Below are 118,661 nucleotides of genomic sequence, written 5' to 3'. Positions count from 1 at the left end.
TGTCCTGTCTTACTTTCCTGCGTTTCTTGTTGCAGACTTTTCCCTCTTCCACATTGCTTACTCCCTTCCTGTGTGTCTTTCCACGGTCTCCTCCATGCTCTCTCATCATAATCATAAATCAAGACTTTTGTCATTGCTTTATCAAAAATGCTGTCATATTACAGGCACTCATTTGTTGCTTTGCTTACTCAGTACGTCCCAGAGTTCTCTTCAAGTCAGCTGGCGTAGCTCTAATCCCCTTTAATGGCTGATATTCCATGGTGTGGATATGCCATTTATTTCACTGTTTTCTTATTGAGGCTAAGTCACATCCTGCTCGATGATTGTTGGGTTATTAGTCAAGAAGTTTGGAGTTAGTTTTAAAAATACTTGTTTTGGGACACCTGGGTGGCTCAGTCGGTTAAGCGTCTGCCTTCGGCTCAGGTCATGATCCCAGGGTCCTGGGATCGAGTCCCGCATCGGGCTCCATGCTCAGCGGGGCGTCTGCTTCTCCCTCTGCCTGTCCCTCTCCCTGCTTGTGTTCATTCTCTCTCTCTCTCTCTCTGACAAATCTTAAAAAATAAATAAAAATAAAAATACTTGTTTTTACAAAATGTATATTCATCCTTCTTTGCTCCAGCTAATATATGTTCTTCAAAAATTCAAAAATCATCCCATTCCATGGTGCTATTCACTTACCTTTTTGAAAGCTGGACTTCAACAAGGAAAAAGGGGGGAGGGCTTGAGCCCATGTGAAAAGGTAGCAAAATCACTAGTTTTCAGTCCTCTTCTCTCTCTGTAGCACTGTGGCTTCTGTGAGACTCACTACTCCCTTCCTGAACCTCCTCTTTTCCACTTCTGTCTCCTTTGTAGTATTTTCTTCTGCCTGTCTCCGAAACATGGGTCTCCCCTACAGGGCTCTCCTCTTCTCTCTCTCCCTGGGAGAAACACTCTCCCTGCAAGATCTCAGTCCTGTGTTGTCCTCTCCACCCGGGGCCAAGTCACCTCCAACCTATGCACACAGCCCACACTTCTCGCCTGAGCCCTAGTTTGTACACCCGAGTGTCACGAGCTCATTCCGCCCGTTCTCTCCAGACGCACCTCTAGTTCCTGCCATGACTGTGGCAGCCTCGGAGGGCTCCTGTCTTTTCTCTCAGCCTCTGCTGATCAGGACCAAGCTCTGGAGAGTTCTGCCTCCTTGTTGCATATCCAGCCCCACCGCCACTGTCTCAGTTTGGAACCTCACAGTTCCATCCTATCTCGACTCTGCCAATAGTTGCCTGTTTCCCAAGCACACCCCACCCTCTCCATTCACCATCCACAGAGCAGCCACAGTGCCCTTGTTAAGGCACGTGCCCCCTTCCTTGCTCAGCACTCCTCAGTGACTCCATTACCCCAGGACACGTGCTGGTCATCCCCTCCAGCCTCATTCCACTCCACCTTCACTGTGCCTCACTTCTACTGAACCATCTCTAATTCCTGGAAACATCTAGGCTGGCTTTTCTTCTTTTTGACCACAAGACTTTATTTTTTTTTTAGAGCACTTTTAGGTTCACAGCAAAAGAAAGAGTTCCTATACACCCTCTGTCCACCCCCGTACCCCCACCCCACCAACACAACCTCCCCCACTACTGGCCAGAGTGGTACATTTGTTAGAATCGATGAACCTACGTTGATACATCTTTGTCACCCAAAGTCCATAGTTTACATTAGGGTTCTCTTGGTGTTATACATTCTATGGGTTTGGACAAATGTATAACTACATTCATCCATCACTATCGTATCACACAGAATAGTTTCATTGCCTGAGGATTTCAAAATCCTCTAGGCTCTGCCTATTCATTGCTCCCTCCCTGCTAACCCCTGGCAACCACTGGTTTTTTTTGCTGTCTCCATAGTTTTGCCTTCTCCAGGATGTCAGATAGTTGGATTTATACGGTACATAGCCTTTCCAAATTGGTTTCTTTCACTTAGTAATATGCATTTAAGGTTCCTCCATGTCTTTTCATGACTTGGTAGCTCACTTCTTTTTAGTGCTGAACGATTGTCCATTGTCTGGATATACCACAGTTTATTTATCCATTCACCTACTGAAGGCCATCTCAGTTGCTTCCAAGATTTGGCAATTATGAATAAAGCTGCTGTAAACATCTGTGTGCATCTTTTCACATGGACATAGTTTTCAATTCTGTTGGCTAAATACCCAAAGAAGCATGACTGATGGATCATATGGTAAGAGTAATGTTTAGTTTTATAGGAAACTGCCAAATTTTCCAAAATGGCTGTACCATTTTGTATTCCCACCAGTAGTGAATGAGAGTTCCTGTTATACCATACCCTCACCGGCCTTTGGTATTGTCAGTGTTCTAGATTTGGGCCTTTCTAATAGTTGTGTAGTGAAATCTCATTGTAGCCTTAATTTACAATTCCCTGTGACAGATGACGTTGAACATTGTTTCATATGTTTACTTGCTACCTGTGTAGCTTCTTCGCTGAGGTGCCGTTCACGTCTTTGGCCCACCTTGTGATCAGGGTGTTCGTTTTCTTATTGTTGAGTTTTAAAGAGTTCTTTGTGTATTTTGGATAATAGCCATTCATTCATTCATTCATTCACGTAGGCTCTATGCCCAGAGTGGAGCCCAATGCAGGGCTTGAACTCACAACCCTGAGATCAAGACCCGAGCTGATATCAAGAATCAGATGTTTAACCAACTGAGCCACCCAGGCGCCCCCAGATGTATCTTTTAGAAACATTTTCTCCCACTCAGTGGTTTGTCTGCATTCTCTTGACATTGCCTCTCGGTACTACAGAAGTTTTACATTACTTAAGTAAAGTCCAGCTTCTCAATTTTGTCTTTCATGGATCATGCCTCTAGCATTGTACACAGAGTCCTCATCATACCCTAGGTCATCTAGATTTTCTTGTATGTCATCTTCTAGGAGATGTATAGTTCTGTATTTTACATTTAGGTAGGATCTGATTTTTATGAAGGGTGTAAGGTCTGTGTCTGGATTCCTCTTTTTTTTGCATGTGGATGTCCAGTTATTTCAACACCATTTTTTGAGAAAATTATCCTCACTTTATTGTATTGTCTTTGCTCCTTTGTTGAAGACTGGTTGCCTGTATTCATATAGGTCTATTTCCGGCCTCTCTATTGATTCTGTTGGTTGTTTGTCTTAGTCTTTTGCCAATACCACACTGTTTTGATTACTGAAGCTTTATACTGAGTCTTGAAGTTGGATGGTATCAGTTTTCGACTTTGTTCTTCTCCTTCAATACTGTGTTGGTGATTCTGGATCCTTTGCCTCTTCATATAAACTTTAGAATCAGGGGCACCTGGTGGGCTCAGTCGGTAAAGCATGCAACTCTTGGTCTTGGGGTTGTGGGTTCGAGCCCCATGTTGGGTGTAGAGATTACTTAAAAAAAAGTCTTAACAAAAGAAAACTTTAGAATCAGTTTGCCTATATCCACAAAATAACTTGCTGAAATTCTGGTTGGGGTTGTGTGGAATCTGTAGATCAAGTTGCATCCAGGTTGCTGTTAGTTCGAAGTTTTAATTCCTATCCCATGATACTATTTGTCAACTTTGATACGTCCTTTCTTTTGCTCAGTTTGAATTCCAGCTTATTAGTGCACATTCCTCCAACATGACACATGTCCTTTAGGCTTTCTTAAGTCCAACTGACAAGCCTCCAGACACGATGTTGAAGACATATTTCACCACTTATTTTTTCCAGAATAATGACTTTATTATTTTTGTCAAAGTGATACATTCTTCTTATAAAGAATTGAAGATAATTCATGTGATCTTATGAAAATCTCCACCCAGAGATAATTAATAACATTAGATGGACAGTATACAAGGCATTCCTAGGATGCTTCTAGCTAGGTGAGATAGAAATGCTTTTATTAAAATGGAACTAGTCATGCTATTTAAAGAATAAAAGAAAGCAATTTTATGTGAATCTAACAGAAGAAAAAGAAACCAAAGTAGGCATTTCTTCCCCACAGAAAAAATGTCAGTTCCTAAAAGATCTCTCTGAGGTTAAGATTATGAGAAACATCAAGAAACTAGAATGATTCTTAATAAGGTTTTCTAACGTAAGGCTCCACACTCAACGGGAAGTCTGCTTGAGGATTCTCTCCCTCTCCCTCTGACCCTCCCCCTGCTCACATGTGTACTGTTTCTCTCTAAAAATAAATAAGTAAAATCTTTAAAAATAAGGTTCCCTTTTTCGATGGCATGGTTCAAGGCTCTGAAGATGAACGAATCACTTGCTCTTTCTCTCACCTTATCTGTTTCTCTGCTTCTCAATTTGTGTTAATCTGTACGTATATTGACATTCTCAAAACCCATGCATTGCCTTCTGCTGTGAAACCATAATTCTCCAAGTTACATAGCCCTCATCTTATATTTAAGCTGATTTGTGACTCACTTGTACTACTTTCACCATCACTTTTCATCCCTGAATTGTTTTCAAACTCTTACTTGGCTGAATTTCATCATAAAGTTCCTCAAGGATGGCTCACGAACGCTGTTATCTTCTGTGTTTGAGAATATTTCTGCGGTTTTTATACTTGAATGCAAATTGGCCGAGTAAAACATTCTTGCATCACACTTCCTTTTGCTCAGAACTTTGGGGACATCACATTGTCATGTGGCAGCATTGACTGTTGGTAGGGACAAGACGGGCTAGCCTCAGACTCCCCCTTAAAATGAAGGCGATTTTCTTCTTCCCTTTTTTTTTTTTTTTAATTTGTCTGCCTGAAGAATCCATTTTTCTGGTTCTTATCAGTTTTTCCTGGACTAAAGTGTGCTCTTTTGAGTTGCATTTCCATTCTTCTTTTGGGGAAAAATGCCTTATATTTTCTTTCTTTTTTTTCTTCCATTTTTGTTGAGAAATAATTGACCTATGTCACTGTATAAATTTAAGGTGTCCAGCATGATGGTTTGATTTACAGATATTGTGAAATGATTACTACATTAGGTTTAGTTCACATCTGCCATCTCATGTAGATACAATAAAAAGGAAAAAAAATTTCTCCTTGTGATGAGAACTCTTCAGGTGTAGTCTCTACACAGCTTATATGTGTTCTTTATGAATACTTTTTCTTTTCCATTTGTGGGGTTTTCTGTTTCAGATGCTGTGTTTATTCCTTTGTTTCATGACCTTGATCTTTTACAGCTATGGTGTTCTCTCTGTTTAATACTTAACTTTTTTTCTCATTTCCCATAATTCTCTCAAGCCTCCCCTCTAGATCAATTTATTTTTTTCAGCCATATCCACTTGTTATTTCTGATGCATTAGTTTTATGAAAGTGCACTCAGTTTGTTCTCTTACCTCGTTCAGTCATTTCATCTTTGCCTACTTTCTTGAAATCATGTTATTTAATTTTTCTATAGTTCAGCATGCTTTCGGGAATTTTTTTCTGTTCTTTAGATGATGTTTTCTTCTAGACTTGGTTTTCATCAGTTATATATGCGTGTTCCTCTCTTTCATTTTTTTTCCATATATTTGTGTAGCTACCATACCATTTTTTTCAATGTCTTGTGCTTAATGTGGCTGCTCGGGCCAGGTCTTTTGTTTGTACCATCTGGGTATATTCTCAATTCCAACAGCATCTGTGCCCACCACTAAAATTTAACAAATGTTAACATTTTTATCATATTAACCAAGTACTGATTTACACAACCATTTAGTACTTGCTACAAAAGCCCCATTTTTGCTCTTTCATAACTGAGGACTCTCCTCACCAGGTAGAGCTGAGACTCTCTCTCCTTCCCTTCCTGACCTCAAGTTTTCTTCACTCTGTCCTAATCAGGATCTCATATTTTCTTACCTACCATATTCCATTTTCTTTTGTTTAAAAAGAAAAAAAAAGAATCTTGGGGCGCCTGGGTGGCTCAGTTCATTAAGCAACGGCCTTCGGCTCAGTCATGATCCCAGGGTCCCGGGATCGAGCCCCACATTGGGCTCCCTGCTCAGTGGGGAGCCTCCTTCTCCCTCTGCCTGCCGCTCCCCCTGCTTGTGTTCTCTCTCTGTCTCAAATAAATAAATAAAATTTTAAAAAATCTTATTTTCCACCCACGCCCCCAAGAGAAAGGATTGAAACTATGCTAACAAAAATCTAGTAAATATAAGAAAATACAACAGGCATACTTGGGCTCCTGCTGTGTGATGTGTCTCCAGAAGAGAGGTGTGAGCCTATAAACAAGCATTCCTGTTTATACGCGTCAGTCTCTTGGCAGTGCCCAGGGAAGCACCCATTTCAGGGTCCTCCAGTGCAGCGACGCTGGGAGCTGAGGGCCAGGCCAGCGCTGTGGTTGGTCCTCCCACCTCCAGTTTCCTTTTCAGGCCTCTAGGAAGCCAGCCATGACTGCCCCTCACTCCTGGCGAACGCCGGCCTTGCCCACACACGTTGCCATTCCACAACTGCATCCACACTAAGCTTCAAGGGAAGTGCGGACACCTGGGAACGGAGTAGACGGGAATCACTGGCGAAAACCAGGCCGTGAGCTCCTTGAGGGCAGGTTCTTCATGAGCATTTCCTCCTGAATGCTGCAGAGTGAGAACCTCTCCCAGAGAAGGTGAGACCTGAGCAAGGCTCTCACAGGTATTAATGGACTTCAGTATGTGAAGGAGGGGCAGGAAGATAGACATCCTAGCATGAGGAGAAGGGAGCCTGACATGGAAAATGAAGGCACAGAGGTGGGAACAGCATGATGTGTGCAGGGGATTGGAAGGAGGTTGGCAAACCCAGGGTGTCATAGGGTAGGCCGGGTCGTGTGGGCCTGGGTCCAAGCAGAGGAGTTGAGCTCAGATGCGACGGGGTAGAAAGACATATGTGAAGGGGGTGTTTGAGAATCATCAGCCTTTGATTTACTTTTGGCTTTGATTTTTACTTTGATTTACAATTGGCTATTTAAACTTCAATGAATTAAAATAAAACATGAAGTTCTTTAATCACACTGGGCACATTTCAAGTGCTTGATAACCACATGCTCTTAGTGGCCACCGTTTTGAACAGTGCAGATAAAGAACAGGTCCACAGAGTTCTTTCGGACAGTGCTAATGTTTTAAAACATACAAACTAGTATTACGTGTTGTGTGGATACGGACTGCTTAGTAAAAGTACAATGGAAATCATGCAAATATCAAACAACACATTCAGACCAAGGTTACATCTAGAAAGGTGAGAATGCTTGCATCCAGAGAAGGGATGCTGGGGGCTTCCATGTTTTATCTCTGAAGCCAGATATTATTATCTATATTTTATTTTATTATCTTTTCTATTACCCAAATGTGGATAGTAGCTACTGTGTTGGATAGCCTGGGTAAGATCCTACTAAAACTTGTTTTTCTCTCTCTCTCTTTCTTTCTCTCTCTCTCTCTCTCCCCCTCACTCCCTCCCTTCCTTCCTTCCTTTCATCTTTATTATCTTTGTTATTATCTATACTTTATATTTTATTATCTATACTTTTATTCTTTTACTATGACCACTTAATAGTAAAACATTTTTTTAAAGATTTATTTATTTATTTTAGAGAGAGAGAGAAGCAGGGAGGGGCAGAGGGAAAGAATGTCAAGCAGACTCCTCACTGAGCGTGGAGCCCAACACGAGGCTCAATCTCATGACCCTGAGATCACAACCTGAGCCAAAACTGAGTCGATGCTCAACCAACTGAGCCACCCAATAGTAAAACATTTCTAAAGAAGCTGGGCTGGACATTGGTGCACACTGGGATGGAAACTGAGTATAGGACAGACAGGAGACCAAAATGGCTGGGATTTCTTGCCTGGGAGACTGGGCAAAGGGACTGGCTGTGGGGATATCGAACCTTCCTCATCCTGCATCCACACTATCCTATGTGTGCCATTCGGCTGTTCCCTTGTCACCACCATGGTCCTGCATCCTTTCCTCTGGTGCTCATGGCTATGGTTATCTAGCATCCTTCCAGCTATGATGGGGTCAGGCACAAACACCTGCAAAGGCTGACCTGCTGGTCACAGACACTTGTTGTGTGTCCCTCCCGCTTGCCTAGCCACAGCCCCCACCACTCCCACCACATGCCCCTTCCCACACGCTCCCCAACCCCAGGTCCAAAACCAAGCCGGGACCAATACTCCTAAGGACGTTACCTGACACTGGGTTTGCCTCTTGCTGGGTGTTGAGCCCAAAGACACACCCACGCCAAAGAGCGGGAAAAGGAAGGGTTTTACTTGCAACAAGTCAAGAGAACACGGGGGATCTTTCCCAAAGCAGGGTCTCTTTAAATAACGACATTGGGGAAGTTTTTTTTTCATTTAAATTCAATTAATGAACATACAGCGTATTATTAGTTTCAAAGGTAGAGTTTCGTGATTCATCAGTTGTATATAACACAACATTGGGGAAATGTTAAGCTAAGGGTGCATGCATATTCATGAGGGGGCTTGCACAAAGGGGAATTCAATATAGAATTGTGATAAAAGTCATCCTGAGTTGACAGGTTTCAGTTGGTTGAAGTCATGAGGGCCGGCAAGGGTCAGCATCATCAGTTCTCAGGCTCTGCCACGTCCGGAATCTGAGCACTCAAAGGCCTTCAAATCCTTTCTGAAGGATTCCATCAAGTCGATCTTTCCGTTTGCAACAGCACGGGGAGTTTTACCCCTGATTCCTTGTCTCTACTATGGTTAGGCTATCTCCTGGCCTGGGAGTGGCTGTTTGTTCTTACGTTCCTTTGTTCCCTTACAAGGCTTAACTACTGAGGTTTGTTCTTCTGCGGTTTCTAAATCTCCCAGGAAGTTCTGCAAGAAATGTGCTTGGGCCAGTAGTGCGGTCAGGCAGAGATCACAAAATAGCTGCAGGCCTAAAATGACTTCTCCTGCGCTGTCTCGTCCTCCTATTTCCGAGGACCCCTAACCCTATCTGCCTACGAAGTTCCCCTTGAGATATACCACTCCTCCTCCTTGAGGGGCATAGGGCCGAAGGTCGTTTTTCTGTAGCTGCTTCCTGCGGAGAATGGGCGTGCGGTCTCCCCAGCTGGAAGAGTGAGACTCTCACGAAAGCTGGACCAATTCTGTTTTCCCCCACTTGTCCCTTCAGCAGAAGGTGCTGAAGCTGAATTTGTGACAAGGTTTACTGGGAGTCTGAAGATGCCCGGGCCAAACAGTAAAAGGACAGTAGTGTTAATTGTTAACAGGGGTCCATCGAAGGTCATCACCATGAAAACCATCCCCCAAATAGACAAAGATTGAGTCCCAGGACCACGGCTCAGTTTTTTTCTAATTTTTCTGTATTTCTTCTTTTTTTTTAAAGATGTATTTCTTCCTTTTTTTTTTAATTTTATTTATTTATTTGACAGAGAGAGACACAGCGAGAGAGGGAACACAAGCAGGGGGAGTGGGAGAGGGAGAAGCAGGCTCCCCGCTGAGCAGGGAGCCCGATGCGGGGCTCAATCGCAGGACCCTAGGATCATGACCTGAGCCAAAGGCAGACGCTTAACAACTGAGCCACCCAGGTGCCCCAAGATGTATTTATTTCTGAGAGAGAGAGAGAGGGTGGGGAGAGGGACAGAGGGTGAGCGGGGAGCCCGATGTGGGGCTCAATCCCATGATCCGTGAGATCACGACCTGAGCTGAAACCAAGAGGTGGATGCGCAACCGATGGAGTCACCCAGGGGCCCCTATTTCTATATTTCTTTTTATGACCTCTAGGCTTTCTTCAACTTGGTTAGAGGTATTGATATAGAAGCAACATTTTTCTTCCGGGAGAGAACAGGGACCTCCTGCCTGGGCTGGGATGACACTGAGGGCCCTTCTATTTTGTGATACTAAGTCAGCCAGAGAATGGAGGGCAGTTTTCTGGGATTCTGTTGTCACTACTTTTGCTTTCCAAGATTGTTGAATAAGAATGGATATATTTCTTTTTTTTTTAAGATTTTATTTATTTATTTGACAGAGAGAGAGACAGCGAGAGAGAGAACACAAGCAGGGGGAGTGGGAGAGGGAGAAGCAGGCTCCCCACTGAGCGGGGAGCCCCATGTGGGACTCGATTCCAGGACCCCGGGATCATGACCTGAGCTGAAGGCAAACGCCTAATGACAGAGCCACCCAGGTGCCCCAAGGATGGATATATTTCTGATGGACTTTTCTAGTTCTGGGGTCTCAGTGAACCAGGAAAGGCCCCTATAGATAGTAATGACCAAGACCATTCTGGTCTATTATGGGGTTGTTTGTGCTTAAAATGCCAAAATTCATGTCCCTCTAAGCCTGGATCTCCCGATCGGACTCCGGACCCATTTAGGGCGGTGGCTAGGAATGAGCCCAAGTTAGGGATAGGGGCTGTTGATCCTAGGGAAGTCATGTTATAAACCTCCAGCAGAATAAAGACCACGACACAGGACCCTCTCTATTTTTGTGGGAGGGTAAGCAAGAGATTTCTTCCACAGAGGAAGAAGTAACCAGTACCCTTTAGGACGATGGCTGTGGGGTACCCTTGGGCCCAGATCCAAGTATGATTAGTTTCTGCAGATCAAGTATCAGTGTTTACAGCAGGGTCCCTGGGCTTTCAGAGATCTTATACCCTCTGTTTTTGTTCCTGGCATAGAGTCATCTGCACAAAGGGCGGGAAAGGTGGGTACAGGCTCAGCGGCAGATTAGGGTAGGGCATGAGCTGAGGGATTGGACGGGGATTGGTGGAATTGGTCAGGTTATATTCAGGGGAACCGTTTACAAGCTGCCAAGGGTTACCAGACTTCTGATCTATAGCCCATTCACTCCCGTTTGGATTAGTTCTGATTAACTCGGCTTCCCATTTCCCAGAGGCATTATGTTTCTTATTACCCGAAGTGAGGCTTGCATTAACCTTATACTCGGTGCTTGTATTTACTGGAACTAGAGAGCGGTCAGTGGGATTGTATCCTACCACGTAATTGCAAAGGGAAGCTGGCGAGGTCCAAGCGATTGTTTCCGTCTATGCAGACCATGCATGCATATGACAGCACCGAAAGGCAAGGTGTGTACTATTCCCACCACTTCATGGTAAGTTGCATCTGATTCTCCTGTCTGGGAAGGGGACCCCAGAGGCATCCTCCCCTTTACTGAGTAAGTTATATAGTTATATCCGTTGGCTTAACCGGAACACTTACAAAGACCTCTGGTACAAAGGGTATTTCTATGTTTGGCTCATCCCCAGTGTGATTCCATCGAGCACACAACCAATAAGAGGAAAGGTTATCTTTCTTTGCTAGGCTTTCTAGGGCTGGTGAGAGAGGGCATCCGTAGATTCCAAGACTTTGTCCCGCTGACAAAATAGGAGGAAAGGAGCCATTTCCCACGAAGACTTAGGCTTTAGACTTACCTTTAGTTTTCTCTTATGAACTGAAATCCTTTTGAAGAGGGACTTGAGATTTTCTGAAGAGGGGCTTGAGAACCCATACTAGTTCACAGCTGTAGTTTGCCTGGTCCCCTTCTCTGCTGCCTGACTGGGGCTCAGCGGCTCTTTTTACTCTGGGATGGCGGATCCAGCTGAAGGGAAGGGTGAGTGGCCAACGGTACTAGATAAGGCCCATTCCATAAGGCCTTAGTTAAGCTGAGGCTGTTCCTGTTTTCCATGTCTTTACATTTACCCAGTGTCCTGGTTCATAAGGATGAACTGGGGACAGGAAGCTTAGGTTGGTCCGGTCACAACTTGCCCTCACTGTACTATTTGCTTTACAGCCTTTTCTGTTTCCACATCTACTTCAGGCCAGTCCCCGTTTGTCCCTGGGGACGGCCTCCCATTCATCATTTCAAAGGGACTGAGTCTTTACTTTCTTGTGGGGGCCTCCTGGAAGTGGGTTAAAGCTATGGGCAACAGCTTTAGCCATGGTTTTCGTGGGATTCTTGGCACAATTTGGCCAATGTCTTTTTCAAGTCTGATTAGCCTGCTCGGTTTTGCCTGAAGACTGGGGCCTTCCAGGCAGCACATGGTTTCCATTTTTTTTTTTAAGATTTTATTTATTTAAGAGGGAGAGAGAGCATGAGCAGGGCCAGGGAGGGTCAGAGGGAGAGGGAGAAGCAGACTCTCCGCTGAGCAGGGAGCCTGATGTGGGGCTCAATCCCAGGACCTTGGGATCATGACCTGAGCCAAAGGCACACACGTCACTGACTGAGCCACCCAGGTGCCCCACAGTTTCCATTTTATACCCAAGGAGTGAGCAACTCTGGCCAGCACCGTGGAGGTAAAGGCTGGCCCACTGTCAATTTGAACTGTTCGAGGTGGCCCCAGCCTAGGAATAATATTCTGTAGGAAGGCTTTAACTACTTCCCTGGTTTTTTCTCTTCTGCAAGAGAAAGCTTCAAGCCAGCCAGTAGAAGTGCCAACCAAGACCAGGAGATATTTGAAGCCACCTGATGATGCAGGAGGCATCCCAGCAAAATCTACTTGCCCATCCTCCCTCGGCTGTGTGCCCCGAAGCTGAACAGCCCTCTTGAGAGGTGGCCTGGTATTAACATTGTCTTTCTGGGGGCGTCTGGGTGGCTCAGTCATTAGGCGTCTGCCTTCAGCTCAGGTCATGGTCCCAGGGTCCTGGGATCGAGCCCCACATCGGGCTCCCTGCTCGCTGGGAAGCCTGCTTCTCCCTCCTCCACTCCCCCTGCTTGTGTTCCCTCTCTCGCTGTGTCTCTCTCTGTAAAATAAATAAAATCTTTAAAAAAAAAAATTGTCTTTCTGGCAATATGCACACTGGCTCATAAGTCTCCTCTCCTTCAAAAATTAAGAATCCTAAATACCTGGCCTCTGTCTTAGACATCTGGGTCTTTGTCTTTGACACTTTATATCCCCTCTCTGCTAGAAAATTCAGAACCTTTGTCATATTTTGATCTGAGTCCTCCTTTGTTGGGCTGGCCATAAGAATGTCATCAACAGATTGGAGGACTGTCCCCTTTTCTAGGTGCAGTCCTCTCAAATCCTGACCCAAGACCTCTCTGGAGGAGGGCCTGGCTGGCTCGGTCGGTGGAGCATGTAACTCTTGATCTCGAGGTTATAGGTTCGAACCCCACACTGGCTGTGGAGATTATTTTAAAAAAATAAAATCTTTAAAAGAAAAAAAAGGGGGGCACCCTGGGTGGCTCAGTTGGTTAAGTGTCTGCCTTTAGCTCAGGTCATGATCCAGGGGTCCTGGGCTCACTGCTCAGTGGGGAGTCTGCTTCTCCCTCTCCCTCTGCCCCTCCTCCTACTTGTGCATACTCTCTCGCACGCTCTCTCTCTCTCACAAATAAATAAATAAAATCTTTGAAAGAAAAAAAATTTTAAATTAAAAAAAAAAAAGACCTCCCCGAAGATAGTGGGAGAGTTTTTAATAGTCCAGCAATACTACTGCTTTTTTTGCAAGTGGGGATCTTCCCATTCAAAAGCAAACAGCTCTTGTGAGCCCTTGTTAAGGATGAACAGAAAAAAAGCATCTTTATGGTCCAGTATAAAACCTGCTATCACTTAGGAGATGAGGAAGCAGAATAGAGGTTTGGGACCACAGGATGCATATACTGTGTCGCCTCATTTTCTGCCCTTAGATCTTGAATGAACCGATATTCTTCCATTCCTGGCTGCTTTACAGGTAAAATCAGGGTGTTGCAGGGAGATTGGCAGGGCCTTACTAAGCCTTGGCCTAGCGATTTATTTATTACTGGGTCTATCCTTTTCTCTGCCTCTGGTCGAAGGGGGCATTGCTTGACTCTTGGCCAGCGATCCACTGACTTCCTTAAAACCTTCACAGGTTGGGCGTTCACAGCTTGGCCTATTTTCTCTCCTGCCCAAACCGCTGGCCTCACTTGATCAAGGATGTGGGTGGGAATAGGCCCTGGCACAGCGGGATCTTCACTAAGGAGCCCCCGAAGTGTAGCCCCGCTGTGCTCTGGGCACATTGATCCCAACTTGATCTTAGTTTAAATGTACAGTGGCTCCCAATTTGACCTGCAGATCTCTCCCTGCCGGAGGGATTGGGCCCTTCTGGAACACACAGAAGTGGATGCTTTAAAAGTTTTGAACCTATTTCACGGGTCAGAGGCTCCAAAACTTTTCTTGTATTTCTCTTTCCTGACACCCCTTTGATGTTACATCCTCTCTTGGAGAGGGGGCCCTTTTGGGTCCTCAACACTGAAATTGTGGCGCCAGTAGCCAGCAAAGATTCAATTGGCTCTCTCTCTATTTCTAAGGAACTGGGGCTCCATGGGGGAGATTGGGGTGGTGCTTTGAGGAGCCAGTTGCGAGCCCCAGGACCTGTCAATCTTCTTCCTCAGTTCCGGAGAGCTGGAAGGGGGAGGGTTTAGCTTGGGCCCTCCCCCTGGAGAAGGTCAGGGTAGCCCCCTCTTCCGATGTCCCTCCTTTTGCAATAAGCATACTGGTTAGGTCCCAGCTTTGCTGGTGGCCTGCAGGTGTCTGTGCTGGGGGCAGGAGGCACTCACCCACGGTGTCTTTCCCATTTTCTTCTCCTGGGTCACCTGGAGAGGCCCACCATGCCCTTGACAGCAGGGCAGCCTGTTTCTTCTTCTTGCTTCCTTTTCTTCTTCTGCCACATCCTGATTTATTGAAGACCCTAAAGGCCACCACAACCCATTGGGAGATAGGGGTGTCGAGTCCTATGGCAATCTTTCGAAGTTTGCGATGAATACCCCGAGTACTCTGAAATATGAAATAGATGTTTATTACTACTGACCTTCCTGGATCCTCAGGATCCAGGGGGGGTGTGTATTGCCTAAGGCAATCTGCAATCCTCTCCAAAAAAGGCAGAGGGATTTTCATCCTTTCTTTGTTGTATGTCGCCTACCTTGCCCCCTTTCGCTGGCTCAGTCGGCAGCTTTAATACCTTTCAGGAGTGGGTTCCTATCATGTTCCAGGCTTTCCCTGTCCCCCCAGGCATTTGGGTCCCAGTGAGGGTCTGCAGCTGGCGCAGACTCCTCTGCGGGTCTCCAAATAATGCGGTCTGGCTGGGTAGCATGTTGCTGGTCCGCTTCCTCGCTAGCTCTGAGCAAGACAGCTGCCTTCTCTTCCCCTTGAAAGCAGGCTACTTAAATGCTTTGAATGTCTCCCCAAGTGGGGTTATGGTTCATAAAAATAGCGCTCATCAGATGCACAAAGCCCTCCGGGTCTGCCCTGAGTCCTTGAGTATCCGGTTTCCAGCTGTACGGGTCTGAGCCGGAGAAGGGGACATGTGCAGCAATCAAGTTTCCTTCTCCATCTGTGTCAGAGGGCAAGTGTTCTCATTTTGATAAGAGTTACCACTCCTAGCAGTGGTGGGGCTGAGCTCAGGGGGTCTGCCATTAGTCTCTCCCTGGTCTGAGTAAGGTAGAGGTGGTTTAAATGGGTCAGGATCTGGCAAAGACTCAGGTTCTGGAGGAGACAGAGTTGCAGATGGGGCTGAGGGCTGGGGAACTGTTGGGGATCTTTGGGGCAAAGGGAAGTCTGAGGGGTCTTCAGGGGTCGCTCCAAAAGAGCTTGGTCTTACCCCTTGAGTTAGATAGTTGGATAGGCTTAAACCAACATTTCTTCTGCAATGCCTTATTCTGGTGGAAAGCCATTAAGCATTGTTCATGGGAATCTCATGCCACTTCTCTTCCTCCTTACAATAGGAGTATTATATTATACAATATTGGAGTATGCTATAATTTAACAAGCCATTTTCTGGCCGCTTCTCCTGGCCTCCTACAGAGGCCAGGCTGTATTACAAAAGAAAACAAGTTTTCTTTGTCATTGGGGTATACCCAAAAACTTGCAATGACTCAGGAGGCCCTCTAACAGGCTGTCTGGCAAGATCGATGTTTGGTTCCCCATATCCTTGGATTTCTGTAAAGGATTTGTTTCCAACTGCCAAAAGGTCTATAATAAAGGTTAGTGGAGACACAGATTCAGCTGCTCTGAGCCCACTGAAAATTTCCTTCTCCAGAAAGCTGGTAAGTAAGCTCTTCCAATTGATTATTTTGTTTAAGATTTTATTTATTTATTTGAGAGAGAGTGAATGAGAGAGAGCACAAGCGGTGGGGAGGGGCAGGGGGAGAGGGAGAAGCAGGCCCCCACTGAGCAGGGAGCCGAAGCCATGCGAGGCTCCATCCCAGGACCCCGGGATCATGACCTGAGCTGAAGGCAGACGCTTCACCGACTGAGCCACCCAGGTGCCTCCAATGGATAATTTTTTTAATGTTTTTTTTTAAAGATTTTATTTATTTATTTGTCAGAGAGCGAGCACAAGCAGGGGGTGCTGCAGGCAGAGGGAGAGGGAGAAGCAGGCTACCTGCTGAGCAGGGAGCCCGATGCGACTCAATCCCAGGATCCTGAGATCGTGACCTGAGCCGAAGGCAGACACTTCTCCGACTGAGCCACCCAGGCGTCCTGCCAATGGATAATTTAAATTTTTTTTAAAAGATTTTATTTATTTGACAGAGAGAGACACAGCGAGAGAGGGAACACAAGCAGGGGGAGTGGGAGAGGGAGAAGCAGGCCCCCCGCAGAGCAGGGAGCCCAATGCGGGGCTCGATCCCAGGACCCTGGGACCACGACCCGAGCGGAAGGCAGACGCCCAATGACTGAGCCAACCAGGTGCCCCCAGCCAATGGATAATTTTAAAAGTGCACACTCAAGTTGTTCAAGTTTACCAAACTGGTGCCTCTCTGCAGATACTTCCCAGAACCTGTGATCTATCTCATTGAGGCCTTCAACGCAGTCCCCCCTCATCAGCCTCCAGGCCTCAGGAAGACAGGGACATTTACGATCCCTGGGGGCCGAGGGCAGGCTGCCCCAAGATGGGCCACTCTGGCGTGAAGATTATTTTCAGCTGAAGGCAATTGAGATCCTGTGGGCTCAAGAGAAACCTTTGCCCATCCTTTAATTACATAGAAGAATCTATATTGGGGGTCTTTCACAGAATAAGTGTTATTACCAGAGATAAATTTTGTCTGAGTGACCCATCTGTATCCCAGGGCAAACATCTAATTTACCAAACAACTCTTCTTATTGTCCTGTGAATGACATTCCTTTCCTCTGAAGTCTCAGACCCCTACCCCTTTCTTCTTAGTTCAGGATGACATATTGACCTTATTTTGCCTGGCCGTCTTGGGAATCTCCATGTCTGTGTGGATTCCCTGTATGTATGCTATTAAATTTGTTTCCCTGTTAATCTGTCTCATGTCAATTTGATTCTTAGTCCAGCTACAAGGCCCCCTGAAGGGGACTGGAATTCTTGCTCCCTGACAAATCCCTCAGACTCTCTGAGCCAATCTGACAAGACCAGATTAACTGTGTGGACCCTGAGTCCTTCCTTTTCCCCCCTTGATATGCAGGCAGAGCCCTAAAGCTAATTTGTGGGGTAATTGCCACTCGCCTCTCTGAAGGGACTCTCCGATTAAGATGATCAGAGCAGGGGCACCTGGGTGGCTCAGTCATTAAGCGTCTGCCTTCGGCTCAGGTCATGATCCCAGGGTCCTGGGATCGAGCCCCGCATCGGGCTCCCTGTTTTGCAGAAGCCTGCTTCTCCCTCTGCCTGCCACTCCCCCTGCTTGTGTTCCCTCTCTCGCTGTGTCTCTCTCTGTCAAATAAATAAAATCTTAAAAAAAAAAAAAAGATGACCAGAGCAGCCACTGAGTCCATTCAGTCAGTAGAGGTACAAGGACCCAACAAATCAGGTGCCGAGAGGGATTCTCCTATGCCCTTTCCCACAGCTTCCCCAGCAACGCAAACAGCATTCCCTGGATGAGCTGCCCACCGTGTCACCTGTTGAGAGCTGGAGGACCCCAAATTGGTTAGGTCCTATCTGGGTCGCCAAAATTTGGTACCCCAAATTGGGTTCCCTTCTTGGTGGGTGTAAAGCTCAGAGACACAACCAAGCCAAAGAGTGGAAAAAGGAATTTTCCCTGCCACAAGTTGGGAGAACACGGGGAATGTTTCCCACAGGAGTGTCTCTCCAGAACCGGGGAAGTTTTATGCCTGCACACTCATGAAGGGGCTTGCGCAAATTCAGCATAGAACTGGGGCGGATCATCCTGAATTGACAGGTCCTAGCTGATTGAAGACACAGGGGACAGCAAGGTCAGCCTCATCAAAGAGGGCCATTTATGACCCATTAGAGTCCCAGTGAGGCCTGGGACAGCTATGCCCTGTCAGGAATTGGAACCGGGAAGCCAGCCGCCCAGGGGAGGTCTGGGCCAGGCGCCTAGCCCTGGGGAGGCCAAGGGCTCCTGGCTGCACGCTTGGGGCATTGGTTGAGCTTGGTCTTTCAGCGGGGGAGAGGGAGCCTCTGTGGAGCTGCGAAGAGCCGGGGCCTGGTTAACATTTGGTGTCAGCTAGGCAGCCAGGCCCTCCTCTTTGGGATAATACGTTGTCGTGGTCCCCACCTTGGGGTGACGCCCTCTCCTCAGAGCCCCTCAGCGCCCATTCCCAGAGCCGTGAGACCCCCGACCCGATTAGCAGATCCCATTCAGCCCCTGCTGAGGCTCCTGGGAAACTCCTGCCTCTTTCTATCTATTCAAAACAGCTACCATTTACCAAGTGCTAAGTGTTTGGCCTTCGTTTTTATTGAATCACCCCAGCAACTCTGAGGTCAGATGTTAGGATCTCATTTTACATATGAACAAAGTGAAGTCTGAGGGGTCAGTGATTTTGCCACACCTAGTGAATGACATGTTTAGCGCCTGGATGGGTCCGACCTGCTTCTGCCTCTGAACCCCCTTGACCTGCTCTTTCTCTCTTCCTCTGGTGCTCAGTCTGCCTCCCTGGCCTCTCTGTCTGGCCTCCCTGGCCTCTCCCTGGGTCTCCATCTGTGTGACTCCCTCCTCTGCTCTCTCCTTCCTGATCACGGGGAGGCGGGGTGGGCATTATTTTTAACATATTGGTCTTATCTATAGAGTCAAGTTTTGAACCCACCATTCTTATTTATAAGTGAGTTCAATCATTCAAATGTTTTTTTTTTCTTAACTGATAAATACTTAAACCAAATTAAATTGCCTCTACTTGCTGTTAGGAAAAATCTGCTCAGCCCCAGTTTATATGCTGTCCCGTCTTGGCTGGGCTTGGAGAATCCCCAAAGGACAAAGACCTGGGCCCTGTCTTGAAGACGGGACCCTGAAGCGCAATGATAACTCACTGTCCAAAGAAGGGGGGCTTCCCAAAGTGGCCTGGAGGTGCAGGTATGATGGGTTCCAGGTGAGTGAGGCACATGCCCTCAACAACTCAGGCTGCCGGCTCACAGGAGCCAGGTGGCCCTTCCATGGTGGCTCCCTTCCCCGGGGACACCCCACACACCCTGCCATCTTAGGAAGACTGCGAAGGGGGGTCCTTGAAACTGCTTCAGAAAGAAAGAACTCTAAGGGGCTGGCAGCGTTCCCATACACAGGTATCACTTTTAGTTTGAGGCAGGAGTGACAGGAAGGACATGTTGGCGGCCCAGGATTTGGGGGCAAGGGGACGCAAAGGCAGGAAGCTACTCCACAAACCGGGAAAGTGCCAGGCATGTGTGCAGGGCAGGGGATGAGAGAGGCTTTCAGTCTCCCCGCTGGGCAGAGGGGCCGTGGAGGGGTTGGGGTGGGGGGGGAGCCTGTTCGCAGCTGCCCAACACATGGGTCTGAAAAACCAGGACAGCAGTTTCCAAGTGAGCTGGCGGCCTAGGGGACAGGGGAAGAGGCATAAATCGAATGGGTGTGAGGGAAGGAGGCCTGGCGTTTTCTTCTCTATGACCCCCTAATTCAGAACCGTCTCTTTCAGCATTTTGAGCAGAGTGGCTTCCACCTTTGGACATGGTTCTCTGATGCTCTCTGAGGCCCTTGTCTGTCCTTTAAAAGGATCTCTGTTAAAAAAAAAAATTAAAAATAAAAATAAAACGATCTCTGTTTTTCTCACGCTCTGCTCCTCCTGCTTTGGAGCCACTGTGATGGAATCAAAGTGAAGTTTCGCTATTGCTCTACCATCAAGTGGCTGGGACTGGGGGCGTGGGGGGGGGGGTCCATTCAGCTCAGTGACCTTTTGTTTCCATGCAAGGAAAGAATGCGCCAACCTGAACGCCTGGGGGGCTCAGTAGGTTAAGCATCTGCCTTCGGCTCAGGTCATGATCTCAGGGTCCTGGGATCGAGCCCGCATCGGGCTCCCTGCTCGGTGGTGAGCCTGCTTCTCCCTCTGCCTCTGCCGCTCCCCCTGCTTGTGCTCACTCTCTCTCTCTCTCTCTCTCTCTCTCTGTGTCAAATAAAAAAATAAAATCTAAAAAAAAAAAAAAAAAGAATTGCCAACCTGGCCTGACTCTGACACCGGAACCCTAATAAAAGAGCAAGCTGAGCTACAATGGTGAGAATGGGAACTAAAAGATAATATCCAAAATATAAGAAAAGGCCTTGTGCCCAAAGGCTAGTGAGTCACAGTTGTCCCTAAGTCCCCCAGTGGTTAATAAGCTGATGTCTGACCTTGGGGACTGGCTGAGGAAGCTATACACAGCCCTTCTCTGGCATATGGTGCAAACACTGTGGGTGGTGGTTTAAAGGATACAGAGCAAGTTGGAGAAATTATTTACCACAAACTATCTGGGGGACAAACATCAGGAGCCAACACGGTACGGGTGCTATTGTTGCATTAAGGAAAGAGGAGGGAAACATATTAGGACTGTGCTTCTCAAACTATCAGAGGCGAAGGACCAGTTTGTTTTTGTAACATTTTCAGTCCATCACAAACCAAGTTCGGTAAAGTACTGTAAAAATAAATGACAAACACATCTATCAAAGGACCAGTCTTTTTACAAACTCTCAAGGGGACCCTGGTGGCACAATGGGTTGAGCGCCCGACTCTTGGTTTCGGCTCTGGTGGTGATCTCAGGGTCGTGGGATCAAACTCTGTGTCAGGATCCTCGCTCAGGGCAGAGTCTGCCTAGGACAGTCTCTCTCTCAATCTCTTTCTCTCAAATAAATAAATTAATCTTAAAAAATAAATAAATAAAAACTCTCAAAATCAACAGTGAAAAAGAAAAACAAAACAATCCAACTAGAAATGGGCATTAGACATGAACCTCTTTACCAAAAAGGATGGCACACAAGCACATAAAATCATGTTCACTCTCCTTCTCCACTGGGAAATACGAATGAAAACCTCATGAGGCCTCACTACGCACCCTAGTAGAAGGGCTGCAGCAAGTGGCACTTGGGTGGCTCAGTCGGTTAAGCATCGGCCTTCGGTTCAGGTCATGATCCCAGGGTCCTGGGATCCAGCCCTGCATCAGGATCCCTGCTCAGCGGGGATCTGCTTCTCCCTCTCCCTCCGTCCCCCTGCTCATGCTCTCTCTCTCTCTCAAATGAGTAAAAATAAAATCTTTAAAAAAAAAAGAATTCATGTAAATGAAATCATATAGCATGTAGCCTTTTGAGATCAGCTTTTTCACTGAGCTTGAATGCCCTGGAGATCCAGCCACTTTGTGACACGTATCAACAGCTCACTTCTTCCTATGGCTGAGCAATATCCAGGGTAGAGATGTACCCAGTTTGTTTAACCTTCCACTGGCTGAAAGACATTCGGGTTGTTTCCATGTTTTGTTTATTATGAATGAAGCTGCTATGAACATCACGTACAGATTTTCGTGTGAATGTGAATTTTCATTTCTCTGGGATAAATGCACAAGACTGTGATCGCTGAGACGTATGGTAAGTATGTATTTAGTTTTATAAAAGCTTTCAAACTGTTCTCCAGCTACAGTGTACGAAGGATCTAGTTCCTCACGTCCTGGTCAGCATTTGTGGTTGACTCTGTTTTTTATTCTAGCCACTGTTGTGGGTTGAATTGTGTCCCCCTGAAAGATATGTTCAAGTCCTAACACCCGGTACCTGTGAGCGTGAGCTTGTGTGGGAGTAAGGTCTTTGCGGATATAATCAAATCAAGGAGAAGTCATCTGGGATTAGGGTGTGCCTGAAATCCAATGACTGGTGTGCTTCCAAGAAGGCCATGGGAAGGCACAGACACACAGGGAAGAAGGCCATGTGACAACAGGCAGAGTGACAGAGCCTCAAGCCAAGGAAGAGGAGGATTGCTAGCAGCCACATGAGGCTGGAAAACCGGGAAGAATTCTTCAGAGGGAGCTGGGCCCTGCCAGCCCTTTGATCTCAGTCCTCTAGCTTCCAGAACTGTGAGAGAATACATTTCTGTTGTTTGAAAGCCACCCAGTTTGTGGTGATTTGTTGTGCGGCCCCAGGAACCCGTTGCAGCCCCCCCTTTTTTTCAGATTTTATTTACTTATTTGAGAGAGAGAAAGCACGAGCAGGGGGAAGGGGAGAAGCAGACTCCCCACTGAGCAGGGAGCCCGAGCAGGGCTCATCCCAGGACCCTGGGACCATGACCTGAGCTGAAGGCAGACGCTTAACGACTGAGCCACCCAGGCGCCCCTATTTACATGAATTCTTAAAATGATAAAAGTCTAGGGGCGCCTGGGTGGCTCAGTCGTTAAACGTCTGCCTTCAGCTCAGGTCATGGTCCCAAAGTCCTGGGATCGAGCCCTGCATCGGGCTCCCCGCTCCGCGGGAAGCCTGCTTCTCCCTCTCCCACTCCCCCTGCTTGTGTTCCCTCTCTCGCTGTGTCTTTCTCTGTCAAATAAATAAATAAAATCTTTTTAAAAAAATGATAAAAATCTAGCTATGGAGAATAAAGTCGTGGTCGCCAGGGTCAGCATTAGGAGCAGCGTGTGTGACTTTAAAGGGGTGGAAGCAGAGAGCTGCCTTAGGCTCTGGGTCTTGGTTTCGTGAGGACCGCAGGATCTGGGAGCAAATAGCACGGAACGGAACGACACACAAGGACACCTATATGCGCACACACATATACAGCTAGGTCACATCTGACCAAAGTCTGTCATTCAGTGAACAGCACTGTACCAAAACCACTTTCTTGGTTTTGATATTGGGCCACGGTTATAGAAGATGTCACCGTGAGGGGAAACTAGGCAAGGGATTCATGGAACACTGTGTTATTTTTATGGCTTTCTGTGAGTCTATAATTATTTCAAAATAAAAAGTTAAAAAATTAACTAGTAGAAAAATGAAATGGAACACAGATATGCAAAATACAAGCCCCAATATGTAAATCCCAGATTCCCCAGATGTAGAACAACTATGCTGGATTGCTGCAGGAGTTTCTCAAGTCTCCCTCTTGTTTTCTGCACCTGCTGTGCGGAGGGGCAGTAATGAACATCTGGCAGAATGGCACCGGGCCAGGGACCACACTTGGAGGAGCACCTGCTCAGACATAAGAAGAAAATACTAGAGGTGGATTTTTTTTCCCCTCTTTGGCTTAATTATTTTGTGGTGGAAATATACTGTTATTCGAAATGAAACTTGATGTAAAATATGTATTGATAATAACTCCATAATAATAAAGAAATAATAAATATATATTTATGTAAGTTTATATTTAGAAATAAATTATATATAACTTTATATTAATTAAAATTTAAAAATAACAAAGAAAAGGTTTATTTCCTCCCAATCCTGGTTTATAGATAAAAACACAGTTGAGGGGCTCCTGGGTGGCTCAGTCGTTAAGCGTCTGCCTTCGGCTCAGGTCATGATGGATCGAGCCCCGCATCGGGCTCCCTGCTCCGCGGGAAGCCTGCTTCTCCCTCTCCCACTCCCCCTGCTTGGGTTCCCTCTCTCGCTGTGTCTCTCTCTCTGTTAAATAAATAAATAAAATCTTAAAAAAAAAAACAAAAACACAGTTGATGTAAACCACAGCCAATCGTCCGTGTGCCTGATTCTGTCACCTCTCCCTCCCCCTCTCCTTCCCTCTCCCCTTCCCCTAACTTGACCTCCCGTCTGTCCTCCCCGCCTCTCTCTCCGGGCTGCGGGCCCGCAGCTCCCGCTCTCCCGCTCTCTTGCTCCCCCTAGCGGCAGCTCCCAGGCTCTGGTCCCAGCCTCCCCCAACCTCAGGCACAGAACCTCTCTGAGCACGTTTCCTTGTGTGCGGTGATGATGAGACCCATCTCAGAGCTGTCATATGAGGAGTAAATGAGATCGCCCACGTGGTAAGGGCTCTGAGAACCACTCGGGAATGTGCACGTGCAGAGTGGGCGTTCCTGGCCGCACGCCCTTGTCCCCAGACGCGGAGGCTAGCTATGGTCAACCTCCCAAGTCTTTGTTCCCGACTCGACTCACCCTTCGCTCTCAGGCAAACCAGGCTCCTCCTTCTCCGCCCCCCGCCCACCCCCAACTCACACCAGCGCCCCAGTCCCTCAGAGTTACGCGTGTCCTCCCCTTCCAGCTGCCCAGGGGAAAAGGCGAGGAGGTTGCTGTATTTTTTTCTCTCTGCTACAACCTGAGGCCCTGTTAATTATCCCACCTGTAATAATAATAATAATAAATAATAATAATAATAATAATAAAAATACCTTCATACTGGCTAACTCAGTGAGCACTTAGAAGGTGCCAGACACTATCCCAAGACCTACCTGTGTATTAACTCATTTAATGCTCCCAACCATCCTATGGGGTGGCTTCTGTTCTAAGCCCAATATACACATGAGGAAACCAAGGCCAGCAAGCAGGGAAATAGCTTGCCAGAGGCCACCCAGCTAGAAAGCCCACACTCTTCTCCACAATGCTACCCATGTTTCCTGGCGGATCTCCTGCTTCATGACAGTGGGGACCAGGTCTATCTTACCCAGCTCAGCTCCTGGCACAGCGGAGAAGCTCTGTGAATCTTTGCTGAATGAATGAATGAGGAGCGAGTGAATGCTGCCCAGTGTAGTGAGCCTACAAAGCTGTTCTTCCCTGCTGTCGAGGGGCCAGGCAGAGGCCTCAGGGGTGGCCTGCCTGCTTCTGCCCGGGAGGCATCTGAGAACCTTGTCCTTCCCGTTTCTGTCCAGCCCTCTCCAGGCTGGGTCTCAGCACTTTACTCCCTGGGAACTTTTCTTCTAAATCTCCCTATTTCTATCTCAAGCCCAAGCTGTGGTCAGGCACTTGCCACGTTCTCCTGTCCCTAGAGGAAAGATATCCATCTCGCAGCTTCATCAGCTAATCACACCGGGAGAGCTGCCCCCGCCGGCTGGGCTTTGGTGGGATCTGGAGGGTCCTACCTTTTCTCCTCTGCTTGGACTTTACCCTGGAGGTTCACCTCTTCTCTTCCCCACAGACTGACCCATTTTCCTGAACTCTTCAAATTCTCTCCACACGACGCTCCATTTTACCTCCTAAATCTGCCTGCTCCCTTTTCCAGCTACCTATTTATTTCCTTCATCATCATTAATATAGTTATTTGAAAGTCTTCCAGATTGTTCTATTATCTCAAATTTGTGTTGTATGCTGCTGCTCGCAGGAGCTCAGTTCCTCATGTGTTTTATAATTTCTGATTGTGTGCTAAAGCTGAGGATTGTTTTCCCTCGTGGATGGCCCAAGTGGCCTGGGTCGTGAAAGCTTCCTCCAGACATGATTTTACCTTATTTCTGCTGAGACTACTCCCTCCACCACCACCACTACTCAATATCCATCCCACTCTGGACCAAAAAATTCCCAAGTTTTGGGGCGCCCGGGTGGCTCAGTTGCTTAAGCATCTGCCTTCAGCTCAGGTCATGATCCCAGGGTCCTGGGATGGAGTCCTGCATCAGGCCCCTGCTCAGTGGGGATCTGCTTCTCCCTCTCCCTCCCTCCCCCTGCTCATGCTCTCTCTCTCTCTCTCTCTCACTCTTTCTCTCTCAAATAAGTAAAAATAAAATCTTAAAAAAAAAGAATTTCCAAGTTTTGTTTTGTCTGTGGTAAAATATGCATACCATAAAATTTACTATTTTACCCATTTTTATGCATATAGTTCAGTGGCATTAAGTACTTTCACATTGTTGTGCAACCATCCCCACATCCGGTTCCAGAATTTTTCATCTTCCCAAACTGAAACTGTACCCATTAAAAAAGGACTCTTCATTTCCCACTCCTCCAACCCCTGGAAACTACCATTCTACTTTGTCTCTATGAATCTGACTACTCTATGTCCCTCATGTAAGTGGAATCATACAGTATCTGTCTTTTTGTGTCTGGCTTATTTCACTTAGCAGAATGTCTTCAGGGTTCATCCATGTTGTACCCTGTGACAGGATTCCCTACCTTTTGAAGGTTGAATAATATTTCATTGTATGCATAGACCACATTTTGTTTATCCATTGTTCACCGATGGGCATTTGGGTCCTTTCCACCTTTTAGCTATTGTGAATAGTGCTGCTATGAACATTGGTGTTTCACTCTCTGTCCGAATCTCTGCTTTAACTTCTTTTGGATATATATCCAGAAGTGGACTTGTTGGATCATAATGTAATTCTGTTCAGTTTTTCTCAGTAACCACCATACTGTCTTCCACAGTGGCTGCACCATTTTACATTTTCAGCCTCATGCACAAGGGTGTTAATTTCGCTGTATCTTTGCCAACACTTGCTATTTTGGGGGGACTGTTGTTGTTATAATAGCCATCCTAATGGGTATGAAGTGATATCTTATTGTGGTTTTTATTTGCGTTTCCCTAATGACTGGTGACGTTGAGCATCTTTTCATATGCTTTTTGCTCACATGTATATCTTCTTTGGAGAAATGTCTATTCGAGTCCTCTGTCCATTTTTTAATCAGGTTGTTTGGGTTGTTTTGTTCTTGAATTGTAGGAGTTCTTTATCTATCTTAATCCCTTATCAGATATATGATTTCATAGTATTGTCTCCCATTCCATGGGTTGCCTTTTCACTGCTATTGTATTCATTGCTATTATAAATGGAATTGTTTCTTAATTTCCTTTTTGAGTTATTGTTAGTATATAGAAATACCACTTGTTTTGTGTGCTGATTTCATATCTTACAACTTTGCTGAATTTTTAAATTAGTTCTAACAGGTGTGTGTGTGTGTGTGTGTGTGTGTGTGCGTGTGATCCAAGTTGTTTTTGTTTTTGCTTTTGTTTTTACCCAGAGACCTGAGCAGATATCACACTTTGATTTCATACATTCATCTATATTTTCTTTTGTTCCCTTTATTTTAGTGTCACATCCAAAAAAATCCCTGCCAAATCCAATGTCATGAAGTTCTTCCCTTATGTTTTCTTCTCTTGTTTTGTAGTTTTAGCTCTTATGCATAGGTCTCTGATCCATTTTGAGTTGATTTTTGTATATAGTGCAAAGTAAAGGTCCAACTTCATTCATTTACATGTGGGTATCCAGTTTTCCCAGCACACTTTGTTGAAAAGACTGCCCTTTCCCCTTTAAATGGTTTTGACACCCTTGTCAAAAATCATTTGATCATATAGGCAAGAGTTTATTACTGGGATCTGTAGTCTATTTCATTGGTCTATATGTCTGTTTTTTATGTCAATACCACACTGTTTTGATTACTGTAGCTTTGAAGTAAGTTTTAAAATCAGGAAATGCGAGACGTCCTACTTTGTTTCTCTTTCTCAAGATTGTTTGGCATCCTTTGAGATTCCATATGATTTTTTGGGATGGATTTTTTTATTTCTGCAAAAAAAATCATTGGGATTTTGATAGGGATTGCACTGACTCTGTAGATTGCTTTCGGTAGTATTAAGACTTCTAATCCATGAACGTGGGATGTCTTTTCATTTATTCGTGTCTTCTTTAATTTCTTTCAGCAATGTTTTGTAGTTTTAAATGTGCAAGTCTTGTGCCTCCTTGGTTAAGTTTACTCCTAAGTATTTTATTCTTTTTATTGCTATTGTAAATGGAATTGTTTCCTTAATTTCCTTTTTGAGTTATTCATTGTTAGTATATAGAAATACCACTTGTTTTGTGTGCTGATTTCATATCTTACAACTTTCCTGAATTTTTAAATTAGTTCTAACAGGTGTGTGTGTGTGTGTGTGTGTGTGTGTGTGTGTGCGTGTGATCCAAGTTGTTTTTGTTTTTGCTTTTGTTTTTACCGGGAGACCTGAGCAGAGACAAGTTTTCTTGCCACTTTCCAAAGCCAGAAAGCCAGTGAGTAGGCTTTTTCTAGGTCCCCATTCACTGAGAGTGCAGGCTTTAAGGATCCCAGCTCAACCCAAGAGTACTGGTTTCCAACTTCCTGCCTCATGAAGGCCAAGACCTTGGTCCCTGCCTTGCATGGTCATTACAGTGTAAATGCTTGGCCGCTGGGCCTGCTTCCTTTCTAATGCCCTCCCTTCGGAACTCCTGCTGCATCAGCTCACTCATCCCTCTGCTTTTCTGCTCTCTCTTGATTTCAAAAACAGACACATTCTATTTTCTAGATATTCAGAGCAGGAAAGATTCCAGCATCCCACTTCCAAACGAGCACCTCAAGCATATGCATTCATAAAGGGTATGAAGAAGTCAACATTTTATCCATATCGAAAAGCCCTATTCCAGGATACAACGAGAGTGGGAACCACCTCAGTCTCTTTTCCCGTGGCCAGGAGTCCTGCCTCCCCCTGGGGCTGGGAGCTGGCCAAGGCCACGCCATGTGGGTAGTTGTTGTCTACTGTTCTGAGTGGCAGGTACTGTCCTGGGTGCCTTACATACATTTGATCTCACTTAATCCTCCTTCCAGCCCTATGAGGTAGGTACTATTACTGCCACTGATCTGATTAAGAAAACTGCCAAAAACACAGTGAGGAAAGGAGCAGAACCAGGATTCAGGTTTTGGTTGGCCCGTCTTTTTTTTTTTTTTACCAAATACACCTTGTGTTCCTGCGTCCTTCCATAAGCCAACTACAGCTTCCTCATCTTGCCCAGTCCTCAGGGGTAGGGTCCACGTGGTTTCCATCCTCCTACTTGTCCTCAGCACCCAGTGGGTGCGACCTGGGTTACTATTTTTTTGCCCCTGAGGACCTGTCCACCGCTCAGGAGGGACTGGGGAACGCACACAGCACTTGGCCTGAGCCCCTGTTACCCAGAGGGAGGAGGCTTTTGCCAAGGACTCTGAGGGGAGATCAGTGCTGGGAGGGGACTCAACTCTGGTCAGGACCCAAGCACCCAGCCCTCCTGCAGACGCCGTGTGAGCTGGGCCAGGCCTGCAGACGGCCCCTCCCGCCGCCCCAGCCAGGGTGGTGCTTGTGTGGGAAGGACTTTAAATCCAGCTGCCAGACCCCTGGCCGGGAGAGGCTGAGAGGACTGGCCACCATGCACAGCCCCTGCACTCCGCTGTTCCTGCTGCTGCTGGCAGCCACCGGGGGCCCCGCCGGTGCCCTCACTGATGATGAGAAGCGCGCGATGGTGGAGCTTCACAACCTCTACCGGGCCCAGGTGGCTCCCCCTGCTGCGGACATGCTGCAGATGGTGAGTGCGGCCAGGGGCCACTCACCTGCCGGGACTGAAGGGGTGCTGGGCGGGCCCCCCCTTCGCTGCCACCCCCGAGCTGAAGCTACCTCAGAGACTCATCTCTCTGGTCAGTGACAGAGACATTATGTAATTCACAGGTCCCCAGAAGCAGCCCCATTCTACAGATCAGGAAACTGAGGCTCCGAGGGACTTGCTGGTCCCTCAGGGGCTTTCAAGCCACACAGCTGGTAGAGCCAGGCCTGGGAGCCCTGGCTTCCCGCTCCAGTGGCCCCTTCCCAGCACTTCCTAAAATGCAGGTGCCCCTCAGAGGGGGAACGTAGGAAGTTCCCAAACACCTTGGTGAAGACGGTCTTTCAGATGCCTTCCAAGGCAATGAGGAGAGGAAAGGAGGACGGCGGGATGGGTCCCAGCGCTGGGGGAGGAGGGATGTATGAGGAGGTGGGCGAGAACAGGAGCCAGAAGCAGAGAGGGCTCTGCATCACACAGTTCACATTGTCTTGGTCCCACAACAAGACCTGTGATTTGGGGTGGGCCCCTTAACCTAGTAAGGACCGTCAGTTTTGCATCTGTAAAATGGGGTCACCATCAGAGATACATATGGGCTACATCAGCATGAGCTGAATCTCCCAGATAGAACACTGGCAGGGGTGGGGGATGAAATCTCAAAAAATATATATACAGGAGGGCATATTTACATAAGGTTTAAAAACATGTAAAAACTACTACACAAGTATACTTGTGGGGAGACATGCAAATGTAGTAAACATACAGAGACATGCTTATAGATGATGGAAGCCAGATTTGGGGTGGCAATTTACCTCTGTCAAGAGGGAGAGTTACTTAATGGTAGGGTTAGGGGCAGGATGTTTATGCTCAAGATGAAAAGGGGACAATCAGGGCGCCTGGCTCAGTCAGTTAAGCGTCTGCCTTCCAGCTCAGGTCATGATCCTGGGGTCCTGAGATCGAGTCCTGCATTGGGCTCCCTGCTCAGCGGGGAGCCTGCTTCTCCCTCTCCCTCTGCCCCTCACGCCGCTCGTGTGCTCTCACTCTCTCTCAAATAAATAAATAAAATCTTAAAAAAGAGAGAGCAAGAGAGAGAAAATCAGAAATTCACCTCGTTCCTACCCCCCCGAAGGCTGAGCAGGCCCATCCTCTCTGGCCACCCTCAGGTGCCCTGGGAGGTTCAGGAGCAGCGTCCAGGAACCCCATAGCTAGTGCCCCAGAGCAAGGTCACATCTGGGGAACACAGCAGCGAGCCTGAGGGTCCAGGACTGGAGTTCCAGTAGCTCTGCTCAATCTGGCAAAGGGACTCTGGGTGCGTCCCTTTACCTTCAAAGGCTTCCATTTCCTGATCTATCACTTGGGACAGGCAATCCCTACCCTGAGGGTCAGACGGGAAGATGTGTGACAAAGATCAAGGAAGGCCTCTAGAAATGCACACAGCATCACCATTTAAGCCCTGTCGGCCTGGCAACCAGGAACTGCAGAGGATAGATCAGGAGCACTGGATGCTGATACCAGCTCTGTCAATAGCTCCCTGATTGAGGCCTGGAACGAATTATTGAGCCTCAGTTTCCCCATTTGTAGATCCCTGATGCCCTACAGTCTTGTTGGCTGAGGCTGGGGGCTACCCATCCAGGAGCTGCTTTGTGGACAGAGGTGGACCTTGGGCTGGGGCAACATTCTGGGAAGCAGTTTGGATACTCAGGGGATATGATGCCGTCTGGTGGGAGGTGATGGGAGGAGAGGACGGACTGGGTCACCAGGACAAATTTGGAACAAGGCTCAGGCTCAACCTCAGGAGTGGTAAATACAGAAACTCTGGAGCCAGGTGGCCTCGTTCAAATCTTGATTCTGCCATTTATTAGCTACGTGACCTTGGGTAAGTTACTTAACCTCTCTGTGCCTCAGCTTCCTCATCTGTAAACTGAAGATGATGACAACACAGTAACTCCCTTGTAGGATGGTTGTGAGGGTTAAATGAGTGAACATGTAGAAAGCACTTAGAAGAGTGTGTGGCATACAGTAAGTGCTCAATAAGTGTGTGATTAACAAAAGAGGGAATGGGTCCAGGGTGAGGCAGGTGGCAGTTATCACGAACTCTTTTCTCTCCCTTAGCTTCCACATCTAATCGTCACCACCTTTACCTCCCAGAAGGTTTGGTTTTCCTTGAACCCTACTCCCCCATCCTCGTCCCTTGGTACAACCCTGGTCCAGTCTTTCATTACTTCTCCCAAGGACTCCTAGAAGAGGCTCTACCTGCTTCCTCAGCCTCTGGCCTCCACTGCCAAAATGAATAATCCAACACGTGGGCCTGACCTTGCTCAACACCATTCAGTGGCTCTCACTGGCTCCTCAGGATAAAGCTCCATCTCCCGAGAAGGCTCTCTCTGTGTGTCTGGCCCCTGCTGATGCCTCCAGCTTCCTCTCCTGCTCAGTTTCTCCCTCAGTATCCTCAACAGTTTGTCCTTCCCCAGCCAAAATGCTGTTTCTCACCTCTATGCCTTTGCTCATGCCGTGCCTCCTGTTCTCTCCACCTGACCAATGCCTCAGTTTCAACACTTAGCTTAGTGCCCCTTCTCCACCCTCAGCTTGGGCTAAATGGCCCTCCTCAGTGCCTCTACACTGCCTATTGCAAATCTGTCATGTACCACATGGTGGCCCAATCAGCAGTTTACGACAATGTGAACTTGGGCTTCTTGGTCCTTGCTCTCAGCTCTGGGCTGGCACAGTGCCTCGGACTGTTGAACGAGTGAGTGTTGAGTGAATGGATGAGCGGACTTGTTTTCAGATGGTGACCATGTGGCCAATGTGGGTGGGTGCCGTGACTCTCAAAAATCCACAGGGGTCTCTGGAAGACTGAGAAGACTTGAGACCCACAGGAATGACTCTACTGCTGGGACTCCATGCATCCAGTCAGAATAGGAATCCCAGCCGGGCTCTGTAGGGAGCTGACAAATGTCTATTGAGCTGACGAATGTCTATTGAGCACTTGCTCTGTGCCAGACACTGGGGCCACATCACCATCTTACCCCGAAGGAGCTCACAGTTCAGTCTGGAGCCCTGCAGGTCCTCCCAGACCCCCTGCTCCTGGTCCCCCACACCCTGCCACCTTCCCACTCCCCATCTCCCCTTACCTGCCAGAGTCTGAGAGAACCTCAGGGAGCAGTGACAAAACACCCAGGGAGGGAGAGGGACTCACCCGTAGTCACAAAGTGGGGCTGTCCCAGGCCTGTGTTCCCATGCCCACCCCAGGCAGCTGCTCCTGAGAACTGTGTGTGGGTGAGGAGCCACACAATCCCCTCCTCTCAGGGTCCCCCAAGCTCTTGGCACTTTGTAGGCTGTCTGGCTCCCACAGTTGGCTGGGCCGCCGGAGGGTGGAGCAAGTGTTGCCGCCAGGCCTCCCATTGCTAGGAGAGGCCAAGGACAAAGTTTAATGGGATCCAGGCCTTTCTCGTCAATCCATTAATCCCTCTTCCCACCCACGCTGGGCCTGTCCTCCCAGCCAGGGACACAGAGAACCTCAGAGTTCCCTTCACTTCACATGCCCTCACCTGAGGTCCCCCCGGAGAACACTGCCTTTGGGATCTGACAGCCCCTTGAGACACAGAGGCTCTGAAAATAGGGCTCTCGATGAGGGTCCCCAGAGACAATCTCCTGGGGGAAAGGGGCTGTCAGTTGACGAGAGTTGAGAGTACTTGGGAGGGAAGCCTGGAGATGGTAAAGCTGTGGAGGCTGAGTGACCCCAAGGGGAGAGTGGGGCCTGAGAGGGGGGTGCTGCCCCCCACCAAGTCATATTTATGGTGTGTGAGGACGGGGGTGGAGGATGGCAGAATAAACAACGCAGCCCTTGACCAGCTCTCAGGAAATTCTGTGGTCTTCAGAGCAGTCAGGTGGCCCTGGGAGGGCAGTCAGGGCACAGCTGCCCTCCCTTTATTAGTATTAATTAATAATAACACAGGTCACAAAGATCATCTCATTTATTCTTCCCAAAGCCCCATGAGAGTTCAGAAAGTTTAGGCAATCTAAAATCACACCGCTGGTAAATGGTCCCAAGCTTAGCCAACTCCATGGCCTGGCGTGGAACCCTCCCACCTCGCCCCGGAAGCCCATCAGGAGCACAGACCTGTTCCTGAGCATGGCCAAGAGTCACCCCGAAGGAAGGGAGGGTCTCCGGGCTCCAGAGGCCCCCAGGACACCTTCAACCTTCTTCTCTGAGCCCCACCTTCCTCTCCGACCCGCCTCTCCCCGTTTCCACGAGCCCAAGGCGTTCCTCACCTCCCTTCCCGACCTGCCGCGCAGAGGTGGGACGAGGAGCTGGCCGCCTTCGCCAAGGCCTACGCGCAGCAGTGCGTGTGGGGCCACAACAAGGACCGCGGGCGGCGCGGCGAGAACCTGTTCGCCATCACGGAAGAGGGCTTGGACGTGCCGTTGGCCATGGAGGAGTGGCACCACGAGCGCGAGCACTACAACCTCAGCACCGCCACCTGCGACCAGGGCCAGATGTGCGGCCACTACACGCAGGTGCGAGGCCCCTGGGCGGTGGGGGTGGTGGTGCACGGAGCAATGGGCGGGGCTACACGGTGAGTGGGCGGGGCCTCGTGCGCAGTGGGCGGGGCAGGGGCCGCCTCTCCTTTTCCAGCCTCGGAGCCCAGGGAGCCCCCACTCTAAGCCCCCGAGACCCTTGGTAGAAGTCGTGTTTCCACCGGACCTCATGTGTTGTCCAGGCCTTTGACGAAGTCTGCTTCTCAAACTGCCTAAACCATTTTCAGGTGACTCTTGAAGAAACACAATCGTTTGAAAATCTGGGTGGCCCCTCTCGGCCTCCTCCTACTGAAGGGACCTAAGTTAGGTGTCGCAGAGCCAGTGTCGTGGACGGCAATTATTGTACTAGGCAGTCCTGACCAACCTCTAAGCGGTCCTGTCCTCCGGCCTCAGTTAGGCAGGGCTGTTTGCCCCGCGGTAACTGCCCCCGACTTCTGGCTTCTCTCACTGTCCCTCTTTTGTCAGTTCTCAGGGTGTCTGCTTCTAACCTGCCAGGGACCGATAAAGCAAATAGACAATTGTGTGTGTTTAAGTTTTATTCTGCTTTTTAAAAGCCATGTGTAAAATAAGAGCAAATCATCACTGAGTGAATGTTTCAGGGAGCCTTCGAGATCATTTCCTGCCCCTGGCAGTCACTTCCTGCTTATGTCAGGGTTCTCACTGCATTTTGAAAGTTTGAGTTTCCAGATAAGAGATGTTGGGTGAGGGTGCTGTAGGGGTGTGTGTGTATGGGTGTGTAGGGGAATTAACATTAGTGTTACTGAATTCTTGTTCTTCTCCACCCAACGCTTATTGTTCAAACAGTAACGTGACAATTTTTTTAAAAAGAGAAAGGAAGAACAAACTTCTTCCCAGCCATATCCACCAATTCCACTTTCCAGTGCCTCTTTTGAGTGGTATTTTTAGTGCTTATCTTTGGGGAAGGAAATCCTGACATCACCCATCCAGATGAAGAAGTTGTGAGGGCCCAGCAGCCCTCCCTGCCCCTCCCCTCCGTACCCTGCCACCTCTCACACTCCCCCCACCCCCAACACACACACACACACACACACACACACACACACACACACACACACACACACACACACACACACACACACACACACACACACACACACACACACACACACACCCCTCCTGCTAGGATTGCTGTCAGAGCCCAGCAGGAGTGGGTCTGCCCTACCACCCCCGCAGTGTTCTCCAGGGCTGAGTGCACATGCACTCTGGGGTCATTTCTTCCTGGGAGATGCTCAGCTGTGGTATCCTCAGCTAACTTAAGCAGAAAAAAAAACAGTCCGGGCGCGCCTGGGCGGCTCGGTCGTTAGACATCTGCCTTCGGCTCAGGTCATGGTCCCAGGGTCCTGGGATCGAGCCCCGCATTGGGCTCCCTGCTCAGTGGGAAGCCTGCTTCTCCCTCTCCAACTCCCCCTGCTTGTGTTCCCTCTCTCGCTGTGTCTCTCTCTTTAAAATAAATAAATAAAATCTAAAAAAAAAACAAAAAAAAACAGTCCTGGGGAATGTATGCATAATTAATAGCTGGAGCCAGATCTCACAACAAAAACTGGCCTCCATTTAAGTGACTCCTGAGCAGACAAGGCCTAGAAATAGCAAGGAGAGGCTGCTGGTCTCAGTGGTGCACAAAGGCTGTTTTGACTTTTAAAATGTTATACTTAAGACAGAATTCCTTCTAGCAGCTAGGAGACCCAGACTTAGAAACAGCAGAGCAGATCCCTGCCCACTTGTGATGTGGGGGGAAGTTCTACATTCAAAATGGTTCCTTTTGTTCTCTTCCTTGGATTTTGTTTGTTGTTGATTTCTAAGATATTCCCATTTGAGATTCATTCCTTTGGATATACCCCTTGTTTAAAATGCACAGGAAGTTGCAAAAACAAAACAAAACAAAACACAAAACAACACGCAGGAGGAATTCATGAGGGTATGTACAAAGGGAAGGTTTTCAGAGAAAGGCCTGGTGAAATAGTGTGTGTGGTTCAGGACAAATTCTTCCCAAACCCCTGTTCAGAGTTTTGTCCTGAAGCTGCGTGTCCTCAGAGACTTGGATCTGACAGGTTGTAGGAATCCTCCTCTCCCTACCCATAGAAGACTGGTGTAGAGAGACACTAGCTACTGGTGTCCCACCCCAGCTAAACTCTTGGGTTTGCCCTTCTTCAGGTGGTCTGGGCCAAGACAGAGAGGATTGGCTGTGGCTCCCACTTCTGTGAGAAGCTCCAGGGTGTTGAGGAGATCAATATCCAACTGCTGGTTTGCAACTATGAGCCCCCGTGAGTGCCCAGGGATCCCTGGGGGTAGAGGATGGGCAGAGCCAAGGGCAGGGTTGAGTTGGGCAGTCTAAGAATGTTGGGGGGGGGGGCCCTGGATGGCTCAGTTGGTTGGGAGACTGCCTCCGGCTCAGGTCATGATCCTGGAGTGTCAGAATCGAGTCCTGTATCTGCTCCCTGCTCAGCGGGGGGAGTCTGCTTCTGCCACTGACCCGCCCTCCCCATGCTCTCTCTCTCTCTCTCTCTTTCAAATAAATAAATAAAATATTAAAAAAAAAAAAAGAATGTGGGAGGGGGCCACTCCGGGGCCTATACCCCATACCCTTGGGGGAGCTGCGAGGGCCCCTATGGGAATCTGCTCTCATTGGCCCAGCAAGCTAGTTGGGAGCAAGTTAAGACCCAGGGGTACTTCCGGCCTAGGTATGCGTATGAGGGATAGGGACAGGGGTCTGTAGGGACCGCCCCGCCCCCAGCATCGTCCTCGCCTCCCGCAGGGGGAACGTGAAGGGAAAGAGACCCTACCAGGAAGGGACTCCGTGCTCCCTATGTCCCTCCGGCCACCGCTGCGAGAAGTCCCTCTGTGGTGAGTTGGGGGTGGGGTGGGCAGGAGAAGGAAGGGGCGACAGGGGATGCCGACAGAATGGTCCTTAGAGCCTCCGGGGACTCCCGAGCCGTGCACAGGCGGGGGGAGGGGTCTGGCGGGACGCGACCTCCCGGGCCCTTAGCGGGCCCACCCTATCCGGGTTCCCAAGCCCACTTCGCTTTCCTTGCGCACTGTGGCGCCCTGTCATTCAAAGTGATCGGATTTTAACCCTCCGAGCGGACGGTAGGGGACAGAGTCTGCCGGCTCCCGAGCGTAGGGGGGAGGCGGGCGTGGCCAGAGGAAAGGGCCCCCTGGTGGGGCGGGGCCTGGCGGTGGGCGTGGCCAGGTGGACTTGAAAGGGACGGGCCTGTGACGCGGTGGACGTGTTAGGCACAGGCATCGAGCTCGAGAGTCCCCTGAGCTAGTGGATGTGTGAGTGCGGAGAGGAAGATTGGGACGAGGAGGTGGATAGAGGGGACACTGTTATAATGTTATAATGAAATAACATTTGTTATCAATGAAGGCCGTTGTCGCTGGAGGGGATGTGTGTGTGTCATCATAGGGCATTTGGTCGCCTCGCCTTGATTGTGGTGGGGTGAGGGATGTGGGGTCCTGCTGTACACTAACGCCAGGCCTTGTTTCTTGTCAGAACCCATCATAGGCCCGGAAGAGGCTCAGGATTTGCCCTACCTGGTAACTGAGGCCCCATCTTCCCCGGCAACTGAAGCTTCAGGCTCTCGGAAAAGCAGTATCCCTTCCTCCCTGGCAACGGAAACTCCATCCTCCTTGGTAACAGAGGTCTCAGGCCCTCTGGCAACCAAGGCCCTACCTGCTGTAGAAACCGAGGCCCCATCTTCCTTACCAACGGAAGATTCCCCCTCCATTGCAACAGAGGCTCCACCTTCCTTAACAACTGAGGTCCCTCCCTTTTTGGCAACTCACAGCCTGTTCTCCCTGGATGAGGGGCCAGCTACCTTTTCCAAATCAACCCATGATCTCATCTCCAAATTGGCAGACAAAGAGCCCAGCAGGACAAGAGTGCCCTCCAAGAGCCCAGAGAGTTCTCTGCACCCCAAGATGTTCTTGACAGGGACACGGGAGCCACCACCCCACTCCCAGAAGGTGGGCAAGGCTGAGGCCGAGTTGTCTCCTTCCAGTGAGGTCTTGGCCTCAGTTTTTCCAGGCCAGGACCAGACAGGTGAGCTGCCGGCCACACTGGACCACATGGGGCACACCTCCTCCAAGTCCCTGTCCAACTCCCCCAATACCTCTGCCACCGCTAAGGCCGTGGGCGGGCGGACCCTGGCTCTGCAGTCATCTTTAGCAGGTGAGCCCTGTAGTGTTCGTCCCACCTTCCCTCCTTGTCTCCAGAATGTCAGCACCCTGCCCCCAGCATCGATGTTACGGGCATAGCGGGGCACGCACCCTCTGAGTGAGAGCTTCCTCCCTGGCTGCTGGCCCCCCACTTGCATGCCTGGCAGGGAGGGCGGGAGGCCAGGCAGAACTGCGTCCACGCTGAGACAAAGCCTCTCCCTCCCCACAGGTGCAGAGGGCCCTGAAAAACCTAGCGTCAAGTCAGGGCTAAACTCGGGCGCTGGTCACATCCGGGGCCCCCTTCTGCTGCTACTGCCTCCCCTGGTGCTGGCTGGAATCTTCTGAAGGGGCCGCCACTCAAAGGCAAGGCCTGGTGGGGAGACACTGGCCTCATGCCCACTCTGGATTGTCTTTCTCCGAGTAAGAGGCCACAGTTTCCTGGGCAGGTCCTGCTCTGTGGCCCCCGTTGACCCCAGCTTCTGACCAGACTCCAGGCCAGTGCCCTCGCGCCCTCAGGAGGCCTCTATAATGCCAACTCCTGGCACTGCCCCAGGCATGCCTCTGCCTGGGCGGAGGTCCACCCCTCAGCTAGCTGCAGGTTGTTCTGAGCAGTGTTCCTGTGGCCACTTGGGCTCATTCTCCAGTTGTCCTGTGGCTGTGGTTCTGCTCTTCCAGGGACAGAACATCTCAGTGCTTCCCAGAAACCCCTTGATCCCTCCTAGTCCCCTAGTTTCTTCCTTAAGCCATGTGAGTCTGACACTGTTCCCTGCCTTCCCAGGCTGAAGAGGTCAGCTGTCCTCCTGCCATCTCCCCCAACCTGCCCCCCACCCCCCAGACAAGATGCTTCTTGGCTGAAGGCCCTCCGGACAGGAAAGGCTGCAGGGCCCGCACCTCATCCACAGATGCCTTGGGGGCACGAGGCCTGCCACCTGGCCCAGACCCCTCCTGCCCCTCCCATCTCAATCCTGGGGTGGGGGGATTCAGGGGAGAGCCCTGCCTACCAGGCTTGGGACCGTCTGCCTCTGCAGGTAGGGGGTTCTCCCTGAGTGCCCCCTCCCCTTACTTGCTGATGTAGCTGGGGAGGGGGGTTGTGAGGAGATGAAGGACAAGCCCCACCTGAATGGGGTTCTACACAGCGGTGGGGGGGGGGGCAGGCAAGGACCAAGGAAGGGAAGCAGCCCCCGACTCCTGAATAAAGCCTGTGTAAGAGTACTGAGTCTCTGTGCTTATGAGGGGTAGCGGGCAAAGGAAGGCTCTTTGAGAGGCCCTGAAGAGGCTCCCCTTTCAGCCCCAGCACCTGCTCCCCCTCCTACACACCTCCTCTCCCCACACACTCCACCTAGTCCTTTGGGGCACCTTTCTTTTCCTTCCTATAAACTGCCCCCCCTCCCCAACTCAAATCTTCAGGCAGCCAGCAGGAAGGAGGAAGGGCCAAGGGCTGACTCCCCCATCTCCAGGGGTCACCCGTGGAGGCTTAGGTGGGTTTTACACCCAGAATCAGGGAGTGGCATACAGCCTCTTTATGGGGTGCTGCTGCCTGGGCCCATCTAGTACACCAGGCCAGAAGGCTTTGCCAGCCCTGGGTGCTCGGAGGAATCCTGAGAAAGGGTTCTGGAGTCCCAGACACACTCCCCCAGGGGAGCATAGCAGGACTGCGCAGAGTGCTGTGGGGCAGGAAAGTGTGTGTGTGTGTGTGTGTGTGTGTGTGTGTGTGTGTGTGTGTGTGCGTGTGTGTGTGTCTAGCAGCAGGTGACATAGCAGGACTGTGCAGAGCACTGTGGGGCAGGAAAGTGTGTGTGTGTGTGTGTGCGTGTGCGTGTGCGTGTGTCTAGCAGCAGGTGACATAGCAGGACTGTGCAGAGCACTGTGGGGCAGGAAAGTGTGTGTGTGTGTGTGTGTGTGTGTGTGTGTGTATGTGTGTCTAGCAGCGGGTGACAGGGTAGGCAGCTTGGGCCCAAGCTGGAGCTGGTGGGGACAGGCAGAGTGACGGTCTCCAGGCCAAAGCTGGAATGGGAGCAAACAGGAGGCATGCAAGTCAGGCTGTGTGTGTGTGTAGGACATAATGTATTAAGATATAACCTAATGATATAAATTAAGATATAACTCATTTAAAGTGTGCCACTCAATGGTTTTTAGTATATTGAGAATGGTGCAACCACCAGCACAGTCAATTTTAGAACATTCTCAACACCCCAAAAAGAAACTCCCTCCCCATAAGCAACCACTAATCTATTGTCTCTATGGATTTGTCTATTCTGACATTTTGTATAAATGGGATCATACAATAGGTGGCCTTTTCTGTATGGCTTCTTTCACTGAGCATAATCTTTTCTAGATTTATCCATGTTGTAGCATGTGACGGTATTTTATTCCTTTTTATTACCAAATAGTATTCCCTTGTATAGAATACATTTTATTTATCCGTTTGTCAACTGTTGGACATGTGGGTTGTTTGTGCTTGTTGGCTATTATGAATGATGCTGCTATGAACATTCACGTAAAAGTTTGTGTGGATACGTTTTCATCTCTCTTGGGTATATACCTAGGAGCGGTATCATAGGGCAATGCAGTCACTCTATGCTTAACTTTTTTAGGAACTGCCAGACTGCTTCACCATTGCACATGCACGCCAGCAATGTACGAAGGTTTCCATTTCTCCACGTCTTCACCAACACCTGTTATCTGTCTTTGCAAAATCATAGCCATCCTAGTGAGTGTGAAGTAGAATCTAATTGTGCTTTTGATTTTCATTTCCCTGATGGCTAATGATGCCAAGCACATCTTTCTATGGAGAGAGTTCTTTTGCCCATTTTTTAACTGGGGTACTTGTCTTATTATTGAGTTGTAGGGATTCTTTATGTAGTCTAGATACAAGTCCCTTACCAGATACATTAATTTTAAAACATTTTCTCTCATTCTGTGAGTTGTCTTTTCAATTTTTCTTTAGGATGTCCTCTGAACACAAGTCTTTTAATTTTGATGATATCCAATTTATTTCTTTTGTTGTTGTATCTAAGAAACCGTTGCCTAATCCGAAGTCAGAGATTTACGCCTATGCTTTTTTCTAAGAATTTTACAGTTCAATTCTTATACTTAAGCCTTTGATCCATCCTTAGTTGATTTTCATATGTGGTGTAAGGTGGGAGTCCAATTTCATTCTTACGCATGTGAATATCCAGTTGTCCAAGGACTTTCTGTTGAAGGTGATTCTTCCTCCATTCACTTGTCTTGTTGCCTTTGTCCAAAATCAATGGGCCTTAAATGTGAATGTTTATTTCTGGACTCTCAATTCTGTCCCATTGATCTGTATGTCTATCTTATGCCTGTATCACATCATCTTGATTACCGTAACTTTGTAGTTAAGTTTTGAAATTGTGAAGCGTGAGTCCTCCAATTTTGTTCTCTTTTTCAAGATTGTTTAGGCTATTTTGGATCCCTTGACTTTCCATTTGAATTTCAGTGTCAGCTTGTCAAATTTCTGCAAAGAAGTTGGCTGAGATTTTGATAGGGTTTGTGTAATCTGCCATCGAAGTCTTCCAATCCATGAGCATGGGTTGTCTTTCCATTTATTTAGGTCTTTACTTTTCTTCAACGTTTTCTAGTTTTCAAAGTATAAACTGTGCGATTTTTTTGTTAAGTTCGCTCATATTTTATTTTTGATGCTATTATAAATGAAACTGTTTTATTAATTTCATTCTCACCTTGTTCAACTGTGAATGTAAAGAAATATGATTGTGTATCAATTTTATATTCTGTACCCTTGCTGAATTCATGCATTAGTTATAAACAGTATTTTTAGTGGACTCTTTAGGATTTTTTTTAAAGATTATTTGAGAGAGAGAGAGAATGAGCAGGGAGGAGGGGCAGAAAGAGAGGGAGAAGCAGACTCCCTGCTGAGCAGGGAACCCCATGTGGGGCTCAATCCCAGGACCCGGAGATCATGACCTGAGCCAAAGGCAAACACTTTACCGACTGAGCCACCAGGTGCCCCAAGATTTTCTATCTACAACATCATGTCATCTGCAGAGATAGTTTTACCTCTTCCTTTCTAACCCTGATAACTTTTGTTTCCTTTTCTTGCCTGACTGCCCTGGCTGGACCCTCCAGTACAATGCTGAGTAACGGCAAGAGCAGACATCCTTGTCTTGCTCTTGATCTTAGGGGAAAAACATTAGGTGTTTCATCATTCAGTCTGCTAGTTATGGGTCTTTCAGAGATGCCATTTATCAGGGTGATAAATGATTTTTAGATTTTTCAAAGTTTTTGTCATGAAGGGGTATTGAATTTTGTCAAATACTTTTTCTGTGTCTACTGAGATGGTCATATGCTTCTGTTTCTTATTCTAAGTATAAAGAGTATTACGTTTTTCAGATGATGACCCAACTTGTGATCCTGAGCCCAGGGGTCCTTCCCTTCTTGGGCCTGTTTTCTCAAGCTAGCCCTAGGTCCTATGAGGTAGTCAAGTGAGGTAGCCTCTGAACTGAGCAGGACTGTGTAAGGCCAAACCCATCTTTCCTAGTTTTGGGGTGGGCTCTGCTTGCCTCCTACAAAGCAAGAGCGTCTGTGGCCAGCCCTCAAGAAACCTGTCACATGAAGAGAACCCATCCAAGACCGGAGGCAGGGACCTCTTTGGAAGTTCATTTTTGGGGAAACAAGACATGGTGTCCCATACTAGTCAGAAAAGGCTGTGACAAATGGGCAGAGATGGGATGTGTCAGCACAAGCCCATGAAGATAGGAGGGCATGTTCAGAGGGGAGGGTGGCTGGCACTCTGAGGCCTCAAGGACCAGAGTGGGGAGCACTCTGCTGCGTCGCTCCCAGGCATCTGGGGACTGGCAAAGCTATAAGGGGCTACAGTAGGACCCAGCACGGGCCACCACTGCCGACTCAGCCTTCGTTCACCACAGGGGGCCCCAAAAGGCCGATGAGAGGATTTCCCAGCTTTGTCCCTCAGAACTGGGTTTTCCAGGAGGAGTGGATGGAGACTTACTCCCCACGAGGACATTCCCACTCCTGTCACACCTCCTTTTGCTGACAGCTCAGCTCCCCTCCTTCCCCACTCCAACCCCATCTCCTTTCTCAGCTAAAAACCCTATCACTCTAGTTCCCAGACTGACAGGGAAATACCAGGTGCTCCAAAGGTAGGTGAGACTTCAGCTCTCAAAGACAGAAGGGTCCCGCAAAGGGGACATTTCACACGCACCATACCCACATCTGAATACTGAATTGAAAAACATTAGGGGTAAAACCTGTACTTTGCTCAACTGAAAACTGAGAGTATCAGGGGGACTTTCTGGCTGTTTCTGGCTGTGGGAGACAGCCTGGGAAGTGCAGCCCGGACCCTGAAATTCGCAAGTCCCCAGGTACTACTTGGGGGCAGCACTGGCTCTCCTCGGGGTGACCTGCCACACCCACCCACGGCCCACTCTTTACCAGAGGCGGCCTCTCCAAATGTCTGAGGGGATGGCTGCCAGAGGGAGGGTCTCCAACGCCAGCTCAGCTCAGGTTGCAGAGTGCCCTACTTCTGGGGGGGCCATAGGAAGGAATCAATGAAAAAACTAGGATTTGAGGGCAGAGCAACAGGAAGAAAAGTCGTCCCCCAACAGTGCTAGGCAGGGAAACCACAGTGGGCTGGAGAAAGGTCACGTGCCATGAGGCAGATATGCCTCTGAAGAGCCTTCCTTCTCTAAAGAAATGGTGCCAGCCAGGCCAGGCCCGCTCACCTTCCTCACCTGCGCTCCCCTTCCCGGGCGCTCCGGCAGTCTGAAGTGAGTATGGGACCTCAGAGGCCCCAACCAGCGGTCCCTTACAGGACGCCCACACAGGCATGCTCCTGCGCTCTCGGGGACCAACGATACACAAAGTAAACTGCCCTCAAGTCAACGGCTTGACTACTAGACCGCTGGGGAAAATCGGTTCTGCCAAAGTACCCCGAGGGGCCTTCCCTGGGGGTGACCCAGCCCATACCTGTGAGAAGCAGGACCAAAGTCACTTCTAAGACCCCCAACTCTCCGAAACCACTCCCCTAGAACAAGTGCAGAGAAACACTTAGGGAACTCAGCTGGACCCCAACTGGTACTCAGACCCCATCAGATGGAAACCCGTGGTCCCCAGAGGGGTTCCATCTGTAAGTTCTGCTGGTTTTACAAACCCGGGTGTTGGGAAGAAGCGAATTAAGGAAACTCTGCCTTTTCCAGAGAAGGCAGAGCTCAGTGCTTTAGCTGGGCCCACTCTACCCCTTCCGTTGTAACCATGCGACCACTATACCAAATGACTCAGCAAAATCCGAGACTGTCATGGGCAAGCGGTGCTGAGCTGACGGGGTGCGGGTGGAACACTTTCTGAAGCCAGTAGGGCCTCTACAGGCGCTGCCTTCCTGTTCGTAGGCCTATGCCCGAGCCGTTGCTTTGTGAACTGGCATCTTGACCTTGTGTAATTCACAAGATCATCCAACGGCCTCCCCCGCGTCTGGTCTACACCAAGGCGTGGCACTTGTCATCCCCAGGCTGAGCCGCCCCTGACCCCTTCTCACACAAACACAGAGGGCTGAGGAGGACCCTGCGGATAGCTGCTACATCCATAAAAATAACACGCTCCCCACAAAACTCCAAATCACCACCAATACATTTATTTAAGGGAGACAAGGTCAGATCTTATCAGGAACTTTTAAACCGAATAGTACGAGAGACACTGGCCTGCCTAACTTCCGAGTGTTCACAACCGCGCAGGGAACCAGATCCTGCACGTAAAGCCTCACCACGAAACCCACGAGCATTTGACGAGGGAGACACATTTGGAGCAGTCACGTGATTTCCCGTTCAGAAAGTGCCGCCTCTGTGTCAGAAGAGTAGTGTTGAGAAACATGAAGGCAGCACCTAGCAAGAGCTTCCTAGCACAGGTCTGCACATGATGGTGGCCTCGTGCAAGGGGACCACGCCCTATTTACAAGCAGGAGAGCAGGCTCCCAGCTGAGCTGCAGGATGACAGCTGGGGCTGACTGCGGGGAGGGGTGGGGGGTGGGGGGGGATGGGGGGTGGGATCTGACTTCATGAGCCTTTTCCCATCCTACCTGGGCCTCCACGAGCCATTCTCTGACCCCTTGCATAGGACAGACTCGGCAAATCTGTGAAGGAAGGGGGTTCTGCCCCAATTCCCTAGCCCCACCCCACCTTCCCCAGGTCTAACAGGTTACCCATCCACTGGGTGCAGCCTCCCCCCCTAACCCGACCCCCACTGCTGGACAGACACACGGCAAATATGGAATCTGAAGCCCCGCTGGCCGGGCTGGACTCATCTGACAGGTGCCCGAGATGATCAGGCCCCACCCGCAGTGGCGAGGCTGAGACACGGTGTTTTTTTCAGGCGATTCAGGTTACTCCAGGGCAAAGCACGATCCTGATGACACCCGGCGGAAAAGCAAGCTGGAGCCGCGGAAAAGCTGGCCCTGGATTGGAAGGAACGGGCAGGTCAGTGACCGGGGAGGCCATACTTCTCGTCCCGCCCCACAGCAAGGCCAGCATGAGGCAAAGGAGGGTCAGCGGCACAGAGACCCTAGGGTAGGGGGTGGAGGGCGTAGGCTGGCAGTCTTAGAGGGCAAGGCCAGAATATGCCCTGCACTGAAGTACCAGGGAGCAGTTCGCTTCCCATCACAGGGTGTCCAGTGTCGCTGGGGCTCCCCAGCAGGGAACCCCCAAAGAGGACAATCGTCGCCCTTCTGGCTTCAGAGACTTCTGGGACTCCCTACCGCCCACGGGATGTGAAGCACGCAGACCAGACTGGAACCACTGGGAAGAACGGGGTCTGCCTCCCGCCCCTCCTTGCTTCCCTCTCATCTGTCCTCTTCTCAGCCCTGAGGCCTGTCGGTGTGCTGGTTCCTCCCCACACCACTGCCCCGCTCTACTTCGAGGGGAACCAAGCCTAGGCAAAGGCAAGGATCTGCCCTGGGCCAGATGCCTGGATCCTTGACCTCTGCGCCCAAGAGCTCCAGGCCAGTAGGAGGGTGCTTGGGCCAAGAACACGAAATCCCGAGACTGGCACCCTTGCCACGTGGCCCAGCTCAAGCCTCAGGTTCTCCGGAGGGCATCGGGATGTCTTGCGGAAGGGAGGGGTCGGCCTTGGACACGGCAGCCACCGTGTTCTCAGCTGTGTGACTCAAGGACTAAGATCTTGGGCTTCACCACCTACTCCGTGGGCTCCCTCAGAGTCCTCCTTCTGAGAGTCTTTAAGAGTTGAAGAAAAAAGGAGACTGTGTCTACTATAAAATCTGTAGGTAAATTCAGATCTAGCGACCTCACATCCTTTCTAAAATAAAATGAAAATTTAATGAAAATGCCTTAAACCAAGAGTCTATATTCTCTTTATCCTCCCTCCGACAATTGGATCCCGTGACAATCTCTCATCTTTCCACGCAATATAAAGCCCACAAAACCATTTGACCTGATCGGTGTGGGGGAAGAATTGGAGGGGACCTTCTCTGTTGGGAGCTTGCTTACCTGCACGCTCAGGTATTTCCAGCAGTGGATCCAAGACTTGAACACGGGGGAGTACGGGGGGAGCCCGGCCTGCAGCCTGCCCAGGAAGGAGAGCATGTTAGACCCACTGAACGATGGGAGATGGCTCAGCCAAGGCAAAGGTGATCTCAAGGAATGGCTTGGAGCTGCCACCACCCATATCCTGAATCATGGATGCAGCCCAGAGGGGCGCGGTGAATCCCAGAAGATGCTAGGGTACCTGGCGGGTGGGGGGTGGGGTGGGTGGTGAGCCTACACACAGACCAGGCAGGAGAAAGCAGAGCACTGGACAAGCTGAGCTGGACCCCCCCAGCCCCCACAGCCCTGGCAGGGTGCCTGGGGGAGGGCTGCACACCTACCCGCAGTTGTTCACAGCCATGAGGTCACCAACCAGCAGGAAGGGGTAGGTCAGCATGCTCACTGCAATCTGAAACCCAGGGAGACCTGAGTGGCAGTGACCCCACCACCCACTGGTCCCGACTCGGGGAGCAAGGGCATACTGTGCCAACACCCGACACCCAGGCGTGCCTCCAGCCACCGCCAGAGCTGGCCGCCTAAGCCCCACCCAGGCCCACAGGGCAGCAGAAAGGGCAGCTAGCTGAGCCAGCGTGACTTACCCCCATCACAAATTTGGTGTAGCTCCGGATGGCCAGGGCCTGGCTGAACTGGAGACAGAAAGGAAGACTAGTTTGCTACAGGTACCTCGGGCTGCCCTTCAGATAAGCACCCTTGCCCCACGTTGCCTGGTCTGCGGCCCCCCAGCCTCACCCCGTACACTGGCCTCTCACCCGCTCTGGGCTCAGGTCCCCTCACATTGCTGTGTATACTGCGTTCCCTTCTAGGGCCTGCCAGTGGCTTCTGTGGCCTTGAGCCAGAGCCAAAAGCAGCCCTGGGAGGCGGAAGTGGGGGAGAGGCCTAACAGGACTTCCGAGACTCAGCCAGGGATGGTGAGGAGCTGCTGGCCTGTGTGCCCCACTGAGCTGTGAGTTCCAAGAGTCTGGCCTGTGTCTGCCTTGATCAGTGTCACACAGTTGGTGCTCAGTAAGTGCTTGCTTAATGGAAAGACGGACACCCACCCCAACTCCCCAGACACAGAATCCTGGTCCTGCAGCAAAAGGCGAGGGGAAGCTCTAAGCTTATTGCCACCGCCCCCTACCTTACCAAGCTCTCACCCGCCTCGGACTCCCAAGATCTGGATTCTACTTTGCCCAGAAGAGAGCCCCTCGCTAGGAAGGGGAACTCCCTGTCCCTCAGCTTCCAGCAGCATGGCCATCCTAACAGGTGGCTACCCTGTCACCTTGGATGGAGGCTTGCCCAGCCCTCTGCGTGAATGGCAGCCTCATCTTAGCCTGTAAGCCACACACAGAAGAGCACCTGAAAACCCCTTTCCATAAAGCTGGAGAAAGCCAACCAGCTGTGGGACACCCCACCCCCAGTGTCGCAGGCTTGCTGTGCGTGTGACAGCAGTAGCTCCCTCATCCATGAGGCCCCGAGAAAGGGCAGGGCCCGGGGTATGTGGGAGAGCTGGTCCCTAAGGAACCACCTGAATTTGCTTACACTGAAAGGCTAATAGGACTCACCTACCCAAGTCAAATGGCCAGACCCGATTTCCCTCTGAGCAGAGGCTCTCAGCTGGGCTGGGACATTCTTCACCACACAGACACATGCCCAGACACAGACGGATACAGACTATGAGCCCCCACCCCACCCCACGAGGTGATTCTGACAGACAGGTCCCCACCCCCTGTCCCCCTGGGCCTGAAATCCCGCTGTTAGAACGTCTGGCTGCCAGGAATCCCCTGCCCATCACTGTTCCCCAACTCATCCTGTTTCAGGCTGAACTGGTCAACCCATCAGGTCCCTAGGCACCTTTCTTAAACAAGCACCTTTTAGAAGGACCAACGCCTCCTTGTGCCTGACCCAGCCTGCTGAGGTCTGTGCAGACCACTGCTAACAAAAATAGTGGGGTGCACCTGCATTGGAAACTTGCCAGGTGACCTAAAAAGCTCCAAGGTGTGGGAAGCGTCCTCGGCCCAGTACAGGAAAAGACCTAGCCCCAGCCCTGTTGATTCCTAGCCAAGTGCCTCGGGAGAGCCTTTCGATCTCTGGGTCTCAACTTCTTTACCAGTAAAATTACACCTGCACTATTCCCTTCACAATTTGGATGCTGTTGGGATCAAATGTCATAACGTTCACATAAGGGTTCTAAAAACCTTAAAACATTAAGCAAAAGTTAAAGGGTTATTAGCTAGTCTGTGTCCTGGTTTCCTGATTCATCGTTGGGTCACTGCCTTGGATAAGCTGGGGTCTGTTTTATTTCTGAAGCTGCCCGAGGACGGGCATTCCATGAATTCCTCCAGGTGTGGTTACAGATCTTGAATCTCCTCTCTCTTGAGCCCACTCTCCCCAGAGGCAAAGCTAACCCCAGGACAAAAGGTCCTTTTAGGGGGTGCTGGGTGACTCAGTCAGTTAAGCCTCCGACTCTTGATTTCAGCTCAGGCCATGATCTCAGTGTCCTGGGAATTGAGCCCCGTGTCAGGCTCCAAGCTCAGCGGGAAGTCTGCTTGGGACTCTTTCTCCCTCTGCCCCTCCCCCAGCTCATGCTCTCTAAAATAAATAAATCTTAAAAAAAGGGGAGTCCTCTTAGACCACTCCCCAGAGACCCTCTCTAGCCCTCAGGGCCTGGTGCTAAGGCTCCCAGGGTCCTGAGTCTGCCCCAGACCCTGGGTATCAGCAGTACACGGAAAGATTGACAAGTCCTTGTTCCAACCAACCTGGGAACCTGGATTCTGGTCGTTTCCCAGCCCCCCTGGGGTGTCACTCACGCTGTCATCCACCAGGTAGGCATTGATGAAGTGGGCCAGCAGGTTACAGCCCCACAAGAAAACCACATCTCCCAGGAGGTGAGGGATTAAGCCGCTAAAAAACAAGGTGAGCAAAGATGAGCAGGGGGAGGGAGGGGACCATTTCTTGGGGGCTCCACGCCCAGGAAGGAGGCAGGGATGTTCCAAGCTCAAAACGTCAGCATATCCAAGGTACAGCCTCAGGAAAAAAGCCTGCAGGGGCCAAGTGGACCCGCAGCTATCCACACCAGGAAGGCAGTGTCCTTTTCTCCATGGAGGGTTGTCACAGGCCACATCTGATGCCACAAATTAGTTTCTGGTCTCACAAGTAGTTTTCAAACCAGACGCCAGACCTCGAAATGTGAATGTTGCTAAATTTGGGATTTTCACATGCAGATTATGAAACAGGGTCTACACATTTATAGTTTTCTCCTGGCTTCTTTACCTGATCCACTCTCATGAAACACTTTGCTTGATGCATCTGCTGTCTTCATCCCTAGAATGTTCCACTGAAGACATTCCATACAAGCTTTTGCAAGGAAGGCTGACTGTTAAAGTGATGGCCTTCAGAAGAAACAGCCCTCCACGCTGCTATGGAAGGTCCCGAAAATACAGGCAAAAAGCCAGCCTGAGATCAGGGTCCCGTGTGCTACTGGTGTTTAATTTTAATGTGTTTATTTGCTTGTTTAGATAATGGAGCGACTTAGAAAACTCTCCAGGAGAAGAGTGGCTATCTCTTGGGAGGGGTGGCAGAGATTTCTGAAATCTGTGAAACTCTTATTTGAAAATACCTGAAGAGCTCAAAAGAATACATGCAACACATCTAGGTGACACGGGATATGAAGAAATTGAAACTTCACAAATGTAGTCTCCAATCTTGATGTGTCCACCTGTGTTCAGACTAACCCCTCACACACACTCTGGTGCCCTCTCAGTGTTGTAACACATACAGGTGTCCCCCAGGCCGCAAATATGTGAAGAACAGAACCCGACGAGTAAGCATGTGCTGTGTCAGAATCTCTTCACACCCGGGACAAGGACTCTATACAATGAGTGTGAAAACTGCCAGATGTGGTGACTCGTCATTTTATGGTCTGAAGTACCCATCACATGAGCAAATACTTATCCACGTATATTTATACATATATGTATGTACGCATATATATGCGTGAATACATTGAGTCTGAGTCCGTGTGCGTGCGTGTGTGCGCGTGTGTGTGCGTGTGCGCGCGCGCGTGTGTATCAATCCAGGTTTGGAATCCCGGCACTCCCGACACGGAGGACCGGACAGTGCCTCGCTGCGGGGGGCTGACCTCTGCCCTGCAGGATCTTTAGCAGCATCCCTGGCCTCTCCCCACTAGCTGCCAACTGTGACAACCAAAAGATGTCTCCAAACATTTCGAGTGTTCCCTGGGGGCAAAAATCCCCTCCCGGTGAGAACCATAGAGTAGATATGCACATACACACACGTGCACCTACATGGTCGTTTCTTGGTTAAGTGAGGCCCTAAACAAACACCCCTGACCAACTACGAAACCACAGTGAATGAACAGAACACCCCATTATCCAGTATGTTATGTACAGAACAGCGTGTCTGTCACTGCCCAGACCTTAACGAGGCAAAAACAACAGACAGCTGTCAGGAGTGGCTTTGGGGTCTGCTTGTGTCCAGACACGGTCTTTTCAGTATAAGCTTTCTGTGTTCTAGGTGATGTAAGGTGGGTGGGAGACGCCCAGGAGGGCAGGGGTCTGTGAGCCTCAGGGGGCCATGGGCCCCTGCCACGGACTGCTCTGCACAAACACAGGCCCAGCCAGTCCAGTGCCTTGACCTTTTAGGAGAAGCCAGAGATCCAGATTGTTCTGTGCAACACCCACCATGTTAAACAGAGTGCCCCGGCTTAGGAAGATCAGCCCACTCCCAACCCCAGGGCCAATGTCTGGCGAAGGGGCCAGTCAGGCCGTCTCCCCCACTGTGCTGGACAAACAGGACCATGTCTGTGTGAGCCGTGATCTGCAAAGGGCCGAGTAGCTTTGGTCCCGGTCATCCATGGCTCCCTCACATGTGCCACGGAGCTCCACGGAGCCAGAATGCAGCTACACGGGAGGGGCAGAGCCCCGTGGTTAGTCTGAGCCTGGCAGCTACGGCCTGAGAAGTCGAGAACGTGTCTGTTAGTAGAGCCGTGCCACGTGGCCAGCTATGGGGTATAGAAACTCACGTACACAAAGAATCCCAGCAGCCCCTCCTCTTTGAAAATCTTCCCAATGGAGCTCAGCACACCGCTGTGAAGAAGGGAAGACAGGGAAATGAGGTCCCCTGGTCACCTTGGAGAAGCCCAGCCCCTGGTGTGGAGGAGAGCCCACCATCCCTGCTCTGAGCCGTCCAGTCCTGGCGGGGATGGAGAGGGGACATTCTCTGTTACCAGGCAGAACCCAAGTAGAGAAGATGAGAGAGCTCTTGTTTTGGGGGTGAGGGGAGTTTACACAGTTCATGGAGACAGGAAACCCACTCACCCCCAGGACAGAAGCCTAGCAGTTCCCTACTGCTGCTTTCTAGGGATCTGGAATTTGGGCATTAGCCTTCCAGTGTGGGCTACTGCAAAGACAACAGGCCTCTCTCCTGCCTGGCCCTAGTGCTTCTCTCTGAAGTAACCTTCCAGCAGAGTAGCCTGCATGTCTGACAGCGGAAGAGCAGGAAGGGTGGTGGTGGAGGGATCCACCTGCCCAGAGAGCAGAGAAGGAGAACGGAGCCCTGAAGGAGACCCTGGCACCAGACGGCCCAGATGCAGCCTGGGAAAAAGCACCCGGCCCTCCCCAGCAGCTCAGAGATCAAAGGACAGGCTGGTGCCTTAAGTATGAAATGCAAAGGAGGCTCAAGAACAATCTCTGGGACTTGTGGCTAGTGATGCCAAGTGGCCCGTCCTACATGGAGTTCCTCCAAAGTCTAGGTGGCAGAGGAAACCTAAAAGAAAGATGGAGATGGTGGGAGCCAAAGCGCTGGCTAGCGCCGCCCCTAAGGCACCCAGCCCCGCCAGGCCCCACAGCCCTTCTTCTTTAACAGTGGCGTGGCCCGCCGGGGCTCCGAGCCAGATCATCCCCTCCTGGTCCTGTCGACCAACATCACGTTTCAGTTTAGGAGAATGGGCCAACTTCCCATTAGTGAACCCAAAATGAGGCCATGGCAGTGGAGCTCCCTGGGGCAGTGGTCCCACAGGACAGCTGCAGAAAACGGAAGCCAGGAACTGAGTCTTAGGAGGGGTCCCAGAGACTGTCCTCCTGCCACGTGCCGCCTGCTGTCCTGCACTGAGCTTCATAGGGGCAGGGAGGGCATAACTGCCACGGGGGAGGGTTGTGGCCCCGCAGCTATGTCCCCACAGCTCCCAGCTCAGGGCCGGGCGCGGCAAATGCTGGGGAAGTATTTGGTGAACAACCGAGGGGACGGGCCCACACCCACAGACAGGACAGCCTCGTAACAGAAAATCAAACGAGCTAAATGGTTAGGACATAACTAGGGGTTCCAGGATGGAACCCTAGCTCAGTCCCAAGGGGCACAATCCGAGCCAACTCCGCTCCCACTCACCCCCTCCGGCAGGGTTGCCGGGATCAGCCAGGGCAGCCCTGGATGGGCAACAGAGAGGAGCAGATGCCCCTGCCACGTTCCTCGGACACTAGCACATCAGAACGACAGCAGAAGAGGGACAGCACCTGACCCCAGCGCGGCCTGTCCTGGCAGACTCTTGAGTGGTGACAGGACCACTCCTGCCAGTTCTGGAAGAATTACCCACCTGTACTTGGCCTCCCGTCCCACAAATTGGACCATGCAGCGCATTGAGATGACTGAGGAAAAAGAAACACACAAGGGTGACACGGTGGCCAAAGCCCATGGCACCCAGCGGTGGGGTGCCCACTGCCGTGGAAACCGCGCGTGGCCTGTGTCAGCGCAGGAGGGGTAGGAGGGCCTCGGGGATTCTCTGTCACACCCCGTGACCACAGCATCCCGTTTCTTCTGCCTGGGAAGGGCCCCGGCTCCCTCCAGACAGGACTCCCCACCAGCTTCTCCTCAGCGCAGTTCCAGCAGAGGACCCCCACCCGACTATACTTCCCGGTGATCTAGCACTGCCCGGTTTCGGTCCGCAAGGGGTTACCCCACAGCTGAGACGCAGTCTCCAGTGGGGTGGCTCACCGTGCAGGGGGTGGGCCAGCATGCGGGACACACACTGCATCATCATCTCGTAGGAGGTCTGGAAGAGAGCAGAGGGTGGGGACTCGGTCTGCCCTCTCTCGGGAACGGGCGCTCAAGGGGAACCACAAGCTCTTATAGAGGAAAAACTGGGATCCCACAGCCCCCAAAGGGGTCAGTCGACCTGGGATCACCCCACTCGTCAGCTACCCCCCCCGTCCCCTCCACCCAGGAGTGCCGCCGAGTCTTGCCCTAGGCCCCACGATGGCCGAGGGGCTTTGGGGTATTCCTTACGGCGTCCTTGCAGGACTCCCTCCATGCCCCACCCTAGCCACGCACACACGAGGAGCCAGACCTGCGTCTCCTCAATGACCCGGCTGACTCGGCCGGGAGAAGTAAGCAGACTCCCCTCCCAGGGCCTCTCCCTCTCCCAACTCCAGATACCCACCTCCTTCACTACTTTCCTCAGGGAAGTCTTCATGTCATCCTTGTTGGAAACCTGTTCGATCTCATCCGGAGGGAAAACCTGAGATACAAAAAACAGAGGAGTGGGGCGCCTAGCTGGCTCTGTCATACAGCATGCGACTCTCGATCTCAGGGTTTTGAGTTTGAGCTCGAGCCCATACTGGCGTCAAGCTTACTTAATTTAAAAAAAAACAAAAACAAAAAACAAAAAAGGAGGGCCAAAAGCAAAGTACAGCTATGCCTCTTAAATGTCACACTTGAGGGACAGGGACGGCAGGAACCAGCTCCCACTATTTTCCCTGTAGCTGGGTCCACCTCTGGTAACCCCAGGCCTGGAGTTCGGGGGGTTGGCGGGGAGCCCCTGCCTGCCTGGTGTCACAGTTGTGGGCAAGCGGGAGGACTATGGGGCAGGACCCTTCCCAATCAAGGAGACGCAGCGTGCGACCACCAGGGTCTAGAGCCCGGCTGTGGTGCTAGGGTGTAGCCGGGGAAAGGAGAAACGGACCAGCACACACGGCTGTCTCTGGGGCTGGCAGGGAGCTTGGGGGAACTTCAGGCAACTGCTCCTGGCTTCGCCCCAGGCTCACCTTCTTCATACTGCCCCGAGTCACCGTGGAGAGGGCGTTGGACATCAGTCGGGGGCTCAGGCCTCGGAAGAGCCCTATCTTCCCATCCACCTGCACGATGTACTTGGCTATAAGGAAGCAGAGGCGGCCGTGTCACGCCCGGCCCAGACATACCCACCCCGGGTCACAATCACTTCCAGACCAGATGTGGCCTGTCCCTCAGTCACGGAAGGGGCAGCTATCTATCCAAAACCCCAGAAGCGATTGGGCCCCAACGCCAAAGTCTTCTCCAGCCCATCTCTTTGTGTAAAACCTTCAAAATGTATTTTTGACCAACAAATTCACGTATTTTAACTTTGCAGAAATATTTGGCAAGCTCGGCTAGTTTTTCAACTCAGCAACTTCAGTGCTACAACCCAGAAACCAATTCTGCCACTTATAAAAAATGCTTTTCTTGGGGCACCTGGCTGGCTCGGTCAGAGACGCATTCAACGCTTGATCTTGGGGTTGTGTGTTCCAGCCCTACGTTGGAAAAATAATTTTAAAAAAATGTTTTCCTGGGGCGCCTGGGTGGCTCAGTCGTTAAGCGTCTGCCTTCAGCTCAGGTCATGATCCCAGGGTCCTGGGATCGAGCCCCGCATCGGGCTCCCTGCTCAGCAGGGAGTCTGCTTCTCCCTCTTCCACTCCCCCTGCTTGTGTTCCCTCTCTCGCTGTGTCTCCCACTGTCAAATAAATAAAATCTTTAAAAAAAAAAAATGTTTTCCTTGGGGTCAAGAAGAAAAGGAAAAAGGCAGAGAGTGCCCACAGGCAACGATGAAGTTTGGAACCTAAGGGAGGAAAAAAGGGAAAAGGAAGAAAGGCTCAAGAGCATCCCCTAAGCACACCATGGAGAAGGCCATCTTCATACTGTCACTGTGCTGCACCCAGGCTCCCGCCTGGTACCCATTAGCATTTATGAATCACAGCAGGGGGTGCGGAGTAGGAGGGGGCGACATAACTAGTGGAGGAGTAACCAAAACAGGCACCGGTGAACTATTCTATAGAAAAAACATAAGCAGTCAGGGAAGCTAGACCCTACCTGAATGAGGGTTTTTTTCTTGTTCTTTTCAAGATTTCTTTCTTTCTTCGAGACAGAGAGAGAAAGAGAGAGAGTGCACACGCCAGCATTCTAACATGTGTGCATGTGAGCGGGGGGCCGGGGGGGGGCCGAAAAGGAGGGAGAGAATCTCAAGCAGACTCCATACTCAGCGCAGAGCCTGATGTGGGGCTCCATCTCATGGCCCTGACACCATGACCTGAGCCAAAATCAAGAGTCTGAGGCTCAACTGACTGGGCCACCCAGGCGCCCCAGTATTTTTTCATTAGGGTCTCTAAAAGGATACTTCTCTTAATGTTTCGTTATTTTTTTTAAAGTTTTTTATTTATTTTTTTATTTGAGAGGGAGAGACAGAGACAGAGCACTTGCACGTGGCAGGGTGGGGAGCAGAGGAAGAGGGACAAGCAGACTCCACCGAGCGCGGGGCCCGATGTGGGGCTGGATCCCAGACCCTGAGCCAAAACCAAGAGTCGGAAGCTTAACCAACTGAGCCACCCAGGCGCCCCTGAAGATTTTATTAAGTACGCACTACACCCAATGTGAGGCTCGAACTTAGAACCCCAAGATCAAGAGTCACATGCTTTACCAACTGGGCCAGCCAGGCGCTCAAATGAAACCTTTTAAACTATGTTCAAGAAGGTGATGTGTTCTCATGAGAGACGATGGACTCTGAGAAACAAACTGAGGGTTCTAGAGGGGAGGGGGGTGGGGGATGGGTTAGCCTGGTGATGGGTATTAAGGAGGGCACGTTCTGCGTGGAGCACTGGGTGTTATGCACAAACAATGAATCATGGAACACTGCATCAAAAACTAATGATGTAATGTATGGTGATTAACATAACATAGTAATAAAAAGAAAATAAGAAAAAAAAAAAAAAAGAAGCCGATGTGTTCTTATAAACCCGCATAACTAGAAGCTAGCAGAACTTTTTCTCGGCCCCTGAGCGCCCTTTCCAGACCCGACTTCAGCTCCTTAGCACTACCCAGTGGCAGGAACCAGCAAAAGAGCCTTTCTCTCCAAAGCAACCTGTCTGCCAACCCAGCAAATTCAGTGTCACTGCTGGAACAGGCTTGCCTTGGGGCCCGAGAGCACCTGTTCCTTGCATATTTGGCTTTCTGAGATGGGGGTGGGGCTGGAAAGAGAGGAAGAGGAGGGGACCGAACACTGGATGCCGTGGCAGGGTGCCTTGCTTCACAGAGTGAACAGGCAGGAGGGAGGTTTATTTTGGGGGAGGGGGGCTCCAAGCAACAAAGAGACGCAGGCGGGGTAAAGCCTCAGTGCGATTGCCACTGAGTCACTTGGCCTCTTTCTACCCGATTTGCCCACCAGTAAAAAAAGGAGTAAGGACCCCTATTTCTCCTCATCTCAGAGGTGATTTATGACTAAGTGAAAGCAGAGAAAGGTATGCAAAAATCCCTACAGGGTCCTCTGTGGGCCCAAAGGGTCCCACAGCCAGCCAGGGGCTCTGTCATTCCATGGTTTCTCTGCAGTCCCTGCAAAACTCTCTGTTACACCAAAGAATGTCACGACAGCTGTGGCACTTTTCATCATGAACTGGAGAGTGGATGTTGTCTAGACAGAAGACAGACAGCTGAGTCCCCTCGCTCACGCCCAACAGCCATCTGTTTATAATATCTGGACTGAAACAACATTTATATACACGGGGTGAGCAGGAGTACCTCAGAACTCGGCTCATCTTTGCAAGAAGCAAGATGTGGGTCAAGACCCCTCTACCCTGAGTCCTTTTGGGAAGGACTGTGACACGAGGAGAGACAGTCCGGGTTCTAACCTAGGGCCCCTCACATCGCTAGAGCACACAGAGAAGCCACAAGGGAGGGGCTGACAGCCCGCTACCCCAGCTTCCCACAAACCCGGCGTTACCTTTATACACTGGCTTCCCTGTTCAATGTTCTGGGTGCCTGCCTACCACTGTGACCTGCCCCCCCCCCCCCTTCATGGACTGTTTCTAAATAAAACCAAATATGAACACATTTCCCCACAAAATGACATGTTCGGCCTCGCCCCGGGCTACTCAACATCATGGTGGCAAAAATGGAAGAGAAACACGACGTCAGATTCCGCCAAGAGTGTGTGGAACTTAAAAAAAAAAAAAAAAGGTGACAGGAGGCAAAGCCCCAGGTTATTCGGCAGAGAGCATTTTGGACTGACCGAACAGGTGTGAAGAGAACAAGTGGAGGAAGCCTGAGGGGGATCAGCCCAGCTGTGAACGTGGACAGCAAGGGTACGTTTGGAGAAGTCCAGGGTGGGTGGGCACTGGGAGAGACACAGCGATGGTGGACTGGAACGGCCTGAGCCAGCCTGGGGGCCTGGGGACGAGTAAGAGGCAGCCAGGTGGGCTCAGGTGGCATGGCACAAGCTCCCCTGGGGTGGTGGGCTTCTGGGGAGAGATCTCCAGCCAGCAGAGCCATGGCAGGGGCTGCGGGGCGCTTGCACGAAGGGCCTGGACAAAGGAGCTGCCACAACTTGGCGGACTAGGAGCGCAGGGCGGTGAGGCGGTCTGCCGAGCCTGAGCGGCAGGGCAGGGCAGGCCGGGGGTAGAGCGTGACGCCCCAGGGCTGGCTGCTCGTGCCCAGTGTGGGGAGATGCTCAGTGGGGCCCACCGCCTGGGGAACGCAGGGGAAAGAGGAGGAAGGAGAAGAACCCAGGAAGCCACCAGGTAACAGGAAAGCAGAAAAATGGTAACAGGGCCGGGCTGCTCAAAAAGCACAGGGAAACCTCCCCGGACCCCCACTTCCAGGCACAGCTTGGAGCGGCAGAGATGACAGGGGCCGGTGTCCGGGAGCTGCAGGCAGCGGAGCTGGACCGAAGCCTTCTTGTCCACCTGCTCTCACCCCAGCAACCTGCTGCTTCTGGTCACACTTCGATCCCCTCCTCCCGGCCGGCATGACACCAGGTGCCACGCTGCCCTGCCCTGTGTGTTCCCCAGGGCCAGCTGGGCCTGCTCCCCGGATGACGCCTCTTTTTTGTCCGTGGGGGCCTTCCTGCCTGGGAAGCAGACTCACCATAGGTGAAGAAGCTCGGCAGATAGAGGACCTTCCTCCCCAGCACATTGGTCCCAATGGTGGGGGGCATCGGCTCATGACCCACCTTCAGAATCAACAAATACAAAAGGAGGGTCAGATTCTACTGCTGATCCAGCTCACGGCCGCTCATGCCCCCAGGCCTCTGCCTCTTCGCCCACAAATTCCAACGCTGCTCCTGTTGGGGGTTTTCCTTGGAAAAACATACCAGAAATGTCATCGGCAGTCTGGAACCACCAGCATCACGCAAGCTCCCAACCAATAGAAACGTCTAGTCCCAGATCCGACCCCTACCATAATCCAAGTCACCCTGTCCCCCAACATTCTCACCTTCAAATTCCAGACATTTCTAGTGCGGGAAACTGCCCCCCCCCCTTTTATGTACTCCGAACCCTGTACTCACCTCAGAATAAATCTCAGGGAATTCCCATCTCTGGGCTAAAATTTCAGTCCAATCTCAATCCCAAACGTGCCAATACCCACATCTCAGTCCCGAACTTCAGATAGCTTGGCTCCAAGTAACCCACCCCAGAGTGCACCCCACACTCAAGTTCCTTACTGCACCCACTGCAGAGGCCGACAAATCTGTCCCTCTCGCTCCCAGGCAGCACAAACCGGTTGCTCCTCAAACAATTCCTCATCTGTGTTCTAATCTTGATCACTTCATATCCCTGTGACAGAATGACCCCCTCATTTCTGTAGGGCTATTGTAATTCTGCTGTATAGACGCTGGTTATAATTATAACACCCGTTAAACTCATGGGGGAGGAGCGAGGACACAGCCACCCATACCCCTTTGTGGGGGGGGTCTCTCCTGAGGGGTGAGGCCATTTATTATGCTGCCACCTGATGAGGAGAGAGACTCTGCTGCCAGCCAGGAGGCAAGGTATCTCCTAAGTGGGGTGCGAGAAGTCCCCTTCCTGGGCAGGGGGCCAGGACACAAGCCCTGTCCCTCAAAGGAAGCCAGCCGAGCCCCTGGACCAGAGCAGCTCCTTTGGGATGTAGCAGGGAGCAGAAATGGCAGGGCTGGGAAGCTCTGCCTTAACAACTGGACCAGGCATGCTTCTGGCATTTTCCTGGTCCAATTTCTTTTCTTCACCTTAGTCAAGTGTTTTTGAAAGTTCTGGCTGTCTCTTGTGGATGTCATTTGAGCTACCCGACCGATCACTGACTGTAAATGAAGAAACCCCCTCCATGACGGCCACCTTCTATTAAAAAAAAAAAAATTCTAGCCCAGGGAGCTGAAGGAAAGGGATGAGCCAGCTGACCCAAGCTGTCAGCCCTTCCCCTCTAGACCTTTCCCCTTCTCGGATAAATGCTCGAAGGTTCTGACTTAAGTTTTAATTTCTCACTTCTATAAGCGGTATTCTCTTTACAGCCTCAACTCCAAGTCTAAGCTACTACTGTTCTGTTGCTGTCTCAGTCTAGTCACAGTTTGGGAGTCCTAGCCCCAAGGTGGGCTAGGGTGCGGGTGGACCCGCACCTTTAAATCTGCTGTGTCCCCTCACCCCAGAGCCCCCAAATCTGTTGAGTCTGTTTTTTTTTAACTTCCACCTGGGGTTATAAAAGGCACACATCTCAGCCCCATCCCCCTCATCCTCCAGTTTACCTGATTTGTGCCCAAGTCACATGCACCCTATTTCATCCCCAAATCTGTTGTTAACCCAGTCCTCCCACAGCCAGAGCTGTGGCCCTGCATCCGACACTGGCAGAGCCAGTTCACCATCCTCAAATCTCCGACCCCTGAAACTTGACTCGGATGAACCCCAATCGGAGGCCCCACATCCTTGTTCACTTGACCTAGCCAACCCCCAAATCTGCCACTCCAATCCTGCCACCTGCCCCCCAAACCGGGAGCTGCCTTTTTGCAAACTATGGCTGATTCCCAAGCTGTACACATTAAGATTTCACCCTAAAACATGTTACACTTAGCACCAGTTGGGTTCAGATCAGACAGACTACCTCTGTCACCCGGACTGGGCTCACTCATCCTTACCTACCCAGTTCTTTTCACCCTTTGGTCTCCGTCATGCCCAATTCCCTCTTCAAATCACTCGTATTTCAATTCTCTTCTCAAACCTGCACACCAAATCCACCATGAAGCCGCTTCTCATTTTGTTCACATGAAACCCCCCCGCTCCCACCAATTCCTTATGTACTCCAGCATCCTCTACCCCACAGACCCTCCTATCTGCCACCCTAAAAACCCAGCCCTCACCCAATCTCACTCCGTCAGATGAAAAACTGAGCTCCTGATACCCTTACTTCTCAGGTAACGTCAGTTCCAAAGCCCCCACCTTCTCTCCCAAACCTGTAACCTCTACGGCTAAAAATACAATCCGAATTCCCTAAGTAAAGCAGCCCTCGCTCCCAAATCACAACCAAATGCCAGTCTCAATCTTCCCCCACCAGCCGTTTCCAAATCTCAGTCACCATTAGATGCTAGTCAGGCATCCTCATGTCCCTGACTGAATCTCTTCATTACTTGTCATATTCCCGGTCACACCTAAAAATCTACTGCCCCATTCCTCAGACCCCAGATTTCAATTGCTCCCATGCCCCCACTCTCTCTGTCCAGTTATAAAGACAGTAAATCTGGCGTCCACTCGCTTCAATTCAAACCTTAAATCTTGGTTGGCCTCCATGTCAATTTTCACCCCCCATCCCCCCCCCAACTGGAAAATTCTAGGTGAAATCTTCAGTTATCAGTCCAGGCTGGAACCACCCCCCTCTAAACAGTGCCCATCTCAGTCTCGTCCACCTGATTCTGCCAAATGCACTCCTTCTACCTGGCCTCCTTCCAGCTCAATGTCTCCCTTTCTCAAGCAGCCCACTTCATCTGCAAGGCCTTGCTGGCCACCACCATATGCCAAGTGCCCCTGCATGGCTCCATTCCAGAGTCATCCCTACCTTGGCCTCAGTTTCTGCCAGCCTCTACCTATCCCGCTACTGTATGCCCCAAATGCCCCTTCTGCCCAATTCCAACACTCCATAACCCATTCCCCCCCCATACAAGGACTGCGAGTCCCATCTCCCGACCCCAACTGTGACTTTCATTTTCTCTTCCAAATGCGTCATCCCTTTCCCCCTAAAAGCCTCCTCCTTCTCTGTCCCCTCTCCAGACAAATCGCCATCACACCCCTCCCCCACTGTGTCGCCCTATCCGTTCCCCTCCCTCAAAACGCGTCACCCTGCCACCTCCTCCCATCAAATCTGTCGTCGCCATCAAATCCAGAGCCCCCTTCTCCTGCAAACGCATAGCTCTCCCTTGCTAAATCCTTTGCCTTCGCCCTCTCCCACCAAATTCCCTCACCATTAAATCCACCGTCTCCTTCCCACCCCCACTCCCCCCAAGTCTGATGCCCTTTCTTCTCTCCTAAATTTTTGGCCCTGGCCTCCAGTCCTTTGTCCCCTCAAACAGCTTTAAATCCATCTCTATCAAATCCAGGGCTCTTGCTACCCCCGCCCCGCCTTTAAATATGTGCTCTTCATCTAAATACCCCGCCCATTCGCCAAAACTTCCCCGCCCCTCCCCCATTCTGTTACTTCTTTACTCGCCCTAAAATGCTGCCCCTTCCCTCCTATTCCAAGTTCATCGCCTCCCTTCCTTCATCCTCCAAACCCCTCTCTCCATTCCTTCGACCCCTTCCCTGCACCCACCAAATTCCTTGTTCCTTCCATCCTCTCCCAAATCTGTCGCTTCTACCCCTTCGCCCCCTTTCCTTCACCCCCAAGCCCCTCAACGCCTCCTTTCTCCCCGACTCCTTCAGCCCAAACCTGCCGTCCTCGCCCCTATCCCCAAATCCGTCGCCATAGACTCCCCGCCCCCATCCTCCTCCAGATCCCGGCCTGTCACCTTCACATCAGCCCCCACCTCCCTGCGGCACCCTGGCCCCCGACCTGGATAAGCAGCTTCACGTAGAGCAGCGGGTGGCTGAGCGCCGTCACGCCAGCGCCCAGCGCCACGAAAAGAGCCTCGGTGGTCGGGGCGTTGTCCCCGGAGCCCAGGCCCCCGGACCCGCCGTCCATCCTGCGGGCGGAGGGCTGTGCCGCAGGCCGAGGGTGGCGCGGGTGTGCACGGTGCGCGGGCGGCGGATCGCGAGCCCGAGCCTCGACCCCCGCCGCCGCTCCGCCGCGAGCTCCCGCTCCTGCTCCGGCTCCCGCCATCCCCGCGGCGCCGCCGCGAGCCCAGGGCGCCACTTCCGGGTCCGAAGCCCCCATGGCGCCGGGCGGCGAGGTCACTCCCCGTCACGTGACGGGAGGGCGCTCCGCCCCTAGCTGGCGTCAGGGGGCGGGGCCGGGCCGCACCACTCGCGGCTGCGGGGGAGCGCGGGTATGTGGCGCGGAGGGTGGAACGAGCTGATGCGGCCCGCGGGCGGGATTGGGGCCTGACCCAAGGCTGGGTTGCAACCCGGGGGTCAGTGGTCGCGGGCGGCACGGGCCGGGAGTCCCGGGAGTGTGAAGGCTGCCGCCGGCCCGGGCGCTCCCCCGCGAATCCCCCCGAAGGCGGCGGGGGCGGGGCTCGACGGTTGTGCCAGCCAGACGCCCCCAATATGGTCTGAGGCGCTTCCAAGCCCCCTCCCCGGCTTGGTGAGTTTTCTCCGCAGTTCTGGGCCCGCCCCTTTGCGGCCCGGAGCCGGGGCACTGCGGCCTGCGAGGCCTCTTCCCGCCGCCTGAGCTCCTCCGCGCTGTCCGGTCGTGTCTTACGCCTTTATCCTCCCCGCTAAACCAAATCTAGGAGCCCCTTAGTGACTGGTCACCCTCCTTTGTAGTTGAGCCTTCGCGAGCGTTCCTTAGAGCCCACGGTTAGGAAAGTGTTTGTCCTAAAGTATTTGCGTATCTCCCTCACTACATGGTGAGGGTTTTAATCAGTCTTTACCTGGGAGGATACACAGGCACCGTGCTAGGCATCGAAAGTCTAATATTTAAATGAGTAATGATAACTGGCCCGCAAATCACGCTCACTATATGCCAGGCATGTTAAAGTGCTTTTCAACACGTTAACTCAAGAATGATCCTGGAGGGGCCCCTGGGTGCCTCAGTTGGTTAAGCCTCCTACTCTTGACTCTTGATCTCGCTGAGGTCTGAATCTCAGGGACTCTTGACTCTTGATCTGATCTCCGCTGAAGTCTGAATCTCAAGGTCGTGAGTCCAAGCCCCACTGGGTTCCATGCTGGGTGTGGAGGCTACTTAAAAAAAAAAAAAAAAAAATCCTCGTAACAACCCGGCGAGGAGAAGGTGTTTATTACAGCAAGTACCCTGTCCCTGTTTGTATCCGGGCCCACCCTCACCCCCAACAGCACCTGGAACAGTGCCCTGCTGGCAGAGGAGGTGCTCAAACGTTTATCAAAACAAATTGAGTATCCCAGAGTCTGCAGGGATACAGCAGTGGGGCACCCGCTCCATTTGCCGGTACTTATCCTGTGTTCTTTGTGAAAAAGTGCTTTAGAATAGACGTCTGCCTTCTGACCACCTGGTCCAGGTTTCCTTCAGTCAGCCCTGACTCCCTTCCTCCCTTTCCCCCTTAAAAGCCACCTCCTCCCCCCTTGCCACTCCCGACAATAAGTACTCCATACACTGCCCACATCCAAATCCTGCCCATCTTTTTGTTTTTTTTTTTTTTAAGATTTTATTTATTTGACAGAGAGACACAGCGAGAGCAGGAACACAAGCAGGGGGAGTGGGAGAGGGAGAAGCAGGCTTCCCGCTGAGCAGGGAGCCGGATGCAGGGCTCGATCCCAGGACCCTGGGAACATGACCTGAGCCGAAGGCAGATGCTTAACGACTGAGCCACCCAGGTGCCCCAAATCCTGCCCATCTACCCCCTTCCCTTCCTCTCTCCCCTCCTTGGGCTCTCTAACCCAGGCTTGTTCTGGTCTCAATCACTACAAAGCTTTCTAGCCCTTTCAAGTTACACGTTTTCCTCTTCAAACACAACCTTCATCAAACCTACCGCTAACCCCCAGGAGCACTTTAAATGACTTCCTTTTGCCGGGATTCTGATTTAGCTTTCTTAAAGAAATCTTAAAGTTAAGTTCATTCACAGCCTCAAGTAACGTTGCAACAGCACACTCACTCTCCACCCAGAAATCAGGCTTCTGGATGGGGCGTGGTAGGGGTAGGGTGGGCTGGGAGGGGAGCTTGCTTCACCTTACTTCTGAAACTTTTTCACACAAACCTCCTTTTCTGGGCTTTTCCTCACCATCTTTCTCCACTTGTTTTTCCTTCTGGACTTGACTGGTGTTCACTGCTAGGCCTTTAACTCTGTCCTACTTACATGGTCACCTAACTTTTTGTGTGTGTTTGGTCCTTGGAGTCTGAGGCTCCATGGAAGGCAGCTACATTGTGTTGTGTGGTCTACAATGTAGCTGCCTTGCATTGTTTTGTATCTTCCTCCGCAAGGAATATGGGATTATGGGAACATACATCAAGTAAGTGTTCAGTAAATTGGTTTTAAGTGATTGAACAAGTTCCCTAAGCAAAGAGATTAAAGTAAAAATAGATCAGCTAAAGCAATTATATCTCTAGGGATCTGAGCAGAAGCAAATGCAAACTGCACCATAGCTATATTTCCACAACCCAGGGCTCGCAGGGGCACCAGTAGGAAGAAAAAAATCCTCACAGGAAAAAAACTACAAACCACTCAAAAACACATCCCATCATGAAAGTGAATGGGCAAAACAGGAGGATTAATACTCCTGGGAACTTGACGTAATAAGGCAATCTGGAAGAGACTTTTAAGGGGGGAAATGTATTTTCAAGTGAAGGCAAAAATAAAGACTAAGAAGTACTGGAGGAAAGGACAGTGTGCAAAAAGAACAGGAATATTTGAAAAGAAATCAAACAGATCATTTAGAAATGAGAAGTATACTTATTGAAATGATTGAATGAAAGAAAATCTTGCTCAGGATTCCTTCTGCTGAGCAACCTAGAAATAGTACTTAGAGCCATACTTAAGTACTTATACTTAAGAGTACTTAGAACTATAAAGCAGTTAGCTCTGGGCTGGATTAGTGGCCCCCTGTGGTCCCATGACCATCTGCAATTACTTACCACAGTATTGTGGCTGCCTGCTTTCTTGTCTGTCTCCCTTGTTAGACTGTAAATTCCTTGAGAGCAGGACTGTCCTATTCATGCTGGCACAGTGCCTGGGCATATGGTAGAAACCCACTAAATGTTTTCTAGAAAATGAATGAATAAGCAAAAATACTTTAAAAAATTGTACAAAGTTATTATGGTAGCACCACTTACAGAATGAGAACTTTAGGAAGACCCATATGCCCCAAAGTAGGATAAACAGCAGAAAAATTAACAAGAAATAGGACTGTTGTAGACCTTGAGAATTGCCAAGTATATAAACCACCAATCCCTGGAGTGTGTGGGGAACTATTGTTACAATGAAAAGAGAGTACAAAATACTAAGTACCCATTATTGCAACTAGGTTGACATCACACTAACCAGGTTAGGAGTGCAGCTGAGATAATACTAAGGTCGGCGTGAGATTTTAGGCCTCACGCGGGGAGGGGCAAGGCAGATACTGGAGAATTGGAGATATTGGAGAATTTACTCTGCTTTAAAGAAGATGGGCTCGTTCTAGATGTAGGCTCCCTGTTTACTAGTTCTGGGTGAGAACATTCTGGCTGCTGTCTCTGTTCACTCTGGGTGGGGGTGGGGAGCACTGGCCTTCCTTCTGTCATGGAGCCCTGGGGTTCTGTGCAAAGCAGGTTGGTTACCTTGTGGTGTAGGAATGCTTCCACCCAAGGAGTAAGGAGTTTCTCACTAGCTGGTAACCGCCCAGCTGTTCCTGTCCAAGGGGACTCTCTGAATTAGGGGAGCAGAGAAGCGTGCTAAGAGAGAGCCACCCAATTCAGGAAACACCTCTTGTTCTAATTATGCCAAAAGAAGGTACATTATAACTGATCATCTCAGGAATCCTGGCATATTGTGCAGGTCACCAGGAATGTCTTGGCATGAGGAATCACTAAACCTTCTGAGAGAAACATGGGAGACAGGCTGGGCTGACGTGCGAGAGTGGAGGGGCGCCTGGGGGGCTCAGTCAGTGAGGTGTCTGCCTTCGGCTCAGGTCAGGATCCCAGGTCAGGATCCCTGGGATCGAGCCCCACATCAGGCTCCCTGCTCCACGGGGAGCCTGCTTCTCCCTCTACACTTACCCCCTGCTCATGATCTCTCTTTCTCACTCTCTCTCTCTCAGATAAATAAATAAAATCTTAAAAAGAAAAGAAAAGAAATGGTGCAGGTGTGGAGAGGGGAATTAGGGCCTCTGCACCATGGGGAGATGTGGCATCTCGCTGAGCATCGTGCTCACCCTGGTGTCAAGGGATCAAACGCCTGCTTGCTTTGTGCTCTGCCCTAAAGCTCCTCTTGGTAGAGAAAGGTGCGTGTATCTGAATCTCTCATGGCCAACGTCTATTTGTCCTAAGAGGCGGGGAGAAGTTTCTTCTGCTGCAATCCATAAAAATCAAACATGAGTGGGCCCTTGTCCAGAGCTTTGGGTGAATCTGGGGATTAAGATGGTATCATTCAGGGGCGCCTGGGTGGCTCAGTCAGTTAAGTGGCTGCCTTCAGCTCAGGTCATGATGCCAGGGTCCTGTTGGCTCCCTGCTCAGCAGGGAGTCTGCTTCTCCCTCTCCCTCTCTCCCTCCTCCCTGGAGCTCATGCTCTCTCTCTCTCTCTCACTCTCTCTCTCTCAAATAAATAAAATCTTGAGAGAGAGAGATGGTATCATTCAATGGGAGACTATCCAGCCCTGCAAAGCAAAGAGCTACTGATAGCAGGCAAAGGCACAGATGAGCCTCAAAAACATTATTCTGAGTGAAATAATCCAGACACGAAAGAACTCCTGCTGTATGGTTCCATTTATATAACATTCTTAAAGAAGCAAAATTAATCTGCGGAGATAAAAATCAGAACAGTGGCTGCCTATGGGGGAGGAATGGCTGGAAAGAGGCCTGAGGAACTTTCTGGGGGGTGGAAACGCATTCATCTTTGTTGGGGTGGTGATTACACACGTGGATGCCCTTGGGAAATCTCACCAAGCTGTTCTCTTCAAACCTGGGCATTTTATTGTATGACCGTGATTCCTTGAGGAAAAACTATTTCAGGACTAAGATTCTTGTTTCCTCTTAGTGGGTATCTAGGGGAAGGTGCTGTCAAAATGTCAACTGCACACATTCATGTGAGTCCTTATGTAACTAGAAAAACAACACGACTCCCTTCTCTACTGCTTCCCTACCAGCCCTTGGCAGAGTCTGAATCCTTGTATGTAGTAGCATGCTGGTCGGTTCGAAAACCGGTCCTCTAGGAAGAAAAAAATTCCGATTTGTAGCACTTGCCAATTCACGAGGTGGAAATACTCTCACTGTGACTGATTTCAGGCTGCTAATGTGACATGTCACTGGGCAGGGAGTTGGGAAGAGATAGGCGCGACTGACTTGCTCAAGCCAGTGGGAACGGACCCCAGCCTTTCTTGTGAAGCTTCAGGGGAGTCCTGACAAGAGCTGAGCGAGCAGCTGTTAAGCATCGTGTGGTTCAGGAACCAGCAATCTCCTACTATCCCGAATGTGAAGGATGGTGGACGCTGCCCCAAATCGATTGTGTGAAATCCTGACCCCATCTTAACTGGGGTCAGCCTTGTAAGATACAGCAGGGTAGCGACTTTATCACGGGGGTTAGCAACATGTTGGCAGCATCAGGATTTTTAAGTGAAAGGATGGGGTTGTCTCATTTAAAATTCCCCAATTTAGGGGCACCTGGGTGGCTCAGTCGTTAAGCGTCTGCCTTCGGCTTAGGTGGTGATCCCAGGGTCCCGAGATGGAGCCCCGCATCGGGCTCCCTGCTGTGCGGGAAGCCTGCTTCTCCCTCTCCCACTCCCCCTGCTTGTGTTCCCTCTCTTGCTGTGTCTCTCTCTGTCAAATAAATAAATAAAATCTTTAAAACACACACACACAAATAAATAAAAAATAAAATAAAATGCTTTAAGAAAGCCATACTGGTGATTCCAGTGTGCACCTTTTCTTTTTTTCAGGAAGCACTATTTAGGGTGTCTTACCCTTGGACTAGGGAAAAAGTCACGGGCAGTGGCCAGTATTCTTCCCTTCTCAGGTTGTAACTCCCATTCCTGCCTGTAATAAAGGGGCCGGGCAGTGAAGGAGGCGTGGCTTACCCCAACCCTGCTGCTGGGGACGGAGTGGAAGAGGCATCTGGTCTAGAAGACTGGGGCTGGGGTTCCAGCAGGGACCAGAGGCAGAATGAGCTTTGGCTCACAGTGCAGGCAGCTGGATGCCCTGGAGCTTCTGCCCTGTGAGAGCTCAAGAGGGACAGAAAGTAAAAATTCCTCTTGATTCTTTCAACCAATATTTATTGAGTACCTACTGTGTGGCCAGGCATTGCTGTAGATGCTGAGGATATAGCAGTAAGCAAAACAGACAAAAATGCCTGCCTTCCTGCACTGACATTCTAGTGGGGGAGACAGACAGTACACATAACCCACAAATCAGTGTATGAGAAAGTGAGAAGCGAGGAAAATAAAGCAGGGAAGGGGGACTGGGAATGTGTGATGGGGTTACAATTTGGGGAGTATGTGGGAAAGAGGAAAGGCCTTGGTGAGAAGATGACATTAAAGCAGAGATTTGAAGGAGGTGAGGGGGAGGGCCGTGCAGGTATCTGTCTGTCTGGCAGAGGAGAGTTCTAGGAAGGAGGAATGGCAGGTGCAAAGGCCCTGAAGTGAGCATTTGGCAGTTTGGAAGGCAGAGAGGAGCCCAAGTGCTTAAGCAGAGTGAGAAAGAGAAGAGTGGTAGAAATGAGGTCAGGGAGCCGGTAGGGCTATGGACTTGGCTATGACTCCCAGTGAGACATAAACTAGACATATCCCTGATGTAGACCAGTGGAAGGTAGCTTTCGAAAATAGTGGGGAAACTAAGACTAGAGTAGTGGACATTCAGCCAGGCTTTCTTTCAGATTTGCCCTGTGGGGACCTGGGGAGGGGGGTCATTCACATTGGAGCACTCAGGAGAGAACTGGGGTAGATGGAAAGCCAAACTCAGAGAGGGCAGAAGATTAAGGAAGAATCCTGCACTCTCCCACGACCCCTCCCGACATGCTCAGAATGTCCTGTTGCCAACTCAGGAGAGATCTGGGGAGGGCCTACTAAGTGGCAGGCACTGTGCTCACTTCTGGACCCAGAGATAAATAAGCCAAGGTCCTGCCCTCTCAGGCTTTTTTGTAAGGACTAAGGCCTCAGGCAAGCTTTGGGCATATCCTTTGTTGTCTTTTCTCAAGTTCCTAGGCCAGGGGCTATCTGTTGAAAGGAGGAAGGGAGAAAGCTGGTAGGAAGAAGGGAAGGAATCGTGCCGCTCTTTGGTGGGAGAACTGGATTTGAGTGGGCTCGTGCGTGGGGGGGGTTATGGAATAGCACTCCCGGAACCATGTAAGAGGGAGCTGAGTAACAGAGCAGGTGCCTTAGTGGGGTGCACACCCCAGACACTTCTCACAGGCAGAGAAGTCCCGCTGTTGTGTGGGAAGACGGGAAGAGGTAGCTCAGGTTGGGAAGTGGGTCATGGAAGAAAGGTCGCCGTGGGCAGGGCAGCGGGCTGTGCAGGAACAATTTGTTCTCTTGTTTCCACTTGGAAGCCTGTCAGTCCTCTCCAAACTGCTCGTGTTTCTCCGTGAGCTGCTGTGGAGGCCCCAGCAGTCCTCGAGAAAAGGCCCACAGCTGTGTGGAGAGAAAAGGAGTGACCCTGGGTGTGAGGCGCCACACGCTCGCCGTGTGCTCACACCCTGGGCGTCCACTCGGGCGCGGCCTGGCACCATTCCCGGGCTCTGGCCTTGCCCGGCTGGCTCCCTTCTTGGCGCCCGGGCCCTGGCTGTGCAGAGGGGCCCCCCCTTCCTCCCCCAGAAACACAATCCCTCCCTCTGCCCCTTCGCAGCCTCCCAGGAGCCTATCTCCTGCCTCCTGCACAACCGCACCTCCCTCTTCATTCCTGGTTTCCCAGGCCGCCTCCCGCGGCCCCACCTGATGCCCGCCTCTGGTGACCTTGAGCCCTTCCTGAATAGTGGGGTGGGTGCCGGGGCCTGGCACAAACCTTGCCCAATCCGCGAGAATGCCAACTTGGAAACCTGATCGTTTGCACACTGAAGAAGAAAGAGCTGTTCTGTTCTTCACTGACGTCCCCGTGGCCACCCACGTCAGGGCTGACACACATTTGCTGTCTTGTCCTTCAGCCATCTTCGTGGCCCGAGAGCAGCCCCTCCGCCCCGGTGGCCAGCCCTCGGCGAGCACACACTGACAGTTTACTTTGGCCTCCCCGTGGTCCCCGTGGAGCAGACTGGCTCTGCATAATGACGCCGCACAGCCCGAAAGCATGGAGGACCACCCAGACCACAAAGGGGCAGGGGTATACAGCAGCCACATCAGGGAGGCTTTCTGGGAAAGGTGACGGGCAGGAAGGCAGACGGCCACCTGAGGCCTGCCACCCACGCCCGCTGAAGGGGGCCGGCGGCAGCACCGAATCCTCCAAGAAGGCTTTGGTGGGATTTCCGCCTTTCCGCCCAAGGGACAAGTGGGACCATTCTGGCTGTTTGGGGGAGGGCAGGGGAGTCTATGAGGGACACTAGCTTTTTCAGCTTCCTCCCCCTAAGTCAGGGCCTGGCAAGGCAGGCCGTTGACACGGGTGGTGTGGCCTCTTCCCCCTTCCCCCCCCCACCGCCCCCACACAGAGACTCCCCAAAGACTGGTAGTGGGGTAGAGGACAAATGGGGGGAGGGGGCGCTGGGAGGTGGCAGGCGCGGAGTGGGGTGGCAAGGCTGCACCAGCCGCACAAACGGGTTTCAACTGGCTGCCGGCATCTTCCCTGGAGCCACATTATCCCATGCTCGCCAGCCCGTCTGTCACAGACCATTAAGCTCTCAGCAGGTGCTGTGCTTGCCTGAGGCTGGGGGCGGGGTTGGGGGCAGATACCTGGGAACACACCGGTCTGTCCCCTCCTGGCCTTGGCTCGCTAAAGAGAAATGCTCCCCTCAGGAGTCTTCATCCCCCCTTGTGAAAGCTATGCCCTCATGAACCCCTGGAGATTTCCTGTGTGTGCACACACGTGTACAAGCACACACACCACATCCACACATACATACCACCCTCACACCACACACCCCAGACACAAACATATCACACACACACACACACACACACACGCACACGCACGCACACACACAGCATCCAGGTCCTAAATCCTGACACCTCTTCCCTGGCAGCCCCCTCTCCCCAAATGCCCCCTGCTGCTCCAGGGCTGCCAGTAAGAGACCCTTTGGATGCCTCTAGTCTGCACACAAAGTCCTTTGCCTCTCAGGGCAGAGCGGTCTTGACAGCCAGCCGTGACTGCCCGGCCCTGCAGTTCCTGCTTGGGCATCCCTCCCTGCCTCTGTCCCTCCAGCTTTCCCCCTGTCTGGGCTGCAGGGGATTGAGCTCTTCCAGCCTCCTTAGGGCTTGAAAGCAGAGGAGTGAAAACATGAGACTTACCCATGCCAAGGACCCCAAGGGCCCTGGAGATGTCGCCCTGGACCCAAGGGCCCTGGAGAGGGAGACGTGTTCCTGCCTAGAGGATCAGGGACTCCTCTGCTTAAAACTCTGTACCCACTCCCCTTGGCTCGCAATCACCTCAGCTCAGCAGACAAAGCCCCGCCAGGGCCAGACCCCTGGGCTCCCCTCAGCCTGTGTCCCTCCATTCCCCAGTGCCAGGACACCCAGATGTGCTAGACTGTCTGCTCTTCTTCCTGGTCTAGCCTTGGTCTCTCAAGTCCACACCCCTTTGTACATGCTGTTCCTTCTGTTTGTTTTTAAGATTTTACTTATTTATTTTGAGAGAGAGAGAAAGAGCACAAGCAGAGGGGTGTGGGGGATGGGGAAGAGGGAGAGGGACAAGCAGACCCCCCGCTGAATGGGGAGCCTGACAGGGGCTCCATCCCAGGACCCCGAGATCATGACCTGAGCCGAAGTCAGATGCTTAACTGACTGAGCCACCCAGGTACTTCTATTCCTTGTTTTGAATGCCTTTTCCTACCTTGTCCGCCTGGAGAGTTAATTCATCCTTCACCCTTCAGGTTGCCTCTGCCAGGAAGATTTCCTTAATAGCACCCACTATTGTCTGCAGACCTTGATGCCCTTTCTTTGGTCCCTTGTTCAAAGCATTTCCCACGTTATATTTTAGTGGTTAACAGGCCCATCTTCCTCATTAAACTATGAGCTAAGGGGCAAGGGACTGAGTTTCATCTATAACTTCTATCCTAAGTCTGACACATAGTAGGTGCTCAAGAAATACTTGGTAACTGCATGCATGACTTAATAACGTGGGGCAGAAGAGATCAAAATAAATAGAGAGGAACACCGGGTCTCCCTCAGGAGGGAAAGGAATGCCAGTGGTAGGTAACAAGGAAGGCTTCCTCGAGGAAGCGAACAGGCTCTTGACAGAGTAGAGACATTCCAGGGAAAAGGAACTGATTGGTCAAGACAGGGGGGTAACCATAGCAAAGGTCTTCAGTCAGGAGCAAGAATGTTTGTAGGCACCATTCCCTGAGTGTCTACTCTGTACCAGGCCTTACTCTGAGCCCTTACATGTTACTAACCCATTTAATCTGCGCAACCACCACGGGAGGTTGGCCCTCTAATGATCCCCATTTCACACATGAGGAAAAGTGAAGCTCAGTTACTGGCCCAAAGCAAGTAGGTTGGATTTGATGAAAGAAGCAGAGCAACCAGGAGTGATAGAGAGTATGGGATTTGACCTTCTATGACAGGGAAGCTACTTAAAGAAAATCTTTTATTTTTATTTTTTTGACAGAGAAAGTGGGGTGGGAGAAGGGCAGTGGGTGAGGGAGAGAGAAAATCCTAGGCAGGCTCCACGCCCAGCACGAGCCCCACCTGGGGCTCGGTCCCACAACCCTGAGATCAGACCCTGAGACGAAATCAAGAGTTAGATGCTTAACCAACTGAGCCGCCCGGGCACCCCAGGGAAGCTACTAAAAGAATCGATGCCTCTGAGTCTAAGCTCTTCACGCGGGCGGTGGGGAAGGGAAGACGGGCGTGAAATGGGGGGGAGCAAGAATGGACTGAACCAGTGAAGAAGAGCTGGGGGTCTGCAGGATGGACGGGCCGCCACCTCCAAGCCAGCAACCTCGATGACCGAGGTGACCTGCAGAAGCAGCCAGCGCCATTTGTCCTGGAGCTAACCACCCAGATGTCCCGGGAGCTAGACAGGCTGAGGGAGCTGGGTGGAGAAGCCACTGACCTGCTTCAACAAGTGTGAGCTACACTGGCATGTCCTCCGGAGCCAGCATGGCGGCGGCAGCCCCTCCTGAATCCACGGTCAGTTTGCGGGGAGAACATTCTGGAACTGGGTTCCACTCAGTTCAGGTGACATAGCACGGAGCCACCGCTCAAGGTCACAATCCGGACCTGGAAGAAATGGCTGGGAAGGTTAATCAGAGCCAGACCGGGAGGGTCTTGAGGGCATACCAAGGAATTTGGGATTTTTCTGGCTTTGAGTTGGTGGCGAAGGTGGGACGTGTCCCTGGTGATGTCCTGAAGGTGTTGGGCATACTCGGGCTGAGGGGGGAGGGCAGGAAGAGGTGCCTGTGGAGCCCGGGGGTAGGTTCTGAGTTGGTGGTGCAGGCTGTGTGTCAGTGAGGCCACAGGGCCTGTGTGGAGCCCCGGGTGGTGCCGGCAGGTGAGAAGCAAGTCAGGGAGGAAGGCCAGCAGTGAGGGGCTGAGGTCAGAGAAGTGGGGGGACGAGGGAGGCCGAGCCCTGGAAGACTGTTCGGGCATCATGGCTCTCCTTCCTGGGCCGATGCAGCTCTGATGGCGCCCATGCCACGTTCAGAGTTGGGCCATTAGGTGGCCTCCTGCCGGTGCCCCTGTGCACTCTCCCAGCTCCACGGGAGGGGCAGGTCGTGCCTAGACTGTGCTCTAGAAGCCCAAGGCACTGAGGGCTGAGACAAGCCTCTGGGCTCAGGGTGTAACATTTGTCCATTCCACATGCCTCCTGAGGCCCCACTATGTTCTGGACACTGGGCCAGGTTGGGGATCCAGGCCTGGGGACATGCCCTGCCCACAGGGAGCCGGTGTATAGTCTGGCGGGAGGCAGAGGAAGCAACTGGGTCCTGCAGTCGAGGGAAGAGGAGCACCAAGGAGAGAGGCCTCCCCAGACCTGGAAGGACATCCAGGAAAAGCGGGGCTTAAAGATTAGATCTAAGCAAGCCCCTGGACCGAACCACCATGGATAGGAAATCCAGGGGTCAGCCCTGCAACCGGCAAAGTCCTGACCATGGGACCTGTAGGGCCAGCAACCCAGTGTCCTCTTAGCTGCATTGTGTGGGAAAACAAAAAGAATGAAGTAAACCTGTGAGTGGAAAGAGAGTTCATAGATGGGACATTGTAACATGGGGACTTTATTTGAATCCTGATTTTTATTTTTATTTTTTTTAAGTTATTTACCCCCAACGTGGGTCTCGAACTCACAATCCCCGAGATCAAGAGTCACACGTTCTACCGACTGAGTCAGCCAGGTTTCCGTCGCTCCTAATTAAAAAAAAAAATGATGATGGATGAGTCTGCTCAGGCTGCCGTAACAAAATACCACAGCCTGCGAGGCTTAAAAAGAACACGAATTTATTTCTCACTATCTGGAGGCTTGAAGTTCCAGATAAAGGCACTGGGGTTCTGTTTCAGGTGAGGTCTCTCTTCCTGGTTAGCCTCACGTGGCCTCCCCTCAGAGAGTGTGCAGGCTGTGGGGAGAGGTGGGTGTGAAGAGATTGCTCTTCTTAGAAGGCCACCAGTCCTTAAAAGGACCTTACTCATATGACCTCATTTAAGCTTAATTACTTCCTAAAAGCCCTATTTCCCAATATAGACACCTTGGGGGCTAGGGCTTAGTAGATGAATTTTAGGGGAGGACTCAGTCCATAGCAGATGACATTTATGAGGAAATTGGCACTTTGAATGCTGACTCAGTATTTGATTATATTGAGGAATTATTGGTAACTATCTCTCGGGGTATGGTAATATTGTTTTATGTATATACATATACATGTGTATAACATATGTATGTATGTATGCATATAGAAAAATATTACCATATATGGATGTGTGCATGTGAGTATATATGTGTCTCCTTATCTTTTAGATACACACCAAAATATTTATGGGTGCAATCATCTGACATCTAGGATTTGCTTCAAGATGATAAGGGGGAGTGAATGTGGCTGCAGATGAGGCGGGGCTGGCCATGAGTTGAGGGTTGTTGGGTCTGGGTTATGGGTTCATGGGAGTGCATTATGTTATTCTGTCTACTTTTGCATGTGTTCTAAATTCTCCATAATAAAAAGTGAAAACAAAAAGTGAAGAGGATTTGGGCGCCTGTGTGGCTCCATTGGTTGAGCGTCCGACTCCTGATTTCGGCTCAGGTGGTGGGATCGAGCCCCCCCCCCCCCCCCCCGCCCCGCCGCTGCCCCTTGGGCTCCATGCTCAGTGGGGAGTCTGCTTGGATTCTCTCCCTCTGCCCCTCCCCCCACATGCTCTCTCTCCCTTTCTCTCTCTCAAATAAATAAATCTTTAAAAAAATGAATAAATAAATAAAATCTTTAAAAAAAAGTGAAGAGGATTAGTGAAGTTTAGGGTTGGGGGGAGGAGCCAGGCATCTGCTAGAAGAAATTGCTGAGGCGAAGCTCTGAGCTGGTGGGGCAGGTGGGTGTGTAAGGCCCCAGGGGTTTATAGGCGCTGGGGCATGAAGCTGTGCCAGGCACATCGAGTATCAAGATGACTAAGGCTCAGTCCCTACGCTCCAGGACAAAGACGAGTCTCAATGGGGGGGCCTGCTTCAGGACCAGTGAGACTAGAACCCAGTGGGAGAGCCCTGAAGGGCCAGTAAGGCTGGAATCAGAGGAATACAGGCGATGGGCGTTTGTTGTGGAAGGGCTGGGAGACTGGGTGGTAGAGGAAGCCTCCAGCAGAGACAACCCAGCATGCTAAGAGCCGGGAAGCCTGAGGATGTAGCAGCAAGAACGTGGTCATTCCAGTTCTCAACCAAATCTCTGCTGGAATTGTAGGCCACTCACCTTTGCTTTGGAAATCTGACTTCTTTTGTGTCCTTACTGGGTGACTTTGGTCAAATTACTTGATCTCTCTGATCCTCAGTTTTTTCTTCTGTAAGATGGGGGCAGTAATAGGGCCCGCCTCATAAGGCTCTTGTGGGATTAAATGAGAAACTCAAGCACTAAAAAGAGTATGCGTTAGCTGTTACTATCGGAGTTTCAGGGAGGAAGCTGCTCTCCCTTGGGGCAAGGAGGTGGAGACGGCAGCCATTAACATGAGAGCCCCGATGGGGAGGTGAGAACAGCTCTGTACTCCTCCCTGCTAGCCCTTAACAGGTTTGTGATCTATTTTTAATTTAAAAAAAGTGGTTTCCTCACAGCAGTGAGCAGCTGGTCAGATGCAGAAAAGAAGTTGCTGAGAAAGCCTCAAGTAAAATCCACGGGGCCTTATGCAAAAGCATGGTTGGCCAAGATCAGCCATGGGCTGGCTCCAGAAACTACCTCTGGGCCCTGTTGCCCTCTTAGGGTGGCATTTGGAATGAGGTGTGCAGAAGTGAAAGGTCAGACCCTGTGAGGGAGGGGTGGGGCCTGAGTGGGCTCCTCCCTCTGTGAGGAAGCACAGGCCTTTCCCCTTCGGGGCTGTGGCTCTGGGACCACTTCCTCCTTCCTTCCTCTGAAGCCGGGAGCAGACCTACTGAGCCCTCTGGAAAGACCAGAGCACGTTCCAGGATGCCTTAGCCCCTCTGTGACCCCAGGTGGGGGTGGCTGAGGGTGCTGATTGGAGGTCTCCCTCCCTGCTTCAGGGGTGGCTAGAGACCACCGTGGAGACCTGCAGAATGGAGGGAGAAAGTAAGAAGCTGGCATCTCTGTCCAATCTGGTGACTGTGTTTGAGAACAGCAGGTATGGGGTGGTGGGGGGTGGCAAGGGTCGCCAGGGCCAACTGGTGGCCTCCTGTAGCTCCTCTGCCTGGCCGGGGCCCCCCTCTACCCACCGCCAGGCCCTGGAGCACAGACCCTCCCAGTCTCCAGGCTGAGGATCAGTGCCCCGGCTACCTTGGGCCCTCACACTGAGCAGTTCTCTCTCTGGGCCCATCCTGGACACCTCCTCCTGTCTGGGCAGGGCCTGGGTTCCTTGCAGCATAGAGGAGTGTGGTCAGGCCCCAGGAGCTGGGCAGCGGGGAGGGTGTGTGCACTGATATGTTGGGGAGCATCCAAACATGTGTAGTTATGAGTGAGCGTGGGTGGGCCCAACACAGCGTTTGGGCTGCAGGACTCCACCCATTGCCTCTCCCTCAAAAATAATAGTAATACTTACTGAGCACGCACTCTTTATAAGTAGGACAGCCATATCATTTATCATTCAAATCAGGGCACAGTTAAAACTGGAAGTGGATGCCATTAAATTTTTTTGGCAGAGGGGAGGGGGCCATAGGAAAAGCTGAGACTATCAGGCAAACCCGGATGTATCAGCAGCCTACCTTTGGGGCACTGTTCTAAGCGACTTGTGTGACTTTTTTCATTTAATTATTTAACAGCCTCCTGAGGGTAGATCTATTTCTATTCCCATCTCTTGATGAGACAGTGGGTGTACAGAGAGGCAGGGAGGCTTAGAAGGCTTTAGGTTCGTGGGTAGGGGCTTCCATCTGAAGGGAAAAAAACTGGGCCAGATGTATGGTGGTCATTGGTGGCCCCAGCAGGGGTGGTGTGTGTGTGTGTGTGCGTGTGTGTGTGTGTGTGTGTGTGTGTGTGTGTGTGTATCTATCTGTCTGTCTGTCTGTGTCTGTGTGACATTAATCTACTCTGCAGGCATTTCTTTCTTTTTTTCTTTTTTTGAAGATTTTATTTATTTATTTGTCAGAGAGAGGGAGAGAGAGAGCACAAGCAGGGGGAGCTGCAGGCAGAGGGAGAAGCAGGCTCCCCACTGAGTAGAGAGCCCGATGCAGGACTCGATCCCAGGATCCTGGGATCATGACCTGAGCCGAAGGAAGACACTTAACCAACTGAGCCACCCAGGCGTCCCTCTGCAGGCATTTCTTAAACCCAGGACTGTGTTAGGAACTGTCTGGAAATAGACTCTAAAGTAGAAATTTGCTTCAGTAGATTTACTGGGGATAGTTTTGGGAATGACACCTGTCAGGTGCGGGATGCAGCACTGGGAGAAGTTGAACTGTGCGTACTTGCAGCAGAAGCCCCATCCTGTCCCAAGGAGCTCTGAAGCTGAGATGTCCCTCAGGTTGTTCTAACTGAGGCAAAAGCAAGTCCACATGGATTAGTCATTGGATATGGACTTGACCTGGGATGAGGCAGCTGTCTTCCAGGGAGGAAAACTCCCAGAGAGGGACCCGGTCCGCAGCTGTCAGCCACCATACCACCAGCATCTGGGGGAAGAGAGCCTCAGTCCTGAACAGGGTGTGGGTGGCACAGCACAGCATCACCCAGGAACCGTAGTGGACACAGGAGCTGTAAGAATGATCCCTGCCGGGAGGATTTCTCTCTTTGAATGTGAAGCTCATGGAATTACTGTGATGCCAGGTCACAGACAATAGATATCCTGAGAGGAGTCCAGATCCTGTGCTGAGGGCCCTCAGAGCAGACAAAGACTTCTGTGGGCTTCATGGTGGATGTGGCATAGATGTGGGCCTAGAAGGGCAACTCAGCTTCTTGAGCTGGTGACCTTACCCCACCTCTCCCAGGGTTCTTTGCCAAGCACGTTCTAGTTCAGCACCGAGGACAGCTCAAGGCACCGCCATCCTGACCCACCACCCGCCTCTTGGGGTGTGGGGAGAGAACACCACCCCACTCAACAGGCCAGGCCTGCCTGGTGGAGACCCTCGGCATGTGTGCTGTGCCCAGGCAACACCGGGCCAGAGGAGGCAGCCCACAGACAAGAATGGGGTCAGAGGAGGCCTTGTCCGCAGGGTGAGAGCCACCCCTTACCATGTGAGGGGCCCCATGCCAGCAGCCTTGGCTTTGGCTTTCTTGTGAGGTCTCCTAGAACCTTAGCTGATCTGAAACTGAGGAGTGAAAAGGAAACAGAAGCTGGCCTGGGGCACTTGGAGGGAAATGCAGAAGCTGAAACCAAATGTAGAACAGAAAGCCTGAGGCCCAGCTATTTCCGCGGGCTGAGGAACCAGGCACTGGGGTGCCAGACAGGGGTGGAAGAGCCCATGAGGAGCCACTGGGGACTGGCTTCCAATCCTCTCTCTACCGCCAACCAGTTGTGTGACTTGGGGCGGATATGTTGACCTTCTGGACCTGTTTTTCCTTGACTCAAATGGGGAGGGGCAGTTTAGGGCAAAGGCTCAGGAGCCAGCATGCCTGATCTGAATCCCACATTTGCCACCCCCTAGCTACAGGTTACTTAGGCTCTCTGTACCTCAGTTTTCTTAGCTGCAAAACCAGAGTAATGAAAACCTTTCTCAGAGTTTTGGAGACTTTGTACCTGTCTGTGTCCTCCACCAACCAGCCTGTCTGTCTCATTGCAAGCCTTTCCATACCAAAGGGAATGGGCACAGCCCAAATTGTGGGATATATTCAGTGAGGGTGGCGTCTTTTATCTAAAGAATTTACCTAGCCTGTAGACCCTGTAGGTAGAATAAACACACACAAAGTTACACTTCAAAGGCCCATTCCTGGAGGAACAAGGAAACTGCTTCCAGACTGGTTTTTCCCCCCACTAGAGGTATAGAGAGGGCACAGTTCCCATTGAAAGGCCCCAGCTTTAGCAACTCTGCCCTCCCTGTAGAGTGTTCCATGGCTCCCACCTTCTCTCCATATATAAGTTACTAAGATTTTAGGGCCTTTCCTGCTGCAGAGACCAAAACCAGATGTGAGGCATACAGGTGAGGGTGATCTGGGGCCACTTAGAAAGCACTGTATGCAGAGGAAGGGTTCCTCATTGCATTTTTAAAGAGGAAGTATGTAGTTCCACAGAAAACAAAACAAGTCCATGCTGACTCATTTTGAAGACTGGAGTTCCCTCCAAGAAGATGATGGGGAAGGAAGTGGATGTTTTACTTAGCAAATTCCTCCTGAGCGCCAGGCACTCCGGGGCCACTTCATATCTGTGATTTGCATTAATCACCCCTCGATCCCCACCAGGGAATTGCTATCCTTCTTCCTATTTTATAGCCAGGAAACCCTCAGATCTGTTTTGTTCACCTCAGGACTCCAGGAGCAGCATCCAGAGTCTGCAAGCCGGAGATTGAACATTGCCACCCTGGGTGCAGTCCTCCCCCACCTGCAGAGCCGTGGAAGGAGCCCAACCTTGGGGAGACCCTTGAGGGGTCCGAGCCCAGGATGGTCAGCAGGAGGTACCTGAGCTCCCTGAAGAACAAGCTGTCCAGTGGGCCCTGGAGGAAATCTTGCCAGCCTGGGACCCACCCTGGGCCAGGGACACAGGTGCCTGAGGGCTAGAGCGGAAGTGGGGAGCTGGGGGGACCCCTTCACTGACCTCCTCCCAGCAAATTCTTTCCCAGCCAAAGCCAGCACTTCCCAAAGCAGGGGTCTTGTGTCACCAGAGATCAGTTGAAAGCTAGATTCTCCCCTCTTAATGGCCTTAGATTAAATGCCTACAATGCACCTCACTGTTGGCATGATTTCGGTCCCCCTCACTGTGGGAGTCTTTTAGGCAAGGACATTAAAACTCAGCTTTAAGAATTTGTCCAAGGCCACACAGTTTGGAATGGTCTCCATTTTGTGAACCTGGTACTCTTCCCAGGTGTGTCCTCAGTTTACCCACCGAAGAGGCAAATAATCCTCCTTCGAGGGGGTGATTAATGCAAATCCAGGAATATTAGTGCTAATCCTGCCCTTAGACTGATTCTGGACAGGCCACCTCCCTGGTCTGGGTGTCGGTTTGGTCGTCTGTGGAGTTTAAGGGCTAGGCAGCATGATCCCGCATACTCTAGAGCCAGACTGCCAGGGATCGTGCCCCAACTCTTCTGCTTCCTAACTGTGACCTCAGGCAAAGTACTTTAACATCTTTGTGCCTGTTCCCTCATTTATAAAATGGGGATGGTGATCATAGTAGTAAGTTCTGGTTACCAGTCACTGCATAACAAAGCATTCCAAAATGTGGTGGCTGAATACAATTTATTATTTCTCACAATTCTATGGGTTGACTGGAATGCTCCAGGATGGTTCTTCTATTGGTCTCACTTGGGGCTTTTGGTAGTCAGCTTGGGGCTGCCATGACAAAATACCACAGACTGGGTGACTTACCGGAAATAGATTTCCTTCCAATTCTGGAGACTGGAAGTCCAAGATCAAGGTGCTGACAGGGTCGGTTTCTGGTGAAGCCTCTCGTCCTGGCTTATCGATGGCTGTCTTCTAACTGTGTCCTCATGAACATACTCTCCTGGTGTCTGTCCCTCCTCTTCTAAGGACACCAGTCCTATTGGATTAGGACTTCACGCTTATGACTTCATTTAACGGTAATTATCACCTCAAAAGCCCTATCTCCAAATACAGTCATATTGGGGGTTTAGGGCTTCAACGTATGGATTTGGGGAGGGGGGCACAATTCAGCCCATAATAGGGTCTCTCCCATGACTGCAGTCAGATGGTGGCTGGGGCTGGAGTGCCCAAGATATCTCAATTCTCAAGCCTGGTGCCTGGGCAGGGACAGTAGAAGCTGGGTTCAGCTGGGGTGCTGGCACGGCTGGGCCCTTGGCTTTCTCTCTATGAGTGAGGTCTTTGGGCCTCTCCTCTCAACGTGGCCTCTCCATCAGGGCAGCCAGACCTCCAGATGTGGTGGTTCATGGCTCCCAAGACACCATAAGCTTCCTAGAAGTTTCCAGGCCTCTTAGGCCTTAGGCCCAGAACTGGCACAACCTCACTCCTGCCCCATTCTTTCTTAAAGCGATCCCAGCACCAGCCCAGATGCATTGTGGGAGGGCATGAGCGCCAGGTGGTGAGGATTCACTGGGACATCTTTGGAGACTCACCCGGGTTCCCCATCAGAGGAGACCAAAGCTGTTTCTCTCCTTCTCCTTCTCCCTCTCGACCCACCTGCAGGAGCCTGAGGAAAAGAAGATCGTCCAGGAGCTCCTGGAGACAGAGAAGGCCTATGTGGCACGCCTGCATCTACTAGACCAGGTAAGTGGTCAGAACACCACCCTATCCTGCCCCGAGCCCCAGCACCCAGGTCTCCTCACCCCACCTCTGTTGTCCCTTCTGTATACCTCACCGGTGCTGAGAGTTAGGACCTGGGATGTGATCCGAGGAAGCTTCAGTCCTTTACCCCCATTGGTTGGAGTTGGGGCAGAAATCAGGATTTAGGGCATTCATGCCACTTGCCATTCCAGCCCCGGTGCTTGGGCTGGCCTCGAGTATAGCAGAGTACACATGGCCTTCCGGCCCCACACAGCATCCTCATCTCTCACCCGCATGCCCGACATCTTCACCATTATTACCCCTTCACACGTTCTTAAGAAAGCCCCAAGCCAGAGGGTTAAATATTCGTGCATCTGGTACAGGATCTTTAGCTTGGTGAAGTCCAAGACCTTGGAAATGGGCAAGATGGGCCCATTTCTGACATTCACCAGCTGCCAGCCCCTGGCCAAGTCCCTGAGCCTCTAGGCCTTTGTTTGCCCATCTGTGAAGTGGCCAGAATACACCCCTTTCTATCTCTTCCTGAGGCTGTTTCGAGGATGATGGGAGACTGAGAAAGCGAAAACATCTGGTAGACTGCGGAGTGGCCCCAAAAGCCCCAAGGCTGTGCCTGTCTCCCCCTGGGCGGGTGTGCGGGTGGCTCCTCTCTGCCACGGGCCTCGTGACCAGCCGTGGTGGCTGCAGGTGTTCTTCCAGGAGCTGCTGAGGGAGGCCCGAGGCAGCAAGGCCTTCCCCGAGGATGTGGTCAGGCTCATCTTCTCCAACATCTCCTCCATCTACCAGTTCCACGCACAGTTCTTCCTCCCGGAGCTGCAGCGGCGTCTGGACAGCTGGTGAGAGGTCCTGCACAAACCCCCGAGCACCGCAGCCCCGGCCGGGTCAGGGTGCTGCCCCCCGGGGCACAGGGATCGGCCTGGTCGGCCCCCTACCCTTGCTGTGTGGCCATGACGGTCTCCTCCTCTGGGCTCAGCCTGTCCTCACAGTAAGGGGCTTGGACACATGAGTGCTGAGGGGCTGTGTGTGTGTGTCCTGGGGGAGGGGAGGGGTCAAGTCCCCACTAGGCTGAGGGACTTCGGAGCCAGTGCTAACTGAGGGCTTCCTACATTCCTGGCCTTGGGCTTCACACCTATGAACTCACTGAATCTTCAAACGCACCTGCTATGTGATGATGCAAGAAACTCTTCATTTTCAGACATGACCATTGAAGCATTCGGTGCTGGAATTACTTGCTTTATGTATTTTGCTAAAGAAATGCTGTGAGGACTGAGGTGTCCTTTAAAATCCTTCAACTGGGCGCCTGGGTGGCTCAGTCGTTAAGCATCTGCCTTCAGCTCAGGTCATGGTCCCAGGGTCCTGGGATCGAGCTCCGCATCAGGCTCGCTGCTCGGCGGGGAGCCTGCTTCTCCCTCTGTCTGCCGCTCCCTCTGCTTGTGTTCCCTCTCTCACTGTGTCTCCCCTTCTACCTTTTGCATAATGAGTTAGCTAGAACAACTTAACAAAGAGAACTTAAGCTAAGCTCTGTCAAATAAATAAAAATCTTTAAAAAAAATAAAATAGAATAAAATTCTTCAACCAAAGAGAAATGTCTGTAATTGTTAAATCCAGTGTTGGATATATAGGGTTTCATTATCATTTTCTTATAAAGATTTATTTATTTATTTATTTGACAGAGAGAGACACAGCGAGAGAGGGAACACAAGCAGGGGGAGTGGGAGAGGGAGAAGCAGGCTTCCCGCGGAGCAGGGAGCCCGATGCGGGGCTCGATCCCAGGACCCTGGGATCATGACCCAAGCCAAAGGCAGACGCTTAACTGACTGAGCCACCCAGGCGCCCCTAGGGTTTCATTATTATATTCTTTTTCCTTTACCATGGCTTAAAGTTTTTCACAATAAAATAATGGTTTGTTTTTGTTATTTTTATTTTTTTATTTTAAAGATTTTTTTTAAAAATATTTTATTTATTTGTTTGAGAGAGAGAGTGAGCAGGAGGGTGAGGCAGAGAGAATCTGAAGCAGACTCCGCTCTGAGCTCAGAGCCGGACAAAGGGCTTGATCCCATGACCCTGAGATCATGACCTGAGCCAAAACCAAGAGTCGGACGCTTAACCACCTGCATCACCTAGGCACCCCTGGGTTTTGTTGTTGTTTTTAAAGATGACCCTATGCCTACCATCATTCCCATTTTTTCCCGATGGGAAAATGGAGGTACAGAGAGGTTAGGTGACTTGTCCAAGAACACACAGCTAGAGTAAGTGGAACAGTTGGGAATCACACTCAGGCAGGCCAGCTTCAGTGATCGTGGGGCCCCTCATCGCTCTGCTGTCACAGCCCCTGGCCTGACCTTCCGGCCCTACCACAGTATGACCCTGGATATGTTCTTACCCCTCTGAGGCTGTTCCCTCATCTCTAAGATGGGCCGATGACCACCCCCCACAGAGCTGTGAGAATTAAGTGGAATCAGACCTGCCGTGTGTCTTGGACAGTTCTTGGCTTGTGGTCTCTGCTGCCATTATGTCAGAAGCCTCAAGTGGTTACAATGTGTTGTGGGCCCACTATGCTGGGTCTTTGGGTGGAAGAGAACAGCATCTGCCCTCAGGGGCTCAGAGTCTGAGGGGGTTGGACCACACACGGTGGGTGAGGATGACATGCCCCCATGCCTGCACCCAAAAGGGCAGCAGAAGGACTGTTTGGTGGGGGGGTTTAGAAAGCCTGGCCTAACCTGACCCTGTCAAGTCAAGAGAGGAGGTCCTCAGGCTGAAGGCAGTACCTGGGTGGCCTTCTTGCAGGACCGCAACCCCCCGCATCGGTGACGTGATCCAGAAACTGGCTCCATTCCTGAAGATGTACAGTGAGTATGTCAAGAACTTTGAGCGAGCGGTTGAGCTGCTGGCCACCTGGACTGAGAAGTCCACACCCTTCCAGGAGGTGATCACCCGCATTCAGGTGAGGCTGAGTGAGGGCTGGGGCCGAGCCCGTACCGCCACCCCCAGTGTGCACTGGCTCGGTTTCCCCGAGGGATTTGGGGCACCTCCGGCTCAGCTGCTTGCACGGGCTCCCGCGCCAGCCTGCCCCGCCCATTCCCCCAACCCTCTTGGCAGCCCAACACGCCCTTCCCCACTCTCACCCCACGCTCTTCCTCCTCCCATCCCTCCCCAAGAGCAGCGAGGCCTCCGGCAGCCTGACTCTGCAACACCACATGCTGGAACCTGTGCAGAGAATCCCACGCTATGAGCTACTGCTCAAGGAGTACGTCCAGAAGCTGCCAGCCCAGGCCCCAGACCGGGCTGATGCTCAGAGTGAGGACAGCCCCCGGGAATGCACGTGGCTGGGGAGGCCTGAGCTACTCCCCTTTATTGATTGAGCACCTGCTAAAATGGTCGGAATAACTATCAGCTATCAACATTGATTGCTGACACTTCATAGACATCATCTATACTATTAGCCATTTCTTATAGACACTAAGGCCCAGAGAGATCAAGTGACTTGCCCAAGGTCACACAGCCAGAAAGGGGCAGAGCTGGGATTTGAAGCCATGCCTGTATTATGCCAAAGCCTGTGCTCTTTCCACAGCACCCTCTGGGTCTGGCTTGGTTTGGGAAGCAATGAGATGGTCACAGAAGCCCAATGCCTAAGCCTTGTCTTTCAGGGCTTCCAGTCTCTCCACTCTGGGTGGGAAATGGCCCCCATCATCCAGTCATCTCATGTGCCGGGCCAGGTTGCTCCTATGGTCACTCATAGCAGGCCCTGAGGCCACTTTGTTAGGCCTCAAGGACTTCCTGCCTCAGCCCCCAGTCCCACATTTTCAGGAGTTAATTCTGGCCCTACGCCTCCCTTCAGAAGCGCTCGACATGATCTTCTCAGCCGCTCAGCACTCCAATGCAGCCGTCACAGAGATGGTGAGCCGCCGGCCCTCAGGGTGGGAGCGGCAGGCAGGTGGGTCCTGCCTGGCCTTGGCTGAGGGTGCACTCCCTGCCCCAGGAGCGGCTGCAGGACCTGTGGGACGTGTACCAGCGCCTGGGTCTCGAGGACGACATAGTGGACCCCTCCAACACCCTGCTCCGTGAAGGCCCAGTCCTCAAAATCTCCTTTCGCCGCAGCGACCCCATGGAGCGCTACCTTTTCTTGGTACGGGGATGCTAAGTGGGCCCCCTTGCACTGGAGAGGGCAGTCCAGGGACCACTCTGCCCCAGGTCCTGCCTGCCTGGTGTCTACCTGGCACTGCAGGAGAAACAGGGAAGAGCCTGCTTCTCTGCCCTTCTCTGCTTTGGCACCTAAGCGACTTTAGACAAGTCACATGCTGCCTCTAGGCCTCAGGGATTTCCAACCGAGGGGTTTCTCAGATAGGCCCTAGGAAGCAACAGAGTCAGAATTAGAACCCAGTCTGTTTGGCTCCAAACTTTGAGTATTAAACTGTGCTGTAGGGAGTGCAAAGCAGGAGAGAATCAGGTTAGCTGCTAAGAAGAACTACCCAGATTTGCACTAGAGAAGCCAGGGGGTCTCCTGGAAATCTGGAAACTGGTCCTGCCTGGAGGTCTAGGGGAGGGAGCTGCAATGTCCCATAAGCCCCTGCGGCCCTGAGCCCCCGTTGAGAAAGGCCCTGTAAGTCTAATGCCCACAGACGAGGCGACCCTTCAGTGACCATCCTCGTTGGATTGGAGGCTAGATAGGCAACCCCTTCCTCATCACACCTGTGACTCCGGTGAGCTGGCCCGGAACGTGGCGAGAGGAGAGGGAGACGCGGGGGTGCTCCCCCTATTCGCAGGGAAGCCCTGCCCCCCGCATCTTTCTTGCCCCAACACTACACCCCCACTCACTGTTCTGTGTCCTCCGGCAGTTCAACAATATGCTGCTCTACTGTATACCCAAGGTCATCCAGGTGGGCGCCCAATTCCAGGTGAGGACCCGCATCGACGTGGCCGGAATGAAGGTGAGAGGCACCCCACCCACTGTCAGGCTTCATCCCAAGGGTGGGCTCGAGTATGGGGAATAGAAGGAGGGTCCGTGCTGGGTTCTCAATCCAGGAACCTAAATCTGGCAGATCCTGGGCCAACATGGAGGTGGAAACCTTTGGGATTCGAGCTCTCCCATGTGGGCACCCACAGGCCTGGCTCACTCTTTGGGGCAGCGCCCACCCTGGCCTGGCCTCCCTCTGCTTTTCCTCTCCACTACCCCAGTGCTTTGACAACTTTAATAAGTGCATGAGGCCCCTGGGAGTCTTGTTAAAATGCAGGTCCTGAATCAGTAGGTCTGGGGCAGGGCCTGAGACTCTGCATTGCTAACCAGCTCCCAGGGCACACTTGGAGTAGTAAGGGGCTACGCTGTCAGCTCTGCTGCAGGACCCTGTGTGTCGCCAGCCAGAGATGGCTACAAATGAGTGGGGACAGCATAAGAGTGCCCACTGACTGGCTGGCCCCTGTGTATCAGGCCCTGCATCACCCCATCAGACTCTCATATTTCCCTATAGTGGACGGGCTATAATTTTCCTTTGCATTTTGGGTTTTTTTTTCTTTTAAAAACAACAGTTTTGTTACTTAAAAACATAGATGATACACATCCCCAAATCAAATATAAAAAGTGTATACAATGAGAAGTCTCCTCCCCAGTCTATCCCCCAGGCTCCCTCCTGGAGACAGACTTTGCTTCTTCAGAGGCCTTCCGGGGGCAGTCTTTACAGACACCAACTAATAATATCTTTATTATTGCTTCCTTACTTATGTTCCACATAAACAGTGAAACCGTTTTCCATAAACACTGTTCTGCACTCTGCTTTTTTTCACAAAGTGCTAACTCTAGTGATCAGTGCGCGTCAGTACACTAGGAGCCCCCTCACCCTTCTGCAGGGAGCTGCGGAGTATCCCCGTGTGTGCAAAGTACCGTAATTCATTCAGCCCACCCGCTACTGAGGGACGACTAGATCGTTTTCAGTGAATAACTACAAATGAATAACTAGGTACATGCCTGTGTGTGAGGATATCTGTAGTTAGTCCCATTTAAAAAAAAATAAGGAAATAAACCGTGGCACATCTAGACAACGGACTATTATTCAGTGATAAAAAGAAATGAGCTCTCAAGCCATGGAAAGGCAGACAGGAAGCTTCAGTGCATTTTGCTAAGTGAAAGAAACCAATTTGAAAAGGCTACACACAGTATGGTTCCAGCTATCTGACACTCTGGAAAAGGCAAAACTGTGGAGACCGTAAAAAGCTCAGCGGTTTCCAGGGCTTAGCAGGGAGGGACGGACACATAGGTGAAGCACGGAGGATTTTAAGAGCAGTGAAACTATTTCGTGCAACACTCTAGTGATACCTGTCATCACACATTTGGCCAAACCCACAGAATGTACAACACCAAGAGTGAACCCTAATGGAAACTGTGGACTCTGGTGATCATGACGTGTCCATGTAGGTTCATCAGTTCTAACACATGTCCCCCTCTGGCGGGGGATGTTGATAATGGGGAGGTTCTGCGTGTGTGGGGGTGGGGGGGGGTATATGGGAAATCTCTGTATCTTCCTCTCCATTTTGCTATGAACCTAAAACTGCTCTAAAAAAAATAAGTCTTTTTTAAATTAGTTTCAGGGGTAGCATTTAGTGATTCATCATTTGCATATAACACCCAGAACTCATTACATCAAGTGCCCTCCTTAATGCCCATCACGACCAGCCACCCCATCCTCCCAACCCCCCTCCCCTCTAGCAACGCTCGGTTTGTTTCCTATGATTAAGAGTCTCTTATGGCTTGTCTCCTCCTCTGTTTTCATCTTATTTTATTTTTCCTTCCCCTCCCCTATGTTCATCCATTTTGTTTCTTAAATTCTACACATGAGTGAAATCATATGATAATTATCTTTCTCTGACTGACTTATTTCGCTTAGCATTATACCCTCTAGTTCCAGCCACGTCGTTGCAAATGGTAAGATTTCATTCTTTTCAATGCCTGAGTAATATTCCATTGTATATATATGCCACATCTTCTTTATCCATTCATCTGCCAATGGACATCTGGGCTCTTTCGATAGTTTGGCTATTGTGGACATTGCTGCTATAAACATTGGGGTGCAGGTGCCCCTTTGGACCACTATGTTTGTATCTTTGGGATAAATACCTAGTAGTGCAATTACTGGGTCGTAAGGTAGCTCAATTGTTAACTTTTTTTTTAAGATTTTTATATATTTATTTGACAGAGAGAGACACAGCGAGAGAGGGAACACAAGCAGAGGGAATATGAGAGGGAGAAGCAGACTCCCCGCTGAGCAGGGAGCCCGATGTGGCACTCAATCCCGGGACCCTGGGATCATGACCTGAGCTGAAGGCAGACGCTTAACCGACTGAGCCACCCAGGCGCCCCATCAATTGTTAACCTTTTGAGGAACCTTCATACTGTTTTCCAGAGTGACTGCACCAGTTTGCATTCCCACCAACAGTGTAAGAGGGTTCCCCTAAAAGTCTTTTGAAAGGAAACCAAGGCCCAGAAAGGTTATAATTTGCTTGCGGGTCGCACAGCAAATCCTGGTTTGAGCAATCAAACCAGGTAAAACAGAGTCTAGAGTCCCTAATCACCATACTGGACTGTCTCCTATTAAGACTTCAACTCAGAGGGCGCCTGGGTGGCTCAGTTGGTTAAGCGACTGCCTTCGGCTCAGGTCATGATCCTGAAGTCCTGGGATTGAGTCCCGCATCAGGCTCCCTGCTCAGCAGGGAGTCTGCTCCTCCCTCTGACCCTCCCCCCTCTCATGTGCTCTCTCTCTCTCTCTCATTCTCTCTCTCAAATAAATAAGTAACATCCTAAAAAAAAGAAAAGACTTCAACTCAGAGGGGCAAAGCTTATGCAGAATTGCATCATGGAGTAAGTCAGGGAGAGGGGATCTTTCTTGACAACTCTCGGATCACTCCTGAGCCGCAGTGTGTCCTGAGGGCTGGGGCTGGGAGAAGCAGAGGTCAAGTCTGGCCTATCTTGGTATGCTTCCATTTCCCCCATCCCATATCCCTGTCACCCCCTCCCTTCCCTCTCCCAGGATCTGCCCCAGGAGGGAGGTGCAGGTAGGAGTTGAGCCAGGACCCTCTGTCCTCTGGAGAACCCCTGGGCCTCTGAGAGCCCTCAGCAGAGAGGACCATGCCCTTGCTCCTGACTGGGCTTGCCTGGCATTTGGGGTCCAATTAAGGGCCTGGAAATGGGGTGAAGCCTGAGCATGATGAAGTCCAGTGGGGGGAACTGGGCTCCCTGTGGGGATTCCAGCCTCCTCCCCATGCCTGAGCTGACGGAGGTCTTTTGTTGTTGTTAAAATTTATTTATTTATGTGACAGAGAGAGAGAGGGCCCACAAGCAGGAGGAGCTGCAGGCAGAGGGAGAGGGAGAAGCAGGCTACCTGCAGAGCAGGGAGCCCGATGTGGAGCTCGATCCCAGGACCCTGGGATCATGACCTGAGCCAAAGGCTGACGCTTAACTGACTGAGCCACCCAGGCGCCCCTGACTAAGGTCTTTTATGAATGCAGCCCCTCACCCCAGGGCATCCAGTTTCCCTTCCTGAGTGGTCAGAATGTCCCAGAGGCCAGGGTGTGTGCAGGCTTGTGTGGTCCGTGAGCCTTGGTGAGTGAGATTGAGAAAGGCAGGTTTATGGAGAGTAACAGACAGACAGAAATGGAGACAGGCAACCCTGTCTTAGGGCTGGCAGAGACCCAGGCATAGAAAAAGAGAGGCAGAGATTGACAGAAAAGCCAAGAAATAGAGAGGCCAAAACAGAGTCTTTTTTTTTTTAAAGATTTTATTTATTTATTTATTTGACAGAGAGAGACACAGCGAGAGAGGGAACACAAGCAGGGCGGAGTGGGAGAGGGAGAAGCAGGCTTCCCGCCGAGCAGGGAGCCCGATGTGGGGCTCGATCCCAGGACCCTGGGATCATGACCTGAGCCGAAGGCAGACGCTTAACGACTGAGCCACCCAGGCGCCCCAAAACAGAGTCCTAAAGAGAAAATACACAGAGACAGGACCAAGAGCATGAGTGCATGCCGGGTCCTTGGCGCCTGCCAATCCCAGTGAACACATTTCCTGCACGGAGTGTCGGATTCTCCAGTGGCTGCACGGCACCTTCTCCTGGATGGCAGAGGCCAGGCAGGAACCATCTTCCGAATCTGCGGTCTGAAGGCAGGTCTGGCCATGACAGTTCCCACTGGCCTATGACCCCCTGGGCCTCCTCCTTTCTGGATAGCAGGGAGGCCTCATTCTCAGCAGCAGATTCTCCCTCAGGTCCAAGTTGGTCCTAACGTTATACCATCCTGCACAAGGCCAGCCTGGGAAGAAGGAAGGGGTGCAGGCACATCCGTACCTAGAGTCTCCATGTACAACGGTGTAGGTTGGGCACTGCACAAGCACACTCCCCTAAGATGAGCACACATCCACAGCCAACATCGTGGATTGTTTATTTACAATTCTCATTGTCCGGCAGATGGCAGTCAAGCGTCTTGTTCCAACAAAATCTGAATATCATGCAGTTTGCCAACAGATGTCAGTAAAGTGTTTTGAAGAAGAGGTGTCTTTTTCTAATTAGCACAAAGGCACTGTATGGGTTAGCAGGGGCCTGAACCGGAACCTGGGGAGTGGTCGAGACTGGGCACAGGAGATGCTGGGAATGTCCTCTAGAAGCTTTCATCCTGCCCCTCTGCAGAGGTGGTTCCAGCCCCTCTGGTTCCCCTTTTTCTACTTAAAAGCATCATATTTCTTTTTACCTCTGGGCCCCAAACCTTAGATGTCTCCTTTCTTTCCCTCTCCCCTCTCCCTCACCAATTAGTCATGGAGTCTTGCCAGATTCCCCGATATCATCCTCCAGGGAGAAACCTTCTCTCTTCCCAGGTGCAGGCAGGCCCATTTTCCCCAGATCCAGCCCCTCTTCGTCCCTTGCACACAGCCGTTGGTGTGGCTTTCCCAAACACCTCTTTCCACATGAGCTTCTCCATTTATCAACCCTCAGAGCCTCCCCATTGTCATGGGGTTCAAGTGCAAATCACATTAGGCCCCTTCTAGAGGGAACAGACCGATTCTGTGGGCCCAAAGGATAGAGCAGGCCTAACGTGAGGAAGGACATACCCAGACTCAGTTTCCCTGGGACACAGTGGGCCGCCCTGAGGGTGTGCGAAGGCCTGGTCACCACATGGCAGGGATCCAGCAGAGGGGCTCAGGTGGCAGGTAGAACAACAAAGTTCCCCACACCAGGGCTCTTGTCTATGTCTTAGTTTCCCTTTGTGACCCTTCACACTGTCTGGGACAGGTCTGTGCTTACGGGACTCTGAGGGTGGGGTGGAAATAGATGTTCTTCCCCCTTCCCCTTGGGGGCCAAAACCCTGAATTTGAATCCTCATTCTGTCCTTTAGCTGCTGTGTGAGCTCAGGCAGGTCTCTTGCCCTCTCTGAGCCTCCATCTCCGCATCTCCTAAATGAGTGGTAACATCTCTCTCCCAAGATCACTGTGAAGATTTTTTTTAACTTTTTCTTTTTTATTTATTTACTTATTTATTTATTTGAGAGAGAGAGAATGAGAGAGAGCGCATGAGAGGGGGGAGGGTCAGAGGGAGAAGCAGACTCCCCGCCGAGCAGGGAGCCCGACGCGGGACTCGATCCCGGGACTCCAGGACCATGACCCGAGCCGAAGGCAGTCGCCCAACCAACTGAGCCACCCAGGCGCCCCTTCTTTAACTTTTTCTTATGGACAGTTTTAAGCCGAGAAAGTAGCACAGTGAACCCCTGTACGCTCATCACTTGGTTTCAGCAATTGTCAACTCAAAGCCAGTGTTGTTTCCCCAGCATCCCCCTCCTAATCCTCTTTCCGCGGGATTATTTAAGAGCAAATCTCAGACCCGTAATCATTTCACCTATAAATACTTCAGTATGTGTCTGAAAGAGATAAGAACTCTTTTTTTTGCCATAAAAGGTGACAACAGTACCATTATCACATCTAGCAAATTAATACTATTTAATGATATTAAGATCCTTTGGTTTTCCTTGACTCATAAATGTCTTCTCACAGCTGATGTGTTTGCATCACTTGGGATGTGTTTCTGACATCCCTTCTAATCGTTACACATCCCCTCCTTCCTCTTTCTTCTTATGTATTAATTGAAGAAATCAGTTCATTCTCCGGGAGCATTTCTCACAGTCTGTGTTTTGCTGACTGCACCCCTGAGGTGTCACTCAACACATCCCACGGTCCCCCATATTTCTTGTAAACTGGCAGATAGCCTAGAGGCCTCTGCAAGATCGCCACTGGCTGCCACTGCCCTTGGGAGGCTTAGCGGCTAAGCGTTAGGGTTGATCGCTGGGATCCGCAGTTGTACCAGTTAAATGCGAACGTGTATGTATGGAGAGCCCTGAGCTCAGTGGCCGGCACATAGTAAGGGTTCTCTCAGTGGCAGCCTTCACGATGGCCGTGGACTTGTAGGGTTCTGGGAGGAAGACAGTGAAAGATGGGAAAGTGGGGGGTCTGTCGGATCTCTGGATTGGGCAACCAGTTTCTTCCTTCACTGTATGAGATAGAGGGTCTTATTCTAGGCCGTAGGTCTGCTCTTGAAAAAGCTGCGTCCCCAAGCCCAGTTTATGACCCAATTTCCATTTTTGGTGAATCCTTTGTCGGGAACTGTCACTCTGACCTCACACGGAGTCAACTTAGCTGCTGCTAAAATTCCAGGAGCCTTGATGTCCTGTTTGCTCAGAGTGCAACATAGTTGCAGGTGCATTTGCCTGGCCCTGCAGATTTTGGGAGGCCGTGGAGAAGGTCCTGGTTCCTGTCCCTCAAATTCGAATTGTTCCCTGGGCATGATCCACCTCCATCCACCCCACGGTGCCTGGAGTGGGGCAGGGTGTGACAAGTCTGATCGAGTCATCTCCCTCTGGTTCCCAAGCAGGTGCGGGAGCTGACTGATGCAGAGTTCCCCCACTCCTTCCTGGTGTCGGGGAAGCAGCGCACTCTGGAGCTGCAAGCCCGGTAGGCATGGAGCTGGGGCCCGGGCCAGGGCGGGAAAACTGGGAGCAGCTGCTCTCCTCAACACCTGTGTTCACTTTCCGAGCAGGTCCCAGGAGGAAATGATTTCCTGGATACAGGTATCAGAACATTCCAGGGCCCCTGGGGTTCTGAACCCAGCCTACCCACCCAGGCTGAGGGGGAGGGAGGGGTGTGTGTGCGTGTGCATGCGTGCCCAGCTGCTCCCTGTGCTTACTCAGGAGTCGCTCTGTGGTAGTTTGGAATGAGACCTTTCACTGCCTTGCTGGGTGGCCTTGGGCAGGTCACTTAATGTCCCTGAGCCTCAGTTTTCACATCTATAGTCTGGGGCTAACAATTTCTCCTCCCCTGAGTCAGCCACAGTGTGTTTAGAATCCAGCAACTGGCGCCCAGTAGGCTTCCAGCAATGTCTGTTGACAGTGTGAGTGGATGGACAGATGAGCGAACCTTCCCTGCCTCCCCCTAACCACTTCCCGTGCCCCCTTAGTCCTGCCAAGCGGCCATTGACCAAATCGAGAAGCGGAATGAAACCTTCAAGGCTGCGGTCCAGGGCCCTGAGGGAGACACCCAGGAGCAGGAAGTAAATGAAGACTTTACATCCCTCGCTGAGCCACCAGCCTCACACAAGCTTATGCCCTCTCTTTGCTCTGCCCAGCCTAGCCTGGAGGGCAGGGAAATGTCACCCTCCAGAACTGACTTAAAGGGACCCGAGAAAGCCCACCCACCCCCACATAAGAGGTTCAGTGCCAAAGGTTCTCCCATTAGCAAAAATGTCCTTTGGTGGCCTCTATATGCAACCCTCCCTAGGAAGGATTTCCCGTCTAGGTGGCTTGGACTGTGGGGCGGGCAGGTTTGGGTTGAAAGTGCCCAAGAAATGTTAAGACCAAGGGAAGGTGGGAGGCGGGTGGGGTGGGAGAGGGAGAGTGTCTGGGACTCAATTTCCACTCTGAGCTCCGAACTCTGGCTTGCTGGGTGTCTTTGCTGAGTCCCTCGACCTCTCTGGGCTCAGCTTCCTCACATAGTACCTGACCCACCGTTATAGTCTTTGTGAGTTCGTATGGGAGCCCCTGGAATGCACAGCACACGTGACCCCTGCCACCAGTAGGTGGACAGAGGGCCCCAGGGCCTTGGGGCGTGGCCAGAAGGGGGTCCTGAAACGCCCACCCTACCGCCTGACAGCTGCAGTCCGAGGAGCTGGGCCTCCGGGCACCGCAGTGGGTCCGGGACAAGATGGTGACCATGTGCATGCGCTGCCAGGAGCCCTTCAATGCCCTGACGCGCCGCCGCCACCACTGCCGAGCCTGCGGTTACGTGAGTAGTCCCGGCAGCACCTGATTACCTGTCCCTCCTCTGCCTCACCTGTCCCCCTTCTGCCTCACCTGTCCCCCCTCTGCCTCACCTGTCCCTCCTCTGCCTCACCTGTCCCCCTTCTGCCTCACCTGTCCCCCTTCTGCCTCATCTATCCATCCTCTGCCTCATCTGTCCCCCTTCTGCCTCATCTATCCATCCTCTGCCTCACCTGTCCCCTTCTGCCTCACCTGCCTCCCCGCCTCACCTGTCTCCCCTCTGCCTCACCTGTCCCTCCTCTGCCTCACCTGTCCCCCTTCTGCCTCACCTGTCCCCCTTCTGCCTCACCTGTCCCCCGCTGCCTCACCTGTCCCCCGCTGCCTCACCTGTCCCTCCTCTGCCTCACCTGTCCCCCGCTGCCTCACCTGTCCCTCTTCTGCCTCACCTGTCCCCCCCCCTGCCTCCACCTTCCCGGCTCCTGGCCACTCAGGCCTCCCCGCCAACTCTGCTGGCTTGAACCCATGCCACCGAGAGGCGCTGGGTGCTGACTCTGGCCCAGGTACGTGGGGGGCCTTGTGTGGACCTCAGGGTGGCCCCCTGTGACGCAAGGGCTTCTGTGATCCCCGTTCTGCACGTGGGGAAATGAGGCTTGCAGGCGTTAGACGAGGTCCTCGAGACACTCCCCAAAGCTGGCCCTACACGTTCATCTGCTCTTACCACCGTTTCCTGAGAGCCCCAGACCCAGCACTAGGAGACAGTCTCCCACTCTAGGTGGGGCGTGCCCACCTCTCAGCGCCCCTCAGGCCTGGCACCCACCACCCCACCAGCCCCAAGCCTGTCCTCCTGTCTTCTTGAGCGACCTTGGCTAACAGGCCCCTCCTCTCCGGGGAAGTCCTCGGCCCTCCAGCCCCTGCTCAGTGCTGTGGCTAGCTGTGCCTCGGTTTCCTCACCTGGGCGGTGGGGATTATAATACCTGCCTCCAGGGTGGTAGTGAGCTCCTCCTTCCCTTCCTCAACAGTTCAGGCGGGGCTCACTCAGAGGAGCAGCACCAGCTGATTGAGGAAGGAACCTGTCCCCTCCTCCTTCCAGCTCAGGCCCGGTTATGAGAGGCAGATCTTGCTTGGCTTTTTAAGCACCTGCTGTACTTGAACTGTTCTCTGTTGACCTGACAACCCCCTCCGTTTACTCAGCAAACAGAGAAGCCCTTTACGACCTCAGTCTTTAATGACCTCCAGGAGACAGGAGACCAGCCAGGCAGGTTGGGGCTGGTCAGGGAGGTGTCCCCAAAATGTATTACATGGCAGTTGGGGCATAGAGTAAATTTCAAGGACTGGGAACACACCTGTGTTCAGACGGAAGCGATGAGTTCTATCAGAGCCAAATAGAAATGTTCTGGGGATTAGCTACTGTTCTTGGTGATTCATGTCTGTAAATAAGGGTTGAGTCAATTCACATTTGCAATTTGATAAGTAGTTCCTAAAAAATTATTTAAAATAGTTAAGAAATACAAAGAGGCACAAAGAATAACAATATCCATGTACCTACCTTCAAGGTACAGGGAAGAAATATAACATTCTGACAACTAAATGAAATGTATGATCCTTGATTGAATGAATCATGGATGGGAAAAACAAAACCAGCCACAGAGGCTCTTATTGGGAAATTTGGGGAAAATTTGATCACAAGCAGTAATCCTATATCGATGTTAAATTTCCCAAGTGTGATCATGACATAATGAATAGGCAAGAAAATGCCCTTGTTCTTAGGAGACACCAGCAATTTATTTGAGGGTGAGGTGTCATGACGACTGTAATTTATACTCAGATGATTCAGAAAAAAATACATATATGTATATGTAGAGAGAGATAAAGCAAATGTGGCAAAAATGTTAACAATCAGTGAGTTTGGTGGGGCCGGTATCATTGTATTATTCTTCCAACTTGTCCGTAGGTTTGAAATTTTTCAAACTAAAGAGCTGGTGGAGGAGAAAATAAATACACCAGCAATATAAAAAAATAAATGTAAATCTCAACAAAATAAAATATTCCCAAGGTAGTTGAAGCCCCCTGTGTGGGGCTCTATGAGCGATCCCTGGCCCAATTTCGGGGTTTCTCATGCCTGTGCATACCTTTGTGCTCTGTGAGTCATCTTTTCAGTGGTTTGGGTGCCCAGTTTCTGTCTCCCCACCTGCCAGACGGGAATCCTGGTGAGGGTGGGGCAGGCCAGGCCTTCTCCCGTGGGTCCCTCCCAGGCCATGTGCTGTGCTGGGCACCCAGATGAGCCCCCTGGTCTCTGTGTCTGGCCCCTTGTTTCCAACCCTACATCCGGGGCTCTCGGTGACACCCCGGTCTCCCTGGAAGTTCTATCCTGCAGCCCTCGTGCTTCTCTCCTCCGAGTCTTGCCATGCCTCTTTCTCCTGGCCTCGGCAGCAAGATCCACGTTGGCCTGCCTGGGGGCTTTCTCCACCCTGGCGGGGGTTGGGGGGGCGGGGAGGCATTCCACCGAATGCACATGACAGGCCTTCCTGGCAAAAACAACCAGCCCTTCAGTTTTATATTAGAACACGCTTGACTCTAGCACTGAGTGGAATGCAAAATTTGCATGAATCTTAAAGCTAAACCGTGGAACTTTAAATACCTGTCCTGTTCGGGGAGGGCTGGCTGCTGCCTGTGAGTGGAGTGGCCCTCGGCAGGTCACTGCCCCCTTGCTGTCGGGTGAGGATGAACGAGCCAGCGCTGCCCACCTGGTGGGGAGTCTGGGACGATCAGGGGAGATGGCAGAGGGGAGAGAGAGCTTGGAGAAGTGAATTAGATGCAGGGGTGTGTGCAGGGAAGCCCCTGGGATTAATAGCCACCCTCATAAAAGGGGAATCGAGGGGCACCTACGGGGGGGCCAGCTCTTGAGCCCCCAGCTGGGGGGAGTGCAGTCTGAGCTCTCCCCCAAAGCCATGGCCTCCAGGCTGGGCCTCTGCCGGCACGGGGCACCACCTGTGTCTGCGTCCATTCCTCTCCTGAAGTTTGCTTTGTCTTCCTCCTGTCCCTGGGTGCTCTCATGCCCCCACCTCCCAGGGCCAAGGCACCAATGCGGCCCTCCCCTGCCTCACCTGAGGCCCCAAGCCCCTCCTGCCCGTCCTCCCCCAGGTGGTGTGCGCCAGGTGCTCTGACTACCGGGCTGAGCTCCAGTACAATGACAACAGGCCCAGCCGCGTCTGCTTCCACTGCTACACCTTCCTCACTGGAAGCGTGCTCCCCGAGGACAAGGAAGACAAGAGACGGGGCATCCTGGAGGTGAGGGCCGAGGGCGCCCCCCCCAGCAAATGTGTGCGGGCACCCACCACGTGCTTGCCCTGTCCCCGGGGCTGAGCAGTGAGTCAGCCGCGGCCACATGCCCCATCCTTCTCTCTGCCCGCGGTCCCAGGGAGGTGGGGGAAGACCCCTGCACATTGCAGCTGAACGCAGCTCCCAGGTTTCAAGGCAGTGCCCTTCTGCGGACCTCTGCCCGCTTCCCAGTCATCCCCATTCCCTGCTCATGCCTCCCCTGCCCACTAGACCACATAGGCCGCTCCCTTCTCAGGCCCCAGCTCTGTTCCCTGGGGCCACTCCCAGGTGATAAGCACCCCCAGCACCTGCCCCAAGCTCGGGCTGGCTGGGGCTTAACCACAGCTCCGCCACCGACCACAAGCCCCTGATGGGAACTCTCTGAGGCTTGGGGAGCCAAATGACCCCTCCCCATAGGGGAGGCTGCAAGGATTAGAAATAGCGATTGTCAAGCCCCCCGGTCCAGTGTCTGTCACACAGTGGGTGCTCCGTTCCCCAACAGTCTCTCTCTTCCTCTGGTCCTCAGAAAGTGTCCGCGACAGGGTCCGAGCAGAGCCTCATGTGCAGCTTCCTGCAGCTGGTTGGGGACAAGTGGGGGAAGAGCGGCCCCCGGGGCTGGTGTGTGATCCCCCGGGATGACCCCCTGGTCCTCTACGTCTATGCTGCCCCTCAGGTAATGCCACCCCCTACCTCCCAAACCTTGGCCGTCTTGCGGTATGTATGGGCATGGGGATATTGTTGGCCCCATATGCCAGAGGAGGAAACTGAGACCCAGTGAGGACGCGGTTCCCTCCAACCAGAGGGTTAGTGGCTTTCAGAGCTGGGCCCAGACTCCGGGTCACAACAGCTTTGCCCAGCGGGCAGCCAGTCCTCCTCCTCCCTGAAGCCCTCCCACCAGTCCACCCTGCTTCATGGGTGTTTGGGGAGTTGTGTTGTGGCTGTTACCTTCACACTGGCTGTCCTAGGCGGTGGGGCTGACCAGAAAGACAGTGGCCCATGGCTCTCTCCCCCCGCTCCCAGGACATGCGGGCTCACACGTCCGTCCCCCTGCTGGGCTACCAGGTGACTGCAGGGACCCAGGCAGACCCCCGGGTCTTCCAGCTGCAACAGTCAGGCCAGCTTTACACCTTCAAGGCCGAAACCGAGGAGCTGAGGGACCGCTGGGTGAAGGCCATGGAGCGGGCGGCCAGTGGCTGGAGCCCCAGGGGACCCAGTGATGAAGACCTGTCTGACTGACCCCCAGCCGGCCCCTCTCCCCTTCAGAGCCTGGCTCCTGGCCCGGGCTGACCCTGCGGCCTCTGTGATCCACCACCCTAAGCTGAGGTTTCAAATAACCGATTTCCAGGGGCACTTGGCCAGCTCAGTCTGTAGAGCGCGCAACTCTTGATCTCCGGGTCATAAGTTTGAGCACTGGGTGTAGAGATTACTTAAAAAAATAAAATAGAATAAATGAATAGAAAAAAACAAGCAAGCAACCGATTTCCAGTCATTGGCGCCCAGACTGTGTGTCTTGATCTGGGATTCAGAAAACGTGGGTCTGTTCCTTGGGGGAGGGGGTGACTAAGCATCCCTGTTTGCCCAGGGCTGAGGGGTTCTTGGCGTGTAGGACTTACAGTGCTAATACCTGGAAAGTCCCAGATAACCCAGGACTGTTGGTCACCAGTATGGTTCTCCGCCTGGGCTGTACACATTAGCATCACCTGGGGAACTTAAAAAAAAACGATGAAGGGGCACCTGGGTGGCTCAGTCGGTTAAGTGTCTGCCTTCGGCTCGGGTCATGATCCCGGGTCCTGGGATCCAGCCCCATGTTGTGCTCCCTGCTCAGTGGGGAGTCTGTGTCTCCCTCTGCCTCTGCCCCTCCCCCCGACTCGTGCATGCTCTCTCTCTGTCTCAGATAAATTAAAAAAAAAAATCTTTTAAAAAAAGATAAATAAAAACAAACTAAAAATTAAAAAAATACCAATGCCCATATCCATTACAAAGATTTCCGATTTCATGGGTCTGGGATGAGGGAGGCACGGGAATGCTTTAGGAGTATCATCCTGAGTCTCACCTTGGGCTACCCAGATGAAGAAAGCGAGCAAACTAGCAATGGTTGAGCACCTGTCAAGAGCCAGACATGATAATAATTAGAATAATAAATAATAAACATCTACTGGGCCAGGCACCGTGCTGGGTGTGTCACATGAATTATCTCATTTCACCCTCAAGAGTTATAATCCCCATTTTCCAGATGAGGACACTGAGTCCCAAAGAGGTTTAGCTCGAGGTCCTACGGCTGGTGGGTGCCAGAGCCGCGTCAAAGCTCTTTCCACCAGGCAAGCAGAGGGGAGGAGAGTGGCAAAGAGGGAAAAGGTGAGAGGAGGAGGAGAGCACAGGAACTCGTTTGGCCCAAGGCTTGGGGGTGAAGCTGCTTTTCCAAAAGGGACCACTAGGGGGTGGCAGTGGCCCCGGTGTGGGCCCTGACGCGCTGAGCCCCTTCCGTCAGGCCAGCGAGCCACAGCTGGGCTCTGCCCTTAAAGAAGGCAAAACGGAGGGGCGGGGAGGGCCTCTGGGCGGCGCAGTCGGTTAGGCGTTCGGCTCAGGTCATGATCTCAGGGTCGTGGGATCCACCCCACGTCAGGCTCTGAGCTCAGGGAAGGGTCCGCTAACATTTCTCTTTCCCTCTGCCCCTCCCCACGCGCTCTCTGTCTCTCAAATAAATAAATAAATCTTAAAAAAAAAAAAGGCAAAATGGGCAAGCCATAGATCTCTGCCCCATTTCTGGCCCAGCAATTTGCCTGCACCCAACCTGACGCTACCTCCCTGCCGTAGGGTATTTTATTTAATTTTTTTAAAGATTTTATTCATTTATAGAGAGAGAGCACACGAGATCCAAGAGGGTCAGAGGGAGAAGCAGACTCCCTGCTGAGCAAGGAGCCCAATGCGACTCGATCCCAGGACTCCAGGATCATGACCTGAGCCGAAGGCAGTGGCTTAACCAACTGAGCCACCCAGGCACCCTGCTGTAAGGTATTTTAAAAAGCCCAAGAAAACCTCATTGGCACAATCTCTCTGGAACCAGGCTGGCCATGAGTTCATTCTTTCACTGAACAAATATTTGTTGAGCATCTTGATAGGAGCCAAATGCAGTGCCCATACTGGGGAGATAGCAGTGAATAAGACAGACAAAAATGTCTGCCTTCATGGAGTTTATATTCTTAGATAACAAAATAAATACGTAAAATGTAGAGCCTATCAGATGTGATAAGTGCTTAAATAGAGTGACAAATCATCCCAGACTTTCCTAGTTTTAAAACTGAGACTTCTCAGGGGCGCTTTGCTGGCTCAGTTGGGGGAGCATCCAACTCTTGATCTCGGGGTCGTGAGTTCAAGCCCCATGTTGGGTGTAAAGATCACTTAAACAAAACTTTAAAAAAGCACAGAAAGTTCTCAGGTCCCAGGAAACCCCTCAGTTCCAGGCAAACCAGAATAGTTGATCACCCTAGTGGAAGAAAAGAACAAGAAAGGAAACAGGAGAATGGTGTGTGTGTGTGTGTGTGTGTGTGTGTGTGTGTGTGTGTGTGTGCGCGTTTAAAGGAAAACTAAGGAAGCCCTCACTGAGAAATTGATGTTTGAAAAATAACCTTAAGGAAAGTAAGAAAGGGAGCCACACAGATATCGGAGGGAAGAGCATTCTGGGAGGAGGGGACAGCAAGTGCAAAGGTCCTGAGGTAGAAGCCTACCTGGCACAGGCAAAGAACCATGAAGAGGTCAGTGTGGCTGGAGCAGAGTGGTCAGGAAGGAGATAAGAGGAGAAGACATCCGATAATCACTAAACTAGGGGTGAGGTCGGGGGAGGAGACCTAGGCCCATAAACTGACACCCATCCAGAGGGACTCACGCAGGGGGACACCGCACGGCTGTTGGACGAGAAGGCTTAAATCTTAATGTGCTGTAGGAAGACAGCCATGAGGTGTTAAGTGAGGAATAACAGCAGAAGGAGCTAACACTTTTTTTTTTTTTTTAGATTTTATTTATTTGAGAGAGAGAGTGAGAACACGAGCGGGAGGGGAGGGGCAGGGAGAGGGACAAGCAGACTCCCTGCTGAACACAGAATCCGCCACAGGGCTCTATCTAGGACCCCCGGACCATGACCTGAGCCGAAGGCAGACGCTTTACCGACTAAGCCACCCAGGCGCCCCAGGAGCTAACACGTCTAAGTACTCACTGTGTGCCAAGCACTGTACTAAGGCCCTAGAGGAGATTATTTCATTTGATTCCTGATAACATTAGAAGTAGATACTATATTCAGATCCTCATTCGACAGATGAGGAAACCGAGGCACTGCTAGTTGAGTAACTTGTTTGTGGTCACATAACACGGGGTAGAAGGGGCAGCCTTCCAAGCCACTGTGTGGTGGAACATTCTGGTCCTGCTTAGATGAAGATAGTTTATATCTGCACCATCTAAGGGGCTACCCAACATACTTTAGGAGGGGTTGGTTTGCTTTCTTCTTTAGATGCTTCTGTGGTGTCTGAATTTTTTTTTCAATAGCATATATTACTTCTATAATCCCAAGAACAAAGCTGCTTTCCCATGTTAAGGGGAAAATAAAGGAAGGAACAAAGGAAGACTCACCTGCTCTGTCCTCCTTCTCCAGGGGCCCGACCTGTTACTGAGCAGGGTCGCTAAGGCATCGGTGCCAGAGTCCAGAGGCTGCAAGCCCCAGCGGCCACAGGGAAACGCTACCTGGAAACACTCAGTGGGAATGCGGTCACTTGTTAGTCCAAGAATGAGTATGGAGACATGGAAACATAGGGGAGGGCCTGCACTTGGCAGAACTCGGGGTCCCACCAGAAAGCCAAGGACACGGAGAGGGTGCCATCCTCGAGGATCTTCTCCTGGGAGCTCAAATAGCCCAGTGGGACCCAGGGGAGCCCCGATCTCTCCTGGCAACTCCTCACCCTGGACTCACTCGCTCACTGACACTGTGCTTCCCAGGCTCTGGCTGTCAGGCAGCAAAGACTCTAAGGGCTTTGGATTTCTTTTACGAAAGGTCCCCCTAAAAAGCTGGAGGCTGCCTTAGGTGTCTGGCAGCTCTGGTGCCCATGTACCCCCACCCTGGAGGGAGAGTTCAGAGGGAGGAGGGGGGCCAGCAGATGCCAGGGTGGGGGCATCTCTGAAGGGCCAGGGGGACCCAGGCGCCCCTCGATCATTCATTTCTTGCCATATTCATCAGTGTTAAAGAGTATTTCATTATGCAGGGAGCACTTGCTCCCATCATCTCATTTCATTCCGTAACTGCCTTTTGACATCATTTCAAGCAACCACATTTTACAGATGAGGAAGGTGAAGCTGAGCAAGGCTAAATAACTTGTCCCCAGTCACCCAGCCTGTAAGTCAGGAATGAATTCAGATTCAGAGCCGGGCCCGTCGGACACTACAGTCTGGCCCCAGCTGGCCCGAGGGGGCAGTATCTCCCAGAGGCTCATGGGTCCGGGCCGCCGCACAGCTCCGCCACTGACTGGCGATGTGGTCTTGGACAAAACTTCGCTACTCTGTATGGGGCTTTCCCCACCCATCAAAGAGGGATAAGCATGGTCCTACCTCTCTAGGGACTGGGGTGTCAACTGAATGAATACATGGCCATCCCTCAGCCCACACGTGATTACTACAGGCATTCAGGGCCATCAGCTCTTTCCCACGTGAGCCACAATGCACCTATTTATGGAGGACCTGGGGATATAAAGTTGAAAAAAAATCATAGTTCCTGGTCTAAGGGAGCTCAGTGTCTAGGTCATTAACATCACTTGGGAAGCTTTCAATAATACTCCCAATGCCCAGGCTGCACCCCAAGCCCAAATAAGAACCCTGAGTTTGGCTGTGGCTGTGGCATCAGAATTTTTGAGCTTGCTGGTGATTCCGATAGACAGCCCACTCTGAAAAGGCAGGACCAGTTCTTGAGCCTGTGAGCTCTGGCTCTGGTCCCTAAGGGATGGGGGTGGAGGGGGGTTAGGCCGAGTGGGGGTGTGGGAAGTGTCCTTCCTGTGGTGCTAAATGAGTTAGGTTTATTGAGGTGTTATTTACATATAGTAAAATCCACCCTTCATCGTATAGTTTTATGAGTTTTGACAAAAGTACAGTCATGTAACCACCACCACAGTGAGAACACAGAACAGCTCCAAGCCCCAGAAGTTTCCCCGTGCTGCCCCTTTGGATCCACCCCTTCCCCTCACCCCCAGTCCCTGGCAACCACTGTTCTGTCTTTTTCGGAATGGCACATAGACGGGACCATACGGTACGTAGCCTTTTGGGTCTGGCTTCTTTTCAGAACCATGTATTTGAGACTCATTCCTGCTGCTGCATGAATCAGTGGTGCGTTCTTTCTCGTTGCTAACTCGTACTCCCCTCACAGTTTGTTTACCCATTTACCAGCTGCAGGACGTTTGGGTTATTTCCAGTTATTCCAGCAATTAGGAAAGACGCTGCTAGGAGCCACACACATTCATGCTCAGGTGTTTGTGTGAGCACACATTTTCATTTCTCTGGGGTAAATATCTACAATGGGATCACTGCGGGCGCCTGGGTGGCTCAGTCGGTTAAGTGTCTGCGTTTGGCTCAGGTCATGATCCCAGGGTTCTGGGAGGGAAACCAATGTTGCAACCTGCTCGGCAGGGAGTCTGCTTCTCCCTCTGCCCCTCCCTCCTCCTCATGTTCACTCTGTCTCTCAAATAAATACATAAAATCTTTTAAAAAATTAAAATAAAAATAAAATTGGATCACTGGGCCACATGGTAAGCATATGATTAACTTTCTCAGAACCGGCCAGCCTGTCTTCCAGGGCGGGCTGTACCTTTTTGCATTCCCATCACCAGTAATGAGGGCCCCCCTTGCTCACACCCTTCCCAGCATTTGGCACAGTCAGGGTTTTGTTTGTTTTTAATTTTAGCCATTCTGGGGTGGGGGTATTGCTCACAATCTTTTTAAAGTTTATGAATATATGAAAAATATCATGTTTTACACCTTTTTTTTTTTTTAAGTAAGCTCTTTGCTCAACGTGGAGCTTGAACTCACGACCCCGAGATCAAGAGTCACATGCTCCACCAACTGAGCCAGCCAGGCGCCCCATGTTATACACCTTTCATCTATATAATTTTTATTTGTCAATTATACCTCAATAAAGCCGGGGGTGAGTTTATGAATGTAAAAAAAATAATAATAAGAGCCATTAATAGTAAACGTTTTGCAAACTCATAATCATTTAAGCACCTACTACGTGCCAGGTAGGATCCTAATCCTTCCAAAGTCCCAGGAGCAGCTGGTATGATGGGAAGGGTACCCATGAGGGTCTGAAAGGCTCAAATGCCAGCTCTGTTGTGGGCTTGCTGTGGGACCTCGGGCACATCACTCAACCTCTCTGAGCTTCTATTTGTTTATGGTAACTAGACTGAGCAATGCCCTCTTGCAGATTTGGTGTGAAAACCAAAGGAGAGAAAGCAGGGACACTCCTGGCTCACAGGAGGAGCTCAATAGCTGGGAGTTGTTACAAGCCTTGTTCTTTTTTTTTTTTTTTTTAAGGTTTTATTTAGTTATTTGACAGAGAGAGACACAGCGAGAGAGGGAACACAAGCAGGGGGAGTGGGAGAGGGAGAAGCAGGCTTCCCGTGGAGCAGGGAGCCCGATGCGGGGCTCGATCCCAGGACCGTGGGACCATGACCTGAGCCGAAGGCAGACGCTTAACGACTGAGCCACCCAGGCGCCCCACAAGCCTTGTTCTTTATGTAGCTAAGTACCTGCAAAGTTTTGTTACAGCAAGTCTGGTTGCTTCTACCTTCATATTCTAAACGGAGCCCCTCCTCACATGTCACACCACCACTCTGGTCGGAGCCACCACCTTCTCTCTGGAGGGGGGGTGGGGTGGGGGGTTCCTGTACTTGTCCCTGGTTGTCCTACTCCAAACAGAAGAGTTCTTCTCAATTTGACCCCCCACCTCCACCACCCCCCTGTCCAGGGTCCCGGTCCCAGCCCTCCAGAGGCATCACGATTTGAAGTCCATCTGATGTCTCCCTCCCACCACCCACCAGGAAACTCTTCCCCCCGATATCTGCATGCCACACCCCCCAACTTCACTCAGGTGCCTGCCTCACAGGACGGCTCCCTGTCCACCTGCCTTACCTAGAGCACCTTGCCACTTTGTCTCTTGCCACTGCTCCACTCCCTTAATCACAACGCCATTATACGGCTTGATCTGGTTTGCAGTAAGACTAGCATCTATCTCCACCACTAAAAATGTAAGTTCCTGGGGGCCCCTGGGTGGCTCATTTGGTTAAGTGACTGCCTTCGGCTCAGGTCATGATCCCAGGGTCCTGGGATCGAGCCCCACATCAGGCTCCCTGCTCAGCGGGGAGCCTGGTGCTCCCCCTGCTTGTGCTCTCGCTCTGTCAAATAAATAAATAAAATCTTTTAGAAAAATAAATAAAAATAAAAATAAAAATGGAAGTTCCTGGAGGGCAGGGATTTTGCTTCTCGTTCACACCATGTTTCCCAGCCTCTGGCCCATACGGAGTCCGTCCTCAGTCAAGTTCTGGGGACTGTTAGATGAATGGTGTGGCCCAGATGCAGCAAGGCAGTCACTGTCCTTATGAATCATTGCCATGGCCACACAGATTTGGTCCTAGAACCTTCACGCCTGCCCTTCCCTACCACTGACCCTCTTTTATTCGTCTCTGTATCCCAGAACTCGGCACATGGCAAGTGCTCAAAAAATACCCTCTGGCCTGGATTCACACTAGCTCCGTCAGGCCACCAACATGGCAGGTGCTGTTTTTCTTCCGTTGAGGTGACTGGAGGTCAAAGAGGTGAAATGGCGTGTGCGGGGTCATGTGGCACTTCTGTGGACTTTCTCAGGGACCAGAACGAGGGGCCCCTAACTCTGCGTGTGGCCTCATGCCTTGGCCTTTTCCTTACTGCTGCCTGCCTCTCCCCCATGGCTGGACCCCTGGACCCTGCTTCTTTTTGAAACTGGTCATGGTGGGTGCATTCACACCATGGAAATCAGCAAATCAGCCCCTCTTAAAAATGAACAACTCGGGGGCGCCTGGGTGGCTCAGTCAGTGAAGCGTCTGCCTTCGGCTCAGGTCATGATCCCGGGGTCCTGGGATGGAGCCTCGCGTCAGGCTCTCTGCTCAGCGGGAGCCTGCTTCTCCTTCTCCCTCTGCTGCTCCCCCTGCATGTGCTCTCTCTCCGTCAAATAAATAAATAAAATCTTAAAAAACGAATGGACAACTCGTTTTTACCGCTGGACACCCAGGCTGGCGTCCAGAGAAGACCGAGTGAAGCCACTTGTCCATGCCTTGAGCTTACAACCCTCAGGGTGGCCCAGATGCTCGGTCGTCTGTTTTCTCCCCGGCCTGGCCTTGTGCTCTGTCCTGGGCCGCCTGCCAGCTGGCCTTGGGCCTATGCAAACAGCGAGCCTCTGCAGGTTGAAGGCCAAGGTGGGGGTGAAGACGCCTTCCTCCTGGTGCTCCTGGCCTGACCCTGGCCTCTGCCTGGCCGCCAGCTTCCCGCTCTCACTGCCTGAGCCGAGCACGGACATGCTGCTGCCTCTGAGTTTTCTTCTCACACTCTTCTCACCACATTTCTCTTATTTCTCATCTTTGCCATTCTCCTCATACCCCTCTTTATCTTTGGTAGTAAAAATGAGAGCTGACTTTTTAAAGATTTTTATTTATTTATTTATTTATTTGAGAGAGAGAGAGAGAGAGAGAGAGCAGAGGGGAGAGGGAGAAGCAGACCCCTCACTGAGTGCAGAGCCTGATGCGGGGCTCGATCCCACAGCCCTGAGATCATGACCTGAGCCCAAACCAAGAGTCAGAAGCTTAACGGACTGAGCCACCGAGGCATCCCAAGAGCTAAATTTTAAAGAGCACTTACTATGTGCTTTCCACGTATCAGCTCATGTAATCCTCACACCAGCTCCATGGTACAGATGAGAGTAAGGAGGCACAGAGAGATTCAGCCACCTTGCCCCACGTCACACAGTAGGGAAGCAGAGCTGCCCCTAGATGCTCTGTGACCTCTCTGGGAAGCAGCAATAAGCACATCAGACTTAGAATTTTAAAACACGGTGTTGAGGGGCACCTGGGTGGCTCAGTCAGTGAAGCATCTGCCTTCGGCTCAGGTCATGATCCCAGGGTCCTGGGATCGAACCCTGCCTCAGGCTCCCTGCTCCAGCGGAAGCCTGCTTCTCCCTCTCTTACTCCCCCTGCTTGTGTTCCCTCTCTCGCTGTGTCTCTTTCTGTCAAATAAATAAATAAAATTTTTAAAAATAAATAAATAAAATAAAATAAAAACAAAAAAAAACATGGTGTTGGGTCCTGGTTCTGTCACCCCCTTGTGACTTCAGTCTAGAGGCCCCAGCTTCCTTCCTCATTCATAAAATGGGATGACCAACACGTGCCCCAACCATTCATAGGCTTGTTTCGGGGTCAAAGTATATAGTGGGCGTAAAAGGGCTTCAAAATGCTGTAAAGGGCAGTAAAATGCTGAGTACATGAGTGGATGATTAGCATATAGTTCTGTTTTCCAATTTTCATTTTCTCTTGCCTCTCAGAAGACTTCTCTGCCTCAGTTGTGCCAGTGTGTGTGGCACCCAGTTAGGCTCCTTCCCAGATATGGAGGCGCTCGGGAAGTGTGACTTCTCTTCCTCTCTTCTCCGCTGGGCTCCTATTTCCAAAGCTTTTCAGGAAGACTCACCACCTGTCCCCTTCTCCCACTACTGAGCACAGACTCAGAGGGTGGAGGGTTCGCCCTAGCAGCCTTCTTTTTTTTAAAGACTTTATTTATTTATTTATTTATTTGAGAGAGAGAGCATGAGCAGGGGGAGGTGTAGAGGGAGAAGCAGGGAGCTGAGCAGGGAGCCCAAAGCAGGGCTCATTCCCAGGACTCCAAGATCATGAATTGAGCCGAAGACAGATGCTTAACCAACTGAGCCACCCAGGCGCCCCACCCTAGCAGGCTTCTAATGCTTGGATCCAGACCAGCACTGGAATTAAATCCATGAATACATCTTAGACATTATAGTAGGAACCAATCAGAAATTATGCTTCATTTTCTAGAAAACTGGAATAAGGAAACTTTTCAGAAATACATCTACTTTTATGGAACAAGGCAATAAATCCTGGTCTGACTTGATTTGTCTTTTTAAAATTTATTTAAAAAATATATTTAATATTTTTTCATGAAAAGTTATCACTCTATTGGAAATATAACTTAAAGGAAAGTGCACAGATCTTAAGTGTACAGATGGATGACTTTCCACGTTTGCTCACCCACATCACCACCACTCAGACCAAGACCCAGGACATTTCCAGCACCCCGGATATCTGCCTCATGCCCCCCACCTCAGGCAATACATGCTCCCACAGAATTAATTTATTTTTGGTACAAAATTCAAAAGGGACAAAGGATAAGCTGAAAAACCTCCCTCCCATTCTGCTGTCAGACACGAGTTTTTTTCTCCAAAGAGTCAATATTACTGGTTTCTTACAGATACTTCCAAAGAAAAGAGGTGCACCCACACACAAACGCACAAAGTTATGTTGTTATATTATGTTATCTTGTACGTGTATTCTCTCCTTTTTATACAAAAATAACTATGCAATTGTTGTGCACCTTGTGTTTTGTTTTGTTTTGTTTTTTTACTTAACAATACATCTTAAGACACTAGAATCATTTTAGAGACTCCGGGGTGGCTCAGTGAGAGACCAAAAAAAAAATAAAAAGTGACTAAAATTTGGAAGGTAAACTGGAATATCTCAAAGGCCTAAATTGCTGGAGCTTATTAGTTTGGGGTGAATAAAAGGGAAAAGAAATATTTTGTACTTTCAGATGCATCAAGCAGTTTTCCTGTGAAATTGGTCAAGAGAATCCACTGGTGGTGTATGAACTTCCCCAGGGGAGGGCAGGTCGGCCGTGCCAGAGGGCAACTGAGGGGACTGGGCTGGGCTGGGCTGGGCTGAGAGTTCCAGGAAGCAAAGTAGGGCGCAGTCAGGAGCGGGAAGTCTAAAAGATAATCCAAATCAAAGTCTTCAGATGCATCAGCAAGGCCAAAGAGCATGAACAGGGCCCCAAACCAAGACACAGCCAACGGGCAGAGCTTCAGAGCTGGACTGGCTGAGAATGGAGTTAGGAACGAGCTGGCAGTCACCTGGTAGTTGTCAAGAGCCAGGTCAAAGTTCACTGGTGTCTGGATGCACGTGTGCAGCATATCGACCCCCGCGGATGGACCTAGTGGAGCATCGTTACAATAATGGCCCCCAACAGAAATTAGCCCCACCCCTGTGCGCATGCCCCTTTGCAATGTGACTATGCCGCTTCCGCTGTCACAGGTGGAATCCACTTCACCTCCCCTTGAGTCAGGGTTGGCCTTGCGACTTTGCTTTGACCAATAGGATGTGGTAGCGCTGATGTTGTACAACCTCTGAGGCAGGGGTTCTGCTTTCTCTCTTTTGGAATGTTTCTTTCTTTCCTTTTTCCTTTCCTTTCCTTTCCCTTCCCTTCCCTTCCCTTCCCTTCTTTCTTTTTCTCTCTCTCTTTTTCTTTCTTTCTTTCTTTCTTTCTTTCTTTCTTTCTTTCTTTCTTTCTTTCTTTCTTTCTTTCTTTCTTTCCTTTCTCTCTTTCTTTCTTTTTCTTTTTTAAGATTTATTTATTTAAGAGGGAGAGTGTGCAAGCTCACACACAGAGGGAGAGGGAGAAGCAGGCTCCCCACTGAGCAGGAAGCCCATCACCTAGCTCGATCCCAGGACCCTGAGATCATGATCTGAGCCAAAGGCAGACGCTTAACCAGCTGAGCCACTCTGGTGCCCCTTTCTTTCACAGTGTTTCTATCACCACGTGAAACCCATCATGAAAGACCCGACAGAGAGAAGGGCTAGACATCCCGGCTGTTCTCCACCGCCCAAGTGAGCCGAGCCGTCAGCAGACTGCAGCGACATGAATAAGACCAGCAGAGGAATCACTCAGCCAACTCACAGGCCCGCAAGAAATAACAGATCATTGTTTTAAGTCATTACATTTGGGGATGGTGTGTTACACAGCAACAGATAACTCATATAGCCCTTTACCCTGATGCGGTTACTACATGAGTCTGCAAAGGGTCTCTCGTGTTAGGCAAGCTCAGAATGATGAGACCCAGAATTACAAATATCTTACATGTTAATAACTATATCCTCTGAATCCCTTCACATGTAATTTAATGTCATGACAATCCAGTGAGGAAGAGGAATGTGGCCTGTCTCTGTTAAACACACGAGGAAACAGTGGCACAGAAAGAATATATGACAGTCCCAGGATCACTCAGCAAGTTAGTAGGAATACTATTATGGACTGAATTGTGTCCCTCCCCACCTCAAATTCGTATGTTGAAACCCTAACCCCCCCATGTGACTATATTTGGAGGCAGGGCCTCTAAAAGAGGTAATTAAAGTTAAATGAGGTCGTAAGAGGGAGTCCCAATCCCATAGAACTTACAAAAAGAGGAAGGGACACCAGGGATGCATACTCACAGAGAATAGGCCATGGAGGACATAGCAAGAAGGTGACTGCAAGTCAAGGAGGGAGGCCTCAAGAGAAACCACGCCCTACTGACACCTTGATCTTGGATTCCCAGGCTCCAGAACTAGGAGAAAATAAGTTTTTAAAAAATATTTTATTTACTGGGACGCCTGGGTGGCTCAGTCGGTTGAGTGTCTGCCTTCTGTTTGGGTCGTGATCCCAGGGTCCTGGGATGGAGTCCTGCATCAGGCTCCCTGCTCAGTGGGGAGCCTGCTTCTCCCTCTGCCTCTGCCTGTCACTCCGCATGCTTGTGCACGCGCACTCTCTCTCTCTCTGGCATATAAATAAATAAAATCTTTAAAAAAGTATATTTTGGGGGCTAGGGGGATGGGTTAGCCCGGTGATGGGTATTAAGGAGGGCACATACTGCATGGAGCACTGGGTGTTATACGAAAACAATGAATCGTGGATCACCACATTAAGAACTAATGATGTATTGTATGGTGACTAACATAATAAAATTAAAAAAAGAAAAAATATATATTTTATTTATTTGAGAGAGACAGAGATAGTGAGAGAGAGCAAAAGCGGGAAGGAGGGGGAGAAGCAGGCTTCCCACGGAGCAAGGAGCCCGATGGGGGGCCCAATCCCAGCACCCTGGGATCATGACCTGAGCCGAAGGCAGACATCCAACCGACTGAGCCACCCAGGCACCCCAAGAAAATAAATTTATGTGGTTTAAATAACTCAGTTTGTGGTATTTTGTTATGGCAGCCCCAACAAATAGTGATACTTAAATTTAGGTCTTCCACTTTCCTAGTAGGAATTTTTTTACAGCAATGAGATACCATTTCTTGCGTATCAAACTGGCAAAGATTTTTAAAAGATAAGCTTAGTTGTAATAAGGATGTAGAGAAATGGACTTTCTCAAACACTGGTGGGAGTCTAAATTGGTACAACTTTCTAGAGGGAATCTGGTAATACATATCAGAAGTCTTTAAGTTGTAGTTACCAACATGTTTTCATAATAGCAAAATATTGGAAATGGCATATGGCAGATTAAATTTTCTAAAGAAGCGCTGGGGCATCTGGGTGGTTCAGATGGGTAAGCATCTGCCTTCGGCTCAGGTCATGATCTCGGGGTTCTGGGGTTGAGCCCTGGGTCGGGGGGGGGTCCCTGCTCAGCGGGGAGCCTGCTTCTCCCTCTCCCTCTGCCTCTCCCCCACCCCGCTCATGCTCATTCTCTCTCTCTCTCTCTAATGAATAAATAAATCTTCTAAAAAATAATATATAAAGATGGAAACACTGATATAACTCATTTCCCATGCTCTTCCTACAATGTGATGTTAGCACTCCTGCATTGAAGGGCAGGGTCTATTCCCTCCCCTTGAACCTGACAAACCTATGAACCTGACAAACCTATGTAGTTGCCACAACCAATAGAATACAGTGGAAATGAAGATGTGTGACTTTCAAGGGACTGTAGCTTCTACCTTGGCCTCTTGGATAAACACATTGTGAAAATCAGCCATCTTCTCAGGAGGACACTCATGCAGCTCCTTAGGAAGGTCCATGCAGAGAAGAACTGAGGCTTCGAGCCTTCAGCCAGCACCACCTTGCCCGTTAAACATGGGTGAGTAACCTTAGAAGTGGATCCTCTGATCCCAGTTGAGTCTTCAGATGACAGCAGCCCCAGCCAACATCTGACTGTGGCCTCGTGTGAGACCTCAAGTGAGAACCGTCCAGCTCAGTCCTTCTGAAATTTCTGATCAACAGAAAACCTAAGAGAAGATACATTTTCATTGTTGTTTTTTTTTTGTCACTGTGTTTTGGAGTAATTTGTTATAAGCCATATAAAATTAACACACAACCTATATGTCCATCGATAAGGAATTATTTAAATATATTATGGTACATGCCTATCATGAAACACTGTTCAGCTGTTAAAAAAATGAGGAAACTCCTTAGGTACTGACAGGGAAAGTTCTCCAAGGTAATTCATTAGGTGAAAAATGCAAAGTGCAAAATAATATATAGAAGATGCTACCATTTGTGAAAAACTTTATGTATATAGATATACGTATATAGAGAAATGCATATATATGTACATATGCATATTTATAGAGAATACACCTGTATTTTTTTAAAGATTTTAATTAATTATTTGAGAGAGAGAGAGAGCGAACGAGAGAGCACAAGTGGGAGCTGAGAGGCAGAGGGAGAGGGAGAAGCAGGCTCCCCACTGAGCAGGGAGTCCATCTTAGGGTTTGACCCCAGGACCCTGGGATCATGAACCGAGCCAGAGGCAGATGCTTAAATGACTGAGCCCTCCAGGCCCCCCGAGAATACACCTGTATTTTATACTTGTGTGTGTGTAGATACACACATACTATATATATGTATGTATAATTTATATACATGCAAAATATCTCTGGGAAGAACATAAGACCTTGATAATAGTGATTGTCTCTGGTTGGGGAGGAGTTGGGTGACTTGAGAACAGAAGTGGGGAGATACCTTTGAAATTTTGAACCTCGTGAACATATTCAAAAATAAAGTGTAAAATTTTTAAATAGTGTTTTCTCTTCAACTCAGAAATTTCACTTCTAAGAATTTATACGTAGTAAATAATCATGGCAAAGATTTAGCTATATGAGGATGTTGTCACCGCTTCATTTAATATCATCAAAACGGTGGGGCGCCTGGCTGATTGAGCCGGAGGAGTGTGCAACTCTTGATCTTGAGGTCGTGAGTTTGAGCCCCACGTTAGGTATAGAGATTCCTTGACTAGATAAATAAATAAGCTTTAATATAGTGAAAATGGTAAACCACCCAAGTATTCAGCAATAGGTAGTTTGTGGAATGGCTCATGCCACTCTCATAATCTGCCACCATCAAAAATGGTGCCAGAGAGAACAATTCGGTGCCTGGTGAAGGGATCATGATAAAGTAATTGACAAGAAGTTATGAAATGGTACAGCTTAAACTTATCTTTAAAGTAAATTTAACTGTATAAACGTAGATGGAGATCAAGACACATGGATAGATACAGATAGAGGAACCAAAATGTTAACAGTGATTATCTCTGGGAGGTCTGATTCTCGTTAATTTTGTTTTCTCCCGTTTCATCTGTGTTTTCAAAAATAAAGGTGCCACGTTTATAAAAACACAAAGGCTAAAAGTTTGTGTCTCTCTCTCTCTTTTTTTTTTTAAGACTCGCGGATGATCCTATAAATAGCAGCTCTGGGTAGAGAATTTGAAACTTTGTATTTAAAGAGGACAGTTCTTCAAGAGCAAAGGTCACCAGACCTTCATCATTGAGTAGAGAAAGCAGCCCACCTTGCTAAGAGGTCCTAGCATTTTGGTTGCAACATTGACCGCCTCCCAGCCCTCTGGCCAGTGGGGGCCACGTCGCTATGTCCAGTTGCTATGTACCCCCAACTACCCCTGATCAAAACTGGTAGGCAGGGGAAGCTCCAGAATTTCTAGAGGAAGGTGGTCATCACTGAGGAGTGATCTTGGGACAAGTCTCCAACCTGCATTTCCAAAGTCAGCACGCTGTTTTCACTTCCATTTGTAGGTTAAAAATCACCGAGTGTTATGGGCTGAATGTTGTCCCCCCCAAATGTGCATGTTGAATTTCTAGCCCCCAGTACCTCGAAATATGACTATATTTGAAGAGAGATCTTTACAGAGGTAATTAAGGGGGGGTCTGGCTCTCGGTTTCAGCTCAGGTCCTGATCTCAGGATCATGAGATCAAGCCCCACATCAGGCTCTGAGCTCAGTGCGGAGTCTGCTAGAGATTCTCTCCCTCTCCCTCTGCCCCTCCCCTGCTTGCATGCATGCTCTAAATAAATAAATAATCTTTAAAATTTTAAAATAAATATATTCTTTTAAAAAATAAATAGATAAATAACGAGGTAATTAAGGTAAAATGAGGTCATATGGGTGGGCCCCAATCCAATATGACTCGTATCCGTAGAAGAAGAGGGGGGATGCCTGGGTGGCTCCGTTGATTAAGCGTCCGCCTTCAGCTCGGGTCATGATCCCAAGGTCCTGGGATCGAGTCCCACATCAGGCTCCCTGCTCAGCGGGGAGTCTGCTTCTCCCTCTGCCTGCCGCTCCCCCTGCGTGTGCTCTCCCTCTCGCTCTCTGACAAATAAATAAATAAAATCTTTAAAAAAAAGAAAGAAGAAAGAAAGAAAGAAAGAAGAAAGAAAAGAAAGAAAAAAGAGAGAGAAAGAAAGAAAGAAAGAAAAAAAAAAGAAAGAAAGAATATGCCCATTGTCCACAGCGAAGGGTATTATCTTCTGCTAGTAGCTCTGAGGTATGGAGCTGATGGTGATTACTGGGGCCTCCCTTGCCCCTTAGTGCCACCACCGCTGGGGTACATTAGCATCGCTGGCCTTCCCAGAAGTAATCCCAGCACCCATCCAGCCTGAGGGTTTGAGATGTGGCCTCCAGTTCCCTGCCAAGGCTGCAGCCCTACATGGAGGGGCAGCCTGGCCCTGAGGTCCCTGCGCCATCTTGCCAGTCCCCTCTCCAGGGACCATGTAGGACCCTGACCCTCCTCCCAGAGGGAGCCTTCCTGGACCTGCCCACCGCCTCTATCTCCAAAGAGGCTGGCTGCTAAAGTTCACCCCACACAGCCATCAGATCTTGGAATACAGTGGCTGGTCTGGAGGGAACTCGCTGTCACCACATCCCAGTGACTGCCCTTTGTGGGGCTTTAAAGGCCCTGGACATTCTTGGGGCACCTGCGTGGCTCAGTAAGTGAAGCATCCGACTCTTGATTTCGGCTCAGGTCATGATCTCAGGATCGTGAGATCGAGCCCCGAGTTGGACTCTGCACTCAGCACAGTCTGCTTCCCTCCCTCTCTCTCTGCCCCTCCCCCTGCTCTCTCTCTCTCTCTCAAATAGATAAATAAATCTTTAAAAAAGGAAATAGTAAAGGCCGTGGGCATTCTCACTCTCAAGGCCACATCCCTCAAATGTATTCAAATGCACCCACGTGCCACATCACATATAATTTGCATAAACTATAGAAGCCGAGTTGCAATTGTCTAGTTAACATTTTGTAGACATTTAATTATTTCATCTTTATAATACGCTTTTCTAATTTTGGAGCTAGTAACAATCCTCACTGTGGCTCAAGTGTTTCCATGGATGTTTGAAAATCTGGCTGGTCCTGGGCGCCACAGCGATGGACACAGCTGTGGGTGGTACCTGGGGCCTTTTCCAAGGAGGTCCGGCGTGCACGGGCTGTGCCTGACCCAAGAGGAGCCCCCCAAGCACCCAATGTCCGTTTGCAAAGCCCCAACCCCCTTTCAGAGCTGTAAGGTAAGAGGACCACTCTGTTCCCGGCAGAGCTGGCCTCTTCCTCCTTCTTAAACTTGCTCCTTGGCGAGCTTGCACCTTCTCTTGCTTCCAGCAGATTTCCCCTGGGTTGGAAAAGCCAAGGGCTAGGAAGTCCGCAGCCATCATAGAATCCAAACCTCCCCCCACTACAGAGACGAGAAAACTGGAGTCCAGAGAAAGGAGAGTCTCCTTCAGGAGCCCCCATGCCCTTTTGTGGAATTTGAATGCAGAACTCTGCCCTAGGTTGAGATTGAGGTTTGGCGATTCCTCAGGAGGAACCCTTGAAGCAGAGTGTTCCCACCCTTCTCTGACCATTGCAAGTCCCGGGTTTGCTTTCATCCCAGGCCAGT

The 118,661-nt window shown here is 50.9% G+C and overlaps 3 protein-coding genes and 1 long non-coding RNA gene across 16 annotated transcripts in view; 2 read left to right on the top strand and 2 right to left on the bottom strand.

Annotated features, from left to right (window-relative positions):
• Positions 1-29,021: 29,021 nt before the first annotated feature.
• PI16 (peptidase inhibitor 16) lies at positions 29,022-39,463 on the top strand. 4 transcript variants are annotated; one of them, XM_027602695.2, is made up of 7 exons: positions 29,022-29,195; positions 33,501-33,722; positions 35,916-36,025; positions 36,517-36,605; positions 37,255-37,803; positions 38,149-38,282; positions 38,698-39,463. In XM_027602695.2, the coding sequence occupies exons 1-6, from the start codon at positions 29,040-29,042 to the stop codon at positions 38,262-38,264; spliced, it is 1,242 nt and encodes a 413-aa protein (XP_027458496.1). In that variant the 5' UTR covers positions 29,022-29,039; the 3' UTR covers positions 38,265-38,282; positions 38,698-39,463. The 4 variants fall into 4 exon arrangements, with proteins under 4 accessions (XP_027458496.1, XP_027458493.1, XP_027458497.1 ...); XM_027602692.2 differs by having other exon boundaries at positions 37,255-37,932; XM_027602696.2 differs by lacking the exon at positions 38,149-38,282.
• Positions 39,464-44,525: 5,062 nt separating this feature from the next.
• Positions 44,526-62,865, bottom strand: MTCH1 (mitochondrial carrier 1). 4 transcript variants are annotated; one of them, XM_027602073.2, is made up of 12 exons: positions 62,519-62,861; positions 58,601-58,685; positions 54,502-54,608; positions 53,898-53,975; positions 53,453-53,510; positions 53,055-53,106; positions 51,493-51,552; positions 49,204-49,348; positions 47,047-47,094; positions 46,789-46,856; positions 46,412-46,487; positions 44,526-45,363 (listed from the first exon to the last, which is right to left on the bottom strand). In XM_027602073.2, the coding sequence occupies exons 1-12, from the start codon at positions 62,837-62,839 to the stop codon at positions 45,292-45,294; spliced, it is 1,170 nt and encodes a 389-aa protein (XP_027457874.1). In that variant the 5' UTR covers positions 62,840-62,861; the 3' UTR covers positions 44,526-45,291. The 4 variants fall into 4 exon arrangements, with proteins under 4 accessions (XP_027457874.1, XP_027457875.1, XP_027457877.1 ...); XM_027602074.1 differs by having other exon boundaries at positions 49,255-49,348; positions 62,519-62,839; XM_027602076.2 differs by lacking the exon at positions 51,493-51,552 and having other exon boundaries at positions 49,255-49,348; positions 62,519-62,865.
• A 126-nt stretch (positions 62,866-62,991) lies between these two features.
• FGD2 (FYVE, RhoGEF and PH domain containing 2) lies at positions 62,992-100,880 on the top strand. 7 transcript variants are annotated; one of them, XM_035728693.1, is made up of 16 exons: positions 62,992-63,208; positions 80,882-81,116; positions 82,734-82,814; positions 83,514-83,662; positions 85,614-85,770; positions 85,985-86,123; positions 86,665-86,723; positions 86,806-86,952; positions 87,662-87,754; positions 94,718-94,797; positions 94,883-94,913; positions 95,300-95,392; positions 95,992-96,123; positions 99,240-99,386; positions 99,943-100,089; positions 100,437-100,880. In XM_035728693.1, the coding sequence occupies exons 2-16, from the start codon at positions 81,015-81,017 to the stop codon at positions 100,650-100,652; spliced, it is 1,773 nt and encodes a 590-aa protein (XP_035584586.1). In that variant the 5' UTR covers positions 62,992-63,208; positions 80,882-81,014; the 3' UTR covers positions 100,653-100,880. The 7 variants fall into 7 exon arrangements, with proteins under 7 accessions (XP_035584586.1, XP_035584585.1, XP_035584584.1 ...); XM_035728692.1 differs by lacking the exon at positions 62,992-63,208 and adding an exon at positions 77,389-77,564; XM_035728691.1 differs by lacking the exon at positions 62,992-63,208 and adding an exon at positions 77,389-77,616 and having other exon boundaries at positions 83,613-83,662.
• A 12,750-nt stretch (positions 100,881-113,630) lies between these two features.
• Positions 113,631-118,661, bottom strand: part of LOC118357196 — a 6,250-nt gene continuing 1,219 nt past the window's right edge. Inside the window, exons 2-3 of the long non-coding RNA XR_004820212.1 lie at positions 118,098-118,661; positions 113,631-114,733 (exon numbers count right to left, since the gene is read on the bottom strand). The exon at positions 118,098-118,661 is cut by the window's right edge and continues 794 nt beyond it. This is a non-coding gene — a long non-coding RNA (uncharacterized LOC118357196). The remainder of the gene's footprint in view (positions 114,734-118,097) is intronic.

This window comes from Zalophus californianus, chromosome 7, assembly GCF_009762305.2.
Source record: "Zalophus californianus isolate mZalCal1 chromosome 7, mZalCal1.pri.v2, whole genome shotgun sequence".
Lineage (NCBI taxonomy): Eukaryota > Metazoa > Chordata > Mammalia > Carnivora > Otariidae > Zalophus > Zalophus californianus.
The sequence above is the reverse complement of the archived record's forward strand: the minus strand, read 5'-3'. Positions and strand labels throughout refer to the sequence as shown.

Bases quoted from the DNA above. Each gene is read 5' to 3' on its own strand.
- MTCH1 (XM_027602073.2), bottom strand. From the start codon at position 62,839: ATGGGGGCTTCGGACCCGGAAGTGGCGCCCTGGGCTCGCGGCGGCGCC. The intron at 53,511-53,897 runs GTGGGTATCTGG...GCTCTCTTCCAG, and splicing joins TGAGGAAAGTAGTGAAGGAG to ACCTCCTACGAGATGATGAT. The intron at 47,095-49,203 runs GTTGGTTGGAAC...TTCTGTCTCCAG, and splicing joins ACCAGAATCCAGGTTCCCAG to TTCAGCCAGGCCCTGGCCAT.
- PI16 (XM_027602692.2), top strand. From the start codon at position 29,040: ATGCACAGCCCCTGCACTCCGCTGTTCCTGCTGCTGCTGGCAGCCACC. The intron at 29,196-33,500 runs GTGAGTGCGGCC...CCTGCCGCGCAG, and splicing joins CTGCGGACATGCTGCAGATG to AGGTGGGACGAGGAGCTGGC. The intron at 36,606-37,254 runs GTGAGTTGGGGG...GTTTCTTGTCAG, and splicing joins CTGCGAGAAGTCCCTCTGTG to AACCCATCATAGGCCCGGAA.
- FGD2 (XM_035728687.1), top strand. From the start codon at position 77,552: ATGGAGGGAGAAAGTAAGAAGCTGGCATCTCTGTCCAATCTGGTGACT. The intron at 77,617-80,881 runs GTATGGGGTGGT...TGTTCACCTCAG, and splicing joins ACTGTGTTTGAGAACAGCAG to GACTCCAGGAGCAGCATCCA. The intron at 85,771-85,984 runs GTGAGGCTGAGT...TCCCTCCCCAAG, and splicing joins AGGTGATCACCCGCATTCAG to AGCAGCGAGGCCTCCGGCAG.